This window comes from Procambarus clarkii, chromosome 26 (genome assembly GCF_040958095.1).
Source record: "Procambarus clarkii isolate CNS0578487 chromosome 26, FALCON_Pclarkii_2.0, whole genome shotgun sequence".
In the NCBI taxonomy this organism is placed as follows: domain Eukaryota; kingdom Metazoa; phylum Arthropoda; class Malacostraca; order Decapoda; family Cambaridae; genus Procambarus; species Procambarus clarkii.
This window is the reverse complement of record NC_091175.1, coordinates 21,406,474-21,550,652: the sequence shown is the minus strand read 5'-3', so window position 1 is coordinate 21,550,652 and position 144,179 is coordinate 21,406,474. Positions and strand designations below refer to the sequence as shown.

The 144,179-nt window shown below is 42.6% G+C and overlaps 2 protein-coding genes across 2 annotated transcripts; one reads left to right on the top strand and one right to left on the bottom strand.

The window, feature by feature from the left end:
• The first annotated feature begins 7,826 nt into the window (after positions 1–7,826).
• GCS1 (mannosyl-oligosaccharide glucosidase) lies at positions 7,827–31,972 on the top strand. Its single transcript, XM_045740246.2, has 5 exons — positions 7,827–8,042; positions 13,335–13,607; positions 15,337–15,494; positions 26,321–26,498; positions 26,848–31,972. The coding sequence occupies exons 2-5, from the start codon at positions 13,335–13,337 to the stop codon at positions 28,720–28,722; spliced, it is 2,484 nt and encodes an 827-aa protein (XP_045596202.2). The 5' UTR covers positions 7,827–8,042; the 3' UTR covers positions 28,723–31,972.
• Positions 31,973–55,161: 23,189 nt separating this feature from the next.
• Positions 55,162–135,984, bottom strand: LOC123756908 (mitochondrial intermediate peptidase). The gene is made up of 14 exons (XM_069331972.1): positions 135,483–135,984; positions 128,547–128,675; positions 128,085–128,218; positions 120,766–120,890; positions 120,420–120,561; positions 119,041–119,229; positions 118,800–118,941; positions 117,302–117,512; positions 108,947–109,074; positions 100,422–100,549; positions 82,380–82,587; positions 71,900–72,025; positions 58,992–59,113; positions 55,162–57,961 (listed from the first exon to the last, which is right to left on the bottom strand). Exons 1-14 carry the CDS (start codon positions 135,678–135,680, stop codon positions 57,787–57,789), a joined length of 2,157 nt encoding a protein of 718 aa, XP_069188073.1. The 5' UTR covers positions 135,681–135,984; the 3' UTR covers positions 55,162–57,786.
• Between the last annotated feature and the right edge of the window lie 8,195 nt (positions 135,985–144,179).

Genomic DNA, 144,179 nt, shown 5'->3' with positions numbered 1-144,179 from the left:
GAATTCTTTGGAGACAATTCCTAACCTATACTTCTTCTCAAGGTCATGTTTTTTATTAATAGATACATATTTATTTTTGTAAAGACCATTTGGATATATGGATAGGCAACTCTTGATACGTTTTTATTTTTATAAACACCATTTGGATACATGGATAGATAACTCTGGATGTGTATTTATTTTTGTAAATGTCATTTGAATAAGTGTATAGACATCTCTGGATGTGTATATATTTTTGTAAACATCATTTGGATAAGTGAACAGACAACTCTTGCCCCTTTACACACTTTATTTATTTGAACAGATACATTAGGTGTAAGGAAACGATTATCCAAATCTCGTCTTAGCGTCCATATTAATAATACACATACAATACTTTAAGACGAGACACAGAAACATCATCAACTAACAGGCTATGAGAGCAGATACATAAGAGACATGATTGGTTAAGTTAAAGAATGTATATTAAATAATAATAATACACATACGTGCTTTAAAATATCTGAGACACTTCATTTAAAACAATATGTAGTGTGTGACGCAGTTTCATAATTAAATTTAGGGTAATTGATAAATCAAGTGCTTTGTAACCAACTAAAGTATACAATTTAAACTAGCTAATGATTAGTTACTGAAAGGAAGAAATAACAACAAAAACTGAGATAATGAATTAAACATGTAAAGAAAATGTTTTGAACTTGTAATAAATATAAATATCGAGATGAGATTTTTATATTGTCTGCTTATCAAGAGTGTAGTGAGTGTGTAGCGAGTAGGTAGAGTGTGTTGTGTGTAGTGCAGTGTGTGTGTGTGTGTGTGTGTGTGTAGTGTGTGTTGTGTGTAGTGAAGTGTGTGTGTGTGTAGCGAGTGTTGTGTGTAGTGAGTGTGTTGTGTATAGTGCAGTGTGTGTGTGTGTGTAGTGTGTAGAGTGTAATGAAGTGTGTGTAGAGTGTAGTGAGTGTGTAATGAAGTGTAAGTTGTGTGTAGTGTAGTGTGTGTGTGTAGTGTGTAGAGTGTAGAGTGTAGTGTGTGAGTGTGTGTGCGTGTGTACGGTGCAGTTTGTGTAGAGTAGTGTGTGTATGTATTGAGTGTGTAGAGTGTAGTGTAATGTGTGTGTAGTGTGTGTAGAGTGTAGTCTATTGTGTGTGTAGTGTGTGTAGAGTGTAGTCTATTGTGTGTGTGTCTTTGTGTGGAGTGTAGTGTGTACATAGAGTATAGTGTGAGTGTATGTAGAATGTAGTGTGTGTGTATGTAATGCATAGAGTGTAGTGTGTGTATGTAGTGAGTGTGTAGTGTAGTGTGTGTTAAGAGTAGTGTGTACTCACCTAGTTGTGCTTGCGGGGGTTGAACTCTGGCTCTTTGGTCCCGCCTCTCAACCGTCAATCAACAGGTGTACAGGTTCCTGAGTCTATTGGGCTCTGTCATATCTACACTTGAAACTGTGTATGGAGTCAGCCTCCACCACATCACTTTCTAATGCATTCTATTTGTCAACCACTCTGACACTAAAAAAAGTTCTTTCTAATATCTCTGTGGCTCATTTGGGCACTCAGTTTCCACCTGTGTCCCCTAATGCGTGTGCCCCTTGTGTTAAATAGCCTGTCTTTATCTACCCCTATCAATTCCCTTCAGAATCTTGAATGTGGTGATCATGTCCCCCCTAACTCTTCTGTCTTCCAGCGAAGTGAGGTTTAATTCCCGTAGTCTCTCCTCTTAGCTCATACCTCTCAGCTCGGGTACTAGTCTGGTGGCAAACCTTTGAACCTTTTCCAGTTTAGTCTTATCCTTGACTAGATATGGACTCCATGCTGGGGCTGCATACTCCAGGATTGGCCTGACATATGTGGTATACAAAGTTTTGAATGATTCTTTACACAAGTTTCTGAATGCCGTTCGTATGTTGGCCAGCCTGGCATATCCCGCTGATGTTATCCTCTTGATATGTGCTGCAGGAGACAGGTCTGGCGTGATATCAACCCCCAAGTCTTTTTCTTTCTCTGACTCCTGAAGAATTTCCTCTCCCAGATGATACCTTGTATCTGGCCTCCTGCTCCCTACTCCTATCTTCATTACATTTATTTATTTATTTATTTATTTATTTATTTATTTATTTATTTATTTATTTATTTATTTATTTATGCATATACAAGAATGTACATAAGGAATGTGAGGATACACATATGGTAATTGCAGTCTTGTAAAGCCACTAGCACGCGCAGCGTTTCGGGCAGGTCCTTAATCTAAGAAAATTTTAAGGAGGTAAATACTTGCAAAATTTATAGACAAAAAAATGATAACAGATTACATGAAATGAAAAAAAAGAAGATGAGAGAAAATTGTAGGTACAGTATATTAAAGCACATAGGTAGCTAAGATTGATTGCAATGACAGCTTGAATGGTAGTTACATTACATTTGGTCGGGTTAAACTCTAACAACCATTTGTTCGACCATTCCTTCAGCTTGTCTAGGTCTTCTTGAAGCCTCAAACAGTCCTCTTCTGTTTTAATCCTTCTCATAATTTTGGCATCGTCCGCAAACATTGAGAGAAATGAATCGATACCCTCCGGGAGATCATTTACATATATCAGAAACAAGATAGGACCTAGTACAGAGCCCTGTGGAACTCCACTGGTGACTTCACGCCAATCGGAGGTCTCACCCCTCACCATAACTCTCTGCTTCCTATTGCCTAGGTACTCCCTTACCCACTGGAGCACCTTACCAGCTACACCTGCCTGTCTCTCCAGCTTATGTACCTTGCATGGTATACAAGTCAAGGACACTGGCCTGTAGTTCAGTGCCTCTTGCCTGTCGCCCTTTTTGTATATTGGGACCACATTCGCTGTCTTCCATATTTCTGGTAGGTCTCCCATCTCCAGTGACTTACTATACGCTATGGAGAGTGGCAAGCAAAGTGCCTCTGCACACTCTTTCAGTATCCATGGTGAGATCCCGTCTGGATCAACAGCCTTTCTAACATCCAGATCCAGCAGGTGTCTCTTGACCTCCTCTCTCGTAATTTCGAACTCTTCCAAGGCCGCCTGGTTTACCTCCCCTTCTCCTAGCACAGTGACCTCACCTTGTTCTACTGTGAAGACCTCCTGGAACCTCTTGTTGAGTTCTTCACACACCTCTTTGTCATTCTCAGTATACCTGTCATCGCCTGTTCTAAGTTTCAATACCTGTTCCTTCACTGTTGTTTTCCTTCTGATGTGACTGTGGATTAGCTTTGGTTCGGTCTTGGCTTTGTTTGCTATATCATTTTCAAAACTTTTATCTGCTTCTCTTCTCACCCTGACGTACTCATTCCTGGTTCTCTGGTATCTCTCTGCTTTCTGGTGTTCTGTTATTCCGGAAGTTCCTCCACGCCCTTTTGTTCAGTTTCTTCGCTTCCATACATGCCCTATTATACCATGGATTCTTCTGTTGCTTATCGGATTTTTCCCTTTGGGCCGGGATGAACCTGTTTACTGCCTCCTGACACTTTTGGGTAACATAGTCCATCATACCCTGTACAGACTTATCTCTGAGGTCTGTGTCCCAAGGTATTTCACTTAGGAAACTTCTCATCTGTTCATAATTCCCCTTTCGGTATGCCAGCCTTTTGATTCCTAGTTTTTTTTTTTTTTGGGGGGGGGGGGGGGAGATAATTCCTAGCTCTACCAGATACTCAAAGTTCAATACAGTGTGGTCACTCATTCCCAAGGGCGCTTCCATCTTAACTTCCCTTATATCCCACTCATTTAGGGTAAATATCAAATCAAGCATTGCTGGTTCATCTTCTCCTCTCATTCTTGTTGGTTCTTTGATGTGCTGGCTTAGAAAGTTTCTTGTTGCCACGTCCAGCAGCTTAGCTCTCCATGTTTCTCGTCCTCCATGCGGGTCTCTGTTCTTCCAATCTATCTTCCCATGGTTGAAGTCTCCCATAATTAGTAGTCCAGATCCATTCCTGCTAGCAACAGAAGCTGCTCTTTCTATTATGTTAATGGTGGCCATGTTGTTTCTATCATATTCCTGTCTAGGTCTTCAGTCATTTGGTGGTGGATTATATATGACTACGACTATAATTTTTTTCCCTCCATTTGTTGTGGTACCTGCTATGTAGTCACTGAAACCTTCACAGCCCTGAATAACCATCTAGATGTTTATTCAGGTAAGGTATATACATACAAGTGATGTTACATTAATGGATTGATATATAGATAGAGCTAGTACATACACTGCCTAAAGCCACTATTACGCAATGCGTTTCGGGCAAGAAAAACATTAATATCTAGAACTTAATACTAATTGAGCATAAAGAATAAAAAGTGTTGAGAACAAATACAAATAAAGAAAAAAAAAGGGGGAACATGACTGAAAAAGCAGCACAAATACAATAGGTTGACAAACAGTGTTGATTAAGAAAATAACAGACATGGGTTGAAAATAGAGGAGTGAGGTAGATTACAGGGAATTCATTAGGTAGTGTTTAGTTTTTATCTTAAACTGGTTGAGAGAGGTACAGTCTTTAACATGGTTGGGAAGGTCATTCCACATTCTGGGCCCCTTGATTTGCAGAGCATTTCTAGTTAGATTAAGACGTACTCTAGGAATATCAAAACTGTATTTATTTCTGGTGTGGTGCTCATGGGTTCTGTTACAACCTTCTATGAAGCTTTTAAGATCAGGATTGGCATTATAGTTTAGCGTTTTATATATGTATAATACACATGAGAGAATGTGCAGTGACTTAATATCTAACATATTCAGAGATTTGAGTAGGGGTACCGAGTGATGTCTAGGGCCAGAGTTTGATATTGTTCTAATAGCAGCTTTGTGTTGGGTAATTAGAGGACGTAAGTGATTTTGGGTAGTAGAACCCCAAGCACAAATACCATAGTTGAGATAAGGATAGATAAGGGAGTAATAGAGAGTCACCAGGGCAGGGCGTGGTACATAATATCTGATCTTAGAAAGAATGCCCACAGTTTTTGAAACTTTTTTTGATATATTTAGAATGTGTCCCTGGAAATTCAGCTTGTGGTCAATGAGAATGCCAAGGAATTTGCCATCTAATTTGTTACAAATTTGGGTATTGTTTATTTTGAGATTTATATGACTAGAGGATTTATTGCCAAACAGAATATAGAAAGTTTTGTCAATGTTAAGGGTGAGTTTGTTGGCAGTTAGCCAAAGATGGACTTTATTTAGCTCAGTATTTACTGTGGCATTTAGAGCAAGAGGGTCAGGACTGGAGTAAATGAAGGTTGTGTCGTCAGCAAATAGAATTGGTTTGAGGTGTTGGGAGGCATTTGGAAGGTCATTAATGTAGATGAGAAAGAGGAGAGGGCGAAGTATGCTGCCCTGAGGAACACTAATGTTGATGGGTAGGGTGGGAGAAATTGTATTATTCACAGAAACATATTGGAGCCTGTCAGTAAGGTAGGACTCGAGGTATTGTAGGGAGTGTCCTCTGACTCCATAATGATGTAATTTAAGAAGAAGGTTATGGTGGTTGACAGTATCAAAAGCTTTACGCAGGTCCACAAATAACCCAACAGGGAACTCCTTTTTATCAAGAGCTGTATGAATCGAGTTAAGCATACTAATAAGTGCATCGTTAGTGCTTTTTTTGGGTCTGAAGCCATATTGACAAGGGCTAAGTATATTGAGTTTGGCTAGATATGAGTAAAGCTGCTTATATATAAGTTTTTCAAAATTTTTTGACAAGTTTGGCAGGATTGATATAGGTCTGTAGTTGTTAACATCTGAGGGGTCACCACATTTGTGGACAGGCGTTACTCTCGCTTTTTTTAGAATATCTGGAAAGGTTTGGAGTTCAAGTGACTTGTTGAAGAGCAAAGCAATAGCAGGGGCTAAAGATCTGGAGGCTTTTTTGTAAATTAAAGTTGGTATCTCCTCAAGGGCACCAGACTTGGTTTTAAGGGAAAGGATTATCTCATTGACATCAGTGGAGTTAATAGGCTTTAGGTACAGAGACTGTGGATAGTTACCTGTAAGATAGTCCTTAATGTCAGTACTGGAAGATGGAATATCATTTGCAAGGGATGAACCAATGGAAGAGAAGAACCTATTGAACTCAATAGCAGAATCAGAGGCTGAAAGCTGACCATCGTTATTAGACAGGAGAGTCGGTTTGTTATTTAAAGATTTCTTTGATCCCAATATTTGTGAAATTGTGCTCCAAGTTTGTTTAATGTTGTTTTTTATTTGAGTAAATTTATCTTCGTAGTATTTAGTTTTGGCTCGTCTAATTATCTTAGATAGCAATAATGAGTAATTCTTTGAGAATTCTTTGGAGACAATTCCTAACCTATACTTCTTCTCAAGGTCGTGTTTTTTGTTAATGGATTTCAGTATTCCCTTTGTAAGCCAAGGACTGTTAAGCCTTTTGCTTACTGAAGCAAACTATCTCTTATTACTATCTATTACTATCACTATAGTGGTATTACTATCTCTATTACTATCTCTATAGTGGTCTCGGCGAGGACAGGAAGCCGGCGGCTTGACAAAGGTCCTCCTAGTTGTCCTGATGTGATTTTATTCAACTGGATTTTGAACTGCAGCAGTGTTTTGGCATTTACGGCTTCGGCAGATAGGCGGTTCCTTGGATTTATAACACTGGGTGAATAAGAATCTCCTGTTTTCTGTCCTACACTGTGGTTTGTTGAGCTCGAAGCCGTTGCTCCTAGTCTATGTTACATCTGGCCTTTTAAAGAAGTGGTCCGGATCAATATGCTTCAAATTGTTCAGTATTTTAAAAGTTTCGATGAGATCCGCCCTGTCATGTCTGGTCTGCTGCAGTATTGTTAGCCCTGTGGCCCCTCAACCTTTTCTGGTATGAGAGTCGACTTAGTTCTAGGATGAGTTTTCGTCCGGTGTTGAACTTTCTCCCAACAGATATATCATTCTCAAGATGAGGTCTCCAAGCTTGAGTACAGTAGTCCAAATGGAGGCGTACCAGAGATTTATACAGTTGGATAACTACCTTAGTTTTCTTGAAGTAATGATTCGTTTGACTATTCCTAGGGTTTGGTTGGCTTAATTTTACTGCAGCTTCCACTTGTTATGCAATTTCAGTGATTGGTGGATTCTGACAGGTCCTTTTCTTCTTCAATCTGCTGCAAGGTAATGTTGATTTGGTAACTTCAATACGCAGTGTTATGCTCCACATGCATAACAGGAATATTGGAAGATATTCTTGTGCTGTACCCAGATTTTGCTAGTAAAGGCTAATGCATCAGCCTTACATTTCGTGTTCTCTCTTGATTCCATATATGACTGACCGTCTTGTGAGGTGGGGATGTTGGATGAGCTTGTAGCTGTTTTTTTTTTATCTACACTGTGGTCCTTTATACAGAATAGGGTAACAGTACATTGCTGTGTATACCTAAGCTAGTTAAAAAAAGAATAGACATTAAGAAGAGTCTTGCAGAAACTGGTAAGAGTAATTATAATATAATGTTTCCATGATTCAGTGCTTAGCTCTTGTGAAAATCGTGAAGTTGTTGTTTAGTCAAAGTTTATTTATTTTGTTGTATTGAGGCAGGTATTTTCTCCCCTTTTTTCATTAACAAACTTAGTTTTACACAGCAATGTTCTGCTACCAAATTCTATATGAAAGATTTCACACTGTAGATCAAAAACTAGCTATAAGTTCATCTAATATTCCCATCTCACAGGATGGTTAGTCATACATGGAATCAGGGGTATGCTATATAACCACTATACACTATATATATATATAAATGAATAAATGTCTCCCCTCAGTGACCCGTCACCATGGTGACGCGTGGGGCGGCGGTGGAGACCCCTGGCGGCGGGACGGCCAACCTCGCCCGGCACACGTCATGGACCCCCAAAACAAAACAAACAGCTGATCACCTGCTTGAACTTCACCTAGCGGAAAAAAACAAAAAATACACATTCATACGGCTTATGTATGTAATTAGAGTGACCGCGTGAGAAGCAGCAATGTGTTGATGAGGGTTGGTGGGCGTGTTGTTAACGGGAGTGAACTGTGGAGACCACGACACGGTAAGGTTCACTGGACAACTCGCTCCGGTGAAAGGCCTACACGTCACTACTATACAATATATACCTCACTATACAACATGCACGTCACCTCACTATACAACATGCATGTCACCTCACTATACAACATGCACGTCACCTCACTATACAACATGCACGTCACCTCACTATACAACATGCACGTCACCTCACTATACAACATGCACGTCACCTCACTATACAACATGCACGACACCTCACTATACAACATGCATGTCACCTCACTATACAACATGCACATCACCTCACTATACAACATGCACGTCACCTCACTATACAACATGCACATCACCTCACTATACAACATGCACGTCACCTCACTATACAACATGCATGTCACCTCACTATACAACATGCATGTCACCTCACTATACAACATGCACGTCACCTCACCATACAACATGCACGTCACCTCACTATACAACATGCATGTCACCTCACTATACAACATGTATGTCACCTCACTATACAACATGCACGTCACCTCACTATACAACATGCATGTCACCTCACTATACAACATGCATGTCACCTCACTATACAACATGCACGTCACCTCATTATACAACATGCATGTCACCTCACTATACAACATGCATGTCACCTCACTATACAACATGCACATCACCTCACTATACAACATGCACATCACCTCACTATACAACATGCACGTCACCTCACTATACAACATGCACGTCACCTCACTATACAACATGCACGTCACCTCACTATACAACATGCACGTCACCTCACTATACAACATACACGTCCCATACACCTGTTAAACCAAACCATGGTACGTGCTATGTGTTTGAAGCATATTGTGTAGTAGCTGTACTATTTCACTATGTATATTAATCTTTTATATTTAGATATTTACAAAAAAATGCAATATAATTCATAATAATAGATAATAAAACTTTATGAAAATGTACATACATACATACAAACTGAGTTACGAGCAGAATGATTAATTTCTAGATAGAGCTAGTATATACTATGCATAAAGCCACTAATACGCACAGCGTTTCAGGCAAGATAATAATTCATAGTGTCCGGGGACAGGCAGAAAGAGTGTAGCTTTTGAGTGCAGAAAGAGTGTAGCTTTTTGAGTGTAGCTTTAGCAAGCTTTTGACACTGTCAACCACCAAAACCTTCTTCTTAAATTACATCATTATGGAGTCAGAGGACACTCCCTACAATACCTCAAATCCTACCTTACTGACAGGCTCCAATATGTTTCTGTGAATAATACAATTTCTCCCACCCTACCCATCAACATTGGTGTCCCCCAGGGCAGCATACTTGGCCCTCTCCTCTTTCTCATCTACATTAATGACCTTCCAAATGCCTCCCAACACCTCAAACCAATTCTATTTGCTGACGACACAACCTTCATTTACTCCAGTCCTGATCCCCTTGCTCTAAATGCCACAGTAAATACTGAGCTAAATAAAGTCCATCTGTGGCTAACTGCCAACAAACTCACCCTTTCTTTCTCATCTACATTAATGACCTTCCAAATGCCTCCCAACACCTCAAACCAATTCTATTTGCTGACGACACAACCTTCATTTACTCCAGTCCTGATCCCCTTGCTCTAAATGCCACAGTAAATACTGAGCTAAATAAAGTCCATCTGTGGCTAACTGCCAACAAACTCACCCTTAACATTGACAAAACCTTTTATATTCTGTTTGGCAATAAATCCTCTAATCAAATAAATCTCAAAATAAACAATACCCAAATTTGTAACAAATTAGATGGCAAATTCCTTGGCATTCTCATTGACAACAAGCTTAATTTCCAGGGACACATTCTAAACATATCAAAAAAAGTTTCAAAAACTGTGGGCATTCTTTCTAAGATCAGATATTATGTACCACGCCCTGCCCTGGTGACTCTCTATTACTCCCTTATCTATCCATATCTCAACTATGGTATTTGTGCTTGGGGCTCTACTACCCAAAATCACTTACGTCCTCTAATTACTCAACACAAAGCTGCTATTAGGACAATATCCAATTCTGGCCCCAGACATCACTCGGTACCCCTACTTAAATCTCTGAATATGTTAGACATTAAGTCACTGCACATTCTCTCATGTGTATTATACATATATAAAACGCTAAACTATAATGCCAATCCTGATCTCAAAAGCTTCATAGAAGGTTGTATCAGAACCCATGAGCATCACACCAGAAATAAATACAGTTTTGATATTCCTAGAGTACGACTTAATCAAACTAGAAATGCTCTACAAATCAAGGGGCCCAGAATGTGGAATGACCTTCCCAACCATGTTAAAGACTGTACCTCTCTCAACCAGTTTAAGTTAAAAGCGAAGCTATACCTAATAAATTCCCTGTAACCTACCTTACCCTTCTATTGTCAACCAATGTCTGTTTTTTTCTTTAAAGAGCGCTGTTTGTCGACATAATTGTATTTGTGCTGCTTTTTCATCTATGTTTTCATTTCTTGTTTTCATTCTACTCATTATGCTCAATTAGTATTAAGCTTGTCATTTAAGTTTATCATGCCCGAAACGCTTTGCGTAATAGTGGCTTTAGGCATTGTATGTACTAGCTATACCTATAAGTCAAACAATCCTTGTAAATATTTATTGTATGTATGTACCTTACCTAAATAAAATTGTATTGTATTGTATTGTATTGTATTGTATTCATACAGGTTAGGCTTATATCAAGGTCTCCCCTCCCTAGGTTTAAATTACTGACCCCGCCCAGGATGCAACCCCCACAATAAGCTGACTAACTCCTGGGTACCTGCTTACTGCTAGGTGAATAGGTGCATTAGGTGATAAGAAATGCACTCAACCATTTGACCCATCTGGGATTTGAATCCAGAATTCTCGATTGTGAGTCGATAATGACTCGCATTCGATATACTGTACTGTATTTAGGTTTTGTAGCAAATTTTGTGTGTAAATGGTACATTTTTGTGGCTTGTAGAACTTAAAAAATTATTCCTTGCGTGAGTTTTACATTGGATCTTTTAAAGAAGTAGTCTGGATTAGTATCTTTCAATTTGATCAGTATTTTTAAGGTCTCAATTAGATGCACCCTGTCATGTCTGGTATGTAGTGTTGCTAGTTCTGTGGCCCTCAACCTTTCATGATATACGAGTTGACATTAACGAGACTCTACATTGAACTTTTTCCACCTTGGAAAAAGTTCTTTTGAAGGCAAGGCTTGAATATAATAGTCGAAATGGGGGTGCACCAGATATTTGTCGAGGTAAATTCTTCTGAAGCATTCAAGAACTGGCCAGGAATTGTATCTGATATCTCACACATCTTGTGTGCCCTATAGTACCTATAAAAATTTATATTTTGGTTTGGTTGCGGGTAGCAGTGACTTAGCTGGCCATAGGTATTGTCAGTTCTTAGTCGCTACTTTAATATCCACTTACTTTTCCTTGAAACCATAGATTTGTTTGATAATTCTGAAGATTTGGTTAGCTTTTTTTTCAAATTGCTGCACCCACTTGCTGTGCAGTCTTAATGACTGGTGGACCTAACTCCTAGGTCCTTTTCATTATCAATCTGCTACATGGTAGTGTTGTTGATTTGATAATTATGATGTGTATTGTTATGCCCTACATGCAAGGTCTTGCATCTTTCCATATTTGTTCATATACTGTAGTTCATATTTGCTCATATATACTGTATTCATATATGTTCACAAGTTCATATAGATTGCCTTGCAGCACTCCAGTGTGATTTTCACTTCCTACTTTACTCTAGATCTGAGTCGTCTCCAAATTTAATGATGTGGCTTGTGATTTTCTCATTTGTTGTTGCCATATAATGTAATTTGACTAGGGTTGGCTCCAAGGTGAAACTCTGTGGTAGTATCAGGAATAAACTCCATGTCTGGAGGCTATACATCACCTGTTGATGGAAAAACTGCTTCACCTTATGGCAGATATAAACACTGTACAGTATATGCTTGGTGACATGCTGGCACTCACCATGGGAGGTGAGTGCCAGTACTTGACACAGAAAGCCGACTGGAAGACTGTCAACATCCAATCATCCCAGACAGAAATGCACCAGGTGTCCTGTAACTGGTACAAAAAACCCCACAAAGGCTCTTTTAAAATTCTAAACTAAGTCAGGCAAAATTTAGCAACATCTTTCAGTTACCTCCAGCAAAACAGGAGCTAAGCACCTACCACACCTCGAGGGTACATCAGGGGTCCACCATGACCTGTCAACTTCTGACACCTTTCGTTTCAAGCCAGTGCCATACACCAACTCCCTGCCTAAAGAGACAATTGGAAAATGCAGAAAAAACTGTCAAAGTCCCTATGACCCCAGGTAATAAGGGTACCAGGAGTCAGAATCCAGGCCATTGAAGAGGAATGCCAAATGGCAGTACTGTATTGTGATTCAAAGGGCAATAATGGTGTTCAATTAGCCGGCAGTTCCCAGGCATAGCAGGTGTTCAGACATCTGCTCATCATCAAGGTTGAACCAATTTCTTCTGGATTTGAGCCCTGGATAGGGAGGGTTGACGGGGCGCTAAACCTTAACTGTTCACTTCTATTCACCCAGCGGTAATTGGAGACCAGGTTGTAAACCAACTGGTGGGGTTGTGTTCTAGCAAAGACTGGTAGGATAAGGCTTAAGAAGAGCTACTTGAGAGAAAAGCTTTAAACCTGTGAAACAAAATATCCAGATAGATTCGCCTCCATTGAGGACAAACCTTTGCACATTTCACATGCTTGCAATTTGTGCCATACATCACGCATCACAAGTATGGGATGTCATAAAGCATCTACTATATTGTAAAAACACTTTACATAGCCTCTTGAAATACTGTATTTATGAAGAACTCAAATGTGCAAATTTAATCCAGATACAAGCTATGCTAATCTTCTAGGTGATATTCTGGGAAGACAAAGTTAATGTGTCAAGATAACTGAGAGTACCTAGACATTATATGGTGATAAATTTTGTTTCGAAATTTGTCCAACATTGTTGTATATTGTATATTGTACAATATAAATACAGTATATTGTACTCTATTTAATGTAATTTTTTGCAATTTAAATAGGAAAGGGATACTATTTCTCTGTCTATTTTCTTTCTTGTGGGGGACTTTCTTTTGCAATAAAAATAGTTTTCACTTGTGGATATGGTTAAAAAAAATCAGGTACAGGTACTGTATATTAATATACAGTACAGTATATTCTCTGATGATAGTAGTGACAGTAATGTATAATTTTTAGATGGCAAGACAGCGTCGAGCTAAGGTGTCCTCAGGGCAGCTACCATCTAGCGAGAACAATCAACATGATCTTGCTGTCCTTGACGATGCTCGAGCATTATGCCGGCCAGAGCGCTCCGGCAGAGACAGAAGACGACAGAGATCCGGTAGCCGCAGATGGTGTCCAGCATTGCTGTACATGATATTTGCAGGAATAGTCATTCTTGCTGTTGCTTACTTTTTGTATGTTGGATATATGGAAACTAGAATTAATACGCCACTCTCGGCTTCAAAGGTGAGTGAGTGTGTTTATCTTTTTAATAGGCATTTACATGCTTTACCAATTTTATTTCTGTTCTGTAGCTCCATGACAATTTTTGTGCATATATATGCATTCCTCAGCTGTGTCTGATTAAAATATTTGTGAATAAGCTATTCAGAAGCATCAGATTTACTTTGAAATTGCTAGTTTTATGACAAGATAGTGTTTAGAAGATAAATTGTGATGAGGAACACTTTTCTCAAGGTTCAGTATAAGCAAAAACTGTGTTCTTAAGCTGAGTACTTTCCTAATTCAGAATATAATCACGATGGAGAACAATAAAAGTATAAAATTGCATCTAAATTTATTTGAACTGATAATCAATAAGATATACAGAGAAGAAATATGGAGAGATGATGATAATTGTACAATATAATGGTACAGTATAATAATATAAGGGTTCAGTATGGTAAAAATACAAGAAATGGTACTATATAATAATTTAATATTATTATTACTGTGTATATTTATTATATCATTGTTAATAAGATAAAACATAAGTGATGAAAACTTAGTGCCAAAGGATTGAGAAGATATGGATGATGATAATGTAAATGATAGAATATTAAATGTTTGCTCTTTTCACATACAAATCTGTCTTGTATTTGTACTTGATCTATCAAAAGCTCTTTTAAGTGTTCCACTTAATCTTGCACATTAAGCACTTAATTGAACTTGAACCCTTAACCCTACGAATTTTCAATTCTACAAATATTTAAAGGTAATCGCTTTCAGATTCTTCTTTCCAAATGAGTTAAAAATATGGAATATTTTTAAACATAATTGTGAAAAAATCCATGTTATTTCTGTGGATATTTTATACAGAATTGACAAAATATTTAAATTCTGATATTAATATTAGTTCCTCAAACTTTGATAGTCTTTATTATTATGTTTTCTTGTCAAATTTGGAAATGATGGTGCCACATGCTCTAAAACTCTTCTAATTAATTAATGATTTATGCATTTTAAGATTGATCACTAGGTAATAAGTACCAGAGAAATGTAAAATCAAGTAATATAAGTATTTATAAGCAAAATCCAATTTTTATAAATGTCTATAAAGTATTTTTTAAATTTTCCAATGAACTCTCAACTGAAATACTTTCAATTACAGTTTTGCTTACACTATTTTGTGATGAATATATTAGTTATTTTGTTTTCAAAGAACCCACAGTTGAAGATTATCCAGTTTCACTTGCTGGTAAGCCAGTGATGTCAAAAAGAAAAAATGGGCAGAGGGGGGTGTATTCTTGACAAATCCCCTAGCACCTTGTATGACCATATGGGGATTTTTAAAGTACTTTGTAGTACCAGTTAAGTATCTTTCCTGCCTGATTGTGCATCTTCCCAACTATTGAATATAGTCATATATTTGGGAGCAGCAGAATTATGTACTCAAAGCCTTCTCCTAAAATGCAAAGCCTGATCTATAATTGAAGCAATGAAAAGGTTAATGTCTTGCTTTTTTAACATAAATTTAGCCATAATGTATTCATCCATATTCACTCCCTTACTAATCCTTGAACTTTTCACACTGTTCATAATTTCCCTGTTGTATATGCATGGCCAAAACCAGCAGCGTCAATACTGGGTACATGGAATTTTGTTTTATTTTGGCTGAAATACCATCACTGCATAAAAATTACCTTTTATAATTTGTGATTTACAATTTACTGGATTATGTATTCCTTCTTTGTAGGTAGTAACAAAGTCAGGGCTTGCTGTACCTGAGAGATACTGGGGCACATATCGACCTGGAGTCTATTTTGGCACACGGACAAGACACCCAACTTCAATTGTAACAGGTCTGATGTGGTTTGTGCCCGGACATTTCCAGAATAATATGCTGGCCCTTAGGTATGCTAACATTTCCTGATAATTTAAATAGTTAATATCCTCATTTGCATCAGATTAAATAAGCTGTTCATAATATTTATAAATAAACTTCATGGTTTGTTGGGCATGTTTCTTGAGAATGCATGTATTCATCAGTGGCTCTTGTAATTTATTTAAAATCCTGAAATGTTTTGCTGATATCTCGAAAAGATAACAAATAATCCATTCTTCATAGACCGCTATGCACAGTACCATAAGGATATGTGCTTCACCAATATCTTAATTGTTGCTTGCACCATATGTGTGAAACATGTTATGGTGCAAGTCACCAGCATATGTTAAGATAAAGGTACAAACTCACATTATGGTATGTGTCTGTATATGAGGTGTGATCCAAAAGTTTGTGGACTAAGTACAGTATATTCAGGAAATAGTATAGGTTACAAAATATAAAAATGCAGTGTAATGCTTGCTGTACTATGAGCCCATTAGAGGACATCACATCATCTCTTGCAGTAATGTCTAAATCTATGGACAAAATGTGCAGCTGTCTAGAGCTCAAAGGTCATCGCATTTCCCACCGAGTACCAGCATTTTTCTGGGGGGAGCCCCTACGGCTCCCCGGAGCTATCCATGGCTGATATGGATATCCTAACTATTTTGCATCAGTCGATGTGGGTGGAGTTCTAGCCTACCGGGGACCACGAGCCAGAACCTGGCCCCCTCACAGAGGCATGGGGAGCAATGGCCCATAGAAATGCACATGTGATTTGGAGCATTCTATATCTGCCATCGACCGGGACAGGCACCCAGAAAGGTAAGCGCCACAAAACAAACCCCTATTCTGGTTAACAACGAAAATTGACAAACGAGTGGACAGAACTCCCCAAAAGAAAAAGAGCAAACAAGCATGACGTCACATGAGCCACGCCGCATGTCTGTGCCGCTCTCCCCCTCCCCGGGAGAGGGAAGGGGGAGCCCCAGACCTCCGAGCCGGCGATCCACACCCCAGTTCCTCGGCTGATGGGATAGTGCATGGTCGTGTGGCTCCAGCTCCAGTCTTGTATCAGTGCCATGACTTGTTTTCAGTGCTGCTCTTACGGTGGTCATGTGAGCTGGGAGTAGTATTCTCAAGTACTCGGGCTGCATGTGCTTAGGCTCACCTCCCCTGAGTGCCTTGTAAGTACCGCCCTTGGGGCTTGAGGTTGCCTTCTACAAGTCACCTTGGGTCTGTCTCTGTTGGCTTTTCGCTGCTTGGCGTTTGGCCGCCCCGAGTGTTTGGGGGTTTTCCTCCCTTGTTTACCTTGGGGTAAGTGGTAGTTATAGCACTGGTGGGGCACAGGGTACTGCGTAGCTAGTTTTCACCTATAACAGCGGCCGGCTCTGTTCCCTCTGGGTACGTTGTCCACGTGTGTGGTTTTTCTTTTCTTTTTGTTTTTACCTGGTGGGGGTGTCTGTCTTGTGTTTTCCCTCCCCTTATATTAGGATCGTTTGTATGGTGGCACCCCCCTGCTTCGCCCTCGCGAGCGGACAAGTCCCGTGGGTTCAGCTTTTAGCAGATTGCTTGGTAGTTTGGGGCGCCGTTTAGCAGTGCCCTGCTTAGAATAACCCTTAGCAGACCCAGTCTAGGGGCCCTGGGAAATCCTGCGGGGGCTCTTGGGTCAGATGGAGGAGACCCTTGCATCCCCTCTCGCTGTGTGCGAGTTTAAGGGTTGCTCTGTCCCCTTGTCCTTGGGAAGTCCTTGTCCTTGTCCTTGTCCTGTTCCCTGTCCTTGTCCTGTCCCGTCCTTGGGAAGCTGGTCGGCCGAGCGGACAGCACGCTGGACTTGTGGATCCTGTGGTCCTGGGTTCGATCCCAGGCGCCGGCGAGAAACACTGGGCAGTTTCTTTCACCCTATGCCCCTGTTACCTAGCAGTAAAATAGGTACCTGGGTGTTAGTCAGCTGTCACGGGCTGCTTCCTGGGGGTGGAGGCCTGGTCGAGGACCGGGCCGCGGGGACACTAAAGCCCCGAAATCCTCTCAAGATAACCTCAAGATTGTCTCAGGGTGACTCTCATTGTTTTTGCCTCCATCATGCTGCCTGTTGGGTCGGTGACACATTCGACCCTGAGTCCTGCGAGCTGTGTTGCTTGTTCGTGAATCAATTCACCTAGTCTGCTGATGATCTACTTCGGGTGCAGGCAGCTCGTGCGTTGCAAGGTAGGTTTAGGTTATTGCAACGCGCTCGGGTTGTTGCTTCCCCAGACGCCCCGAGGCTGCCTCACTTTGGGGTGTTGGTCGCTTCGGCCTTGGTTCCGTCCGCGCCCCTTGTTCTTCCCCTTCAGTGGTTCAGTCTTTCCCCCCCCCCCTCCTGCTTCCAGCCCCTAAGCGTCTGAGGACTTCGGGGTCGGGGCAGGGTTTAGAGGTTTCTGAGACTCGGGCAGTTTCAGGGGTTGTCCCGTCTGGGGGGCTACAGAGGCATTCGAGTCTGTTCCTCCGGCCGATGCTCCAGGGTCTGACCAGTGGGCCCCTTCTCTTCCGGCTGCCCCGGCTTTTTCTTGTGAGGCCGGGGCTTTGGAGGATGGCTTGGCCCCGGGGCCTGGTGTAGAGGCTCCTGGGGTTGGGGAGGAGCTGACTTGGGGGCCTTGGGCTCCATTGGACCTGGAAAATCCCGCCTGGATTTTCCGTTCTTCTGAGCGGGGGTTACTGTTGCAAGGAGTGGGTTTTTCCTTTCCCCCCCTCTGCGTACGATTTGGACTTGGGTTCTGCTCCTCCCCGGGTTCGGTTCCGTGTCCCTGTGGATTCTTCAGTTCCGTCTTTCCGGAGGTTATCGGCTTCCCGCACCTCTCCACCTGAGGTGCGGTCGGCCTTAGCTGCTTCCCTCCTGCATGACCCGGAGTACGCCTCCATAATGGATCCTTCTTCTTTCAGGTTTGGATCGTCGTGTCCTTACGGGGTGCGTTATGAGGTTCCGGGGTCGTCCTGGCTTGCAGACTGCCCCTTGTTTTCACTGGGTGCTTGGGACTCGTTCTGTCGTACCCGCATGTTTGAGTGGTGTGAGGCGTTGACGGTGGTCCAGGTTTACCTGGTGGCCGATTTTGAGCACCTTAACCCTTAAAGTGCGCATCACTTCATATGAAGTGTAAATCATTTTACCAGTCAACTGCGCTTCACTTCATATGAAGTGTATGGCTACCGCGCACGATTTGAATGGCCCGCGGTGTAGCTGGGGGTCCCATACGCTGCCCAGGGGCTCTAGTAAACAGCGGCCATTTTGAAAAAAAATCCAGCTCACGCTCCGATGGCATGGGAGGCCTCAGTTTAGCGAGAGTCACCATGGCGAGCGCACGGTCAAACGCCTCACGAGCACGCATCACTCAGTCCCTCACCCCAGAGCAAATAGCCCACGAATTATTCTCTGAAGGTGAAGAAAGTGTGTTTGACGATTCAGACAACGATGAGGATTATACACAGTTGTCGGGAGATAGTAGCAGCAGCAGTGAAAGTGAGAATGACCGCCATGCCATGGCGAGGCCTATACGCTCTCCCATGCCTCCTCGCCCATTTTCTACCCCAATTCTACCACGACCTCACAGTTCCTGTGGATATTTTCTGTTTGAGGGTGACGAGTCAGAGGGAGGTGACTCCTTTTCTGGGTTTAGTGACTCAGATCAAAGTTTTATTGAGCCTGTGGCTGGTACCAGTGGTGTAACTGGGCGAGAAATTGTCGCGTCAGCAGCATCTCGCCCAGCCAAGCGCCACTGCATGGCACCACATGAGGCACCAAGACCCTCGTGTTCACGTGCACCCACCTCACGTGCACGTAGCCGCCGTGCTTCTCGCAGACGGTATTCAGCTCCTGGTCGCCGGTATGCATCGCTTCCTCGCCGTCTTTCCTCTGCATCTCGCAGGACGCCTGGTGTACTTGAGTGGAGTGATGGTGACGATTTTATTCCTAATATTCCTCACTTTGACGATAAAGATGTAGGGATTACAAACCTTTTCCCTAATCAAGGTGAGGACATGGCTGAGATGGAATATTTTACAGCATTCTATGATGAACCACTCATGGAATACATTGTACACCAAACGAACCTGCATGCTGCTTACCTGATTGAGAGGGAAATCACAGAATTTTCACGACTGCAGCGTTGGAAAAATACCACAGTGGCGGAAATGTATGTGTTTTTGGCACTCTGTTTGTTGATGAAGCACTGTCACAAACATGCAATAAATGACTATTGGAGCAAGGACAAGACAATACCAACACCTTTATTCGGGAAATATATGTCACGAGACAGGTTTCAGATACTCCTCAGGTGTCTACATTTTGGAAGTGTTCAGGACCGAACACCTGATGATAGACTGTGGCGAGTGAGGCACTACATGAACGATGTTATTGGAAAATTCAGAGATTTTTACGTACCAGCACAGAAGCTGGTGGTTGATGAATCTCTCATACTTTTCAAGGGACGTGTTCCATTCAAACAGTACATTCCCTCAAAACGAAACCGATTTGGCCTGAAATTTTTTGTTCTTTGTGATTGTGAGACAGGATACGTGTTACACATGATTCTGTACTCGGCTAGTGATGTAGACATTCCCGGTAACGACGAACATGGATTCTCGGGGAGTGTAGTGAAGACCATCATGGCTCCGTGGATGAACAAGGGACACATTTTATACACAGATAATTACTATACAAGTCCCTTGCTAGCTCGGTTCTTGCTAGAAAATAGAACCGGATTGGTTGGTACAGTAAAGCCACAACGAAGGGAAATGCCTGTGTTTGACAACGACATTGCAGTTGGTGAGTGTCAGAGAAGGAAAAGTGATAACATTCTGTCAGTTCGGTGGAAAGACAAAAGAGAGGTGAACTTGTTGACAACAATTCATGATGGAACAATGGTGAACAGTGGGAAAGTGAGCCATAAAACAAACGCACCACTATATAAGCCAGACTGTGTTTTAGACTATAATATCAACATGCGGTTGATTGATAAATCAGACATGATGATTGGCACTGCAGAGTGTGTGCGGAAGACATGTAGGTGGACGAAAAAAGTGTTCTTCCATCTTGTGGACATGAGCATGCTGAACTGTTTCAACATGTACCTTGTGAGAACTGGACGTAAGCCCACTTTCCGTGACTTTGTATTTGATGCTGCAATACAGTTATTAGGAAAGTTTGCAAAAGATGTCCCAGGTATTCAGCGGCCCATCATAAACCCACTGTTGCAGCATGCTGGTACTCCACGCCTCGCTCACACTGAAGGCTTCCTAGCACACAAACTTAAGTATTTGCCACCTGGTGTGAAGCGTGCAATAGCCCAACGTGATTGCTTGGTGTGTAAAACAACGACACGTAGAGACAAGAAACGGAAGCTTGTGCAAACATGGTGTGAAACGTGTGGTATCCCATTATGTGCTGTCGACTGCTTCAATGACTACCACAGTCTAGAAATCTTCTAAGTGTGCTTCAAAGTGTGTATAGCGTGTGCGAGTGTGTAAATATGTAAACATATAAGCAGAACATATAATATAATAGACTGTAATGACATATTATATTGCCGTAATTGAAAACATTTGTGTGCGCCTGTGTATACTCAAATATGCAACAATTATTGATACAAAATATGTTCAAACAGTATTTGAAACACAATTAGTGAAAAAAAATTAGATAAAATGCGCTTAGACATTGTAAATAAATAGCGCGAAAATATATTTGTGGCAACTCTGGCTGTTTGAGGACCGCGCGCAACATCTCCCGGGCGTGTACTGCATGAGCGACCATGCAGATTGTGACGTCATCGCAGAGCTTCTCGGCTCTATTGCAACAAAAGTAAGTACAATAGAATTTTTTTTTTATTTTTCCCGTGATCAGTGAACAGAACTTAACAGATTAGCAAAAAAAAAAAAATTTTTTTTTTTTTCAAAATGACATGCGCCTGTGTGGATAGCAGGATATTAGACCCCGAGCATGTTAAGGGTTAATGAGTGTCTTTTCGCTCCTGCCCTTCTGCGGGATGTTGGTGCAGTGCAGCTCCATGTGCAGGTTCCTTCCCTGTCGGCTGCTCTTGTGGTGGAGGATTTGCGTGCTCGTGGCTTTTTGGCTTCGATCCTGTGTTTCTTTTCCCTCCTGGAGCTATCTTTGGATTGGCTTGCAGAGGATGTTGAGGCGCTTGGGGTTGTTCCGGGGTCTGCCGCCTTGGTCTCGGCTGCTCGGGCGTCGTCTGCCATGTTGAAGCTTTTTGCGCCGATCCTGTGGGAGTCGTTGCTGCGGTTTTTGCTGCACGTTTTGCGTGTTGTCAGGCGGTCCTTGCTTCCTCCTTAGAATCTGCTTGGGCCCTGGTTCTTAAGTTGTCTTCTCCCTTTTGTCGTCTGCTTTGAGGCTTCTGCGGTTGAGCAGAAGGCGGCTTCCTCCTCTTGCCGCCCTATGTCTGAGTTGTTGGTGCTCCATGGGAACCGGGGGGTACCTTCCCGGCGGGGTCGTACCAGGGCTCGCAGTTTCGTTCGTCGGGGTGGGCCACAGGTGTCGGGTTTGGTGCCGGTGCCGCCTGCGGTCCCACCTGTGCCTGGTCGGCGCGGTGTTCACTCTGCACGCAGGTCAGGTTCTCGTAAGGGGCAGCGGCCCTTCCATGGTTCGCCCCATTGATGGGGCGATGGGGGGGGAGGCTGTCTCTGTTCGCTCACGCCTGGTCTCACGATTTGTGGGCTTTTCGGGTCGTTTCTCGCGGCCTGCGGTGGCATTGGGTGGCTCCTCCTCCTGCGGGGGGTTTGGGGCTGACGGGGCAGACTTCCTCTCCTGCGCTCCGTCGGGTCATCTTGGTGTGGGTGCGCTTGGGCGTGGTCGAAACGACTCCGTCCCTCAGGTGGGTTTCCCGCCCGTTTCCAGTTCCGAAACGGGACTGTGTGGACCTGCGATTCATTCTGGACTTGTCCCGTCTGAACCCTTGGGTTTCTTGCCCCTCATTTCGGATGACCACTCTGTCCCAGGTCCGGCTTCTGTTGGAGCCGGGCGCTTGGATGGTGTCCCTGGACCTCAAGGACGCGTATTGGCATGTCCCTATTCATGTGGGGTTCCAGGACTGGCTCGGTTTTGTTGTAGGCCATCAGTGCTACCGCTTTCATTGTCTCCCCTTCGGGTTGAACCTGGCACCTTGCGTGTTCACACGCCTTACCCGGGTTGTGGTGGCCCATCTGTGTCTGTTAGGTGTTCGAGTGTTGGCTTACCTCGACGACTGGCTGGTTTGAGCTCCCAGTCAGTCCGTGTGTCTGCTCGCCAGGGATTTGGAAGTCTCATCTGGTGCCCTCCCAGGTTTGGTCCTGGCTGGGTCTTGTGGGGGACTCTCGGACCGCTTCCTTGTCTCTTCCTCTGGAGTCTCTCCTTCGGCTGCAGTTTTGCCTGTGTCTGTTTCTGGGGAGCTCCCGGGTCACCCGGTGGTTGCTCGAGGGTTTGTGCGGGAGCCTGAACTTCACGATGGTGGTCTTCCCGCCGGGTCGGGTTTGGCTTTGTCGGCTGTTCTGGTTCCTTTGGGGACGTTCCTTCCGCCTCTCTTGCGATTGCTGGGTTTGACCCCCAGGGGCTTTGTGTCGGCTGCTGCGTTGCCGGCTTCCTCTTCGGGTTTTTCGGGGTTCAGTGCCTTGGCGCCTGCCCGAGCCCTCGCTCGATGTGTTCACGGACGCGTTGTCTCTAGGCTGGGGTTTTGTGACCAGTGTTCACCAGGCCGGCCAGGGGCGGTGTGTTCCGTCCTTCCGTCGGGTCCATAGCACGGTGAGGGAGTTCGCAGCGGTGTGGTTTGCGCTTCGGAGGATTCGGGTCGCCCGCGGGTCAACGATCCGGCTCCATTCGGACTGCTCCCCGGTGGTTCATTGTCTGAACCGAGGGGGTTCGATGCGGTCCTTGGCTCTTTGGGGTTGGTCACTTTGGGTGACTCGTCTGCTGAGTTCTCGGGGTTTGGCTCTCCTGGCGGTTCACATCCGAGGGGTGTCCAACGTCCTGGCGGACAGCCTGTCCAGGTTCGTTCCCCTGTCCACAGAATGGACAGGCGTCGGCGTGGTCGAGGCATCTTCCGGTTTACATGACACCCTTTCCCCGACTGCGAGGCCGTCGGGATTGACGCTTTTTGGCAGGACTGGTCTGGTGGGGGTTCCTGTACCTCTTTCCTCGATTCAGCTGCTGCTCCAGGTCATGGCTCGCTTGGAGACTTACCAGGGTCGAGTGGTCCTCTTGGCCCCATGGTGGCCGGCCCAGCCGTGGTTTCAGGCGCTGCTTGCCCGGTGTCCGAACTCGGAGGTTTTTCCGCGGCTGCGCCTCTTTCAGGAGATTGGGCCGGTCCAGTACGTGACTGGTTTGCTCTTCTCCGCGAGTCTGCGCGTTTGATATTTTTGACTCGTGTTTATCATCATCTTTATGGTGAGCAGGTGGCTTCCTTGTTGGTTTCTCACCTGCGGGTTTCCTCTCGGCGGCAGTATGAAGTTTCCTGGCGGTCCTTCCGGTTCTTTTTGACCCATCGTCGTTGTTCCTCGCTTTCGGTTCGGGTGGTGTTGTCCTTTCTCTCTTGGTTGTTTCAGGACTGTCATCTGATGCCTAATACTGTTGCCTCGTTTTTTTGGATTTTGGACGGGGATTTTGGCGGTCGAACAGGGTCCTGGCTGCACGCTATTTTGTAAATATTCCTGGGCCCAGTCAGGCCTGTGTTGCTTTAGGTCGGCGGTTGCAGACCGTTGTCTCGGCTTCGTGTTGAGGAGTGGAGCACAGACCGTCCCCTTGGTTTTCTTGGTGATCTTTGGTGAGGTAGCTCCGGGGAGCCGTAAGGGCTCTCCCCAGAAAACCAGCGTTGAGTGCAATGAAACGCCATTTTCTGGGGGAGTCCCGGAGGCTCCCCGGCATCCCTCCTGCCCTCCGGTCGGCAGTTTTTTCGCGGTTTTTGATATCCAGCCTCAGAACTGGGGTGTGGATCGCCACCTCAGGGGGTCTGGGGCTCCCCCTTTCCCCTCCCGGGGAGGGGGGAGCTGCGCAGACATGCGGCGCGGCTCGTGTGAAGTCATGCTTGTTTGCTCGTTTTTCTTTTGGGGGAGTTCTGTCCACTCGTTTGTCAATTTTCGTTGTTAACCAGAATAGGGGTTTGTTTTGTGGCTCTTACCTTTCTGGGTGCCTGTCCCGGTCGATGGCAGATATAGAATGCTCCAAATCACATGTGCATTTCTATGGGCCATTGCTCCCTGTGCCTCTGTGAGGGGGCCAGGTTCTGGCTCGTGGTCCCTGGTAGGCTAGAACTCCACCCACATCGACTGATGCAAAATAGTTAGGATATCCATATCAGCCATGGATAGCTCCGGGGAGCCTCCGGGACTCGCCCAGAAAATGGCGTTTCATTACATTCAACGCTGGCTTTTTTATCAGCATGTGTGTAATGTCCAGCCAGCCAGTTCAAAATGGAACTAGGCTACAGAGGCCTATACAGAAAATGATTTTGTTCGCTGTTGTTTAGTCGTGATGGGGAAGAATGATATTGAATGTGCAGGGTTACGGAATAAGAACTTCCCATACAGGTACAATCCAGGAGGGTGCTCAGGGTGGACTAGTGGAAGAGGATCAAGGTCCTTTGATCATACCAACACACTAAATGATCATCTAATTTGTGACTTTAGTGTAACCTTTACTTTCACTTTTCTTCAATCAGGCTATGCAAACACCACTAACATCCTATTATCCAGAAACAACTGTTGAATCTCCTAGGTGTACACAGCAATCCTCACCAGATTCATTCCAATGTCAGATTAGTAACCTGAGAAAACAAATATTTAATGCGCAGGGTTACGGAATGCATATTTATTTGTTTTCTCACGTTACTACTCTGACATTGAAATGCACCTGGTGAGGATTGCTGTGTAAACCTAGGAGATTCAACCCACACCTCACCCTCATACAAATAAGACAGTTCACAACACACCCCGACAGTTCACAACACACCTCGGGAATCTGTACACCAGTTGATTGACAGTTGAGAGGCAGGACCAAAGAGCCAAAGCTCAACCCCTGCAAGCACAATTAGGCGAGTACAATTAGGTGAGTACCCCAGTCCACAAAATCCAGCACATACATATGGACTGAATAATGAGGGTTGTAGTGTGAAGTGTTAGGGGATAGGAAAGTGGCAAGTAAGGGCTCACAGTTTGGTATCTTGCTAATCCTCGTTCATGTAAATGCCCTCCAAGAGGTGGTAGGATTATACATGTCAGTGTTTTCATATTCAAAACTGATGAGCAGTTTTGCTCATCAGGAAAGCTGTATGGTCAATAAGTTCACTTATACCTTATACTGCACAGGTTAGTGTCTAGTTTATCACTGAGCGTTTGCCACAAAGTTGCGCGTTTCTATTTCCCTGTGTGCCGTACTCAGGAATTGAATGCATGTATCCATTATCTATGGATATGTAAATATTTGCATTACAGTAGTGTGTTGGTTATTATGCATGTATTGCTAATCTAAGAATAGAATGGTATGTTATCTTCCCTATTCCACAGCCATCTTGTGAAATAGATTATCACCCTTTATTTTCATGATACCTGTGATATCCAATATTTCAAGAGTCATCCCAGGAACCATGTTTTGGACTAATATGCTTTCTTTTATATGGCAAATAAGTGTAGATACAGGATAAGAGCTACACTTGTGGTGTCCTGTCTTTCCTATAAACTTGGTCATATGATGCTTTGAAATTACCACCTTGTTTAAATTGTTTCAGCCGTCTACAACTCGGATCTTTTTACTCGCTGTGGCGTATGATGTTTTAAGCTTCTCAATCTTGTTCACATAGATGTGCATATGTGGTGTGAGTATTATTAATTATTATTGTTCCAGACATTGGTGTGATCAAGCTGATGATCTGCCAAAGTATGGCTGGCAGGTTCACGATGGCCGTAACATAGGCATACAGACCATTATGGACAAAAGTACAAATATACAAACAAAATTTGTCAAACGAGCTGGTGGTCAGCATGGAGGGGATTGGTCTGCAAGGATCAGTGTTTTCCCTAAGGTAAACATTATAGCTATTTCTATAGTTAACCTTATTCTAAGTTGAACATTTTTTAACTTGAAGATTGTTGGTGTATGTAGAGTCAACTGTCTAAGCTATTTGCCTATTACATTACAGAGTGAAGGATCTTGCTTTTTGTCCATTACATTACAGTATAGTGAAGGATCTAGCTTGCTTTTTGTCTATTACATATAGGATAGTACATTGAGAACAGTTACAAAAAATTCATATTAAGCTGGCTTGATTGCTTTGTATAATGTTTAAATGGTACAGTAATTTTTATTGTGAAAGTCAGTTTTGTTCTGTTTGCCTAATAATAAATGCTGTAACTTACTTAATTACCTTGCAGACTAAAAAACAAGAGGCTAGAGAAGTGTCGCTCTTGTATTATGTTGCACTGGATCCAGATGATACCGATTCTATGCTACAGCCCATGGTTGGAACCAGTCAGTCGTTGGGCTCTCTGAGAGGCATCTCGGACTCTGTTGGAGGCTTCCGTCTTCATGTTCTTAATTCCTCGGGAATCATAAATCATCATCATTTACTCAGTACTAAGCATTTAGGTCTTCATATGTTGAAAGAAACTGTGTACAAGGGTTTGAGAGTCTTCCAAGGTAAAACTGACAAGGAAAAGTACATTGGACTTGCTGGAGAGATGTTCAGTCATGAAGATACTGACCGACAACCCAATTTTGTTGTATATCAGGTCACTGGGCAGGTGCCGTTTGAAATAGAGGTAGTGTACGAGAGTGATAGTGTAGTGAGACGACCAGGGATGCTAATGGGCGAGTCTTTAACCGAGGAATTAAGTAAGTACGAGGAAAAATTCTATGCAGATTTTGAATCAAAGTTTTCTATGGAAGCAAAAGGGTTTCATTCTGAAGAAATAAATTTTGCAAGAGCTGCTTTAAGTAACATGATTGGAGGCATTGGTTACTTTTATGGTGCTTCAAAGGTACTGGGTGAGTACAATAATGATCCAGTTCCCTATTGGAAGGCTCCACTTTATACTGCAGTGCCATCTCGCAGTTTCTTTCCCCGAGGTTTCCTGTGGGACGAAGGCTTCCATAACCTCCTTATATCCAAGTGGGATCGAGAAATATCTCAGGATATTTTGGCCCATTGGTTTGATTTAATGAATTGGGATGGATGGATACCTAGAGAGCAGATTCTGGGTGTCGAGGCTCGTGCTAGAGTTCCTGAAGAGTTTGTTGTTCAACGGGGCAAAAATGCTAATCCTCCTACGCTTCTCCTCACTCTACATTCCATGATGGCTGGCTTTAAGCAGGAATTGTCAGATGATGATTATGAATACCTCGGTCACCTTTGGCCTCGATTAAGAGCTTGGTACAACTGGTTTAATACAACACAACTGGGAGAGGTACCAGGGACATACAGATGGCATGGTCGAGATCCAAGAGCAGTACTGGAACTGAATCCCAAAACTCTGACATCAGGTCTGGATGACTTCCCTCGGGCATCACATCCAACAGCAGATGAACGACATTTGGATCTTAGATGCTGGATGGCTCTAGCATCAGGACTTATGGCAGACATTGCAAAACTTATAGAAAAGGATCCTGGTAGGTTTAATGATGCTTATAAATATCTGACAGATAACAATATTCTCGATTCTCTACATTGGTCATATGCTGCAAATGGATACATGGACTATGGTCTTCACACAGATGACCTGGAATTAAAGCGACTTACACCCAATTCTGTAATGAAGCGTATTGTACATTCAGATCCAAAATTGAGGTTTGTAGATTCTTTTGGATATGTAAGCTTCTTCCCCTTTTTCCTTCAAATTATAGATCCCTATTCTGCAAAACTTGGGAAAGTTCTTGATGATCTTCGGCGGCCAGATCTCCTATGGACTCCTTATGGTCTTCGCTCCTTGGCTAAGAATTCTCCTTTTTATAATAAACGAAACACTGAGCATGACCCACCTTATTGGCGAGGTGCTATTTGGATCAACATGAATTACTTGGCTGTACGGGCTTTACATTACTACAGTAATGTAGATGGACCTCACCGAGAGCTGGCATTGGAGATATACAAAAGTCTAAGACAAAATATTATTAGTAATGTTATAAAAGAATACAAGAGAACAGGTTACTTATGGGAACATTATAGTGACAAGAATGGACGAGGGGAAGGATGTAGACCATTTACTGGATGGACTGCTCTTGTGGTATTAATGATGGGGGAAACCTTTTAACTTTGAATTGTTAATATTGTTAGTAGTTAATGTTTTCATCAATGGATCAATATTTTATGCCTTCAATATTTACAAATGATAATTTGGTTCAGTACAACTTTTTCTACAAAAATGTATGTGATCTTCAGGAAATATATTCACTAACATTTTCTTGGAGTAAGGAGAGACGACAAGAATGATTTCCTATGCACCTGTTTTCCACAACTTGCTTGGTAATAATTTATATTTCAATACAAGCCATATTTCAAAGCCTTCATGTGTGTATTTTATAATGAAACCACAGCTATTTTGTTAATGGAACTTGTATCACAGACCTCAGTATGACAATCATTTTGCATTGTTTTGTGTGTGCTCTCTATGGTAGCCACATCGGCATTTGTGTTGTCCAAAATTTGTATGAGCAGTCTCAGTAAGGTGACTATGGCTGGATTTCATTACTGAAGTTATTCAACAAAATAAGTATCACGGTATTAATGCCACTGGACCTTCATTGGACATCTTTGTTGAAACAAGGTTTTGTTTTGCTAGATGCCCTTTAAAGTTAGCATTTACTTGTTAATGTTCAACCACTTGGGAGTGGATGGTAGAGCAACCGTCATGCGTTTTGCAAGTTGGCATTCAATTCCCAACTGTCCAAGTGGTTAGACACCATTCCTTCCTTCCATCCTATCCCAAATCCTTATCTTTATCCCTTTCACGTGCTATACAGTCGTAATGGCTTAGCGCTCTTTCCTGATAATTACCTTATCTTGCTAACCATAATTTTAATAATACAGCAAGTTTGTCATAATAAATATAGCTTATTTTGATAATCAAAAGATATCCAGTTGTCAGGTGTTATTTTGTTGGCGAGTGTGAAGAATGTCTAAATTGTATGTTGTATTTGAGAACTACTAAAGTTTTGCATACATTTTAATAGTTTAGTATACAGTATTTGTGTAAAATACAGACTTCTATTTTGATATTTAATACCTTGATTGTGGTGTAACTCTGACTAGCTTGAGGGCTTGGTCGTATGTGCATATGTGCTGACTATTGACGGAGGTACCAGTACTGTATGTACTGTACAGTAAGGCTGGCTTTGTTATAACTTTCATTTCTATAATCATAATTCATTCCCATCATTGAACTCTAGTTCATATTGTGCATTACACTTCCAGATTTACAATTATGTAATTTTAATGAGACATTTTTGCTTTCAAGAAATGTTAATCAATCATTAACAGGATACTTTAAGTTTGAAGACATGTTATTGTTACTTGCATATACACACAGATCCTTTGGTGATGAAACTTTTATTTTAATGAAATCTTTGGGTATTATTTGATTTTAAAATACAGTATAGTGTAAGAAATTTGCTAATCTCTTAATTACACTTTAAAATAAATTTGTAATAATTACAAAAGATGTTCATTAGATTAAGTTGATACGGCATTGTTTAAAAACTTTTAACATTTTTATTCCACTTGCAAAAACATTTTGCTCTTAGGTTTGCATAGTTGTTCAAAGAGTATTGCTTTTCTTGCTTCTCTGTTAGACCCTCTGCACCCAGTAGTAATTGGGGGACCTTGATGTTAAATGACTGCGGTGGATTGTATTTCAGGGAGAACAAGATAAAGAATAACCTAACATGTTCCAGTACCTGGCCCAAGATCTAAATTTTAGTCTATGGTTGAAGAGAGTAAGTTGTAGTAACATGGCAGGAAATTAGGGCCCCAACTCAAACATCTGAAAAGTAAGGAAAGTAACATTTCTTTCTAGAACATGGTCTAAAAACTGTTAACATTTTTATTCCAATTTGCAGAAACATTTTACTCTTAGGTTTGTATAGTTGTTCAAAGGGTATTGGCAGAAAATTGGGTACCACAACCCCAAACTCCTGAAAAGTAAGGAAAGTAGCATTACTCACCATTGTAGACCCTTATCAACTAGTGTGATAGCTTGATAGGGTTCAAAGATGGGTCAAAATGTTATCACTTTCTTTTCAGGTGTGTGGGTTGGATATTTAACTTAGGGCATCTATCAGGCCCTTGGAGAGTGGTTGAATCTGCCATCATTTGGAAGAAATTGTGCTGAGGACATTGTACAAGCTATTGAATTGTTATATAAAGGTATTTCACAAGCCATTGAAGTATTATAAAAGTTATTTCATGTGCCAAATGATATTGTTAATACAGTTTCATGTCCTCCTTCTGTAGATGTATAATACGGATGTTGGGTGAACATTTTTTTGTGGGAAAATTGGCATGGCTGTTTCCTTATAGACTGTACATAGCATATTATTTATGAGTTACATGTGTGATAAGCTACATGTATGATTATGAAGATAGTACGCAAGTAGTCCTTCGTGATCCAGGGAAACGCAAGCTTAAGAGACTTGTTTATCATTTATGACTCTCTTCTTTGGTTTATTTTTCCCACAAGTGATGGTGTGGTGTGCTATGCTGGTGTACATTAATTTTAAGGTATTATTACATTATTTATGATTCTCTTCATCATAAGGATTAGTGATGGGAGGATTAATCGTAATTGGTATATAGAATCGGAAGGATTGACAATTTTGAATAAGTGAAATCGGTATCGGAGTCAAAAGAAATTGATCATGATTTCTGATTCTTAAAACGATTATTTATCATTTAATAACAAAATTAATTTTGGTGCTACAATATATTCTCCCAGAAGAAACAGAATGCAAGCAGAGGCAGATGTTAATTTTTTTATATTATAATTTAGGAGTCTTGGGTTTCACATGTGAATAATTTTTTCTTATTCACTTGAACTGTACTTGCATTATTTATTTATATATACAGTATAAGAGTTGTTACATTCTTGTACAGCCAATAGCATGCGTAGTGTTTCGGGCAAGTCATGTAGATTAAAGATGGCTTTTTCAGTATAAACCAAAAATTAATTTAGTTCTATATGAACTACTATTGCAGTTTAATTTTACTTGATGTGATGGGTAATGGAATGATTTCAGTATTTCCATTTTCTTGTTTTTGTAGATTAAGGATTAATTTTTTAGTAATTAGGAATTAACCCATGCTTTAATTGAGCTAGTATTGCAATATTAACTATTTCAACTAAGAATAAATTTTATATTGTGTAGTACACAAAGCTTGTACATTTGCATGTATAATGAATGTTTGAACCTTTCAGGTTCCTTATAAATGTTTAAGCTGGATCTACCAATTGTTTTCTAATCTTAAATCAATCTGTTATATTAATAATACATTTACTATGCTAATAATGTAAATCATTAATTTTTCCTATCTAAATATGAAAATGTTAAAAAAAATGCATATTAAACTACTATATATCTTTGAAAAAATCAAAATCAAAATCGATAATCATATCGGACTTGAGACTTTTTAATGGAATCGGCATCAAAATCAAAATCATTAGAAATTTTGGTATCGTCCCATCACTAATAAGATTTCTCCTAGTTCTGTACTTATGTCTTGTTTCATTGTAAATATGTACAGTACTGTACAAAGATGAAAAGTACTGTACAATGACTAAATATACCTATGTTGTAGAAACATGAGTTGCAGATAAATACTGTACTGTATATGTATACTGTATATGGCAGAAATCCATTTGAATGAAACAATTCATTCAAGACTATGTCCATTGCATTTGAACATTAGTACTGTAGCATCTTGACCTTTGTTGCATCCTAAACTCTCTTGCATCCCATCTCTTTTTTTTTTTTGCATCAACCATGGGATCCAAAGCCCATGGTAACGGAGTATCGTGCTCTAAGCCCATGTTGGCCAGGATTATGCAAACAATTTGACTTCATATATGCTATGATCTTACTTCTTATCACACTAGTGAATATTTTAATGTGTGATGTTAGGGTTATTAGTCTATAGTTTTATGCATCTGCTTTGCTCTGCTTATTATGGAGTGGCTTGATTTCTGCAGTTTTTAGTGTATCAGGGATGTCATCATTATCAAGGTTCCGTCCCCCATAAGTTGTTTAGGGCCCGAGATAATAGGTCTTTCTAATTCACGACGACTTTAAAAATCCAGAGATTGGCTTAGGGTTGAGTTAAGGGCAAACTGTTTATCGCTTCTTGAATGTCCAGTGGGGTTAGGGCGATATTAATGTAAGTTGAAATTTGTGTCATGTCCATGAATTAATTTGGGTTCCCAATCTTTAGTGTGTTAAGGGGTTCACTGAAATGTTGTACAGTACTTTGTCTTTAGAATGTCATTAATTTCTTTATCAGTGAATGTTCCATCTCCCTTGTGTTTTTGCTCTGAATTTTGCCTAAAATTATTTTGGAGTACTGTACTGTACTCTAAATTTTGTCTCAAATTATTTTGAAGCTACATCTGTTCTCCTCTTCTTCCTAACCAGATCTTCTATTGCACCCACCACTTTCTTTCCTTAACTTTACTCTTCTCTAAACTTTTGTAAATTACAGTCTTAACTATTTTATAGTTGTGAACTTTTTTTTTTAGAACTTCTCCATTTACATTTTTTTATTTACTTTCCTAATATGTCCTCATTCGACTTTTGGTGAAAAGAACTGTATTATCTGCTTGCATCAAATTAGATACACAGTGGTACCTCAGTTTACGAATTTAACCCTTTCCCAGAGACGACTCGTAACCCAAAAATTCGTAAACTGAAGCGAATTTCCCCAGAAGAAATAATGGAAAATGAATTAATCCTTTCCAGATTCCCCAAAAAATTAACCTCAAAGTAAATTTTATACCTAATTCACCCAAACCTTCAGTACAAAAGTATGTACAAGTTATTACTTACCTTTACTGATGACTCCTGTTGGCGTATGGAAGATGGTGAGGACGGGGGAGGAGAAGAGGTGTTACTGTTTGGAAGGGGAGTCTCCTTCCATTATAACATCAGGCAGTGATGACTTCTCTGGGGTACACACTCTGGTACGTTTTGCCTGTATACCACTAGGACCTGCTTGTGGCTCATTGCTTGCTTGTCTTAACCACTGCACTGCGCAAAGCGCCTTTAGGTGCTCAGAGAGTTGTGCTTTTTGTTTTTTAATTTGGCTATATTTTAATGTTTTTTAATGTTTGCATTACTATTTGTGTTTTGAAATGGAAATAGTTGAATTTGGAAACATTTGGACATTAAATTTATCTGAACATTTGTAAAAATAACAAAAATATGTCCTTGTCAATTGCACCAAGACGTTTTTGCCGAAAATAGGTGAGCAGTGCAAGGGTTAATAAGAATCTGTCTAAAGACACTTGTTTTTCCTTACATTTTAACACTTTGCTGAAGTGAGATATCATATTGTCATTTAAAAGGTCAGTGCAATGGCCTGCTACAGCTTTATCTGGGTGAGTTTTTTCAAGAAAACTTTGCAGTTCTTCCCATACTTCACACATTTTCTTAATGAGGAAGGGACATCCTCTACTGCATCTACTCAAAACTGTTTTCTTAGGTTGAACCTTACCACTGACTTTCTTGGACACATGGCAAGATATATAATACAGTAATTACTTTTATGTTCAAATACCCAAAAATAAAAAAAACACTGAAATTCGTTACAAAAGAATTCAGGCGCGATTGTCACTAGGTGGGAGCCACTGGTAAACTGAGGCGTGATCGCCGTGCCACCACGCGCTAGGTCAGCCCATACACGAATCAACAAACTTGTTTCCCGAGGCAAAGTTCATAACCCGATTAAAATTTTCCGAAAAAATTGGGCTTGGAACCCGAAAGGTTCATAAAGAGGCGCATTCGTAAGCCGAGGTGTCACTGTATGTATTGCATTCCATTAATTTCTGTCATACCCTAAATTAATACTTTACTAGTGTTCTTACCTTGATCTCTCATGATCCTATCCATATGTATGTACTGAGAATCCATGGGAACATTACACAGCCTTGGTATACATTATATCAGACCATTAACTCTTACACATAATCTACTTCCTGAATACAAGCTCTTCACAACATTCTACCTGCTCAATTCATGCTCATTACATTTCAGAGACCTATTGTCACTACGAAGTATGCTTTCATCACTAAATATATTTGTGCTATAATCTTGCTGATATACCTTCACCACTACATGTCTTAATGCAAATATCTGGTCATTGCCTACCTCTTCCATTGTGAAACAGCTTTGTTCTTGACTTATTTCTGTTCCATTCTCTATTTTACCAATCACAATTCTTCCATTCACTTTGACCACTACACTGTGTATATTAGTCATACACACCACCACTGACCCATAATATCGGGAAAATTCTACAAGCCCATTTCATTTCCTTGTCTCCACTATTAATGATAGTGGAGACAAGGAACACAACACAACACAACACTGCAATTTTCCCACCTTTCATCTGCTTTACTGATGAATGTATCTTCTTCATAGATAAATATTTTGATGGCTTAGGGTTGAGTGCTAGGGCAAGCTGTTTATGGCTTCTTCATTGACCAGTGGGGCTAGGGCGATATCCAAAATGTAAGTTGAAATTTGTGTTACGTCCATGAATTAATTTGGGTTCCCAATCTTTAGTGTTTTTTCTGGGGGGAGCCCCGTCGGCTCCCCGGAGCTATCCCAGGCTGATATGCTAATGTCATACTTTGGCATCAGTCATGTGTATGGAGTTCTTAGGCCTACCGGGGACCACGGCCAGAACCGGGCCCCCTCAGAGAGGCAAGGGGAGCAATGGCCTATAGAAGCCCCCGTGTAGTTGGAAGCATTCTATGTCTGCCATCGACCGGAACAGGCACCCAGAAAGGTAAGCGCCCCAAAACAAACCCCTATTCTGGTTAAAATTGCTACCAAAAACCGAACTAGTGGATAGAACTCCCCAACCGAAAACAAGCAAACTAGTGTGACGTCACACACTGCCGCGCCGCTGTCTGCGCAGCTCCCCCCTCCCCGGGAGGGGGAAGGGGGAGCCCCAGACCCCCCGTGCCGGCTACCCACACCTCAGTTCTTGAGGCTGATGCTATAGGCGATGGTCGTGTGCTCTGGCTCCGGTGTCGCTACTGCACTGTGCTTTGCGTGTGGTGTTAGTTTTGTGGGTGCGAGAGCCAGGAGTTATCTTCAGTACTCGGGCTGCATGCGCCTAGGGCTGCCTTCCCTAGGTGCCCTGTAAGTACTGCCCTTGGGGCTTGGGGCCACCTTTCACAGGCTCCTCGGGGTCTGCCTCTGCTGGTCCGTTTTACCTTTCGGTTTTTCGGCCGCCTGTTGGGCTCTTGGGTGTTCTGTTCTCCCTTGTTACCGGCAGGTAAGAGGCAGTTTGCACTGGTAGGGGCGCGGGGTGCTGCTCAGCTTGTATTTCCCGACATCGCGGCCGGCTCTGTTCCTTGGGGTTCGCTGTCCTCTTGCGGGGTTTTGTTTTTCTTTTTCTTTTTGCCTGGTGGGGGGGTTCTGTCATTTTATTCAGTTTGTTTTTGCCCTTCCACTGTTCTCCTCGGTGGCGCCCCCTGCTAGGTCCCCGTGAGTGTACACGTCCCTGGGGTTCAGCTTTAGAAGTTTGCTTGGTAGTTTTGGGCGCCGGTTTGCAGCACCCTGCCTGGGACTACCTGAGCGCGAGTCCTCTTAAAGTAAACGCTCAGGACCCTGGGAATCCTCTAGGGGGCGCGTGGGTTCGATGGATGTGACCCCGGAGTCCCCACTCGCTGTGTGCGAGTTTGAGGGTTGCTCGGTCCCCTTGTCTCAGGGTGACCCTCATTGTTTTTGCCTCTGCCACGCTGCCTGTTGGGTCGGTGATACTTTCGACCCTGAGTCCTGTGAGTGTTGCTGCTTGCTTGTGACTCAATTTACCCAATCCTCTGATGATTCTATTCGGGTACAGGCGGCACGTGCGTTGCAGTCTAGGTTTCGTCTGTTGCAACGCGCTCGGTTGGTTGCTTCCCCGGATGCCTCGGGGCTGCCCCGCTTTGCTTTTCGAGACCCGAACTTGGGGGTGGGGGTCGCTTCGATCCTGGTTCAGTCCGCACCTCCTCGTCCTTCCCCTTCTGTTCGTTCTGGTCCCCCGCCCCTGCTTCCGGCCCCGAAGCGTCTGAGGGTTTCGGGGTCGGAGCAGGGGTTACTTGATCTCGAGACTCGGGCAGCTTCGGGGGTTGCCCTTTCCGGGGGGGCGGCAGAGGCATTCGAGTCTTGTCTCCCGGCCGAAGCTTCAGGGTCTGACCAGTGGGCCCCCCTTCCTCCAGCTTTTCCGGCTGCTCCGTCCTTGTCTTGTGGGGTCGGGGCTTGGGGAGAGGACTCGGCCTCGGGTCCTGTGGTGATGGACCTCGAGGCTGGGGAGGGGCTGACTTGGGGGCCTTGGGCCCCGCTGGACCCCGCCTGGGTTTTTCTTCCCACTGAGCGGGGCTTATTGTTACATGGAGTGGGGTTTTCTTTTCCCCCCTCTGCGTACGAGTTGGATTTGGTGTCGGCCCCTCCCTGGGTTCGGTTCCGTGTTCCCCCGGGTACGTCGGTTCCGTCCTTCCGGAGGTTTTCGGCTTATCGCATCCAACCTGGTAGTGGTGGGAGCGGCCTTTGCAGCTTACCTCCTGCGTGACCCGGATTATGCCTCGGAAATGGATCCGTCCACGTTCAGGTTTGGGACTTCGTTCCCTTTCTGGCTCCGTTACGAGGTTCCGGAGTCGTCCTGGCTAGCAGACTGCCCCTTGTTTGGTCTGGATTCCTGGCATTCCTTCTGTCGTTCCCGCACGCTGGAGTGGCGGGAAGCTTCCACGGTGCTTCAGGTTTTCCTGGGGGGTGAACTTGAGTACCTGAATGAGTGCTTGTTTGCCCCTGCCCTTCCCCGCAATGTGGGCGTTATTCAGCTCCATGTGCAGGTTCCCTCCCTTTCGGCGGCGCTCGTTGCAGAGGACTTGCGCGCCCGGGGCCTTTTGTGTTCGGCCTTGCGGTTCTTTTTCCTCCTGGAGCTGTCTTCGGATTGGCTTATGGAGGATGTGGGGACGCTTGGGTCCGTCCCGGGGTCCGGCACCTTGTCCTCGGCTGCGCGTTCGTCGGCTGCCTTGTTGAAGCTGTTCACGCCGATTTTGCGGGATGCGGTTTCCCTGTTCTATGCTTCCCGTCTCGTGTGTCGGCAGGCGGTGCTGGGTTCCTCCGTGGAATCTGCTTGGGCTCTGGCTCTTAGGCGTTCTTCACCTTTTTGTCCTCTCCTGTTTGGGGAGTCGGCCGTGGCGCAGTTTATTCTGGCTGCGTCGGCGGCTTGTCGTCCGATGTCGGACTTGTTGGTTTTCCGGGGGTCCCGGGGTGGGTCTTCCCGGAAAGGTCGTGCCAGGGCTCGGGGTTCCTCTCGTCGTGGTAGGCCTCTGGTGTCAGGTTTGGGGTTGGCTCCTCCTGCGGACCCTCCCTCGTCTGGTCGGCGCGGTGTTCGCGCTGTGCGGGGTTCTGGGTCTCGTAAGGGTCGCCGGCCCTTTCGCGGTTTGCCCCCTTGACGGGGTGATGGGGGGGCGGCTTGCGCTGTTCGCCCGCGCCTGGTCCCACGATTCGTGGGCCTTTCGGGTCGTGTCTCGCGGCCTGCGGTGGCGTTGGGTGGCCCCTCTCCCCTTTGGGGGGTCGGGGCTGGCAGGGCAGGTTTCTTCCCCTGCGCTCTGTCGAGTCGTCTTGGAGTGGGTACGCTTGGGCGTCGTCCCTCAGATGGGTTTCCCGTCTGTTTCCGGTTCCGAAACGGGACTGCGCGGACCTGCGGTTCATTCTGGACTTGTCCCGTCTGAACCCCTGGGTTCATTGCCCCTCCTTTCGGATGACTACGCTGTCTCAAGTTCGGCTTCTCTTGGAGTCGGGAGCTTGGATGGTGGCCCTGGACCTCCGGGACGCTTATTGGCATGTCCCGATTCATCCGCGGTTCAGGGACTGGCTCGGTTTTGTTGTGGGGCGTCTGATTTACCGCTTTCGTTGTCTCCCGTTCGGGTTGAACCTGGCACCTCGCGTGTTCACGCGCCTTACACGGGTTGTGGTGGCTCGTTTGCGTCTCCTAGGTGTTCGGGTGTTGGCCTACCTCGACGACTGGCTGGTTTGGGCTCCCAGCCAGTCAGCTTGCTTGCTAGCCAGGGATTTGGTTCTTTCCCAGCTCGCCGAGTTCGGGTTCTTGGTGAACTGGAGGAAGTCCCATCTGGTTCCCTCTCAGGTTCGGACTTGGCTGGGTCTCGTGTGGGACTCTCGAACCGCCTCCTTGTCTCTCCCTCCGGAGTCTCTCCTGCGGCTGCGGTCCCGCCTTCGTCTGTTTCTGGAGGGCCCTCGGGTCACCCGGCGGTTGCTCGAGGGGCTGTGCGGGAGCCTGAACTTCGCGATGGTGGTCTACCCGCCGGGTCGGGTTTGGCTTCGACGGCTGTTCTGGTTCCTTCGGGGTTCCCCCTTCAGCCTCTCTCGCGATCGCAGAGTTCGACCCCCGGGGGCCTTGCGTTGGTTGCTGCGTCACCGGCTTCCTCTTCGGGTTTTTCGGGGTTCAGTGCCTTGGCGCCTACCCGAGCCCTCGCTCGATGTGTACACGGATGCGTCGTCTCTCGGCTGGGGTTTTGTGACCAGTGCTCACCAGGCCGGCCAGGGGCGTTGGGATCCGTCCTTCCGTCGAGCTCACAGCACGGTGCGGGAGTTCGCGGCAGTGTGGTTTGCTCTGGGGAGGATTCGGGTGGCCCGCGGATCGACGATTCGGCTCCATTCGGACTGCTCTCCGGTGGTTCATTGCCTGAACCGCGGGGGTTCGATGCAGTCCTTGTCTCTTTGGGGTTGGTCGCTTCGGGTGACTCGTCTGCTGAGTTCTCGGGGTTTGGCTCTCCTGGCGGTTCACGTACGGGGCGTGTCCAACGTCTTGGCCGACGCCCTGTCTCGCTTCGTTCCCCTCTTCACGGAGTGGACGGTCGACGACGAGTCCTTCCGTTGGCTTTGCCAGACGTTCGGGCGCCCCGAAGTGGACCTCTTCGCGTCGGCGAGGTCGCGGCGTCTTCCTGTTTGTGCGGCGCCCTTCCCCGATTGCGAGGCCGTCGGGGTCGATGCCTTTCGGCTAGACTGGTCGAGGTGGGGGTTCCTGTACCTCTTTCCCCCGGTTCGGCTGTTGCTCCAGGTCCTGACTCGCTTAGAGACTTATCGGGGGAGAGTTGTCCTTCTGGCCCCTTGGTGGCCGGCCCAGCCTTGGTTTCAGGCGCTGGTTGCTCGGTGTCCGAACCCGAGGGTTTTCCCGCGGCTCCGCCTCTTTCAGCAGATCGGGCCGGTACGTCACGTAGCTGGTTCGATCTTCTCCTCGAGTCTTCGCGTATGGTTTTTTTGACTCGAGTCTATTATCATCTCTATGGTGATCAGGTGGCCTCCTTGTTGGTGTCCCACCTAAGGGCTTCTTCTCGGCGGCAGTATGAAGTTTCCTGGCAGTTCTTCCGTTTCTTTTTGCGTCTTCGTCGTGTTATCTCCTTGTCTGTTCGGGTGGTCTTGTCCTTCCTCTCGTGGTTGTTTCAGGACCGTCATCTTATGCCTAACACTGTCGCTTCGTATCGTGCGGCGCTGGCGGAGCCGCTTCAGCTTGCTTTCGGTATCGATGTTACGTCTGCGCCGTTTCGCAAGCTGTCTCGTGCATTGTTTCACCTCCGGCCTGCTCATCGTCGCCTGAGCCTTCCTGGTCTTTGGACAGAGTGCTCGCTTTCCTTTCATCACCTCGTTTCGTTGTGGCCCCTTCGGTCCAGGATTGTTTTTCCAAGGCACTTTTCTTGTTGGCTTTGGCCTCTGGGGGTCGGGTAGGGGAGCTTCATGCTCTCCTCCGGCGCAGGGGTTTCTGCTCTTTTGGTCGTGGTGATAGTTTTGTTCGTTTGCAGCCGTCTCCTTCTTTTCTGGCGAACAATGAGACTGCTGTGTTCCAGAGGGGTCCATGGGTGGTTGATGCTTGGTTGGTCAGGCCGGGGGTGCATCATGTTTTGTGTCCGGTTGCTGCGCTTCGCCGTTATTTGCGCGCCACAGCTTCTGTGTCCGGGGACGCGCTGTGGGTTGATCCGGTTTCCCTTCTTCCCTGTTCGCGGGTTCGGGTCTCTCAGGTCATCCGCAGGGTTATTAGGTCCAGCCAGCCTGCGGTCTATCCCCGTGCCCATGACGTTCGTAAGTTCGCGGCTCTTGCTGCCGTCTTTGGGAATATGTCTTGGTCTGATATTCGGGCGCGGGGATTTTGGCGGTCGAACAGGGTCCTGGCTGCTCGTTACCTTGTGAATATCCCTGGGCCTCGTCGGGCCTGTGTTGCTTTGGGTCGGCGGTTGCAGCCAGTTGTCTCGGCTTCGAGTTGAGGGGTGAGCGACGACCGCCTCCCGGGTAAGTCCCTCTTTTTCTGTCTGTGGGTAGTTAGCTCCGGGGAGCCGACGGGGCTCCCCCCAGAAAACCAGCGTTGAATGTAATGAAACGCCATTTTCTGGGTGAGTCCCGGAGGCTCCCCGGCATCCTTCCCTCCCTCCGGTCGGCGGTTTTTCGCGTTTTTGACATCCAGCCTCAAGAACTGAGGTGTGGGTAGCCGGCGCGGGGGGTCTGGGGCTCCCCCTTCCCCCTCCCGGGGAGGGGGGAGCTGCGCAGACAGCGGCGCGGCAGTGTGTGACGTCACACTAATTTGCTTGTTTTCGGTTGGGGAGTTCTATCCACTAGTTCGGTTTTTGGTAGCAATTTTAACCAGAATAGGGGTTTGTTTTGGGGCGCTTACCTTTCTGGGTGCCTGTTCCGGTCGATGGCAGACATAGAATGCTTCCAACTACACGGGGGCTTCTATAGGCCATTGCTCCCCTTGCCTCTCTGAGGGGGCCCGGTTCTGGCCGTGGTCCCCGGTAGGCCTAAGAACTCCATACACATGACTGATGCCAAAGTCTGACATTAGCATATCAGCCTGGGATAGCTCCGGGGAGCCTCCGGGACTCACCCAGAAAATGGTGTTTCATTACATTCAACGCTGGTTTTTTTTATTGTTCTGCATTATTCTCACACCAGCCATACATCCAGGCAAATGGGGGAGGGGGGAACCTTTGATAAGCCGCCAGTTTCCTGTCCTCGTCGAGGCCACTAGTATTAGTGGCCCTCGGGTAAATTCAGGTAAATACAAATTATAGACATTTTCGTGGGTTCAACCAATCATACTTCGATAATACTACCTCCACTTCTGATTTCTTCACCGGTTAATGCTTTCCCATGTGTATCTCCTATATTCCCATTGATTTTTCCATGAAGCATCTTTTTCCATTTTGAGAGTTCTTGATAAAATAGCTTCCTGTGTCATGATTTTTAATAGATTGTAATTCTTTACTCCTTACTTATTCAGTTTCATCGGTTTGCTTAATCTTTTTTTCTCACATCCTTTACTTTCACCATACTCCTTTTTTGCTCTCTTTTTATCCCTTCAGTTTGAAAGCACAAAAAAAAAGAATCTTGTCATTAAATGTTTTGCCATTTCCTTGTTTCATCATGTACAGTACCGCCTCTCCTTCCATAACCACTTTTTATAACACTGTATACTAGCTTAGTTTGACATTATGATTCATCTGCTCAGTATTACTCCAAGATCGATACAAACTGTCCAACTTTCTCGCATGAATATTAATTTTTAACTCCAATTTTGTAGGTGCACCATCATTCATGTTATCATAATCCTTTAGATATTTCTCTGAAAATCATAGAGAATTTGGCTCTTTCTATCACACTATTTCTATTAGTTTTATATGATGTTAAGTATACTGTACTTTCATATTTGTTCTTGTGCTTAAAATTGTATTAATAATAAATTTCTCTCTTTGCACAAGTCTTTCAGTCTGCAGTTGTTGTTAATTCATGTTGCACAATGTATTCCCATCACGTCATTCTCTCGGATCATTTCCTTGCTATTCATATTGCCCATTACAATGCATCTATAACTATATTGTACTACAGTAATCTTTTTCCAACAACCCAGAAGCTTTTCCTTTTTATTCTTTCTTGTCATCACACGACACAAACACTCACGACAGCCACCTTAACCTTTTCAGACATGAATATACAAGCTTCAAGAACACTTTGCTTGGGAATTTTTGCCCTCCTCCCATTGCAATGACCAACTTTTGGAACGTATGATTAATGTTTGCCTTATGGAAGTATTAAACCCTAATTGTTGCCTCTTTCCCTCCCAATATGGATTTCACAAGTGATTAAATGTTTTTAGTTTTGTTTATCAGCATGACTGATATTCAGGTAAATTTGGAGGTTTACATAACACCTTTTCTGTAAGAAATTGGTTGCAGCTTTTTTTTTTTTTTTTTTTTTTTTTTACTGAAAAAGCACATGACACTTCCGTCAGATATATTAGCCCAGTTGCCTGCATTTGCTAAACGTTTAAGGTATGCCTTGGGACCGCTCTTTTTGTCTCTTCTTACCAATGTAAAGGCACTTGCTAAGGCAGTGTTTTAAGTAAAGAGTACTGTACTATTTTTCTTGGTTTAATCGTCTTTCTTCCATTCTCCCAATTGAGGTTCATTCGGTGCTTTATGTTGAAGCCCTTATTTGTTTTTGCAATAATGATTTCTCCCTTTAGAACCAGCTTGCAATTAATAAGTGTTATTCTGGATAACTGGGTCCCGTTTTAAGTTCTCTATGAAAAATTTGGCTAGAGTATGACTTTTCTAGCAAATATGTCGTACACTGATTGTACTTGATCCTCTGAGAAAGTCAGCTTTCATGTAATGATCATGTGAAACTCTCCAGGTTGACCGTTGACAATCACTTGTCTTGGTCATAACATGTCCATTACCAGTGAACTAAATGCTCCAAGGCCAAAGTTCTTAATCTTGTGGCATATGTGTGAATACACAAACACTCTTCCATCTGCTCTGTTTTCTTGTGCTCTCTCTACTGGATTATGGATGTCCTGCATATTCATCAGCTTTGGCATCATACAAGCTTGTGTCTCAACTTTGAGAGAGGGGGGATGGGCTTTCATTCTTCTCCAACCCATAGTTTTTATGTAGAAACTGGCATTCTGTTGTTACAAGACCATCACTGTTGGTATTCCCATTGATACTTCATGTGGACTACAAAGCCCCCATTCATGCTTGCAGGCTTGTATTTCTGTGCGCATCTACTATGTGCCCCCTTGTACTGTATTAGGCTTACCCTATGCCTGTGGAAAGTCCTGCTTATTAAATTTTGTAAAACCGTAACTATTACGATGAACTATTAATACAGTTCCTCCCTTTCTCTATTGGTCTGAAACATATTTTCCTTGAACATTTTGACTTTCATGCACTACTGCCCTGTTATAATCAGCTTGAAGTCTGCTGATGGTATTGTACTCTCAGTTATTTTTCCCGATTATACCTTTATGGCGTTCTTCAGAGATAACTATTTTTATGGCAAAACTTTATACAATTTGATATTATCTAAGACAGTTACTTTTTGTGTGCCAACATTAGTTTGCTATTGAGATTGACCACCTCATTGCTCTCATGTCCCTGGATTTTTTTTTTAACGTTGCATATCCTCATCACTGCAGGATATAATGTTGAATTTTTATCCTTAGCATATACAAGAAATTCTAATTTTGTTAAGATTCAAGCCATGACCTGGCAGACAAGGCTCCTGAAGAAGTTGGTGGTTCATGTCATATCCCCTGGAATTTAATATCTCTCTTGGATTTCGACTGTTGTTTATAAGACATTTTGGAATCATTGGAGAAATACCCGAGGGCCACTAGGGTTAGTGGCACTCGGGGTATTTCTCCAATGTTTCCAAAATGTGTTACAAACAACAGAGTAGAAACTTCAGATGGTAAACCTTAGATGATAAGTTAATATAAGTAAAAAATTATATACTGTACTCTCAAATTGTGAGTTAGACCACAGGTGTATCTCCTGCCACCAAAGCAAGAAATGGGAAGTGCTACTGGCTAGGTTACATATTGGCCCCCACACAATTAACTTGTGGGCACTTGATGTCACAGGAACTTACCCCTTATTGTCAGAATCACTTTGTTTTCCTAAGTCATGCACCTTGTGGAATGTTCCAATTTTCAGTGAGTAATTAGTAATTTGTCGGTTTATTAGTTACATGCTGGGAAGGGCCCTGTGCTGGAGTGTTTCAAGCAATAGGTTATTAGATAAATGTGTGTGTGGGGTTGGGTATAAAAGGAGCTAGACGAGTTACAATGGGTCAATAGATCTTTGCATATTTATCTTATGAGAATCTTGGTAAAGGTTTACTGTATGGTATATGACTTGTACCAGGTTGTTGGTATTGATTAGTACAGTATTTTTGAGAGGCTGAGAGCCTCATGGTCTTGGGTTTGAATCCAGTCCCACATTACTCTTTGGATTTTAATTTGTTTTATGGCATTGTGAGCACGCGTTAAGGGCTATGTTCCCAAGTACCTGGAGTAGTCATGTGAAATATAGACTGGGAGCAAGTTTCTTTCACAACTCTTGTGGTTCCATGAGATTCTCAGGCTCTGACTAACAGTGTGAGGGATTGAGCCTCATGCTCCTGGGTATGAAGACTTGTACTGTATTTTAAAATTTGCAAATTCACACAACATAATACATGATTATTTTAATAGTTAATTTGTTAGCCCGTTCTCATAAACAAAGGTCAAAGTCCATTCCATGCACCCACTAAACCCCGTTTATGAATGAAAACGGTTTACACATGACTCGCAAATGACGTTCCAACACTTCTCGAACAAGTCCTTCAATGACAACTTGAACCACAATGTTGTAAATGCTTTACCCACATACTATAAATACAAGTAATCGCCAACAGAACCTAACACCTAACCTATCCTAATGCCTAAACCAATTAGGTTAGGTGTTTACTGTGCATACTTAGGCACTAACCAATGCCTAAATATCTACAGTATTCTAATATATATAAATATTAAAATATATTTGAGAAAATTACTATTTTGAGTGAGTGAATGTGAATGTTAAAATTGATGAATGCACTTCTGGGGTCGACCACTGGATGGAATGGACTCTGTCTGAGGACGGGTTGCATTTGTGGATGTCTGCATGCACTGAACATGGGCTGTTCCACTTGAGAACCCGGGTACAGTAACATAAAACAAAAATTCTGTTCAATGTGGTGAAAAGATGAAAAAGACCAGATGAAACGTCTAACTCCAGGAATGCAACATCCAAAATGTTGGTCATTGTATTTTCTTTCAAGCTATTTTGGTATTTAAATGGACAAATTCATATATTGTAATCATATAAACTAAAAGGAACATAATAACTGTGACAATAGCAAAAAGTAGCAAATCACTATTATGGCAAAAATAACTAAAAAACTAAAATAACTAACTCGGAGTTATTTGCATTGGATCTCATTTTACAGTGTATATGGTCTAATTGAAATTGATCCATTGAAGCAGAGTTCCAAAATGTAATATATATAGAGAAAAGTCAATGTCTAATTGCATCATGCTGTTTGATAAGTCTTGAGTTCAAGATGAGATAGCATAATTAGAAGCAAAATTTCCAGAGAATTATAAGAGATAAAGAACCTTTTAAATGTAACGGTAGAGCCATAGTAGATTGTATAGGGTTGGGAGTAAAGGTGTAAACTTTCTACTAGAATTCAAACTTAAATTTGATTACGACCAAAGAGGTTGAGGACGTGTCAAACAGGATGATTGTTATGTAGTGAGAGCCCAGGCCTGGAGCTCAACCCCCTGGAAACCCAGTTGGATACGTACATGTAAGCATGCCCACACTAGGCAGAGCCTAGTTATGCAAGTGCACACAATATCAGTAGCAGCATTAACTATATAAAGAGGTGTGCTAGTGGGGTTTAAACCCACGAACTGGTAATACAGTATCCTGCTATCTGAACCATTCACACCATACCAGCGTGATGCTGGTTAGGGGTTTGAGAGCTACTAGGGGGTTATGAGTGTGCACATGAGCAAGTCTTGAATACTAGTATAGTAATAATGCAGGATACTTCTGATACAAAAATGCTAACGTGAAGAGGTACTGAACGTCAAAGGTATTAGATTATTATTTGCTTCTCAAATCAAATGAATGCATGCATGAGTAGTATAAGTAATGTTGAAAGGGAAGGGAACTATCTGGAGAAAGTGCCAAGCTATTACAACTATATAGCACTTGGAAGGGGTCAGGATAATGATTTAGGATGGGACGAGGGGAAGGAATGGTGCCCAACCACCTGAACGGTCGGGGATTTGAATGCCGACCTGCATGAAGTGAGACCATCGCTCTCCAGTCAAGCCCAAGTGGTTGGGCAAGTAGTGTTGGAGGACAAACTTTCTGCAGGCGTAAGAATGTGTCGGCAAAACAGCACATTGCAGACTTAACACTTGGGTTTCAGAGTACATTACCCTCCTTAAAGTTCCTGTGTATTAACTTTGTGTGAAGACAACAAAACTACCTCGATCCGATCCAGTGTGTATCAGCTGGTCATGCAAAGGTTATTGGCATAACTTCCCTGAACTTTCTTCCAATTGTTGTCTACCATCTCTTGCCAATGATTGTAAGTGAAGTGGATACTAAACACAGAGTTGTGTGTGTGTGGCAGCGTCTTTAACGATGTGTTGTCACAAAGTGCTAGTTTGATTTTGTCAGCTTTTTCATTACAAGGCACATGTATGTGAACCTATAGCCAGCAAAATTGAAGGAATTTGTGCCCGCTGGAGATTCTATAAAGCCACTTGAATTTTCAAGAATACTCAGTATTGTGTGAACGGGGTTGAACTGTTTGATGACTTTAAAGGCGAAGAGTCTATGAATATGATACAGCTGTCAGAGGTGACTGAGTCATAGCTGACAGTAAATCACCTAAAACTCAAGGATTTTGCACTCTCGGTATACACGTGTACTGAATATGCTTATCATTAAACATGGTTGTTGAACAGCTTCAGAAACACGTATTGGAGATCTGCACTTTTCAGAAAGATGAGGTGGTCACGTAAGGAAGGAGTGCAGTGTATTGAAAAGGACGTCAGGGATTAAGTGAATGTAGGTATTGGTGTGCACTCCAAAAGTATGGTGTCTCGATGCATTCTTTATGTGCAAGTGATGCAGAGAAAGTTGTTGGTAAGTATTTTTTGCATAGTAATGGAAATAAAGCACTGGGTTGTGTTTCACAAAATTATCACTTGAAATAGTCATATTTGAGATTTACATTACAGTACAGTATTCATATTGGATGTTAACTATAATATACACACACTGACAAAGAAATTCATTCTATTATATATAAATTTACAGCGAAACTGTTAAATAGTACAGTATTCGGTAAAACAGAATATTAATGTTTCCAAGTTACATTGGAATTTGGCAAGATTATTCCTAAGAAAACATCTTGGTAAATCTAAAGGCGACCATTATTGAGGCTATGGTATATAAAATAAGAAAGGAGTAAAAGTTGGAATAGATATTGAAATTAAAAGGGAAAATTTTAAACTTTTTTTTTTTTTAATGTAGTTCACTAGTTTGGTATAATATCAGTTAAATACAAAATTTCATGTTTGTCAACTGGGTTTTTGCATTTGATGGTATATCTCACATACTGTATCTTGGCTAAATAAGTTTAATTAAATTTTTTCTCCATAAATGTGATAAAATTCTACATAGGGTCTCAAATATAAAATATACATTTAATTCTGTTCTTGTAATTTATTTGTGACTTCTTTAAGTATGTCTGCTGTTCCAGAAATTTTAAGGTTACATTTTGAGATCGTCTCAGATGATACTGCAACTGTAATAATAGGATGACGTTCTTCTTTATGTTCATACAGCATCCTTTAATTTCCTCGTTGAAAATAGGAATTCTTGAGTCTTGGTACAGTATATAAAAATTTGATTGTACTGTACTGTACAGGGATTTTAAGAGGGCTTGATAATGCATGAAGAGGATTTATGCATCTTTGACTAGTTCTTCCCGCCTTACTCTTGCTGCTGCTATGAGTCTACTGGCTATCTTGAGATGATTTCGAGGCTTAGCGTCCCCGCGGCCTGGTCCTCTACCAGGCCTCCTTTTCGTTACACACCCCCAGGAAGTAGCCCGTATCAGCTGTCTAACTCCCAGGTACCTATTTATTGCTAGGTAGCAGGGGCATCAGGGTAAAGGAAACATTTTGCCCATTTGTCTCCGCCTCCACCTCCGGTATTGGGTTCGATACCTCCGGGTATCGAACCCGGAACCTCAGGACTAGGAATCCGAATCCACTGTACTCAGCTGTCAGGCTTGTTTCTTTCTTTTGGTAATTACTTATACTCAAGTCAGGAATGGAATAAATTTGTTATTATTTATCAAATGTTCGTGGTTCGTTCAATAAAATCTTATGGTTTTTGGACTGATGCAAGTGACAATAGTGCAACAACACAACTGCCAATTTTTGGGATATAAGGAAATTCTCTAATTTAAATAAAGCTGTAAAGTTCCTTAATTATATTTTCAATAGCTTGATTTTGTTTAAAATAAATGTCTTTGTGGATCATGTGAAGTACTTCTTATAGACTTGGTAATGAATATTAAATGTGCCTTCTAATACCTGTAAAACAGGCACTCTGCCATGAATGTAGGCATTTTTAAATGATGTAAATACTACTGGTAGGTAGTATATGCTACTTTCATATGTGCCTTCATGTGAAATATTGTACTCTTCCTTATTACTTAAGGTAGATGAAGAATGATACAATAATCCAGTATTCCGGTGTATTGTATCCAATTTGTTGGTACAGTAGATGGGAGATCATCACAAGTACTGTACCTGTATAGGATGCCTACCCATTCCTGTGCAGCCTTCCTTCACACATACAAAACTATAATAGGTCCTTAACTATGTTAAACTTTTGTTCTCATTTTCGAATGTTTACAGTGCGTGTTTTTAATCCTTAGAAATTAAAACTGCCCTTTGTGCCAATAAATAATATTTAAATATTATTTTGGGTCCATTCTGCAGTTGGCATCTAAAGTTCCCTAAACTGTTGCTGTAGTCAAATAACATTGTTTACATGCCAGCATTGTTCAAAATTGTCATCAGGAATTTAATTTTACTTGTACATTAAATATACATATTATTACAGTAATTACAAATTGTCAAAATATGTTTGACTATTCCATTGTGCACAATAAAGTTAAATTTCATTTGATATATAATTTGGTTAAATTATATAATAATAATAATCAAAGACTCCTTACTTGCAGGCCAAAAGTTAAATTATTATTCAAGTACTGTACAATTATAACTTGATGACAAGTAACTAGAACCCATGGGTGTAATTTTCAAATACATCAGTATGTTTAGTGTGTTTGTATTTCTCCTGTTATTGAAGCAATACATGCAGTATAAGTTATAAAATTCAAATTGAGGAATAGAGTTCAAGATCTAGTTAATGAATGAATAATGTATCAGTGACATGTAATTACCTAAGTGTAGTTACAGGATGAGAGATACGCTCGTGGTGTCCCGTCTCCCCAGCACTCTTTGTCATATAATGCTTTGAAATTACTGACGGTTTTGGCCTCCACCACCTTCTCACTTAACTTGTTCCAACCGTCTACCACTCTGTTTGCGAAAGTGAATTTTCGTATATTTCTCCAGCAGCTTTGTTTTGTTAGTTTAAATCTATGACCTCTTGTTCTTGAAGTTCCTATGGGTCTCAGGAATTCTTCCCTTTCAAATTTATCGATTCCTGTTACTATTTTGAACGTAGTGATCATATCGCCTCTTTTTCTTCTATCTTCTAGTTTTTGCATATTTAATGCCTCTAACCTCTCCTCGTAGCTCTTGTCCTTCAGTTCTGGGAGCCATTTAGTGGCATGTCGTTGCACCTTTTCCAGTTTGTTGATGTGCTTCTTAAGATATGGGCACCATACAACCGCTGCATATTCCAGCTTTGGTCTAATAAAAGTCGTGAACAATTTCTTTAGTATTTCTCCATCCATGTATTTAAAAGCAATTCTGAGGTTAGAAAGTGTAGCATAGGCTCCTCGCACAATGTTCTTAATGTGGTCCTCAGATGACAGTTTTCTATCTAGAACCACCCCTAGATCCCTTTCTTTGTCAGAATTCTTTAAAGATTTCTCACATAATTTATAGGTTGTGTGGGGTCTATGTTCTCCAATTCCACATTCCATAACATGGCATTTATTCACATTAAATTCCATTTGCCAAGTGTTGCTCCATATACTTATTTTATCCAGGTCTTCTTGAAGGGCATGACAATCATCTAGGTTTCTTATCTTCCCTATTATCTTAGCATCATCAGCAAACATGTTCATGTAATTCTGTATTCCCACTGGTAGATCGTTTATGTAGACAATGAACATTACCGGTGCAAGAACTGAACCCCTGTGGTACTCCACTCGTAACATTCCTCCAATCCGATACCTTGCCTCTGATTACGGCCCTCATTTTTCTGTCAGTTAGGAAATTTTTCATCCATGTTAGTAGCTTACCTGTCACTCCTCCAATATATTCCAGTTTCCAGAACAACCTCTTATGGGGGAACTCTGTCGAAAGCCTTTTTTAGGTCTAGATAGATGCAGTCAACCCAACCATCTCTTTCCTGTAAAATCTCTGTGGCTCGATCATAAAAACTGAGCAAGTTCATTACACAGAATCTTCCAGATCGAAAACCATACTGTCTGTCTGATATTATATCGTTTTCCTCCAGGAGTTCTACCCATTTAGTTTTAATTATTTTCCAATATTTTGACTATTACACTTGTCAATGATACAGGTCTATAATTAAGGGGGTCTTCCCTGTTTCCACTTTTGTAGATTGGAAACTATGTTAGCCTTTTTCCACATATCAGCTACAACTCCTGTACACAGGGATGCCTGAAAAATCAGTTGAAGTGGAATGCTGAGCTCAGGTGCACATTCTCTCAGAACCCATGGTGAAACTCCATCTGGACCAACTGCTTTCTTCTTACTTAGCTCCTTGAGCATTTTTTCCACTTCATCTCTAGACACCTCTATGTGCTCTATGTTGTTCCCTGGAATTCTTATTGTGTCTGGTTCCATAAAGATTTCATTTTGTACAAACACACTTTGGAACTTTTCGTTTAGTGTTTCACACATTTCTTTTTCATTATCCATGAATCTATTTCCCATTTTCAACCTCTGAATATTATCCTTTACCTACAATTTGTTGTTTATGAATTTATAGAATAGACCTGGTTCTGTTTTACATTTATCTGCAATCCTTTTTTCAAAATTTCTTTCTGCCTCTCTCCTCACTGCCTGATAGTTGTTTCTCGCATCTTTGTATCGCTGGTATGTTTGGGGGTTTGGCCTCTTCCTATATTGATTCCATTTTTGTGTCTTGGTCTCTGGCCCTCTCGCAATTTCTATTGAACCAATCCTGTTTCCTAGTTCTGCATCTCTGTTTTGGTATAAATTTTGTTGTGCCTCTATCATATATTTCACAAAACTTGATGTACATCTCATTCACTTCCTTGTCTAGCATCAAGTCTGTCCAATTATACTCACTAAAAAAAATTCTAAGGTGGCCATAATGTCCTCTCCTGAAGTCAGATTTTTCAACTGCTTCAACCTCCTTATTTTCTTCCAGATTATAACGCATTGCATACTTTATTCCCAAAAAGACATGGTCACTTTTACCCAAGGGAGGAAGGTACTGAATGTCAAATATCTTTTCCTCCTTCCTGGTAAATATCAAATCTAGCATGGAGGGAACGTCCCCTTCCCTCATCCTCGTAGCTTGTTTAACATGTTGATACAAGAATGTTTCCAGGATGAGGTCTACAAATCTACAGGTCCAAAAATCTTCTATTTTAGCTTCATATGCTTTCCAGTCTATGGATTTCAAGTTGAAGTCACAGACTATCAACAGACGTGATCTATCGTTATCCGCTCTCGCTATAATCTCTCTCATTATTGTTATAAGACCTACACGTTTACTATCTGGCTCCTCCTTTGACCATGTGCTGCTTGGCGGTGGACTATATGCATTTATGATCATTAGTTTATCATCATCATGGCAGATCTCTAATGCTATTATGTCAACTTCTTGTGGATTGGCAGTCATTATTTCTTTCACCTTTAGGTGTTCTTTCACCAGCACAGCAACGCCACTGCCTTTCCTAATTTTTCTGTCCCGTCTCCAAATTGAGTAGCCCCTTGGGAATATGACCTCATTTAAAATAACATCTTCAAGTTTTGTCTCCGTGAGTGCAACAATGTCTGGTGTCTGCAGCTGTATTACATCACTTAACTCCAGTATCTTCGATCTCACTCCATCTATGTTGGTGTATGCAATCTTCAGGAATTTGTTCCCCCTTTCCTTATTCTTCACTCCCCCTCTCTCTATTGATTTTGTTGGTTTGCCTTTATGTACCACTTTACTGGTCTGCCTACCCCTATCACTTTGAAGAAAAAAGTATTGATTTCTTCTTCATTCCTGCTCTCATTTAAACTTTTTGCCTCGGCGAGGTTCAGTTTCAGCTTCTCTCTGTCTTCTTTTGAAAGATCTCGTCTTAACGACCACAATTTCCCATCCTCATCACTTTGTAATTTTCTGGCATTCCTTAGTACTTCTTCCATCTGTTTGGCACCATTTAGGGTGATCCTCAAAGGTCGATCTTTCCCTTTTACGTATCTGCCTATTCTCCTGTAGTCGCACACATTCTCTATGGTTGTAAGACCTTCTATGAGGCCAACAATTTTATCTACTTCTTTCGCTTCTTCTACAGCTCTTTCTGACCTAGATGTTATCTCCTTTTCTTTGCAACCAAAAATTATCAGGGATTTGCTCCGATCAACTGTGTTTTGCACCAACTTCAGGTTAGATGCCAATTCCTTTCTCACTTCCAGCCTAATGTTTGTTTTATCTTGGTTGCTGCAGTGTTTGACTTCCTTTACTGCTTCTTCAATTTTTTCCTTCTCCTTGGCCACTTGTGCATAGGTGAGTTGCATATCTTTCTTGCACTGTTCTATTCTGTGTAACTTCCGCCATCTGTGCTGACAAAAGCTGTTTCTCCTGTTGAAATTCCTTACCTAACCTATTGTAGTCATTTATGTGTAAATTTACTTTAACTTCTTCCAAAGCTATTTTTAAGAGTTTATTTTCTTCTTCCATGGCTTTGCAATTTGTTTCCAATTGATTTTTATCCTTTGTACAAGTCTTTCACTATATCCTCAAGACATAAAACTTTCCTGTTCAAATGGTCATTACTTTCTTTCAATTTACTAATTATTTCTACATGAGTTCACTATAGTATCTAATTTTACCAACTTGTTATGTAGACTACTAATAACAATGCTTTTTTCATTGAATCCCGCAAAATCAAGCTCTTTTGTTTTTCCTCATGCCGGCGGCCATCTTGAATGTTCTTCTCTGCACTGGAAACACTAGGGGCAACTTTTTCTCATTTGATTTTTCACTTCCCTTGGCACATTCCTATTATCTCACCTATTTTTCAAAAGCACTATACCTTTGTTCTCTGGGACACCACTCACTATCATCAACCTGTACTACAATACTTAGGATTGTTGAAATATACTGGAGCTCCTCTGTTGCAAGTGTTGACCCTAGGGGTGTCACTTTTTTCCAGAATATGTGTATATACTGTACTGTTGTTATATATGTTAGTCCTGAAGTATGCTTTATGATGGCAGTTCTTATTATTTGACATGAGTGTAAGAGCAGATAAAGATAAATCATGGTTGTTGGTACTTGGTGACTGCAACTTTAAATCCATAGACTGGGAGGCCTACGAAGCAAGAACAGGACTTTTCGGCTGGTAGATATGTAAACCTCATTCTGGAGATATTTCTATATCAACATATTAAGTAAGCTACAAGAATGAGGGATGGAGATGTTTATTCAATGTTAGATTTGATATTCAACAGGAAAGAAGAGATATTTAATAGTACCATCCCCAAATGGGTAAGAGTGACCATGTCCTCTTGAAAATAAAATATGAAATGCATTATAATCTAGAAGAGAATGAGAAAAATGAAGCAGTTTAAAAACTTTATTTCAAGAAAGGACATTATGGGGAACCTAGAAAAAAGACATTGAAATGTATGATGAAGGATAACAAAATTTATACAAAAAAAAAAGAAAAAGAGGCAGAATCGGAAAACGGGGCTGGTTCAACAGAAATTGAGGGGGACTAGAGACCCAAAAAATAAAAACTGTAATCTATATAGGAAGAGGCCAAACCTTCAAACATACCAGCAATACAAAGAAGCAAGAAACAACTACACAGCAGTGAGAAGAAAGGCAGAAAGAAATTTTGAAAAAAAAAAAAAAGATATGTAAAATGGAACCAAGCCTATTTTATAAATTCATTAAAAGCAAATTTTAGATAAACGATAAATTCATTAGTTGAAAATGGGGAGCAGATTAACGGAGAATGAATAGGAAATGTGTGAAACCCTAACTGAATACTGTATAATGTAGAAGGGGAAGATATGGCTACCCCCTCCCCTCTCTCAGAAAAACAAAATGAGGAGGGGGTTATGGTTCAAGAAGTGAGACTGACAGAACATGGGCATACAAGCTTCTATACATTTATTATAAACAAAATACAATACATTACATATGTATATTGGGAACTGTCATAACAGTTGTGTATTGGTGAAAACAGCAACAAATATATCATGGAGTAATGTTGGAACACTGCATTAAGGCAGCATAATTATTCACTTTATTCATGAATGATGGGGGGTTGCTAATAGTGAAACACCAATTACTAGAAACAAGGGTTATAAAGAAGTCATGCAGATGCACTGATTTGGCCCTGAAAGAAAATTTACATTTTCTACACCAATGATAATATTCAGAAAATAATAACTTTGCTCAATGTCCATTTAGTTTTATTAAACCGGAGCCCTAAGCTAATAAAATTAAATGTTTAACGTAAATTATTTATTACATTATATACAACACAATGAATGAAAACTATACCTCTTATAGTATCTTTACTGAATAAATATGGCATCTATATACAGTACATTGCAACTTCAGAGACTCCAGTTTTAGGTAGACTTTCCAAACTGACTAATTAATGTGCAGAATCTCTTACCCAGAACAATTCATCTAGCAAATACTTTGCTTGGCATGAACTATGACATAGCCTTTATTGAATGCTTGACATGAACTGACATAGCCTTTATTGAAACCCTTGAGCTATGACAGCTCTAGACAACAAAATGTTACTGGTCATTCTCTGCAAAAATTTTCAACCACGTCCTTTAGCCTTTAAAACTGCTGCTTGGACCCAATTCAGTATATTTGGTGCCACCATATGTCTACGACTGAAAGAAATATCATGCCAAGTGATGCCACCAGTGTCCTCCATCACATTTGCACATATACAGTATATGATTTTGTTTAAGCATGATGTAATACCTTATGGTTTGTACATTATGACACATGTACAAGCACTGTACAGTACTGTGTATATTGTATACCATATTACAAGCTCAGTAATAGGTTTTTGTCAATTTGTGTAAAAATGTTTTCTACTTTTTATATTCCTGGTCACTCTTATGAGTGCTTTAAATGATAAGTGAGAAGAACATCTCATTTTTCTTACTAGAAATCTTAAAATAAAAATGAGAAAAAAATCAATACAGGGAGAGAAAATGGAGCAAGTCTTTTTTTTTTTATGACTGAAATACATGATTTTTTTTCTCAAGTAATGTATGCTTATACAGTAGGTTGTATTTATGATATTCTACGTTTTGAAAGTACTTGTGACCTGGTATCGAGTTACTTTGGGGTTGCAATCCAAAACATTTTTATGTTTTGGATTATTTTCATGTTTATGGAAAGATCATTTCTTTTCTTATTAGAAATGCAATACAAATTGAGGAAATAAAACCTCCTTAGCACCTATGCTTACTGATTGTATTTTTGATAGTCTATGCTTTAGGTACACTTGTGTCATGGTATAGGGTTACTAAGATCATATTGTCAGATCATCAGATCAAGAAGAGACATCTGTTTCAAGGATTTGTAATGGTATACCGAATTTTTTTCCCACTGGAACATTGATAATATTTTTCTTAGTATGCATTTTACATCCAGTCAATGTGGAGCTGTGTGCTCCCACACACATTATGGGAATCCCAACACATCCTTGGGAATGCTTGTTGGACTAGAAGTTTTTCTTCCCTTGCAATATACAGTCAACCCCCTCCCCCCATCCCCAAGGTCAAGTTACTGAATTCCCCGGGATGCAACCCCATAACAAGCTGACTCACTCCTGGGTACCTACTTACTGCTAGGTGAACAGGCCATTAGGCGATAGGAAATGCGCCCAACCATTTCTGTCCCTCCTGGAATCCTCAACTGAGAGTCGAGAACAAACCCAACTGTACTACCGAGACCCTCAAATTATGAAGAAGTCATCTTCATTATTGTTTGTATTTTTTTAATGTACTGTATTTACATTATTTTTCTGTAAATAGTAATTTGTTTGAAAATAATGAAAATATTGTAGGCAAATTCCTTCAGTAGTACAGTGATATCTTAATATTATCCTCGGGACCATTTGGGTTTATTGTAAAATGTTTAAAATATAGTATTTTTGTCAAGAACAAGTCTATGGATTAGTTATGTCCCCCTAGATCAGCTACTGACCTTCCTCAGGATCCCCAGGATGCAACTCACAACAATTAACTCCCCACTACCTATTTACTGCACTACACCTTTACGTCGCAGCAACAGGTCTTGGAAATTTCTAGTACAGGATTTATGCATATAAGTATATACATAGAAATTAAAAAATATATTCTTCTTAAAGAACAATGGTTTGTACACGGTGACACGAGTCAAATAAAGTTTGAAGGGGTTAAGGAATTTAAAAATAAATGCTACATTACAATGTAAAGAAAATGAAAAATATTTGACAAGTCAATTTGCCCTCTGAGAAGTGTGTGTAGGTGCATGGTGGCAACACTGATTCGTCACTGAAAAGGTGCATAAACTACAAGACATGAGATGAACATAAGTGCATGCCATCACACACCTTGCTCTGTGAAGGCATTCTGCTTATAACAATGATACTGACAGATACTGAACTCTACAAAATCTAAACTGACAGTTTGCTATTAAGGATGACAATGTTTAAAAATCTTAATTAAAATTTTCTGATATAGTATGTAAAAGTCATCATTATGAAAATCTATTAGATTCTACTTTTGATTTCTTTTGATCCAAGTCCATCATAAGAGCATCAACCATGCTTTCAGCTGTCACTTCTCGACCCAGAAACTCTCCCACCATGGCACGTGGCGGCTTCCCTCCTCCGTGAGCAAGCACTTCTTTGCGGTATTTTTCACCCATCTTTCTGTTGAGTGATAGAGTAAAATGTTAGAGTTGAATGTAAGTGCACCTCTCCATGGTGTAGTATATTAATATCTATATTGCCTGTAGGTCTATATTTATTTTAGGTATCTATTTTACACTTTACTTATACAGGTACAGTGGCGCCTCGATTAACAAGTTTAATCCGTTCCGGCACCGAGCTCGTCTTGTGAAACAAAAACAAAACTGTCCTCGGTGTCCGAGAACCAGCTGGAACGCTCGTTAATCGAGCAAAAGCTCATCAGTCAAGACAAATGTTCTGCGAGTGGCTTGCTCGTTACTCGAAATGCTCATAACTGGAGCCGCTCGTCACTCGAGGTTCCACTGTACTCCAGTTTCCTTTCCTGGGTCTGTCCATTTGTTTTGTGCATAATACTCTTGCATTTAGTCTTCGGCAGATTGTGTTGACCAGAAAATACAAACTCAAATACTTAAAAGTAGGTCAATCTAACTCCTATGTAAAGAAATCCCAGTGAGTTGGTAGGTCAATCCAACATTGTTCAAGATCAAGATGATTTTCCTTCCCCTTCTTCTCTAGCCAATCCCATTAAACCCCAGATGTAATGCACCAGATAATCGATGTTTTTGTTTCGGTGACTGCTATTATGTCTGGGGTGTACTTTTTAACATGTCTTCTCTGCTTGTCTACTTTATTAATGATTCCATTTACATTTGTGTACAGTACTTTGTGGCTCCTTGTGAGATGCACTGGGGATGCAGGCAGAGGAATCTAAACTGTTCATCACTGACGTGTAAATCTATGCAAATGCATGTAACATACATGTATATATACATTAGATTACAGTATTAATTTTTGTTGTTTGACGTTTTAAAACTTTGTTAAATTTAGTATCCATTCTCCTACAATCATAATGGGTAGCATTCACACCATCCCAGCATGTAAATATCTTGTTCATTGAAAAGAGCAAGAGCTTTATTTGCATCACATGTGAAGCCTAGTAATAATTTGCTGAGGTTTGCATATACAATATAAAAGGTATGAATTACAGCACCTGCTGAAGGGATCTTCTGAAAAATACTTCTGCCATATCCAAGATGCCACAGCTCGGGAAACAAGATATGCATAGTATTTTGCTCCATAGCCCACTAGATGGCCAAATCTCAGCTGCCAAGCCTGAAAAATTCCAAGTGATTTACAACAAATTAAAACAAAAATATGAAAAAAATACCCATAACTTTTCTATTATTATTGTTGTACATGTGAAAATCTTAGCACTCCTACTTGTGTGAACTTAAGTTTGAAAGGAACAAATCCACAAGGGCCGTGACGAGGATTCGAACCTGCGTCCGGGAGCATCCCAGACGATGCATTAATCGACTGAGCTACGACAGGGTAAAAAGAGTTGAAACCGAAGTTCTACTGAACTTACTGGATCCCGTAGCCTCTCCGAGGCACAAACCAGGGTTTTACACAACTCCCCCCCTTCACCCGAGCTATGTCAATAGGCCGTTCTCCCTCATCGCCCTTACATCATTACACACAGAGATCACGCTAACGTGATGCCTCAAATGAACAAATCCACAAGGGCCATGACGAGGATTCAAACTTTTACCCTGTCGTAGCTCAGTCGATTAAGGCAGTGTCTGGGATGCTCCTGGACGCAGCTTCGAATCCTCGTCACGGCCCTTGTGGATTTGTTCATTTGATGCATCACGTTAGTGTGATCTCTGTGTGTAATGATGTAAGGGTGAAGAGGGACAACGGCCTATTGACATAGCTCGGGTGCAGGGGGGAGTTGTGTAAAACCCTGGTTTGTGCCTCGGAGAGGCTACGGGATCCAGTAAGTTCAGTAGAACTTCGGTTTCAACTCTTTCTCTTTTACCCTGTTGTAGCTCAGTCGATTAATCCCTTAACTGCGCTGCCTCCAAATATGACACCACCACAGTGCGCAGGAAATAAATTCTCTGTAAAAAATTCTTTTGATTTTTTTAACCCTTAAAGTGCGCATCACGTAATATGACAGGTTGGACGTTGTTCCAGTCAACTGCGCATCACGTCATATGATGTGTTGGAGTACTACGCAAGATTTAAACGGCCCGCGGATACACGGGGTTCACCACACCTTCATCAGGGCTCTTGTAAACAGACGCCATTTAAAAAAAAAATCGTGGGCCAAACTCCCGGGTGTTATTGGCCTCAGTATTGAGTGAGCAACCAAGCCTGACGCACGCAGCATGAGCTAACAGCACTGCTGTTCAGCTTGTGACAACAGCATCGCCTAAAAATGCCAAAATATACTTGTTCATGCTATTATGTAGCGATGATATTATTACAGAAGACCCCTGTGATAAAACTGACCAGGGTTCTGATAATAGCAGGATTGTGGTGATGTTTAGTGCTGTGTGCCATGGAGGGAGGAGTAATGCTGTGGGAGGGAGGATGGTGGCGATGTCTTCTGACTGTGTGTGGCCACCTTTTATTGACTGCACTCAGCATACCAGCTTAGTGGTTCGCTATGGTAAACACAAATGTAGATACTTATATATAACGTGTGTATAGAAGGTATAAACAGCAAGAGAAGGTTTGGAGCCGCCATTTGGGTGAGGGCGGTAGCGTCATTTGCACGACGCCACCGTGCAGATGACGGTGTTGTTTACTGGTTACCACGATGGTCTTTAGGCACCATACCAGTTTATTTGTACAAGTATGGTGAATAAAACAGGTAGATATTTATATATAATGTGTGTACATAGCGTAATAACACCACACAGTATTGTTGGAGGAGAAATATTAGTGCGTCTGGCCTTGAGGGCGGCAGCCATCAGCTGACTGTGTGAGGTCCTACGTCTTTGTGCCTTTACTCACCATACAAGCTTAGATGTACAGTTATGGTGAACAAAGCATGTAAATACTTATATATAACGTCTGTATATAAGATATATAGCGTAATAACACCACACAGTATTGCTGGAGGAGAAATATTAGTGCGTCTGGCTTTGAGGGCAGCAGCCATCAGCTGACTGTGTGAGGTCCTACGTCTTTGTGCCTTTACTCACCATACAAGCTTAGATGTATATTTATGGTGAACAAAACATGTAGATACTTATATATAATGTCTGTATATACAGTAGTGAATTATAGAAAAAACAGTATTGTGGGAGGAGAATGTGGGTGAGTCAGATGACTGGAGGGAGGGCGGGAGTGGCTGGCTGGTACACGGCGGTCACTCCTCATTACTTTTTGACTCATAATAGCTACTTAGTGGTTCGTTATAGTGAACAAAACATGCAGATACTTATATATAACCTGTGCTTATAGTGTAATAACCGACAAAGTATTTGTTCACTGATTGATGAACATAACTGAATCAACAATATGCACACCATATTTTTGAGTACAGCAATGATTCAATCATTTTATTATATAAATATATCAAACTACACACTATTGAATGATATTACAGCAAAAAAACTATGAAAAATCAATCAGAGACATTGAAATAATTAGGTAATTATCTCTTTGTGGTAACTCCGGCCTGACAGATCGCCTGGGACACATGCTGAGTCAGCGCCTATAATTTGCCAGACTTCCCCGCCCTATAGCGGGCAATATATGCCACTTACGATTTTTTTATTATTTTTCCCGTGATCAGTGAACACAAATTAACAGGTTAGGAAGAAAAAATAATTTTTTTTTTTTTCAAAATGACATGCGCCTGTGGGGATGACAGGATATTAAACCCCGAGCATGTTAAGGGTTAAAGTGTCAAAAACCCTTCCCTTAGTATGGGTTTGTAAAAAAAAAAAATTGAAATTGTACTTACTTTGGCTGCTATGGGGTCCGCAAGTTAGCACGTGACGCCATCATTCCCCATTCACCCGTGACCTACGCTCCTGGGGCCAGTAGGGCGCCTGGGGCGGGGCGCGCGAGTTGCCGCGAATATATTTTTGTTCATTTTTGCGCAAAGTTCCAAATACATTTTATTTGTTTTTACGTGCTAATCCTATGTATAATGAACACGTACACTATATTATGGCAGTAAAATATCCGTACTGTCCGAAGACACTGTGTTATGTGCATGACACTTGTGTACACATATGCTGCACATATTTACTATGTATCATGCTAATTTATGTATATATACAATCTATTTACACACTATACACTGTCACATACTACATACATTCACCATCAACACACTCAGAACACCTCGAGTGAGAGCAGCCACACCCAGCCAGCCCTCCCTCACTCCAACAACTTACTCGCCAACATTGCTCCTCCCACCATTCTGTTATTGTTCTTATTACACTAATTACACATGTTATATATACCTATCTACATGTTTTATTTACCAGAACTATGCAAGTAAGCCAGTATTGTGTCCAAACAGTACAGTTGTCACCATACACTGCATGAAAAATCACACAGCAGACGATGCTACGATTACTACGTAACCTCCCTCACCAAAATAGCTCCTCTCAACATTCTCCTGTTGCTGTTATTACACTATATACACACTGTATATACACATGTACATATGTGTTGCCCATAGCGAATCACTAAGCTAGTATGGTGAGCAAAACAAGAGTGGCTACCACACACACACACACCCCTAGGTGACACCCCTAGGGTCAACACTTGCAGCAGAGGAGCTCCAGCATATTTCAACAAATCTAAGTATTGTAGTACAGGTTGATGGTAGTGAGTGGTGTCCCAGAGAACATAAAGGTATAGTGCTCTTGAAAAATAGGTGAGATAACAGGAAAGTGCTAAGGGAAGTGAAAAATCGGATGAGAAAAAGTTACCCTAGTGTTTACAGTGCAGAGAAGAACATTCAAGATGGCCACTGGCAAGGGGAAAACAAAACAGAGCTTGACTTTGAGGGATTCAATGAAGAAAGCATTGATATTAGCAGTCTACATAACAAGTTGGTAAATTTAGATACTATAGTGAACTCTCATGTAGAAATAATTAGTAAATTGAAAGAAAGTAATGACCATTTGAATAGCAGAGTTTTATGTCTTGAGGGTTTAGTGAAAGACTTGCGCAAGGATAAGAATCAATTGGAAACAAATTACAAAGCCATGGAAGAAGAAAATAAACTCTTAAAAATAGCTTTGGAAGAAGTTAAAGTAAATTTAAACATAAATGACTACATTTCAACAGGAGAAACAGCTTTTGTCAGCACAGATGGAGGAAGTTACACAGGGAATAGAACAGTGCAAGAAAGATATGCAACTCACTTATGCACAAGTGGCCAAGAAGAAGGAAAAAATAGAAGAAGCAGTAAAGGAAGTCAAACACTGCAGCAACCAAGATAAAACAAACATTAGGCTAGAAGTGAGGAAAGAATTGGCATCTAACCCGAAGTTGGTGCAAAACACAGTTGATCGGAGTAAGTCCCTGATCATTCTTGGCTGCAAAGAAAAGGCGATAACATCTAGGTCAGAAAGAGCTGTAGAAGAAGCTAAAGTAGTAGATAAAATTGTTGGCCTCGTAGAAGGTCTTACAACCATAGAGAATGTGTGCGACTACAGGAGAATAGGCAGGTACGTAAAAGGGAAAGATCGACCTTTGAGGATCACCCTAAACGGTGCCAAACAGATGGAAGAAGTACTAAGGAATGCTAGAAAATTGCAAAGTGATGAGGATGGGAAAGGGTGGTCGTTAAGACGAGATCTTTCAAAAGAAGATAGAGAGAAGCTGAAACTGAACCTCGCCGAGGCAAAACATTTAAATGAGAGCAGGAATGAAGAAGAAATAAATTCTTTTTTCTACAAAGTGATAGGGGTAGGCAAACCAGTAAAGTGGTACATAAAGGCAAGCCAACAAAATCAATAGAGAGAGGGGGAGTGAAGAATAAGGAGAGGGGGAACAAGTTCCTGAAGATTGCATACACCAACATAGATGGAGTGAGATCGAAGATGCTGGAGTTAAGTGATATAATACAGCTGCAGACACCAGACATTGTTGCACTCACGAAGACAAAACTTGAAGATGAATTTTAAATGAGGTCATATTCCCAAGGGGCTACTCAATTTGGAGACGGGACAGAAAAATTAGGAAAGGCGGTGGCGTTGCTGTGCTGGTAAAAGAACACCTAAAGGTGAACGAAATAGTGACTGCCAATCCACAAGAAGTTGACATAATAGCACTAGAGATCTGCCATGAGGATGATAAACTAATGATAATAAATGCATATAGTCCACCGCCAAGCAGCACATGGTCAAAGGAGGAGCTAGATAGTAAACGTGAAGGTCTTGTAACAATAATGAGAGAGATTATAGCGAGAGCGGATAACGATAGATCACGACTGTTGATAGTCGGTGACTTCAACTTGAAATCAATAGACTGGGAAGCATATGAAGCTAAAACAGAAGATTTTTGGACCTGTAAATTTGTAGACCTCATCCTGGAAACATTCTTGTATCAACATGTTAAACAAGCTACGAGGATGAGGGAAGGGGACGTTCCCTCCATGCTAGATTTGATATTTACCAGGAAGAAGGAAGAGATATTTGACATTCAGTACCTTCCTCCCTTTGGTAAAAGTGACCATGTCTTTTTGGGAATAAAGTATGCAATGCGTTAAAAGCTGGAAGAAAATAAGGAGGTTGAAGCAGTTGAAAAACCAGACTTCAGGAGAGGACATTATGGTGACCTTAGAATTTTTTTTAGTGAGTATAATTGGACAGACTTAATGCTAGGCAATCTTGAGATTATCTTGAGATGATTTCGGGGCTTTAGTGTCCCCGCGGCCCGGTCCTCGACCAGGCCTCCACCCCCAGGAAGCAGCCCGTGACAACTGACTAACACCCAGGTACCTATTTTACTGCTAGGTAACAGGGGCATAGGGTGAAAGAAACTCAGCCCATTGTTTCTCGCCGGTGCCTAGGATCGAACCCAGAACCACAGGATCACAAGTCCAGTGTGCTGTCCGCTCGGCCGACCAGCTCCCGCTGGTCAGCAAGGAAGGCAAGGAAGTGAATGAGATGTATGTCAAGTTTTGTGAAATATATGATAATGGCACAAAAAAATTTATACCAAAACAGAGATGCAGAACTAGGAAACAGGATTGGTTCAATAGAAATTGCGAGAGGGCTAGAGACCAAAAGACACAAAAATGGAATCAATACAGGAAGAGGCCGAACCCCCAAACATACCAGCGATACAAAGATGCGAGAAACAACTACACGGCAGTGAGGAGAGAGGCAGAAAGAAATTTTGAAAAAGGGATTGCAGACAAATGTAAAACAGAACCAGGTCTATTCTATAAATTCATAAACAACAAATTGCAGGTAAAGGATAATATTCAGAGGTTGAAAATGGGAAATAGATTCACGGAAGATGAAAAGAAAATGTGTGAAACACTAAACGAAAAGTTCCAAAGTGTGTTTGTACAAAATGAAATCTTTAGGGAACCAGATACAATAAGAATTCCAGAGAACAACATAGACCACATAGAGGTGTCTAGAGACGAAGTGGAAAAAATGCTCAAGGAGCTAAGTAAGAACAAAGCAGTTGGTCCAGATGGAGTTTCACCATGGGTTCTGAGAGAATGTGCACCTGAGCTCAGCATTCCACTTCAACTGATTTTTCAGGCATCCCTGTGTACAGGAGCTGTAGCTGATGTGTGGAAAAAGGCTAACATAGTTCCAATCTACAAAAGTGGAAACAGGGAAGACCCCCTTAATTATAGACCTGTATCATTGACAAGTGTAATAGTCAAAATATTGGAAAAAATAATTAAAACTAAATGGGTAGAACACTTGGAGGAAAACGCTATAATATCAGACAGACAGTATGGTTTTCGATCTGGAAGATCCTGTGTAACGAACTTGCTCAGTTTTTATGATCGAGCCACAGAGATTTTACAGGAAAGAGATGGTCGGGTTGACTGCATCTATCTAGACCTAAAAAAGGCTTTTGACAGAGTTCCCCATAAGAGGTTGTTCTGGAAACTGGAACATATTGGAGGAGTGACAGGTAAGCTACTAACATGGATGAAAAATTTCCTAACTGACAGAAAAATGAGGGCCATAATCAGAGGCAAGGTATCGGATTGGAAGAATGTAACGAGTGGAGTACCTCAGGGTTCAGTTCTTGCACCGGTAATGTTCATTGTCTACATAAACGATCTACCAGTGGGAATACACAATTACATGAACATGTTTGCTGATGATGCTAAGATAATAGGGAAGATAAGAAACCTAGATGATTGTCATGCCCTTCAAGAAGACCTGGACAAAATAAGTATATGGAGCAACACTTGGCAAATGGAATTTAATGTGAATAAATGCCATGTTATGGAATGTGGAATTGGAGAACATAGACCCCACACAACCTATAAATTATGTGAGAAATCTTTAAAGAATTCTGATAAAGAAAAGGATCTAGGGGTGGTTTTAGATAGAAAAATGTCACCTGAGGACCACATTAAGAACATTGTGCGAGGAGCCTATGCTACACTTTCTAACCTTAGAATTGCTTTTAAATACATGGATGGAGAAATACTAAAGAAATTGTTCACGACTTTTATTAGACCAAAGCTGGAATATGCAGCGGTTGTATGGTGCCCATATCTTAAGAAGCACATCAACAAACTGGAAAAGGTGCAACGACATGCCACTAAGTGGCTCCCAGAACTGAAGGACAAGAGCTACGAGGAGAGATTAGAGGCATTGAATATGCAAAAACTAGAAGATAGAAGAAAAAGAGGCGATATAATCACTACGTTCAAAATAGTAACAGGAATAGATAAAATTGATAGGGAAGAATTCCTGAGACTCGGAACATCAAGAACAAGAGGTCATAGATTTAAACTAACGAAACAAAGCTGCCGGAGAAATATACGAAAATTCACTTTTGTAAACAGAGTGGTAGACGGTTGGAACAAGTTAAGTGAGAAGGTGGTGGAGGCCAAAACCGTCAGTAATTTCAAAGCATTATATGACAAAGAGTGCTGGGGAGACGGGACACCACGAGCGTAGCTCTCATCCTGTAACTACACTTAGGTAATTACACACACACACAGAGGCTACCTCAATTCTCTCCCTCCCTCCCTCACCAAAATTCCTCCTTCCACAATACTATGCACAACGCTAATTATAACCACAATCCTGCTATTATCACAATCCTGGTCACTAATTCCTGTAAATGAATAATTGACCACACGTTTATTTTGAAAAGGAACCTAAGAAATCATTTGAAGATTCCTAGATGGACAAAATAATGCTGTGGTGCTGTGGCTAGCGCTGTGAACATCGTGAACAGCATTGAATCACTGATATTTGAACATTGTACCCAGTCATTATCACACTCAGGCTCTTCTATAACACTATCATGGCTAAATAATACAAGTTATATATATATTTTGACATTATTAGGTGATGCTGTGGTCACACACTGAACAGCAGTGCTGTGCGCTCATGCTGCGAGCGCCAGCCTTGGTTGCTCACGCACTACTGAGGCTCCCACACCCAGGAATGTGGACCACGATTTTTTTTAAAGATGGCGTCTGTTTATAAGAGCCCTGAGGAAGCTGATGTGAACCCCATGTAGCCGCGGGAGTTTTGAATGGAACGTGAAAAATACAAATACCCGGAGGCGCATTGCGCAAACCAGACGTGAGCCTGTAGACACATTGCGCAGTTTAAGGGTTAAGGCAGTGTCTGGGATGCTCCCGGACGCAGGTTCGAATCCTCATCAAGGCCCTTGTGGATTTGTTCATTTGATGCATGACGTTAGTGTGATCTCTGTGTGTAATTCAGTTTGAAAGGAGTCATGATGGCAGAGGAAAACATTAAGGTAAATTCTGAGTAGCATAAAATTAGAGATCATTGTCATGAATGATTTGAATGTGACCCGAGGTTATCATTAATTTAATTATCACTTTGGAGTCCTGATGACGAGTATCGCAGTCATCCAAACAATATACGCACTTCGGGGGATAACGTCAACGCCATCATCCATTAAATTGTTATTATTCCTATGTGTAAACAATGTATAAATATTGTGAGTGAAAGATTTTAACATTAGGTTGTGTGCTCACTGGCAATGTTCAGCCTACCTTGTGGTGCAATGCGGTGGCTCGCCGGGAGAGCAAAGTGTTTATTAAGGGAGTACATAATATGCCAGTTGTAAATAAAAATTGCTAAATAATGAAGAATACTTCAGTATGTATTGCAGTTCTGTACTTCATTCTGTTCATCACAAGGTAATCACAAGGTGGGTGGGCCTGTGGTGTCAGTGCTGTAAGTCCTGAAGAGCTACAAAGGGGCAAGCACATAAAAAGGCATTCAATAAAGACCCACAAAAAACTTTGACAAATTAAAAAATACAACAGCCAAAGCCACAGCTAGATACAACAAACGCTACACCCCAGCCGAACAAACCAAGAATCAACAAACATCACAAAAAGAAGTCCTGGACCAAAGGGGGGACTGAGAACTGAAGTGACGAAAGAAAACCAACACCCAAACCAGAAAACAAGATGACTCGGGAGGATTCGTCTTGCTCAACAATCCTGGGAAGTTCAGTGAATACTGGTCACAAAGCTCCAACCCAGAGTAGAGGTGCCAGTACATACAATGATTGACAGTAGGAAGGTACCACAAAACCCAAACAGGAAACCAGCAAACCAAAAGCCAGTGAAGGGCAAACGAAGCCTGCACCTGAATATCTCAGTGGTGGCAAAAGGGATGGAAACGGTAGGAACTAAAACTGCACCCAAACCCTGACCATGGGGAACACCAGGCAGGTAAAATCCAGATTTCCATACAACTTCTCGACCAATCACCGAGTAATACAGGACTGTCCCAATACCAGATGGAGATGAGCTCACGGGCAGAGCAGAGCCAAATCAGACTGAATTATGTTCAAACCTGAGATGGAACCAACTGGAACTTCCACCAGAATACAAAATTCTCAAACCCAGCAAGCTAGGAGAGGAACAAATCCTGACTTGCAAACATGTGGACTGGCTAGAAGTCCAAACCAGCAGTCATTGAGGTAGGGCAAATCATGGACATCTAAAAGATGCTGCCAGGTAAAAACCACTTAAGTTAACCTGGTAAGTACCAAGGAGCTAGAATCAAGCCAAAAAGAAGGACCCCCAAGGCAGTCCCCTGAACAGTGGATGAAACGGGACATGCCAGAATGGGTCACAGAGGTCTAGGGGACACTAACTAGGAAAACTGCTTGCTACACCTAGAATGGTCATGCAAAAGGTCAGACTTGGAAGACAAAGAAGCAAACTCAAATTGGTAATTGAGAACATAATGTTGGGCTGTCAAGTCCTGCAAATGGACTAGGAATAACTGGGACACCCAGGCAAGAGATGGGGAAGTCAACTAACCCAGAGTCCATCCAAGACACAATGACCAAAAACAGCTGTGGAGGAGAAAGAGATCCAAAAGCCCTGGGACTGGAGTAGGGGGCAAGGACCACCACCAGCACAAGCCCAGAGAGAAAATGTGCATTGGAACTGGAGATTTGCCAACTTGAGGTTGCACTGTACAGTATATAGTATATGTAATATTTTTTTCTTCCAACACTGTATGTTGTTATAGATTCAGCTTATCAGAACAAGTTTCAAGCAGCACGGGCTATGGTGAGCTCGTAGCTTACCTGGCACAGGAGCGGGGCAAGTAGCACAGGCTATGGTGAGCCCGTAGTGGGGATGAGCACTGTATGATTTCACTGATAATACACCTAGGTTAGATGGATGTGAAATCCGATGAAATCAATGTAACAAAAGTGAGCCTGAGACTGAGCTTAGGTTTAACCCTTTAATGGCGCATGGCTATATACCATTTGACACCCACAGGTGCATAAAAAAAAAAAAAAAAAAAAAAAAAAAAAAAAAAAAAAAAAAAAAAAAAAAAAACTTTTTTCTTCCTAACCTGTTAATTTGTGTTCACTGATCATGGGAAAAATAATAAAAAAAATCGTAAGTGGCATATATTGCCCGCTATAGGGCGGGGAAGTCTGGCAAAAAACAGGCGCTGACTCAGCATGCATCCCAGGCGGTCTGTTGCTTGCCAGCTGTCAGGTCGGAGTTGCCACAAAGAGATAATTACCTAATTATTTCAATGTCTCTTGATTGATTTTTCATAGTTTTTTTGCTGTAATATTATTCAATAGTGTGTAGTGTGATATATTTATATAATAAAATGAGTGAATCATCGCTGTACTCAAAAATATGGTGTGCATATTGTTGATTCAATTATATTCATCAAACAGTGAACAAATACTTTGTCGGTTATTACACTATATACACAGGTTATATATAAGTATCTGCATGTTTTGTTCACCATAACGAACCACTAAGTTGCTATTATGAGTCAAAAAGTAACGAGGAGTGACCACCGTGTACCAGCCAGCCACTCACGCCTTCCCTCAACACCTCACTCACCCACATTCTCCTCCCACCATACTGTTTTTGCTTTTATTCACTATATACAGATGTTATATATAAGTATGTACATTCGTGTTCACCATAACAAACCACTAAGTTGGCATGTTGAGTGGCAGTGGCAGCCCGCCACTGGCTGCTACTTCCTCCCTCCCTCAAGTCACCTGACTCACCCACATTCTCCTCCCACAATGCTGTTTTTGCTTTTATTCACTATATACAGACGCTATATATAAGTATCTACATTCGTGCTCACCATAACGAGCCACTAAGTTGGTATGCTGAGTGGCAGTGGCAGCTAAAGGCAGCCCGCCACTGGCTGCCACTCCCTCCCTCCCTCACCTCACCTGACTTGCCACCATTCTCCACCCACCATACTGTTTTTGCTTTTATATACAGACGTTATATATAAGTATTTACATGTTTTGTTCACCATAACTGTACATCTAAGCTTGTATGGTGAGTAAAGGCACAAAGACGTAGGACCTCACACAGTCAGCTGGCTGCCGCCCTCAAGGCCAGACGCACTAATATTTCTCCTCCAACATTACTGTTTGTGGTGTTATTACGCTATATACACACATTATATATAAATATCTACCTGTTTTATTCACCATACTTGTACAAGTAAACTGGTATGGTACCCAAAGACCATCGTGGTCACCAGTAAACAACATGATAAATCGTGCAGACGATGCCACTGCCCTCACCAAAATGGCGGCTCCCAACCTACTCCTCTTGCTGTTTATACCCTCTATACACACGTTATATATAAGTATCTACATTTGTATTCACCATAGCGAACCACTAAGCTGGTATGGTGAGTGCGGTCAATAAAAGGTGGCCACACACAGTCAGATGACAATGCCACCACTCTCCCTCCCACAGCATTACTCCTCCCTCCATGCAGCACAGCGCTAAATATCACCACAATCCTGCTATTATCAGAACCCTGGTCAGTTTTATCACAGTCAGGGGTCTTCTGTAATAATATCATTGCTACATAATAGCATGAACAAGTATATTAAGGCATTTTTAGGCGATGCTGTTGTCACAAGCTGAACAGCAGTGCTGTGAGCTCATGCTGCGTGCGTCAGGCTTGGTAGCTCACTCAATACTAAGGCCCCTAATACCCGGGAATTTGGCCCACGATTTTTTTTTAATGGCGTCTGTTTACCTGAGCCCTGATGAAGGTGTGGTGAACCCCGTGTATCCGCGGGCAGTTTAAATCTTGCGTAGTACTCCAAAGCATCATATGATGCGATGCGCAATTTTCTGCAAGTCAGTCAAAGCATCATATGATGCGATGCGCAATTTTCTGCAAGTCAGTCGAAGCATCATATGATGCGATGCGCAATTTAAGGGTTAATATGTACTGCACAGTGCAAGACTTGAGATGAAGAAAAACTAACTTATGAACTATAGAGACAAGAAAAATGAGAAGCATTAACAGATTACAGTACTGTACAGTATTTTTAACATTAATGGCTTCAGAGCAGATTACAGTACATCCTTACCCCACTAGATATGAATTAATAACTTACTGTGTTTTGCACATATGGAAGACCATAGTACTTGCTCTGAACCTCCTCCAGTATGTGTGTTGTAGAAGTTGTTGATGACCACCGTTCTTCGCCGTGATAACGTTGATCAAGCAGCGAGTAGAATGTCTGGAGTGAGAACAGTGAACATCATTAGTTTTATTTACTTATTAATGCTTTAATTTACAAAACAGTTACATTATAGACTAACATTGTCCTTCAGTAGCTGATATCTCTAATCTCATAGAATAAAGACAAAAAATACAAAATGTAAGTGTTAATTGTGGCTCAAAAAATGCATTCATAATTACAGTATTCTCATTTTTCTTAACCCTTTAACTGCGCCGCCTCCAAATACGACACCCCCCCCCCCCCCCAGTGCGCAGGAAATAAATTTTCTTGAAAAAACTTTTGTTTTTTTAAAATGTCAAAAACCCTTCCCTCAGTATGGGTATGTCAAAAAAATTTCAAAATTGTACTTACTTTGGCTACTATGGGATCCGTAAGTTGGCGCGTGACATCATCATTCCCCGTTCGCCCGTGACGTACGCTCCTGGGGCCAGTAGGGCGCCTGGGGCGGGGCGTGCGAGTTGCCGCGAATATAATTTTGTTCATTTTTTTGAGTACAGTTCCAAATACATTTTATTTGTTTTTACGTGCTAATCCTATGTATAATAAACACGTACACTATACAGTATTATGGCAGTAAAACATCCGTACTGTCCGAGGACACTGTGTTACGTATGAAATTCACTTGTGTACACATAAGTTGCACATATTTACTATGTATCATGCAAATTTATGTATATATACAATCTATTTACAGACTATACACTGCCACACACAATATACATTCACCATCAACACACTCAGAACACCGAGAGTGTGAGCTGTCACACCCAGCCAGCCCTCCCTCACTCCTCCAACATTGTATTCGCCAACAATCCTCCTCCCATCATACAGTTATTCACGCCAATGTTTCATGTTCATTTATGTATATTTACAACATATGTACACACTATACACTGTCACACACTATATACATTAACCATGAACACATTCAGAACACTGCAAGTGTGAGCAGCCAAACCCAGTCAACTCTCCTTCACTCCTCCAACATTGCTCCTCCCATCATACAGTTATTCACACCAATGTTTCATGTTCATTTATGTATATTTACAACATATGTACACACTATACACTGTCACACACTATATACATTCACCATCAACACACTCAGAACACCGCGAGTGTGAGCATCCACACCCAGCCAGCCCTCCCTCACTCCAACATCTTACTTGCCAACATTGCTCCTCCCACCATACTGTTATTGTTTTTATTACACTATTTACACATGTTATATATATCTATCTACATGTTTTATTTACCAGAACTATGCAAGTAAGCCGGTATTGTGTCCAAACAGTACAGTGGCCATCATACACTGCATGAGAAATCACACAGCAGACAGCAGACGACGCTACGATTACGACTTCACCTCCCTCACCAAAATAGCTCCTCTCAACATACTCCTGATGCTGTTATTACACTATATACACACACACTGTATATACCCATGTACATATGTGTTCCTCGTAGCGAACCACGAAGCTAGCATGGTGAGCAAAACAAGAGTGGCTGCCACACATAGTGAGGCTACCTCAATTCTATCCCTTCCTCACCAAAATTCCTCCTTCCACAATACTATGCACAATGCTAATTATAACCACATTACTAGTCACTAATTCCTGTAAATGAATAATTGACCACAAGTTTATTTTGAAAAGGAACCTAAAAAGTCGTTTGAAGATTCCTAGATGGACGAAATAATGCTGTGGTGCTGTGGCTAGAGCTGTGAACATTGTGAACAGCATTGAATCACTGATATTTGAACATTGTACCCAGTCATTATCACACTCAGGCTCTTCTATAAAACTATCATGGCTAAATAATACAGATTATATATATATTTTTACATTATTAGGCGATGCTGTGGTCACACGCTGAACAGCAGTGCTGTGCGCTCATGCTGCGAGCGCCAGCCTTGGTTGCTCGCTCACTACTGAGGCTCTCACACCTGGGAATGTGGACCACGATTTTTTTTAAAGATGGCGTCTGTTTACAAGAGCCCTGAGGAAGCTGATGTGAACCCCATGTAGCCAAGGGAGTTTTGAATGGAACGTGAAAAATACAAATACCTGGAGGTGCGTAACGCACCCCAGACGTGGGCCTGCAGGCGCGTTGCACAGTTAAAGAGTTAAAAAGGTAAAGGTTTATGGAAGCAAGACATATTGAGGGGAGGGGTAATAGTGGTGTGACAGTGTGCTTGATTCTTACTTGGTAAGGAGGCAAAATCTTGCACCATTTCTGGGTTGAGCTTGGTACATGGTATGTGATATTTTCCATTATTTACGTGGCTCCTCATGCCACTCATGTCTAAATGTTAGGGTTTGGGGTTTGGTAATCATAAATACATTCATTCATGCGTGGCATTTCTGCTCGATGATTGGTTTAGTGCGTTTAGTACAGTCCCTGTATTTTACAGGGGGTTGTTTACCTTATATATTTTACTGTTTGGGTAGCAATGTCTTCCCCACTCATCCCAAAACCTGATTCTGCTGATGGCAGCTTTCCTGAGTGGTCCACTTTCTTTTTGGTACCTCTTGGTCAAGTTGCATCTATTGCTCTTCCTGCATGACAGGAGAGTTATTGCTCTCGTGGGTTCAAAGTGTGTTTTCATTAGACCCCATTGGCCAAGACTCTCTGATGTCTCGGCACTCTAGCTATTGTGGACTTTGTTGCCTCAGGCAAGAGGCCGGCGAATACTCCTCTGTTTCAGAGTTCGACTTTTGAAGCTCGTTTCAACTTCTTGTTCCATGTCTTTGCCCAGTGCCTCTTTCTGAACTGGCAGAGGTTGGGCAAGTATCCCAGTCTGTCAGGAAAGGACTCTTGAGTTCCTTTGAATGTCCATTCTGTTGGGGCAGTATTTTAGCATGTACCATTTTGAGTTTTCCTTAGCATTTCATGGGGAGTTTCTTAGGGCATGATGGTGGGATAGTAAGCCATTCCAGTGATGGAGAAAAGGGTATTCTGGTGGCCAGCAGCTGCCTTCTCCCTTGTGTTGCCATCCACAAGGAGTATCTGCTGTTTGTGGCTGATTTTTTCCCTTTTGTATTCATTCACGAGGTGCAGAGATATCCAATATTCTTGTCTAATTCTTAGTAGGTATCTTCTTGATGGTTCTTGTAATTATTGGTGCCGTGGCATTGTATCGACCCACTACTTTGGTGGCAATACAAATTTAGGTTTGCATGGTTTTGCTTTTTTCATCTTTTGCTAATTAGGTCCTTTGATTCTTCTACACTTGTTTTTAATGGCATTTGTCCACAAATTTAAGGATGGCTTAGGGTTTTACAGGCATTTTTAGGTACAGGGCCCTCTTCAACAAACACTTGCATCTCAAAAATTCACCGTGTGACAATCCATGGCTGAATGTATCAGTCAACCCATGAGGAAATGTGTTGTGCTTCCAATTGTGAAGAAATTATAGCTAATTCAAAAGTATGACAGTGGCACCCCTAAAGCAGTGATTTGTGCTGAAAATAGCACACCAAGGTCCCTGTGGTGCAGGTGGTAGCACATGTGTCTCTCACATCATGAGTGATTGTGTCTGGGTTCGAGCCCTGGACTGGGAGGGCTGACTGGATGCTAATCCTTAAATGTTCATCCCTGTTCACCCAACAGTACTGTAATTGAAAATTTGGTGTTAAAGCGATTTGTGGGTCGAGTACCGGGGAAAACTAATATGTTAAGGCTTAGTATGGGCTATGGAAATGGTGAGCTTTAAGCCTCCTAACGTGAGTCAAGTCATCTACTCTTATACCCTACTGTCCAAGAGAAAAATGTCATGTCAAGCTCGAAGTGTAGACAGATAATAATGCAGTTAGGAAATGGTAAAAGGATGAGTTCTTATATAAACTGGTAGATAATTTCCCTGTAAAATGAATGTAAACAAGCTGTGCCTTTATTCTATTAGGTGAGCGAGTACATTAAGGAACTCCCACGGTATCAAACATTAAGGCAGCTAGTGAGAGGAAGTCAGCTGATACGTGTTTCCACAATTGAGTATCGAGACACATTAAGGAAAAAGGATAAGGCCTACTGGCTCGTGTGAGGCAACACCTATGTACGTATAACCAATTTTGGAAATTATGAACACAGATGAATTACCTCCTATATACAGACATTAAGTCACAACATGGCTGAAAATTAGACATAGGGAGAAACTATGGCTCAAAATTCCTGTTTCCTCAAAATGCCAGGATGGATAATGATGATGACTGATGATGATTAATAATGATGAATGATGGTGATTGATGATCATCATGATAAATAATTCTGAAACGTTTGCAACAAACATGAGTGACAAAAATAAAAAAAAATTTCCCTTGGTGAAGCGTATAGTCCGCATAAAGGAAGGACACAACGTAGAAGTGGGATTACAAGAGGAGTGGCTTCACTATAATAACCACATCAATGCTACACAAACATCAACTGAAGCTGAATGATGAAGATTATGAAGCAATCAACTGAGGAGGCCAACAACAACAATACACTATGCAAATTGAAGAGTCAATATAAACAATGGATGAGCTTCAAGGCTACTCTAAAAAAATTATTACATTTTATGGGGGAAGATCCATGTTTGATGCAAATAAAATGGTGGCCACATAAAATACATATATGTATAGTGCTTCATGAGAATTTCAAAAGTGTGCATGGAACAAGCCATTCTTAAAGACTGTTTGGAGAGAGATGGTAAGTGATCTCACATTGAGATAGTACCCTCATGTTCATCTTGTGAACCTAGAACTTTTAGCAGCTCAAACAACTCCAAATTCACCAGTAACTTCTTCAAACTCCTATAACTTCATCCACTTCTTGAGAAAGAGGGTAACAGAAGGCCAATAGGATATGTGCAAACATTGTTTTCTTTTCTTTTTCTGGAGACTGACATGCAGTATCTGCAAAAGTGGGTTAACTGTTAGCTCTCAATTCCAACATTGGTGGATACCATATGAACATGTGAAATCATTTCTGACTTAACAGTGACTGTAGTATTTTATGTCCAGTTACTCTTTCCATGACTATCTAGTCTTGTTGTACTCTTCTTTGTACTGCCTACTGAATCAAGGGGTTAGTTTTGTTTTTCTTATTTACTTGATTCTGGATTGGGATGAACTGTCCAAAGGTCTCTGCACATTTCTGGGCTGCAAATTCTATCCTCTTATTTGTTATCTTCCTGACCATGTCATTCTCCCATTTGACTCCCTGTAGGTGAGCTCATCACTGCAGTCCCCATCTTCTTTTAACTTCACAAATTCCTCAACCTGCTCTTGGTCTGACTCTCTCCTTCAGCTCTTGTATTCAACACTAAAGAGCAGTGGGCAAGGACTCTTTACTCTTACTCTATCTTCTTGAAGGCTGCCTTATTTTTTATAAACAAAGTCCAGTGTTGCTGGTAACCCTCTACTTCTTAAAGTGACCAAAGAACACATTAGGCAAAAATGCAAGACACCAATACACACATGAAGAGAGAGTGAGTGACATGTAATTACCTAAGTGTAGTTACAGGATGAGAGCTACGCTCGTGGTGTCCCGTCTCCCCAGCACTCTGTCATATAATGCTTTGAAATTACTGACGGTTTTGGCCTCCACCACCTTCTCACTTAACTTGTTCCAACAGTCTACCACTCTGTTTACAAAAGTGAATTTTCATATATTTCTCCGGCAGCTTTGTTTCGTTAGTTTAAATCTATGACCTCTTGTTCTTGAAATTCCGGGTCTCAGGAATTCTTCCCTATCAATTTTATCGATTCCTGTTACTATTTTGAACGTAGTGATCATATCGCCTCTTTTTCTTCTATCTTCTAGTTTTTGCATATTTAATGCCTCTAACCTCTCCTCGTAGCTCTTGTCCTTCAGTTCTGGGAGCCACTTAGTGGCATGTCGTTGCACCTTTTCCAGTTTGTTGATGTGCTTCTTAAGATATGGGCACCATACAACCACTGCATATTCCAGCTTTGGTCTAATAAAAGTCGTAAACAATTTCTTTAGTATTTCTCCATCCATGTATTTAAAAGCAATTCTGAGGTTAGAAAGTGTAGCATAGGCTCCTCGCACAATGTTCTTAATGTGGTCCTCAGGTGACCACATCCTCAGGTTTTCTATCTTGAACCACCCCTAGATCCCTTTCTTTGTCAGAATTCTTTAAAGATTTCTCACATAATTTATAGGTTGTGTGGGGTCTATGTTCTCCAATTCCACATTCCATAACATGGCATTTATTCGCATTAAATTCCATTTGCCAAGTGTTGCTCCATATACTTATTTTATCCAGGTCTTCTTGAAGGGCATGACAATCATCTAGGTTTCTTATCTTCCCTATTATCTTAGCATCATCAGCAAACATGTTCATATAATTCTGTATTCCCACTGGTAGATCGTTTATGTAGACAATGAACATTACCGGTGCAAGAACTGAACCCTGTGATACTCCACTCTTAACATTCCTCCAATCCGATACCTTGCCTCTGATTATGGCCCTCATTTTTCTGTCAGTTAGGAAATTTTTCATCCATGTTAGTAGCTTACCTGTCACTCCTCCAATATGTTCCAGTTTCCAGAACAACCTCTTATGGGGAACTCTGTCAAAAGCCTTTTTTAGGTCTAGATAGATGCAGTCAACCCGACCATCTCTTTCCTGTAAAATCTCTGTGGCTCAATCATAAAAACTGAGCAAGTTCATTACACAGGATCTTCCAGTTTGAAAACCATACTGTCTATCTGATATTATATCGTTTTCCTCCAGGTGTTCTACCCATTTAGTTTTAATTATTTTTCCAATATTTTGACTATTACACTTGTCAATGATACAGGTCTATAATTAAGGGGGTCTTCCGTGTTTACACTTTTGTAGATTGGAACTATGTTAGCCTTTTTCCACACATCAGCTACAACTCTTGTACACAGGGATGCCTGAAAAATCAGTTGAAGTGGAATGCTGAGCTCAGGTGCACATTCTCTCAGAACCCATGGTGAAACTCCATCTGAACCAACTGCTTTCTTCTTACTTAGCTCCTTGAGCATTTTTTTCCACTTCATCTCTAGACACCTCTATGTGCTCTATGTTGTTCCCTGGAATTCTTATTGTGTCTGGTTCCCTAAAGATTTCATTTTGTACAAACACACTTTGGAACTTTTCGTTTAGTGTTTCACACATTTCCTTTTCATTATCCGTGAATCTATTTCCCATTTTCAACCTCTGAATATTATCCTTTACCTGCAATTTGTTGTTTATGAATTTATAGAATAGACCTGGTTCTGTTTTACATTTGTCTGCAATCCCTTTTTCAAAATTTCTTTCTGCCTCTCTCCTCACTGCCGTGTCGTTGTTTCTCGCATCTTTGTATCGCTATTATGTTTGGGGGTTTGGCCTCATCCTGTATTGATTCATTTTTGTGTCTTTTGGTCTCTGGCCCTCTCGCAATTTCTATTGAACCAATCCTGTTTCCTAGTTCTGCATCTCTGTTTTGGTATAAATTTTTTTGTGCCTTTATCATATATTTCACAAAACTTGACATACATCTCATTCACTTCCTTGTCTAGCATCAAGTCTGTCCAATTATACTCACTAAAAAAAATTCTAAGGTGGCCATAATGTCCTCTCCTGAAGTCAGGTTTTTCAACTGCTTCAACCTCCTTATTTTCTTCCAGATTATAACGCATTGCATACTTTATTCCCAAAAAGACATGGTCACTTTTACCCAAGGGAGGAAGGTACTGAATGTCAAATATCTCTTCCTCCTTCCTGGTAAATATCAAATCTAGCATGGAGGGAACGTCCCCTTCCCTCATCCTTGTAGCTTGTTTAACATGCTGATACAAGAATGTTTCCAGGATGAAGTCTACAAATCTACAGGTCCAAAAATCTTCTGTTTTAGCTTCATATGCTTCCCAGTCTATGGATTTCAAGTTGAAGTCGCTGACTATCAACAGTCGTGGTCTATCGTTATCCGCTCTCGCTATATTCTCTCTCATTATTGTTATAAGACCTTCGCGTTTACTATCTAGCTCCTCCTTTGACCATGTGCTGCTTGGCGGTGGACTATATGCATTTATGATCATTAGTTTATCATCATCATGGCAGATCTCTAGTGCTATTATGTCAACTTCTTGTGGATTGGCTGTCATTATTTCTTTCACCTTTGGGTGTACTTTCACCAGCACAGCAACGCCACCGCCTTTCCTAATTTTTCTGTCCCGTCTCCAAATTGAGTAGCCCCTTGGGAATATGACCTCATTTAAAATAACATCTTCAAGTTTTGTCTCCGTGAGTGCAACAATGTCTGGTGTCTGCAGCTGTATTACATCACTTAACTCCAGTATCTTCGATCTCACTCCATCTATGTTGGTGTATGCAATCTTCAGGAATTTGTTCCCCCTTTCCTTATTCTTCACTCCCCCTCTCTCTATTGATTTTGTTGGTTTGCCTTTATGTACCACTTTACTGGTCTGCCTACCCCTATCACTTTGTAGAAAAAAGAATTGATTTCTTCTTCATTCCTGCTCTCATTTAAACTTTTTGCCTCGGCGAGGTTCAGTTTCAGCTTCTCTCTGTCTTCTTTTGAAAGATCTCGTCTTAACGACCACAATTTCCCATCCTCATCACTTTGTAATTTTCTGGCATTCCTTTGTACTTCTTCCATCTGTTTGGCACCATTTAGGGTGATCCTCAAATGTCGATCTTTCCCTTTTACGTATCTGCCTATTCTCCTATAGTCGCACACATTCTCTATGGTTGTAAGACCTTCCACGAGGCCAACAATTTTATCTACTACTTTCGCTTCTTCTACAGCTCTTTCTGACTTAGATGTTATCTCCTTTTCTTTGCAGCCAAAAATTATCAGGGACTTACTCCGATCAACTGTGTTTTGCACCAACTTCGGGTTAGATGCCAATTCTTTTCTCACTTCCAGCCTAATGTTTGTTTTATCTTGGTTGTTGCAGTGTTTGACTTCCTTTACTGCTTCTTCAGTTTTTTCCTTCTCCTTGGCCACTTGTGCATAGGTGAGTTGCATATCTTTCTTGCACTGTTCTATTCTCTGTGTAACTTCCTCCATCTGTGCTGACAAAAGCTATTTCTCCTGTTGAATTTCCTTACCTAACCTATTGTAGTCATTTATGTTTAAATTTACTTTAACTTCTTCCAAAGCTATTTTTAAGAGTTTATTTTCTTCTTCCATGGCTTTGCAATCTGTTTCCAATTGATTCTTATCCTTGCACAAGTGAACCTGAACCCTCAAGACATAAAACTTTGCTATTTAAATGGTCATTACTTTCTTTCAATTTACTAATTATTTCTACATGAGAGGTCACTATAATATCTAATTTTACCAACTTGTTGTATAGACTGGTTATATCAATGCTTTCTTCACTGAATCCAGCAAAATCAAGCTCTGTTTTGTATTTCCTCTTGCCGGCAGCCATCTTGAATGTGTGTGTGTGCGTGTGTGTGTGTGTGTGTGTGTGTGTTGGTGAATTATTTGTGCCTGTGGCAGCCGGGCACAAATTATACACAAGCACACAACTAACTACTGTACTTCAAATCGCCATCAAGAGGCTTTACTGTGGAGAGCAAGTCCCTCATTCTACCCAGAGGTCAGATGACTCAAGAGACGTCAACTCACAGAGGAGGAACTCAAATTTCTCAGAGCAGGTATCTTTGGTGAAGAAAGGGAAATGCAAGCCAGCTGCCCTGGCACACACCTGGACCAAAATAGACAAGGAATATGCAATGCCCTTTCAAGAAACAACTATTATAAGAATAGACAACAAAACATAGCTGAAAGGAGCAGTTGCTCTATGGTCCCAGCAGAAGGCTACAACCCATAAAACACCAGGTGAGTAAATAAGGTATGTTGCTGACTAAAACCATAGTGACTTAGGCCACCATCTGGTGGTGGTCAGATGCACCAGGTTTAGGGTTGTTCACCCGCAGCAATAATTGTTTGCTTCGTTTTGCTCAGGTTTCATTTCTTTCAAGCAGTAACTCATTTCATTTTGCCTAACCATTTCGATGGGGCTTTTTTTATTTTGGCCAGATTTCCCATCCCCAAGAATCCATAGCTTCACAGAAAGACAGATTCTTGTCCTAGTTCTCTGTAGGCCAGCGTGGGATCCTAAGGTCTGGTATAATTCTTAAGGCTTGGCTAAACTTACATTTTTGCTCCAAGGAGGTATCGAAGAGAAATATTAAAAAGTACTCAGAAATATTATACCAGTGGATACAATATTTTATAACATTATAAATACTAACTTTTGTTAAAAGTTAGCACTAGAAAGTGATGCATGAGTAAGTAGGACTTTAGGGTTGATACCAATATGGAACACCAAATATAATTTTTTCCCCAATGCAACATACCTGTAACTGCATTTCAGAAGCAGCAAATACAGATTTGGATGCAACCAATCTTTCAAGAAGTTCACGGGGTACAGCTTCCCCGGTTTTATAGTGTCGGGCAAATGTACCGAGCACTCGTGGATCCATGGCAAAGAACTCCATGAGGATTGATGGAACTTCAGCAAAATCCGTGCTACAGCGTGTGCCAGTGACATGTTGATACTGGGTCCTGAGCGAGAGAAAGCATGACATTACATAATTTTGTTTAATTCAGGGCACTTTATTGTAGAGTGACCTAAATAATCCACATTAATCCTCAAACTGTGTATTAAAAATTATATCCCTACTGCAGGTGCTCCCCGTGTCTCCACCTAGTCTTACAGCACAAGTATTTTCACTTAATTTTCTGGGAATACATCCTGTACAGTATATTATTTTCCTACATCTTCTTATGGATCATCAGGGGTCACATGTTCAATAAAATAAAAAAAATACTATTATTTTTTAAGCAAATTTAGTAGTTTGTGGCACCAAATGTGCTCCACTTAACAACATAAAAGTTCTGTACAAGACCACTGACATAGCTAGTGTTTGCACCACAAACACCAATATACTCTCCACAAGCATCAAGGTCACTATCAACACTTTTCCATTAGAATCAGGATTTCGTAGCAGTGAAGTGGCTCCAATTAAAAATTAAATTAAATTAGGGGCGCCTGACAGCTGAGCAGACAGCGCTTCGGATTCGTAGTCCTGAGGTTCCGGGTTCAATCCCCGGTAGAGGCGGAGACAAAATGGGCAAAAAGTTTCTTTCACCCTAATGCCCCTTTTACCTAGCAGTAAAAAGGTATCTGGGAGTTAGACAGCTGGGCTGCTTCTTGGGGATGTGTAACAAAAAGGAGGCCTGGTCGAGGACTGGGCCACGGGGACGCTAAGCCTCGAAATCATCCCAAGATAACCAACTCAAAAAATGATATTACCAGAAGCATGGCTTTATGTCCATGAGCAGTATTATTATTATTATTTTCTACCACAGACGTGGCCACACATTTACAATGCTAACTAGCATATATACATTTTCTTCTGTCCTCCATGGACAGGGTGAGAGATTTGTCAAACATACAGTTCAGAGATTTATTGAACAACCACAGAAGGTGATCGTAGTGCTTTTAAAATGTTAGGCTAAGCTACATCCGTAAATACATAGATACACAGATTTATGAATGCATTAATGTGAATTTATAATGGTGAAATGTAATTCTGATCAGTTTTATACTTTATACACATACATACACACACACATACATACATATATATTTGTCTCTTTTACTCTGACAGGGTGAGATAGCCAACAGAGAAACTAGTGTGCAATTAAGAACTTAACCACTGAAGGTGATTAAGATGCTTTTACAAGCTCAGGTTATATAGTTACATTACATGGTTAATCTAGGGTACAAGTCCAATATATCATCAAGTGTTCCAGTACTCATATAGTAGTTACAAAGTTCAGCATACCTCAGCCCAGGAGGGTGAAAGTCAGTCAATATGGGACATTCTACAATATAATGTGTGGATGACATGACACACACACGTGAGGTTGTTGATTGTTGGACTGCTTGACACTGCTCACAGCCCAGTTGATCAGGAATAATTTGGAAGAGTTTATAAAGTAATCTTCTGAACCCTGTGAAATGTCAGCTAATTATGCCCCCTTGTGTACAGAAGGAAAGTGTTGAAAAATCTTGGGCCCTTAATTTTGATAAAATTGTCAACGTGGCCACTTTGCACTTCTGCCATGCCTTCTGGTCTCATGCAAAGTTATTTCTGTTTGAAGCTTTTCTGTCTATAGTTTCTCCAGATCAGCAATTTCTCCAGCTTTGAATGGCAATGTTAGTGTGGAACACTATCTCACCTAAGATAATATGTAACACCTACATACAACAATTTGGATGTATAAGGACATGCCAATAAGCATTCTAGAAGTCCAGGGAAATAATTCAGGCACCCGGATCTAGGATCCCCCAAATGTGGGGAACGATGGGGGGATGAATGAGCGGGCACAAGCTTTGTAAAATTTGTTATCATTTGTTTTCATAGTTTGGAGGAGCTCTATGGCTGTTTTTGAGCCTGTAGGTCTCAGAGGCAGCCAGCTGTGTTTTTTTTGAATCGCTGATTTTCCAGGTGCCTTCCTGAGGGCTGCCAGCAGGTACCAAGAGGTGGTGGCATAACTGAAGTACAGTACTTCCAGGTGGTGGCATAAATGAATAATATGTAAATTCCACAGCTCCCTTTGCCTCTGTGAGGGGGACCTGGTTTTGGCTGTGTCCCTGGTAGGATAGAGAACTTTGTGACTGATGGCACCTACATCGGAGATGGTAGCTTCAGGGAGCCAACATGGGGCTACCACAAGAAAAGAAGGGGGGCCTAAGGGAATGCCCTGTTGGACACCTTCACAAGTCTCTCTTTCATGCTCTCCAAAATGAAGCTTAAGAGTCCCCAATGTAGCACAACAAAGAAATGGTTGTGTACAGCTCAGAGGACAGCATCTCTTCTGACTTCATTGAAAGCATTTTTTTTTTTTAGTCCAGCTTAACTAGTGCCTGCTATTCTGAGAGCCTGGATGTATGTACTGGATTCTGAGAGTATGCATGTAGTGTGCTGCAGCTTCACAACCTAGAGGGATACCAAACCCGAGCTGATTTGGTTTCAACATGGTGGCTGCTTCCTGGCTGACTGATCTCACTGCAACGATAGCTATGAGGCATCTGAGGGTGTTGCCAATGGCAATGGGCCTGATTCCCCATTCTTCATTTTTAGAGCACAGAGGGCTGCTCCACAAAAAGAGAGATGTATATACACTGTGTATACACACACACACACACACACACACACACACACACACACACACACACACACAGGGGCCTCGAAGCCTGGTGGATAGCGTGCAGGACTCGTAATTCTGTGGCGCGGGTTCGACTCCCGCACGAGGCAGAAACAAATGGGCAAAGTTTCTTTCACCCTAAGTGCCCCTGTTACCTAGCAGTAAATAGGTACCTGGGAGTTAGTCAGCTGTCACGGGCTGCTTCCTGGGGTGTGTGTGTATGTGTGGTGTGGGGAAAAAAAAAAAAAAAAAAAAAGTAGTAAGTTAGTAGTTAGTAAACAGTTGATTGACAGTTGAGAGGCGGGCCGAAAGAGCAAAGCTCAACCCCCGCAAAAACACAACAAGTAAACACACACACACACACACACACACACACACACACACACACACACACATGGACACACGCAAATAGAGTGGTAGACGGTTGGAACAAGTTAAGTGAGAAGGTGGTGGAGGCCAAGACCGTCAGTAGTTTCAAAGCGTTATATGACAAAGAGTGCTGGGAAGACGGGACACCACGAGCGTAGCTCTCATCCTGTAACTACACTTAGGTAATTACACTTAGGTAATTACACACACACACACACACACACACACACACACACACACACACACACACACACACACAACTTATGCAACTCACTTATGCACAAGTGGCCAAGGAGAAGGAAAAAATAGAAGAAGCAGTAAAGGAAGTCAAACACTGCAGCAACCAAGATAAAACAAACATTAGGCTAGAAGTGAGGAAAGAATTGGCATCTAACCCGAAGTTGGTGCAAAACACAGTTGATCGGAGTAAGTCCCTGATCATTTTTGGCTGCAAAGAAAAGGCGATAACATCTAGGTCAGAAAGAGCTGTAGAAGAAGCTAAAGTAGTAGATAAAATTGTTGGCCTCGTGGAAGGTCTTACAAACAGAGAGAATGTGTGCGACTACAGGAGAATAGGCAGGTACGTAAAAGGGAAAGATCGACCTTTGAGGATCACCCTAAACGGTGCCAAACAGATGGAAGAAGTACTAAGGAATGCTAGAAAATTGCAAAGGGATGAGGATGGGAAAGGGTGGTCATTAAGACGAGATCTTTCAAAAGAAGATAGAGAGAAGCTGAAACTGAACCTCGCCGAGGCAAAACATTTAAATGAGAGCAGGAATGAAGAAGAAATAAATTCTTTTTTCTACAAAGTGATAGGGGTAGGCAAACCAGTAAAGTGGTACATAAAGGCAAACCAACAAAATCAATAGAGAGAGGGGGAGTGAAGAATAAGGAGAGGGGGAACAAGTTCCTGAAGATTGCATACACCAACATAGATGGAGTGAGATCGAAGATACTGGAGTTAAGTGATGTAATACAGCTGCAGACACCAGACATTGTTGCACTCACGGAGACAAAACTTGAAGATGTAATTTTAAATGAGGTCATATTCCCAAGGGGCTACTCAATTTGGAGACGGGACAGAAAAATTAGGAAAGGCGGTGGCGTTGCTGTGCTGGTAAAAGAACACCTAAAGGTGAAGGAAATAATGACTGCCAATCCACAAGAAGTTGACATAATAGCACTAGAGATCTGCTATGAGGATGATAAACTAATGATGATAAATGCATATAGTCCACCGCCAAGCAGCACATGGTCAAAGGAGCAGCTAGATAGTAAATGTGAAGGTCTTATAACAATAATGAGAGAGATTATAGCGAGAGCGGATAACGATAGATCACGACTGTTGATAGTCGGTGACTTCAACTTGAAATCCATAGACTGGGAAGCATATGAAGCTAAAACAGAAGATTTTTGGACCTGTAAATTTGTAGACCTCATCCTGGAAACATTCTTGTATCAACATGTTAAACAAGCTACGAGGATGAGGGAAGGGGACGTTCCCTCCATGCTAGATTTGATATTTACCAGGAAGGAGGAAGAGATATTTGACATTCAGTACCTTCCTCCCTTGGGTAAAAGTGACCATGTCTTTTTGGGAATAAAGTATGCAATGCGTTATAAGCTGGAAGAAAATAAGGAGGTTGAAGCAGTTGAAAAACCAGACTTCAGGAGAGGACATTATGGTGACCTTAGAAATTTTTTTAGTGAGTATAATTGGACAGACTTGATGCTAGGCAAGGAAGTGAATGAGATGTATGGCAAGTTTTGTGAAATATATGATAAAGGCACAAAAAAATTTATACCAAAACAGAGATGCAGAACTAGGAAACAGGATTGGTTCAATAGAAATTGCGAGAGGGCTAGAGACCGAAAGACACAAAAATGGAATCAATACAGGAAGAGGCCGAACCCCCAAACATACCAGCGATACAAAGATGCGAGAAACAACTACACGGCAGTGAGGAGAGAGGCAGAAAGAAATTTTGAAAAAGGGATTGCGGACAAATGTAAAACAGAACCAGGTCTATTCTATAAATTCATAAACAACAAATTGCAGGTAAAGGATAATATTCAGAGGTTGAAAATGGGAAATAGATTCACGGAAGATGAAAAGGAAATGTGTGAAACACTAAACGAAAAGTTCCAAAGTGTGTTTGTACAAAATGAAATCTTTAGGGAACCAGATACAATAAGAATTCCAGAGAACAACATAGAACACATAGAGGTGTCTAGAGACGAAGTGGAAAAAATGCTCAAGGAGCTCGGTAAGAACAAAGCAGCTGGCCCAGATGGCGTTTCACCATGGGTTCTGAGAGAATGTGCATCTGAGCTCAGCATTCCACTTCACCTGATCTTTCAGGCATCCCTGTGTACAGGAATCGTAGCAGACGGGTGGAAACAGGCTAACATAGTTCCAATCTACAAAAGTGGCAGCAGGGAAGACCCCCTCAATTATAGACCTGTATCATTGACAAGTGTAATAGTGAAAGTATTGGAAAAACTAATCAAAACTAAATGGGTAGAACACCTAGAGAGAAATTATATAATATCAGACAGACAGTATGGTTTTCGATCTGGAAGATCCTGTGTATCGAATTTACTCAGTTTCTATGATCGAGCCACAGAGATATTACAGGAAAGAGATGGTTGGGTTGACTGCATCTATCTGGACCTAAAAAAGGCTTTCGACAGAGTTCCACATAAGAGGTTGTTCTGGAAACTGGAAAATATTGGAGGGGTGACAGGTAAGCTTCTATCATGGGTGAAAAATTTTCTGACTGATAGAAAAATGAGGGCAGTAATCAGAGGCAATGTATCAGAATGGAGAAATGTCACAAGTGGAGTACCACAGGGTTCAGTTCTTGCACCAGTGATGTTTATTGTGTACATAAATGATCTACCAGTTGGTATACAGAATTATATGAACATGTTTGCTGATGATGCTAAGATAATAGGAAGGATAAGAAATTTAGATGACTGTCATGCCCTTCAAAAAGACCTGGACAAAATAAGTATATGGAGCACCACTTGGCAAATGGAATTTAATGTTAATAAATGTCATGTTATGGAATGTGGAATAGGAGAACATAGACCCCACACAACCTATATATTATGTGAGAAATCTTTAACGAATTCTGATAAAGAAAGAGATCTAGGAGTGGTTCTAGATAGAAAACTATCACCTGAGGACCACATAAAGAATATTGTGCAAGGAGCCTATGCTATGCTTTCTAACTTCAGAATTGCATTTAAATACATGGATGGCGATATACTAAAGAAATTGTTCATGACTTTTGTTAGGCCAAAGCTAGAATATGCAGCTGTTGTGTGGTGCCCATATCTTAAGAAGCACATCAACAAACTGGAAAAGGTGCAAAGACATGCTACTAAGTGGCTCCCAGAACTGAAGGGCAAGAGCTACGAGGAGAGGTTAGAAGCATTAAATATGCCAAAACTAGAAGACAGAAGAAAAAGAGGTGATATGATCACTACATACAAAATAGTAACAGGAATTGACAAAATCGACAGGGAAGACTTCCTGAGACCTGGAACTTCAAGAACAAGAGGTCATAGATTTAAACTAGCTAAACACAGATGCCGAAGAAATATAAGAAAATTCACCTTCGCAAATAGAGTGGTAGACGGTTGGAACAAGTTAGGTGAGAGGGTGGTGGAGGCCAAGACCGTCAGTGGTTTCAAAGCGTTATATGACAAAGAGTGCTGGGAAGACGGGACACCACGAGCGTAGCTCTCATCCTGTAACTACACTTAGGTAATTACACTTAGGTAATTACACACACACACACACACACACACACACACACACACACACACACACACACACGATCGATCGATCGAGATCGAGGTTGATCGAGAGGTGAAGCTGGAGGAGGCAGAAGTCACACTGCAGCAAGCTCCTGGAAATATCGAATTACCTAAGTATTGGGAACAGGTTGAGGGCTACAGTGGTGTCCCAGGTTACATAAAGGTTCAGGGAAGAGTAAAAGCAAATAAAATACAATAAACAAGTAAAACTGAGTGAAAATAGCCGAGTGGAAAAGTTTGTTTTGGTCTAGAACAAAATCAAAGATGGCCGCCGCCACCACCCACACTGAGAATGTAGACACACCAACAGCTGATGGTTTCAAAGGATTCTCACTACAAGATATAAGGAAAGGAGGTGTTCTTGGCAGGTTAGAGATAATTGAGGACATGCAAAAGAAGTATGAAGAAAAAGTGCTTAAATTAGAAGAGGACAATGGAGCTCTTTGGAGTGAGCTTTGCACTCTAAAAGGGAGTATGCTTCAACAAGGTAAGATTATTACTGCATTAACAGACAAGGTAACAAATCAGGAGGAGCAAATCAAGGAACTAGTGAAAGAAAATGAGGCATGGAAAGTGAAGTGTGGTGACTTTGAAGAAATAAACAAGAAGATAGACTCATATGGTGAACAACTCCAAGCAAGCCTAAGGGCTAACATAGAGTTAGGTAAGGATCTCCAACTGGAAACTTCACTGACAACTCACATAGAGGAGGTGAATAAAGAACTAGAAAAGTATAAAGAAGAAATAAAAGCGACATATGCTGAAGTTGTAAAAGAGAAAGAGACTATCAAAGAAGTGTGTTCGGAAGTCAAAACCAGAAATGACCAACAAGAAGCAGAAATTAGGCAAGCAATTAGGAAAGAACTGGTTACCAACAGTAAACTGGTACAAAACACTGCAGATAGAACTAAGTCCATAATCATTTTTGGATGTTTAGAGAAGGAAATTTCATCTAGGGTGGACCGAGCAGCAGAAGAGATGAAAATCATAGAGAAAATAGTAGGTTTAGGAGAAGGCTCAAAGGAAAATGTCAGTGATTTTAGAAGAATAGGAAAATATGAGAAAGAAAAGAACCGCCCCTTAAGGGTGACCTTTAATGGAGTGAAAAACATGATGGAAGTGCTAAGAAATGCCAGGAAACTGCAGAGTGATGAGGTTGGCAAATCTTGGTCAATAAGACAAGACCTCTCCAAGGAAGACAGAGAAAAGCTGAAAATGAACTTAATTGAGGCAAAACGGCTAAATGGGGATAGAAATGAAGAAGACAGAAATTCTTTTTTTTACAAAGTGACAGGGACTGGAAAGCTTGTGAAATGGTACATAAAAACAAAGCAACAAGATCAGTAGTGGAAGGGGGAGTAAAGAGCAAAGGAAAAGGGAACATGTTCCTGAAAATTGTATATACCAACATAGATGGAGTGAGGTCAAAAACTTTGGAGTTACAAGATATAATCCAGCTTAGGGTCCCAGATATTGTTGCATTATCAGAAACGAAACTTGAAGGAAATATAATAAATGAAGTCATATTCCCAAGAGGCTACTCAGTTTGGAGACGTGACAGGAAAACTAGGAAGGGGGGAGGAGTGGCTGTACTGGTGAAAAAACACCTGAAGGTAAAAGAGTTAATATTTGAAAACCCTCGAGATATTGACATAATGGCATTGCAGGTCTGGAATCAGGATGATAACCTGATAATTGTAAATGCCTACAGCCCACCAGCAAGCAACACGTGGACAAAGGAAGAACTGGATGACAAACGAGAGGGCCTCATAATGGTCATGAGAGATATTATTGTACAAGCAGATAAAGATAAATCACGACTGTTGATACTGGGGGACTTCAACTTTAGAGCAATAGACTGGGAGACCTATGAAGCAAGAACGGAGGACTTTTGGACATGCAGATTTGTGAACCTCATTCTGGAGACATTCTTGTATCAACACATAAAGCAAGCCACAAGAATGAGGGAAGGAGATATACCGTCAGTACTGGATCTAGTATTCACCAGGAAAGAAGAAGAGATTTTTGACATCCAGTACCTTCCTCCCTTGGGAAAGAGTGATCACGTCCTGTTAGACATTAAATATGCTTTAAGATATCATCTAGAAGAAAATGGGGACATTGAAACAGTTGATAAACTCGATTTAAGGAGAGGCAACTATGGGGAACTTCGAAATTTTTTTAATGAGTGTAATTGGACAGAATTGTTGCTAGTCAGGGAAGTAAATGAAATGTATGCCAAATTTTTAAAACTATACGAGGAAGGCACACAAACATTCATACCAAAACAGAGATGCAGGGCCAGAAAACAGGATTGGTTCAACAGAAATTGTGAGAGGGCAAGAGACCAAAAGACACAAAAATGGAATCAGTATAGGAAGAGGCCAAACCCCCAAACATACCAGCGATACAAAGATGCGAGAAACAACTATACAGCAGTAAGGAGAGAGGCAGAAAGAAATTTTGAAAAAGGGATAGCAGATAAATGTAAAACAGAACCGGGCCTATTCTACAAATTCATAAACAACAAATTGCAGGTAAAGGATAATATCCAGAGGTTGAAAATGGGAAACAGATTCACGGAAAATGAAAAGGAAATGTGTGAAACACTAAACGAAAAGTTCCAAAGTGTGTTTGTACAAAATGAAATCTTTAGGGAACCAGATACAATAAGAATTCCAGAGAACAACATAGAACACATAGAGGTGTCTAGAGACGAAGTGGAAAAAATGCTCAAGGAGCTCGGTAAGAACAAAGCAGCTGGCCCAGATGGCGTTTCACCATGGGTTCTGAGAGAATGTGCATCTGAGCTCAGCATTCCACTTCACCTGATCTTTCAGGCATCCCTGTGTACAGGAATCGTAGCAGACGAGTGGAAACAGGCTAACATAGTTCCAATCTACAAAAGTGGCAGCAGGGAAGACCCCCTCAATTATAGACCTGTATCATTGACAAGTGTAATAGTGAAAGTATTGGAAAAACTAATCAAAACTAAATGGGTAGAACACCTAGAGAGAAATGATATAATATCAGACAGACAGTATGGTTTTCGATCTGGAAGATCCTGTGTATCGAATTTACTCAGTTTCTATGATCGAGCCACAGAGATATTACAGGAAAGAGATGGTTGGGTTGACTGCATCTATCTGGACCTAAAAAAGGCTTTCGACAGAGTTCCACATAAGAGGTTGTTCTGGAAACTGGAAAATATTGGAGGGGTGACAGGTAAGCTTCTATCATGGATGAAAAATTTTCTGACTGATAGAAAAATGAGGGCAGTAATCAGAGGCAATGTATCGGAATGGAGAAATGTCACAAGTGGAGTACCACAGGGTTCAGTTCTTGCACCAGTGATGTTTATTGTGTACATAAATGATCTACCAGTTGGTATACAGAATTATATGAACATGTTTGCTGATGATGCTAAGATAATAGGAAGGATAAGAAATTTAGATGACTGTCATGCCCTTCAAGAAGACCTGGACAAAATAAGTATATGGAGCACCACTTGGCAAATGGAATTTAATGTTAATAAATGTCATGTTATGGAATGTGGAATTGGAGAACATAGACCCCACACAACCTATATATTATGTGAGAAATCTTTAAAGAATTCTGATAAAGAAAGAGATCTAGGAGTGGTTCTAGATAGAAAACTATCACCTGAGGACCACATAAAGAATATTGTGCAAGGAGCCTATGCTATGCTTTCTAACTTCAGAATTGCATTTAAATACATGGATGGCGATATACTAAAGAAATTGTTCATGACTTTTGTTAGGCCAAAGCTAGAATATGCAGCTGTTGTGTGGTGCCCATATCTTAAGAAGCACATCAACAAACTGGAAAAGGTGCAAAGACATGCTACTAAGTGGCTCCCAGAACTGAAGGGCAAGAGCTACGAGGAGAGGTTAGAAGCATTAACCCCTTAACTGCGTTGCCTCCAAATGTGACACCCCCGCAGTGCGCAGGAAATAAATTCTCTGGAAAAAATTCTTTTTTCTTTTTGAAGTGTCAAAAACCCTTCCCTCAGTATGGGTATGCAAAAAAAAAGTCGAAATTGTACTTACTTTGGCTGCTATGGGGTCCGGAAGTTGGGGCGTGACGTCATCATTCCCCGTGCGCCCGTGCCGTAAGCTCTCGGGGGCGGTGGGGCGCTCGGGGCGGGGCGCGCGAGTTGCCGCGAATATATTTTCGTTCATTTTTTGCGCACCTTTCCAAATACATTTTCATTGTTTTTATGTGCCAATCCAATGTATAATGAACACGTACACTATAATATCGCAGTACAACATCTGTACTGTCCGTAGACACTGTGTTACGTGCATGAAACTTGTGTACACATATGCAGCACATATTTACTATGTATCATGCTAATTTGTGTATATATACAATCTATTTACACACTATACACTGTCACACACTATATACATTCACCATCAACACATTCAGAACACCGCGTAGCAGCTGCTTCATATGGGCCAATAGCAGCTGCCTCGTATGGGCCAATATCAGCTGCCTCGTATGGGCCAATAGCAGCTGCTTCGTATGGGCCAATAGCAGCTGCCTCGTATGGGCCAATATCAGCTGCCTCGTATAAGCCAATAGCAGCTGCCCCGCATGGGCCAATAGCAGCTGCCCCGCATGGGCCAATAGCAGCTGCCCCGCATGGGCCAATAGCAGCTGCCCCGCATGGGCCAATAGCAGCTGCCCCGCATGGGCCAATAGCAGCTGCCCCGCATGGGCCAATAGCAGCTGCCCCGCATGGGCCAATAGCAGCTGCCCCGCATGGGCCAATAGCAGCTGCCCCACATGGGCCAATAGCAGCTGCCCCGCATGGGCCAATAGCAGCTGCCCCGCCTGGGCCAATAGCAGCTGCCCCGCATGGGCCAATAACAGCTGCCCCGCATGGGCCAATAGCAGCTGCCCCGCATGGGCCAATAGCAGCTGCCCCGCATGGGCCAATAGCAGCTGCCCCGCATGGGCCAATAGCAGCTGCCCCGCATGGGCCAATAGCAGCTGCCGCGTATGGGCCAATAGCAGCTGCCTCGTATAGGCAATAGCAGCTGCCTCGTATGGGCCAATAGCAGCTGCCGCGTATGGGCCAATAGCAGCTGCCTCGTATGGGCCAATAGCAGCTGCCTCGTATGTGCCAATAGCAGCTGCCTCGTATGGGCCATGGACACATTCAGAACACCTTGAGTGAGAGCAGCCACACCCAGCCAGTCTCCCTCACTCCAACATCTTACTCGCCAACATTGCTCCTCCCACCATATTGTTATAGTTCTTATTACACATGTTCTATATACCTATCTACATGTTTTATTTACCAGAACTATGCAAGTAAGCCGGTATTGTGTCCAAACAGTACAGTGGCCACCATACACTGCATGAAAAATCACACAGCAGACGACGCTACGATTACGTCACCTCCCTCACCAAAATAGCTCCTCTCAACATTCTCCTGTTGCTGTTCTTACACTATATACACACACTATATATACCCATGTACATATGTGTTGCCCATAGTGAACCACTAAGCTAGTATGGTGAGCAAAACAAGAGTGGCAGCCACACACACACAATTGAGGCTACCTCAATTCTCGCCCTCCCTCCCTCATCAAAATTCCTCCTTCCACAATACTACGCACAACGCTAATTATAACCACAATCCTGCTATTATCACAATCCTGGTCACTAATTCCTGTAAATGAATAATTGACCACACGTTTATTTTGAAAAAGAACCTAAGAAATCATTTGAAGATTCCTAGATGAACGAAATAATGCTCTGGTGCTGTGGCTAGCGCTGTGAACATCGTGAACAGCATTGAATCACTGATATTTGAACATTGTACCCAGTCATTATCACACTCAGGCTCTAATATAACACTAAATAATACAATTTATATATATATTTTGACATTATTAGGCGATGCTGTGGTCACATGCTGAACAGCAGTGCTGTGCGCTCATGCTGCGAGCGCCAGCCTTGGTTGCTCACACACTACTGAGGCTCCCACACCCGGGAATGTGGACCACGATTTTTTTTAAAGATGGCGTCTGTTTACAAGAGCCCTGAGGAAGCTGATGTGAACCCCATGTAGCCGCGGGAGTTTTGAATGGAACGTGAAAAATACAAATACCCGGAGGCGCGTTGCGCAAACCAGACGTGAGCCTGCAGGCGTGTTGCGCAGTTTAAGGGCTAAATATGCCAAAACTAGAAGACAGAAGAAAAAGAGGTGATATGATCACTACATACAAAATAGTTACAGGAATTGATAAAATCGACAGGGAAGACTTCCTGAGACCTGGAATTTCAAGAACAAGAGGTCATAGATTTAAACTAGCTAAACACAGATGCCGAAGAAATATAAGAAAATTCACCTTCGCAAATAAAGTGGTAGACGGTTGGAACAAGTTAAGTGAGAAGGTGGTGGAGGCCAAGACCGTCAGTAGTTTCAAAGCGTTATATGACAAAGAGTGCTGGGAAGACGGGACACCACGAGCGTAGCTCTCATCCTGTAACTACACTTAGGTAATTACACACACACACACACACACACACACACACACACACACACACACACACACACACACACACAGAGTGTGAAAATAAGAGTGAAGTGAAAATAGCAGAGTGGAAAAGTTTGTTTTGGTCTAGAACAAAAACAAAGATGGCCGCCGCCACCACCCCCACTGAGAATGTAGACACACCAACAGATGATGGTTTCAAAGGATTCTCACTACAAGATATAAGGAAAGGAGGTGTTCTTGGCAGGTTAGAGATAATTGAGGATATGCAAAAGAAGTATGAAGAAAAAGTGCTTAAATTGGAAGAGGACAATGGAGCTCTTTGGAGTGAGCTTTGCACTCTAAAAGGGAGTATGCTTCAACAAGGTAAGATTATTACTGCATTAACAGACAAGGTAACAAATCAGGAGGAGCAAATCAAGGAACTAGTGAAAGAAAATGAGGTGTGGAAAGTGAAGTGTGGTGACTTTGAAGAAATAAACAAGAAAATAGACTCATATGGTGAACAACTCCAAGCAAGCCTAAGGGCTAACATAGAGTTAGGTAAGGATCTCCAACTGGAAACTTCACTGACAACTCACATAGAGGAGGTGAATAAAGAACTAGAAAAGTATAAAGAAGAAATAAAAGCGACATATGCTCAAGTTGTAAAAGAGAAAGAGACTATCAAAGAAGTGTGTTCGGAAGTCAAAACCAGAAATGACCAACAAGAAGCAGAAATTAGGCAAGCAATTAGGAAAGAACTGGTTACCAACAGTAAACTGGTACAAAACACTGCAGACAGAACTAAGTCCATAATCATTTTTGGATGTTTAGAGAAGGAAATTTCATCTAGGGTGGACCGAGCGGCAGAAGAGATGAAAATCATAGAGAAAATAGTAGGTTTAGGAGAAGGTTCAAAGGAAAATGTCAGTGATTATAGAAGAATAGGAAAATATGAGAAAGAAAAGAACCGCCCCTTAAGGGTGACGTTTAATGGAGTGAAAAACATGATGGATGTGCTAAGAAATGCCAGGAAATTGCAGAGTGATGAGGTTGGCAAACTTTGGTCAATAAGACAAGACCTCTCCAAGGAAGACAGAGAAAAGCTGAAAATGAACCTAATTGAGGCAAAACGTCTAAATGGGGATAGAAATGAAGAAGACAGAAATTCTTTTTTTTACAAAGTGACAGGGACTGGAAAGCTTGTGAAATAGTACATAAAAACAAAGCAACAAGATCAGTAGTGGAAGGGGGAGTAAAGAGCAAAGGAAAAGGGAACATGTTCTTGAAAATTGTATATACCAACATAGATGGAGTGAGGTCAAAAACTTTGGAGTTGCAAGATATAATCCAGCTTAGGGTCCCAGATATTGTCGCATTATCAGAGACGAAACTTGAAGGAAATATAATAAATGAAGTCATATTCCCAAGAGGCTATTCAGTTTGGAGACGTGACAGGAAAACTAGGAAGGGAGGAGGAGTGGCTGTACTGGTGAAAAAACACCTGAAGGTAAGAGAGTTAATATTTGAAAACCCTCGAGATATTGACATAATGGCATTGCAGGTCTGGAATCAGGATGATAAGCTGATAATTTCAAATGCTTACAGCCCACCAGCAAGCAACACATGGGCAAAGGAAGAACTAGATGACAAACGAGAAGGCCTCATAATGGTCATGAGAGATATTATTGCACAAGCAGATAAAGATAAATCACGACTGTTGATAGTGGGGGACTTCAACTTTAAAGCAATAGACTGGGAGGCCTATGAAGCAAGAACGGAGGACTTTTGGACATGCAGAATTGTGATCCTCATTCTGGAGACATTCTTGTATCAACACATAAAGCAGGCCACAAGAATGAGGGAAGGAGATGTACCGTCAGTATTGGACCTAGTATTCACCAGGAAAGAAGAAGAGATATTTGACATCCAGTACCTTCCTCCCTTGGGAAAGAGTGATCACGTCCTTTTAGACATTGATTATGCTTTAAGATATCATCTAGAAGAAAATGGGGACATTGAAACAGTTGATAAACTCGATTTAAGGAGAGGACACTATGGGGAACTTCAAAATTTTTTTAATGAGTGCAATTGGACAGAATTGTTGCTAGGCAGGGAAGTAAATGAAATGTATGCCAAATTTTTAAAAATATACGAGGAAGGCACACAAACATTCATACCAAAACAGAGGTGCAGGGCCAGAAAACAGGATTGGTTCGACAGAAATTGTGACAGGGCAAGAGACCAAAAGACACAAAAATGGAATCAGTATAGGAAGAGGCCAAACCCTCAAACATACCAGCGATACAAAGATGCGAGAAACAACTATACGGCAGTAAGGAGAGAGGCAGAAAGAAATTTTGAAAAGGGGATAGAGGATAAATGTAAAACAGAACCGGGCCTATTCTACAAATTCATAAACAACAAATTGCAGGTAAAGGATAATATCCAGAGGTTGAAAATGGGAAACAGATTCATGGAAAATGAAAAGGAAATGTGTGAAACATTAAATGAAAAGTTCCAAAGTGTGTTTGTACAAAATGAAATCTTCAGAGAACCAGACACAATAAGAATTCCAGAGAACAACATAGAGCGGATAGAGGTGTCTAGAGATGAAGTGGAAAATATGCTAAAGGAGCTCGGGAAGAACAAGGCAGCTGGCCCAGATGGCGTTTCACCATGGGTTCTGAGAGAATGTGCATCTGAGCTCAGCATTCCACTTCACCTGATCTTTCAGGCATCCCTGTGTACAGGAATCGTAGCAGACGTGTGGAAACAGGCTAACATAGTTCCAATCTACAAAAGTGGCAGCAGGGAAGACCCCCTCAATTATAGACCTGTATCATTGACAAGTGTAATAGTGAAAGTATTGGAAAAGCTAATCAAAACTAAATGGGTAGAACACCTGGAGAGAAATGATATAATATCAGACAGACAGTATGGTTTTCGATCTGGAAGATCCTGTGTATCGAATTTACTCAGTTTCTATGATCGAGCCACAGAGATATTACAGGAAAGAGATGGTTGGGTTGACTGCATCTATCTGGACCTAAAAAAGGCTTTCGACAGAGTTCCACATAAGAGGTTGTTCTGGAAACTGGAAAATATTGGAGGGGTGACAGGTAAGCTTCCATCATGGATGAAAAATTTTCTGATAGAAAAATGAGGGCAGTAATCAGAGGCAATGTATCGGAATGGAGAAATGTCACAAGTGGAGTACCACAGGGTTCAGTTCTTGCACCAGTGATGTTTATTGTCTACATAAATGATCAACCAGTTGGTATACAGAATTATATGAACATGTTTGCTGATGATGCTAAGATAATAGGAAGGATAAGAAATTTAGATGATTGTCATGCCCTTCAAGAAGACCTGGACAAAATAAGTATATGGAGCACCACCTGGCAAATGGAATTTAATGTTAATAAATGTCATGTTATGGAATGTGGAATAGGAGAACATAGACCCCATACAACCTATATATTATGTGAGAAATCTTTAAAGAATTCTGATAAAGAAAGAGATCTAGGGGTGGTTCTAGATAGAAAACTATCACCTGAGGACCACATAAAGAATATTGTGCAAGGAGCCTATGCAATGCTTTCTAACTTCAGAATTGCATTTAAATACATGGGTGGCGATATACTAAAGAAATTGTTCATGACTTTTGTTAGGCCAAAGCTAGAATATGCAGTCGTTGTGTGGTGCCCATATCTTAAGAAGCACATCAACAAACTGGAAAAGGTGCAAAGACATGCTACGAAGTGGCTCCCAGAACTGAAGGACAAGAGCTACGAGGAGAGGTTGGAAGCATTAAACATGCCAAAACTAGAAGACAGAAGAAAAAGAGGTGATATGATCACTACATACAAAATAGTAACAGGAATTGATAAAATCGACAGGGAAGATTTCCTGAGACCTGGCACTTCAAGAACAAGAGGTCATAGATTTAAACTAGCTAAACACAGATCCCGAAGAAATATAAGAAAATTCACCTTCGCAAATAGAGTGGTAGACGGTTGGAACAAGTTAAGTGAGAAGGTGGTGGAGGCCAAGACCGTCAGTAGTTTCAAAGCGTTATATGACAAAGAGTGCTGGGAAGACGGGACACCACGAGCGTAGCTCTCATCCTGTAACTACACTTAGGTAATTACACTTAGGTAATTACACACACATATGCTAGGAATCTGTACACCAGTTGATTGACAGTTGAGAGGCGGGACCAAAGAGCCAAAGCTCAACCCCCGCAAGCACAATTAGGTGAGTACAATTAGGCGAGTACACACACACACACACAAGGATGTGGTCATTTGGGATCAGAAAACAAAAAACATTTTGCTATTAATTGCTATAAATAGTAAAACTCTGTGTACTTCAAATTTTAATACTGAAAAACAGATCAAGTTATGTTCCAATTAGTCCATTCAAATGAGGTGCAAGAAAAATGACTATGCCAAACCAAGTTACCTGGCAAGCATGGAGTGCAGTGCATGGCCCATCTCGTGGAAAAGATTCTCAACCATACCAGGGGTGAGGAGTGAAGGACTGGACCATGATGGCGAAGGAAGGTTCAAATGCAACACAACCACCGGCTCCTATAATAGTAAATTGACCAAATCTTTATCAAATGATGTTAAAACATATTTATACTCTAAGTCCATATACATTAACAGCATTGTGAAATCTTTATCCATTATTATTTTAAAACTACTATAATTTTAATTACCTGTTCACATTTCTAATACACCTTAAATCTGTAATTAGAGGCAAAAATACTGAGACCTTGCATAGACATAAGGCACTTTACATCAAGATGAATGAAAAAGCAAATATAATATGAGAGAGAGAGAGAGAGAGAGAGAGAGAGAGAGAGAGAGAGAGAGAGAGAGAGAGAGAGAGAGAGAGAGAGAGAGAGAGAGAGAGAGAGAGAGAATGAGAGAGAATGAGAGTGAGAGAGAGAGAGAATGAGAGAGAATGAGAGTGAGAGAGAGAGAGAATGAGAGTGAGAGAGAGAGAGAATGAGAGTGAGAGAGAGAGAGAATGAGAATGAGAGTGAGAGAGAGAATGAGAGTGAGAGAGAATGAGAATGAGAGTGAGAGAGAGAATGAGAGTGAGAGAGAGAGAATGAGAGTGAGAGAGAGAGAGAATGAGAGTGAGAGAGAGAGAGAATGAGAGTGAGAGAGAGAGAGAATGAGAGTGAGAGAGAGAGAGAATGAGAGTGAGAGAGAGAGAGAATGAGAGTGAGAGAGAGAGAGAATGAGAGTGAGAGAGAGAGAGAATGAGAGTGAGAGAGAGAGAGAATAAGAGTGAGAGAGAGAGAGAATAAGAGTGAGAGAGAGAATAAGAGTGAGAGAGAGAGAATGAGAGAGAGAGAATGAGAGAGAGAGAATGAGAGAGAATGAGAGAGAGAGAGAATGAGAGAGAGAGAATGAGAGAGAGAGAGAATGAGAGAGAGAGAATGAGAGAGAGAGAGAGAGAATGAGAGAGAGAGAGAGAGAATGAGAGAGAGAGAGAGAATGAGAGAGAGAGAGAGAGAGAGAGAGAGAGAGAGAGAGAGAGAGAGAGAGAGAGAGAATGAGAGAGAGAGAGAGAGAGAGAGAGAGAGAGAGAATGAGAGAGAGAGAGAGAGAGAGAGAGAATGAGAGAGAGAGAGAGAGAGAGAGAGAGAGAGAGAGAGAGAGAGAGAGAGAGAGAGAGAGAGAGAGAGAGAGAGAGAGAGAGAGAATGAGAGAGAGAGAGAGAGAGAATGAATATACAAGTGACAAAACGAGATATACTAATATTCTGGTATGATTAAATTTCTATTTCGGACATGGATTACCTGAACTATAATTTCTGATATAAGGTACCAAGTCAAGCTCAAGTTGTGTATTTGGCTTAGGGGCAATGTAACATACGACTCAATTCACGAAGAGCAAGGTGTCAATCAGCCATGCCTACTAAATTTAGTTTTACAGTAGACAGAAGGCTATGATTACTATTGCATGTCACTGAGAGTACAGTTCAGGTACTTTCTGTAAGGAATATATGGGTGACCCCCCCCTCTCCAATTTGTGGGAAGATTATGTTTCTGTGAAATCTCTGTACAGTTTAGAAAAATTTAGAACAAATCAACATTAAAGGTAAAGTATTTGCAAAATATGATTACATTTCAGAGACCTCCAAAAGTCTACTTTTTTCACTCTTTACTAAACATAACATGAACATTAATGTTCATCAAATATAAACATTAATATTTGATGCTACCTCATCTTTCTATCCACAAATATATTACATAATGAAGTCCAGCATGTGCAATGATACAAAGAATATACAGTACAATAAAAGGTAACGTAATCCTGAGTTAAAAACAAAAAGAATATGGCAGGTGTAGTTGCTGAACACACTGCCATGAATGTAGTTGACATCATTGTTAATATTGTCTGTGTTATGTACATCATTACTGTTTCCCATTTTCATGGAGTTAGGAACAAATAGCCTAGAGAAAAACAATGAATAACACATTAACACTTTCGCGTTCCACAGACTTAATAACTCGTCACTCATTTTTCTACTGAATGTGTTCCAGTGACGCATTTTTGCGTCACTCGATATAAAAATTTGTAAAAAAAAAAGTTTCTATGCAATCTTCAATTTTTTTTTTTTGAAATGAGCGCCATTGTTTTCCCACCATCCTCCGTAGGCCGCATGGGATTCTGGGTCACGCCATGCGGTCGGCCTAGTCCTTTGTTTACGTCTCTCGTGACCGGACTACCGCGCTCCCGCGTCCAGAACCTGTGCCACTCTCTGCCCTGTGTAGCAGTGTTTATTCGTTCCTGTCTCCTTACAACGCATTATTACTTGCAAACATGGATCGTGGTAAAGGACAGAGCACCTCTACCCCCAAGAAGGATAGTGAAATGACCAAGGAAGATAAGTTGAGTGAGCTGTACAAAAGGTTCAGCAATGTGAAGCTTACCCCTAGTAAAATTCCTGATTTGTTGGATCGTTTGTCAGATGTGGAGGCAGATGCTGAAGGGGAAGAGCGTCAGAGTGATTTCAGTAGTGATAATGAGGGGACAGTGTCGTCTGATGAGTTTGATTCATCATCGAGTGAGGAGAGTAGCGAGGGGATTGAGGATGAGTCAGCGGATGTGGGCCGCCCCAAGGCACCTGTAAGGAGGCGTGCAGGACGTCTTCAACAGCCTAATCCCGATGCTGCCTGGTCAACTGACAATACACCACCTATTGTAGGCAGTTTCAGTGCCACACCAGGCATAACTGTCCCAGTGCCAATTACCCCCCTGCAATTTGTTCAATTATTTCTGACCCGTGCCCTAATTGAGTTCATCACAGTGGAAACTAACAGGTATGCCAGGCAGTTTATTCAGAATGCTTCCAGGCGCACTATGAGGTTGTGGAAGGAGGTATCTGCGAAGGAAATGGCAAGGTATTTGGCTTTATCAATCTTGATGGGTATTGCACGACTCCCAACAATGCGCATGTACTGGCAAACAAGCCGGTTGTGGCATATGAGGACCTTCAATGTGTTCATGACTTCAAAACGATTCCAACATATTGCCCAGTTTTTTCATACTTATAACCAGTTTGCAATTCCACCCAACAACAAGAACCGCATGATAAAACTCAGCACCATCATTACCTATTCGACCAACAAATTTGGCTCTTACTACGTCCCCAATCAAGCACTCAGTTTGGATGAAGGTACAATGTCGTGGCGTGGTCGTCTATCCTTCAAGGTTTACAACCCCAATAAGCCTGATAAGTATGGGGTAAAGTTGTACATGCTTGCTGAGGCAGGGACTGGTTATATTATTGATTTCGAGGTTTATTCTGGAGTGGGCAAGACAACAGTTGAGACAGTGATGGGCCTTATGCGACCCTTGTTGAACAAAGGTTATCATCTTTATATGGACAATTATTATAACTCTGTCCATCTCACAGAATTGCTAAGGGAAAATGGTGTGTACACTTGTGGAACACTCAGATTGCAGCGTGGTGCCCCTAAAGAGCTGCAAAAACTTGCCAAAGGTAAATTTGCTGTTGATCAGACTATTTTCAGGCGCAAGGATAACACTTTTGTTATCCTTTGGAAAGACAAGAGAGTGGTGTCAGTGATCACAAACTGCCATAATGCTGACACACAGGAAGTACAGAGAAGGAAGAGAGTGAAGAAACGTGACGGAACATCATCTGTTCAGATTGTAACTGTAAACAAACCAACAGCCATTTGCGACTACAACAACAACATGAAGGGAGTTGATCACTTCGACCAAATGGTCAAATATTACAGGTTCACCAGGAAGTCGCATAAGTGGACTAAGAAGATCACATTTTACTTCCTTCAGATGGCTATACACAATGCCTATGTGTTGTACAAGATGTACACAACTGATGCCAAGAAACTGACCCTACTCCAGTTTCATGAAGTAGCAATATGGGCCCTGTTGGGGTGGGACATGGATGAGTGGCCTGCTACTGAAAGCCCTCTCCCACATGCTGATGATTACCAGGAACCTTCTCACGATTTGGCAACACCTGGCCCATCTGGAGCGAGGCGTCCTTTATTTCATCGTCTTCCACGCCAACCACATGCCTCATCCTCATCAGACACTGAACCTGAAACTGAAACGCCTGCACCTCAAGCTGAAGCTACTCCTCCACCTGTGAAAAACCCCCGCATTGTTGATTCAGAGGACAGGCTAAACAGGAAGTTGACTCATGCATTAGTGAAAATTGCTAAACGGAAACGGTGCCGAGTTTGTATCAAGTCGGGAATTAGAAAAGACTGTATGTATCAGTGCAGGACATGTGGAGTTGCTCTATGTGCCACACCATGCTACTCAAAATATCACCGCAAGAGGATATTTTGGAAAGCAAAGAAATAACTCCTCTGCAAGCTTCCACTCCACCTAACGTAACATCTGTTGAGCAACTTCAGGGACATTTTCCTGAAGCCGGTGGAGTGGATAATCAAATGCTCAACTTGTTGACCTTCCTTCATCACATCGTGGGTAAGTACACATAATTTATATTACACATTTTGAGGTTATTACTTCTTCATACTTTGCTGTGGGTAGCTCTATATATATTCCAGTTCTTAGTGCTCAGATTGGTATGTCTACATAGTGCATCTTCTTGCGAGTATTTTGACACCAAAATGAACAATGTAGCACAAAAACTTCCATTGGAACAATATTTTTGTTTGTCGGGTGTATTGGGTGTACCGGGCGTGGAAACGGGTGTTTGGGCGGGTGAGGCATCGACGTGTTTGGGGGTGTTTGGGGGTGAGGCGCGCACGTGTAACCCACTTTTATGCATATGTCTGTGTAGGCAATTTTATTGCGATCACCGTGATACCAAACAAAACCATATGCAACAAGTTTTGACTTGATAAACACAATCAGAGTAGCAACATATAGGGAGAGTTTAGCGGAGTTTAGCGTGAGCGCGAAACAAAGCACGCAGTTCTTTGGTTGCTGGTCGCCTAATGTTAGCTTTGGTGAAATGTTATACATATGTTCTTATAGTACATTTCATTAGCTACACAGTGATACCAAAAAAAAACACGTACATCGAAAATGAGGGTCACAGACATGAGGAGAGTATAAACTTTTCAGTTGTGGTTGAGCGCATGTGCAGCTGGGCGCGCTCCGGCGGGTAACCCTAAGCCAACTTCCCACATTCCTGTGGGTGGGGCGACACCATTATTTATTGTGTATATTTATATGTCCGTGTAGGGAATTTTATTGCGGTCACAATGATACCAAAATAAACCACGAATAATAATTCTGGGGTTCGCAAACATAAAAACATCGTAAACATTGATGCCCGGTTTTACGCTCACAGCTAACGACCGCCACAGTTTGTTATTCGGTGTGGTTCTCATGTTGTCTTTGGTGACATTTTATATATATATTCCTCTAGAGCATTCTCTCGCGAACACAATGATACCAAATTTAAATACATGCCGCCAAAATTAAGCTCCCCACCCCGAAAAGATTATAAACATTTTAGTGCTGACAAGCAGTAGGCCGACACGAACGGCCCACTTAGGGCTTACCGTCAGCCTATTCCCAGGGAGTGCGAAAGTGTTAATCAAGTTTATATTAAATAAAACATTACAAAAATCATTCATAATATTTAATTCTGTTTATATTATAAATAATCTAGCATTACCCCACTCTAGCAAACATCCACAACAGTGAGTCATTGTCTCGTAAGATTAAATGTACAGTGCTTCTTGTGAATTGCCATACACATTATATGCATTTTCTCCCGTATCATTTGCCCTGGGTGGAGCAACATTTATTGTTTTCACTTTTGGCTGTTCACCGTTACCTTCACAAAACTAATGTCGAGATGCTCTATTTGTGGATCACCTGTTCCTGGTTACAGGGCTCATTTATCTCAGGTTACCCGCAGTGTCATCAAATTTAACCAGCCTGTTATTTACCCTTGGGCCCATATTGTTCATAAGTCTGTAGCAATGTCCATGTTTTTAATCAAACATGTCGTAGGAGACATTAGGATGTAACAAACTAGGCTGGTTGTGAGAATTATTCCAGAAGGTTCCAGAAGTTTCGGGTAGGGACCTGACCTCAACAACACACATTCCCCTGGGGATTAGCAGGTCTGAGTCACAAATGGCGGGCGTCTCTGTTCATAGTTGCGTATAATGAATCATCCTATAGTATTCAGTAATTTAGAGAAATTAGCCTTTATTCATTCTGTATTAAAATTGTATTGTATAATATTACTGGGTACAATATCAAGAGTATTCTAATTATTGAGTTAAGTCACCATCAGTGACGTCACGAATCAGATCTAAGTTGTAAGGCGCGAGTGACCGGCGGTCATAGGTCATCAGAGTTGACATGTCCACTATTTTCTCAAAGTTCAAATAACCATTTTGGTGATTGGGAACAGCTCTGCCGTTAGATGCTTGTGTAATTTAATTTCAGTAAAATAATTCAACCAGTCTGGATCAATTAAGTACAACAGAGGTTAATTGTTATAACTTAAACCTGGCTAAGTAACTTGGTAAAACTTAGACTATGCGGAAGGATACAATGCTCTAGTCTGGGGAAGACCAGACAAGGAGAGATCAGTGTGGGCTCCAGATCAACTGGGGGAGGTCAACCCATCTCACCTCTCCCCCAAGACCAGCCCAACATCTTTAGCTGGTCAACATAGAGGTATAGTTGCTATTGTTATTTATAGGGATAGTCAACTCATTGCCGTTCAGGTCAAGTAGGGAGTGCTAAAGTGACAGGGAGTGAACATATTTAGATTTTGTTTTAGTTTTCTTTTAATAAATTAATTAGTTAATAATTTGCATTTTATTATGTCCATGTGTTTATGTGAACTTGTCCTGGTCACGTGGTCCACACGAGGCAGAGTTGGATTGGGCGCCGATTCTAACATCGAGTCGGAATTCATCATTCCCGTGTAATTAATTCCACACTCCAAGTTTCCAAGGTCATCAGTTACTAGTGGGGATCAAGCCCCAAGGTTGATTAATTAGCATGATCGATCCAGACCTCGATCATTGCTCTGTGTTACTGGTCTGGTGGTGGCGGCGGAGGCGACTCCAGGGTTTTGCTCAAAGCCTAGGTCACGTCATACGGGTTGTAGAATCCTAAGTCGGTCAATCGTCTTAGGACCACGTGGTGTGGAGTTGGCTTTAGTAAAAGTTTTGGAGTCCCTTGGTAGAGAATAAAAAGTAAGAATACGGGTAGAGGGAAAAGAAGAAGGAAAGATAAGTCGAGGAAACCCTCCCCGTGTTAAAAGGATTTGGGTTTTTTGGTAATCTAATAAGAGTGCTGGTAGCTCATTACTTAGTGAACATACTTGACCTGTGCCGGGTTTGTGTGGCTTTGGGGTAGTTAACTCGTCGCTAATTCTCCCTTACACGGAGGGTACTTCCTGTAGCTCTCCTCAGCATTTAGTGAGTATCCCTTTTATTTTGTCCTCTGTGGAGACAGGTTTAGGAGCCACCCAGGAAACCAGAATTGAATGTAATGAAAAGCCTCTTTCTGGTGGATTTTTGGAAGAACCTTGGATCCTTCCTTCCCAATTTAGGGGCTCTGGTTTTCCATCTTCCCAACTAAATGCATGGCATGTCAAGGATTAGAGATCGAGGAGGATGGTACACAATCCTCTGGTGGTGTGTAGGTGAACTGCTCATGGAATGCCCTTGCTGAACTGCAATATTAAGCCTTCCTAATAGATAGTGCATTAAAATTCATGTTCTGATACACTGTCACTATCAATGCTACCATTCAAATATCTATACATTTGGATTACTGTATCCAAGCATGGAGACCTGATCTTCAGAATGACATATCTGATTTGGAGAAAGTTCAAGACCTGGCAAAAATAATCATCCCAGAACTAAGTCAACTCTCATACCAAGAACAGTTGAGGGCCACAAGACTAACAACACTGCAAACTACACATGACAGGGTTGATCTCATCACAACTTAATACAGTACTGAATAATTTGGAAGATATTGGTCCAGACCATCTTCAAAAGTTTAATTGAACTGAGCAACAGTTTCAAGCTCAACAAGCCACAATGTAGGACAGAAAACAGGAGACATTTTTTAACCCATAGGGTTATGAATCCATGAAACTGCCAACATACCCAGGCATAAATGCCATAACACTGCCACATTTCAAAATCCAGCTGGATAAATTCATCGGGAAACTGGATGAACTTTTGACAAGCTGTCAGCTTCCAGTTCTCGTCAAGGCCATTAGAGAGATGGTGACCCTCGGGTAAATTTAAGTAATTGTTAGCTTCGCTCTTTCCCAATATGATTTATCCACTATGGACTCCACAAAGAAAAATATTTGTAGATTATGTACATATATAATTCTGTTGTAGAATAAATCCAATGAATGCAAATTAACAAGTGCTATAAATCAATTTAGAATGTATCTAATATAAGCATTAACTTCTAGAGCAAACACATGAGGATCCTCACCTGATACGAGCCATTCTCTAATAACTTGCCGCCTCTTATGGTAAAATGGCAATCTTGATGAGCCTTTCCAGGTCGCTCATAAAAATCACAATATATATAGCCTAGTACTCCTTCTGTGTTGTGCTTCACTGTTGAGAAACAATTCATAAATTTATTAATATTTAATATCTTTTTCACTGAGATAGAATTAGAGTGAATATGAAAAATTTGTTTATGTGCAATATATTCAGATGCACACAAGATTCTTTCTGGTCCTATTTGACAGGATCATGGTAATCAGGGTAGAATAAAATTCTGCACTAGTGTAACAGTGGTCTACAGCCTCAACTCACAATTTAGGATCCCAGGTTCTATTGACCTAGCAGTAAATAGGTACATGAGAATTAGGCAACAGACGTTGGGTTGCATCCTAGGAAAGGTCAATAGTTGACCTAAGGAAACCTTATTGCAATTCAAAGTACGGGCTTCCTGTCCTAAATTATGGGAATTAAAGAGTTGAACTAAAGCACAGAGTTCACCTCAGACAGTTCACTCAAACCCTCAACACTTCCATGGATACAACTCACCGACACTGCAGACTGTTCACAAAGAAGCTGCATTGGCATAAAGTCTGAAACCATAAAGTGCCACCAAAGGGCATGCAACTCATGCAATAAAAGGGGCTAACTGGAGGAAAGATAACCAAGCACAACACACTGGCAGTATAGGTGGGAGAGGTTTAACAGAAAAGCAGGTGATGAAGATATGATTAGACTGCCAGAAGTTCCATTTGAGGATGTCAGAACAAGTCAGCACCAAAAAAAATGCCTTAAGCATGGCAAATTTTAGCAGGTCATACAGCCAAGAATACACTTACAGCTGACAGTTTGACCAATATGTCATGTGAATTATGGAAGTGAAAGGTTAATTCTACTGTGATGCCAGGAAAAATTGATGTAAGGCAACAATTGGACAGTGGGTATGGACATACCAGGTTAAACTCAAAATATGTACCTTCTGGAGGGGCACTTTTTAATTTATGGCCACAAATCTGGGTTAATGATGTCTACAAATGAGTCTCTACATGACAGAGATCAAGCCAAGACTTGGAAGAAGTTCACACGGCTCACTAATCCAATTGCCTGTAGTCACCAAACAGAAATGGTGTCTTGAGAATGAGATTGTTGAAAGAAGGAGATACCAGGAACCTGTCTAGATAAAAAAAAAAATACAGAATCCAGTTGAAAACCAGGTCTTCTCAATTGAAAAACTAAAAAGACAGATGTAGAAGGCCACACCAAGTTTCATGAGGGGGATAATTAAAGATATAGATGTCAAAAGGTGACCTCGACATATCTGGCGCCTCTTCACTGAGGTGAAGAAGCTTTACCAAAGAAGCAATAGTGTTTAGCAGAACCTTCCAATAAATAAAAATTCAAGTGAGGAAAGGCATCAGCAAAGGAACAATAACAGAAGCAGCCAAGTAGAGCAAAATATATGATTAAAGACCTTGCCTAACCCCACTGTACTTCCAGAGAAGAGTGCTGGCTAAAGAACATCACATGCTCCCCATTGAAATGGTAATAGATACTTTCTAGAAGCTTCACATACAAACATTATCAGTTAATTGAATTCAGATCTAAACCTGCCCTTATAAAATGGGACCAGTTAGAAAGTATGTGAAGAGAATTGAGGCCAAGAACCCAACGTTGGTGCGAGTGCTACCACATGGTGGTGGTCAGGGAGAGCAGCCAGGTGGCCTTGAAAGTGCTTGCAGTGTTTATGAGGGAAAATCATGGGTGAACCTTTCAAGGCCACTCCAGATTGGTCTAGGCTGTTCTTCAGTGCCTAGTTGCACCGATATAGAATGTTTCTCCTTGACTTGCATGATCACGTCCAAGGAACCAGGAAGAATCTTGCCTTGGGTAACACATGAGTTGAATGGCCAAATGAGTAAATTGAATTGCCAAATGAGCTTATTAAAAAAATACAAGCCAAATAAAACTAACTTTTCCAAAAAACCAGCGTTGAATGTAATGAAACGCCATTTTCTGGGTGAGCCCCGGAGGCTCCCTGGAGCTTATCGGGCTAATGTGTGTTATGTTAGACCGGGACATTAGCTAAGGAGTTCAGACCTACCAGGGACCAGCGCCAGAACCTGGCCCCTTCAGAGAGGTTTCAGGGAGCAATGGCCCTGGAAAACCCCATATGGTTGGGGGTTTTCCTTATCTGCCATCGACCGGGGTTAGGCACCCAGAAAGGTAGGCGTAACAAAACAAACCCCACATGGTAAGAAACTACAACAAAAACCGAACAGAGAGGTAGAAAACTCCCTACAATCCCAAGGAAACAAGCAAACAAGCAAACATCACACTTTACTGCCGCGCCGATCGTCCGCGCAGCCCTCCCCACCCCGGGAGGGGGAGGGGGGAGCCCCGGACCTACCGCGCCGGCTGCCAAGCTCCAGTTCGGAAGCTAAGCTTCAACCAACGCGAAAAAACCGCCGACCGGTGGGAGGGAGGGTTTCCAGGGAGCCTCCGGGGCTCACCCAGAAAATGGCGTTTCATTACATTCAACGCTGGTTTTCTGTGGGGAGCCCCTACGGCTCCCTGGAGCTTCATACCCAAAGAGAAGGAAAAGAAAGGGCTAACCCGGGAGGCGGCCGCCACAAACTCTGCAACGCAAAGCCAAGACAACCGGTCGCAAACCTGCGACCCAAGGCAACAAGAACGCCCAAGAACAGACGCACACATGGATGGGCGGCCAAAAACCTGTGCGACCCACAATTCCCTGCGCCCGAAATGAGCCCGAGACGTCACCAACACAGCAGCAATTGCTGCAAACGTCTGAACAGCACGGGCGCAAAGACAGACCGCAGTAAGAAGGAAAACACTGCGGACGACCCGGGAGAACACAGGACGCACCCCCCGGCCAAACCAAACAAGTACTAATACCCCAAGAACCCCTCCGGAAAGCAGCCGTCTCGACTGTCGCCAGGACAGAGAAAGGCTGCACACCAATAAGCTACCACCAGTCCCAAAGAGGAGGAAACTAAAACCGAAGGGGCTACCACAAACTGAGGGGAAGAGAAGAAGGCACCCTGAACAAGGACCAGGATGGCTCAGGCGACTCATGAGCAGGCCGGGGGGGAAACAAAACGCGAGAAGACGTAAGAAACGTCATACAGTCTCCAAGACGAAGCTCGCAGGTGGGACACCGTCAACAAAGCCACCTGAACACCATAGAGATGGCGATACCTGCGTCAAAATACCAGACGCGAAGAGCCAAAGAGAAGGCCGAACCAGTCACGGACAGGACCGATTCGGCCTGCTGAAAGAGGCGAAGCCTCAGGAAAAACGCCCCGGGTACGGACACCTATCAAGCAGCGTCTGAAAAGAAGGCCGGGCCGGCCACAGTGGAACCATAAGGACTGTTCTCGTGGGAATGGGCTGCAACTGAGCCAGAACCCGAAGCAACAGCTGGACCGGGAGAAGAGGTACCGGTACCCCCCACCTCGACCAGGCCTGCCGAAAGCCTCCACCGTGAAGTCCTCGCAGGTGGGAAGGGCGCCACAAAACGGGCGACGCCTAGACCACGCCGACCCGAAGACGTCCATGGCCAGGAGTCCATAAGCCCAACAGAGCCAACAAAACGAATCGGCGACGACTGGCCAACCCACGAAGAGGAATGAACCGAGACAGCTGTCCACCAGGACGCAGGACACACCCCGGACACGAACCACACGGTTAACCAAACCCCCTGTGGTTCCGGCAAGAACCACCAGAGAACAGTCCAAACAGAGCTGAATGGGAGAGTACCTAGTGACCCAAACCCTCCGAAGCGCAAACCAGACAGCCATGAACACCTGAACCGGGCTGTGAGCCCGATGGACAGACAGACTCCATCAACCTCGGCCGACCTGGTGAGCACTGGTCACAAAGCCCCAGCCGAGAGACGACCCGTCCGTGAACACATCGAGCGAAGGCTCGGGGAGCCGCCAAGGCACGGAACCCCGAAAACCCCAAAGAGGAAGCTGGTGACGCAGCACCCACACCAGATCCCCAGAGGAACCCAAGGAATGCAAGAGGCGGAAGTGGAGTCTCCGTAGGAACCAACCGACGCCGGAGCCAAACCCGACTCCGCGGGCAGATAAGCACGCCGAAGTGCAAACTCCCGCACAACCGCCCAAGCAACCGCTGAGCAACCCGGGACCCCCTCCTGAACAGCCAAAGGCGGGACCACAGCCACAGCAACACTTCTGGAGGGAAGACAATGAGGGGCCCAAGAGCCTGAAACAAGGCCCAGATCCGAACCCGGGACGGAAACAGAAGGTAAAACCTCCAGATCACCAGGAAACCAAACCCAGCGATCTGGAAAGAACCATCCCCTGGCGAGCAGACAAGCGGACTGACTGGGAGCCCACTCCAGCCAGTCGTCGAGGTAGGCCAGACACCGAATCTCAGACGCAGACAGGGCACTAAGATCCGGTAAAGATGCAAAGAGTATACAAAGTGCCCTTCACAAAATAGGGAATGCAATAAAAACAGCAAACCTGAAGCCCCACCACCAAAGCATTGTATGACAACCATATGAAGACATATTATGACATATGACAATCATTATATGACAATATGACAAGTATAATCAAGGCATTATATGACAAAGAGTGCCGGGAAGACGGGACACCACGAGAGTAGCTCACATCCTGTAACTACACTGAGGTAAGTACACATAGGGAATTACCAACCGTGCTAGCCCCAGAAAAACTGGAGAGGAACGTGCCAAGAAGTGACCTGGAGGTCCAGGTCCACCATCCATGCACCCGGCCCTAACAGAATCCGAACAGGAGACAACAGTCCTCCGAGCAGGGCAGAGGATCCAGGGCGCAGACGGAAGTAGTCCAGAAGAACTGCAGACTGGAAAAACTCATGACTGCAAAGAGCAGACGGGAAAAGCTCATGACTGCAAAGAGCAGACGGGAAGCCCAGAAGGATGGGGCGGATCGACCACGCCCCACGCACCCACGAAGAGGAAATGACGAAGCGCAGGGAAGAAGCCCACCCCGCCAGCTCTGAACCCCCCCCAAGGGGGAGAAGCCGTCCTCCGACGCCAGCAGAGGCCGGAAGACAACCCAAAGCGCCCACCAACAGCGGGACCAAGCGAGAGGCAACAGAGCAAGCTGCTCCCCAGCGCCCAGTCAACAGAGAAGGGAACAGAACCCCTTCAGAAAGAAAAAGTACACTACCGAAGTCATGAGGAGAGACTACGGGAATGAAACCACACTTCGCTGGAAGAGGAAGTGAGGGGAGACCTGATCACCACATACAAGATACCCAAGGGAATCGACAGGGTTGAGAAGGACAGGCTATGTAACACAAGGGGCACACGCACTAGGGGACACAGGTGGAAACTGAGTACCCAAAAGAGCCACAGATAGAATTAGTTTTTTTTTTTTTTTTTTTTTTTTTTTTTTTTTTTGTGAGTGTCAGAATGGGAACGGGAAAGCACTAAGAAGTAATGTGGCGACTCCTCACACAAGGAACGAGGCTGACCCCCATACAATGTCACATGTAGACATGACAGAGCCCAAGAGGCACAGGAACCGATACACCTGTTGACGGACGGTTGAGAGGCAGGACCAAGGAGCCAGAGCTCAACCCCCACAAGCACAACTAGGTGAGGACATATAGTGTAAAAGCACAAGCCGCCGACTAGTGGCAAAGAGCACTACGCCGGCCAGGCAAAGAAGGCACAAAAATTGCATCAAAAGGCCCACCTCGACAGCAAAACCACAAAGTCCCAGCACAACCACAACATGTGCCAAGACCCAAAAAGCTCAGTCTGCAAGCCAGGAAGACCCCGGAACCCCAAAAGGCAGAACCGGGTCACATGAGGAAACAAAGTCCCCTGAACCCACAAAAGGGGGCCCAAGAGGAAGAAACCTCCAGAACGAAACCAAGGAACCCAAAGGAACCCAGAATCGAACCAGGGGGAGCCCAAACCACCACATTTGCCAGCGGAGAACACCACTAAAAGGCAAAGCACAGACCCCAGCAGAACGCCCTGGGAAAACGGTCCCAACAGACCGAAAACCGAGGGGCAAGGTGTGGGAGCAAGCATACCAGCCAGGGGCACTGAGCCTAAACCCAGAGGCTCAGACCCAAATCAACTCCCAAACGTTCCCAGAGAAACAGGCAACGGCAAGAAAACACCAGAAAAACAAAGAAACGACAACAGGAGAACAAAAACCCTGCAAATTTTTTGAAAACTCACCAGAGACGCTCGCTCGCACACCCAGGCGCATGTAAACAAACCGCAACGCCGCCCTGGTGGCCACGCCGGGAAACCGGCAGACGAAAATGGCCGCCAGCAGGGGCTGTGACTGACGCTTAATACACAAAAACACACCAGCAAATGTGGGAAGCTAGCAGACTGGAAGGGCGAAAAACGACGCCCAACAGCAGAAAAACCCCTGAAGGGGCAAAACCGCCCCAGAACTGCTAGTAGGCATCCCCCACAGCCCCGGGAACCAACAACAGAGGCCCCGGGGCAGAGCCGTCCTCCAAGCCCTCCGCCCTGAAAGAAAAGCAAGAGCCCATGGGAAAGGCAACAAGAAAGGGCCGCTGGTAAGACCCAGAAGCCTTGGCAGGAGGCACAGGCTCAAACCTCCGTCCCCAACCCGAACGGGGCATCCCCCGAAAACCGCCCGAGTCTCTGCCGCAACTGAACCCCGCCCCGACCCAGAAACATGCAGACGGTCCGGAGCCGGGAACATGGAGAGAAAGGGGCGAGCAGCACCTAACCAAACGGGGCGGCCACGGGGCATTCGAGTGGGAAACCAACCTAGCATGTTGCAGCAACCTAACCTAGCTTGCAACACGGATGCCGCCTGTACTCTGAACAGTAATAACATCAGGAGAGTACTGGAGAACAAGCAGAGAATCACTCGCAAGACTCCGGGTCAAGGTGTCCGTGACCCAACAGGCAGCATGACGGAGGTAAAAATGGCGACTGTCACCCGGAGACAAGGGAACAGCAACCAACGATCCCGTACAAGACGGGTTGGAACCCGGAGGACACATTCAATGGTCCCCCGAGCCCAGACAGGGGTTTCCAGGGCCCGTAGGGTAACAACTACGGGAAGCCCGGGCAAGGTGTTGCTAACCGGTTAAGAAACCCAAACATAACAAGAGGGTAGATTATAGCACTGAAAACCCCTCGAGACGTGTACAAGCACGGGGGCCTAGCAGAGGGCCGCCAAACACTACCAGTGGAACTATAACCACCTTAGGCAGACCCCCACCAGGCAAGAAAATGAAAAACAAAAGAAAAACCCCGCAAAAGTACACCGTCTCCAGAGGCAACAGAAACCGGCCGCCGCTTAGGTGGCAGGCTGCGCAACACCTTGACGCCCTAACCAGCACAATACCAATCCCTACCCAGGGCCAAACAAGGGCCCCAAGCCCCAGCTGGCCCCAAGGGCGAGGCAAATGCCGAGCAGCAAGAACCTCTACGGGAATGGTTCCCGAACGCCCCAGGGAAGATAACCCTGTAACGCAAGGGCAGTACTCACAGGGCGCTTAGGGAAGGCAGCCACTAAGCACATGCAGCCCCAGCACTGATGAAGTACTCCTGGCCACCGCACACCACAACACACGGCAGTGAACGCCACACAAGGCAAACACCGCCTAGGAAACTGAGGCCAGAGAAGCGTCAATCCCGGTTGACATTAGCGAACGAACTGAAGCTTGGCAGCCGGCGCGGTAGGTCCGGGGCTCCCCCCTCCCCCTCCCGGGGTGGGGAGGGCTGCGCGGACGATCGGCGCGGCAGTAAAGTGTGATGTTTGCTTGTTTGCTTGTTTCCTTGGGATTGTAGGGAGTTTTCTACCTCTCTGTTCGGTTTTTGTTGTAGTTTCTTACCATGTGGGGTTTGTTTTGTTACGCCTACCTTTCTGGGTGCCTAACCCCGGTCGATGGCAGATAAGGAAAACCCCCAACCATATGGGGTTTTCCAGGGCCATTGCTCCCTGAAACCTCTCTGAAGGGGCCAGGTTCTGGCGCTGGTCCCTGGTAGGTCTGAACTCCTTAGCTAATGTCCCGGTCTAACATAACACACATTAGCCCGATAAGCTCCAGGGAGCCGTAGGGGCTCCCCACAGAAAAATATACAGTACTAAGAAAAATAATACAGGTATATGTAATCAATTATCTTCATAACAACTACACTAACTTCTTTCAAGGCTCTTCAACAAGAACCTACAATCACTATAATTAAAAAATATTTGCCAACAGCACATCTACATCTTTTGATCAATAATTTCAGACTTACTTCATATAGATCTTGTTCAATAAGCACAGTACATAAAAGAAAACCTGCCTGCAAGTTTATAAACATCACTTGTCCAGAGTTCTCCAGGCTGTGGCTCTTCCAGTTGTAGCGTCACATCATACAGACTTACAAGAAGTCCGTTCAGCCCCTCCATGACCGCTCCCAGAGAGAAATATGGCATCAGATCATTTGCACCAACTAAGAACTTGTTTTGTCTAACTTGGCCAGTGAAGTATGGAACATCCCAAGGAGCAAGATCCTGAAATATGGAAGATGAAAGGCATCAATACAGAATTCAACAATAATTAATGCATTGAATGACAAGACAGTGTGATATAATACAGTATATAGGTTTAGTAACTGGAATAGGTGAATGGGTAAATACATACAATGGTAAATGCATTGTCAACATGCATTTACCTGCATTTACCAACATGCATGTGCATGTTGCAACATGCAACATGCACATGAGGAGCTCTGAGTGACAATCAAACCAGTGCTCCATATCCTCTTCATCCAGATCAGGATACAGTTTCTTTGACAGTTACACAATGCTTTTTGTCATCTCCTTTACTCTGTTTTTTCCACACACCATGCATGTATGTCTTTAACTTTGTCCCATGATTCGCAGACTATGATAATTATCTGAATTGTCAATCTACAGTGGGGTTCCCCTTTCTTGCTGCTTAATTACAGTATCTCCATTTTCACCAACAATGTAATCTTCCTCAACTCCTTGGCAGCTAGCTTGTGTAACACTAATACCACTTCTTATTTATGTCAGCCATTATTCATGATATTACTAGCCAAAAAATAAAAAAAAAGTAATAAAATGTACTCAGAATGAATACCATTCTCACTTGATCTGAGAAAAAATATTTATGTCTAAGCAGTTTGGATAAGACACACTGGTCACAGACATGAAAGCACAGCTGTGACACCACTTATACTGTATGGGCAAGTGGCCACATAATAGTACCTGTTATGTTGACACCTGTTAGTACTGCAAACATGGGGTTGGACATGAAGATAAATGAATACTGATCGCGTGTTCGCATATAATGTATAGATGTTTGCAGCTTGGAGATTTGAAACCCAGGGACCCACTGTATATCTAATAGGGGGTGCAGGCACATGATTCTGTTTTGATAGCGAGCAGTCTCCTCAGTAGCAGACCGAGTTACGTCTCCACAGCTTTGCCTAGAAGTTGGGGAGGGAATACAAAAGAAAGTTTCTTGTCACTGTAGGAAACGGTGAAACCTAAGCATGGCTCATGCACCGACTGTGAAGGACTTGTTTAGAAAGACCATGTGTAAGGTTATGACACCTTAGGCTAGTTGGGAAATAGATGTATCTAGAATATGAAAATATTTTAAGCTTCTAATGGATATGACAGTGACAATTTTGGATTTTAATTGTTCAACTGTATTACTCCATATATATTACAAATGACTACACTACAACATCAAACATGTCTAGTAATAATATCTGAAATACTGTATTTCAAACTGATTTAACAACTCTGCAGTTTGCTATGCAACCTTACCCTTGAACTGCTGTATTGGGCTTTTTTCACAGCATTCATTTCAGCAAAATCTTCCTGTGCTCGGGGCCTTACTTTGTCAGCAAGATGCTTCAAAAAATCTATCACAAGTTCAGGGGTCTCTGCTAAACTGCCATTTACAGCTCTGAAAAAATATCACAACGTAAAATTATCTTCACATAGTGCAGTTTGTTTCAACACAATTCATAGTTCACATGTATATTACTGCAGAGTATTTACCAACCTGTGTGCATACGAGGGAAATCCACATATAGTTGCCATCTCATGTCTTCCGTTTATCATCTCCATGAGCAGAACCTCCTGATGAGGGTCTGGATGCAGGAATATCTTGTACGCAGCTTCGCGAGTAATCTCCGTATGAGCATCTGCATGCAAGCCTGTTACTACAACGTTGTCCCCATCGATGGTAAAACTGTCAAAATTTGTTAAGTTGAGAACCTATTTTCAATTGAATTCTCAACTGAATGAGATACTTTAACAAAACTCAAAATAAATAAGACCTAAAGACACTGGTCGTTCTGACCAACCTAAATAATTACTAAAACATACATTTGTGTAATTCACGTTAAGCGTAGGATCTGTCAGAAAAGTGAAGTGGCTCGAGTAATTTAAGCCTTGGAATGGTGTGCTATGAATGAAACAAATCAAGAGTTAGAGAAGTAGAAATGGACAATATAAGAAGCATGTGTGGAGTTAGAGGAATAGTGTTAGGGATGAAAATGTCATGGAGATATGTATAGTCCAAAAATCAATAACCCACAAGACTGAAGAGAGCATGCAAAGAATTTGAGGATAAGAAGAAATGAGTGTGTGAGGAACCAGGGACCAAGTGTGGACAAAGTGTGGCATAGTGTAAGGAACAAGGCTGGGTGCAAGCAGTTTACAGGAGAGTAAACGTATGTAAGTAATAAGCGAGTATCGGCCTCACGTGCATGGGGTCCATAGTTTGAAACCCATACAGCCCAGGTGAATGGAATATGTAAGTAATGTGTTTGACAATTCATGAGAAGCAAAGAATGTTTGATCTTACAAAGAAGTGCAGTGCTGTTGTGGATGACTGCTGGAATGTGGTAGTACCTGTTAATTCATGATGCTATTTATTGTACTGTAGTATGAATGATATATATAATGAATGGATGGATGATATTTTTAATGTTTTATTATTTGATATCTACAACCTTGTTTTACTATATTACATGTGCTCACCTCTTTTCATGGACAATGTAGCTGCCCTGCCCCACATAAGTGGGTACCGAAGTAATGATAATAATGATGGGCTTCTACTTTTCCTACTATTTCTGTTACTACTGTACAACAAACAATGACTACAATAATACTTAACTTAATCTCCACAAACAAATATTTGTTTTGATAACAAGTACAGTAATTGCAAGATGAACAAATGTGGATGCTGGCCAATGAAACAAATGAGAAAAGACAACCATGGATGCAAACTAACAATCTATTACAAGTTTAGGATTTAAAGGCAATTAAGATACAATACACCATTTATGAGACAAGAATATACAGTACTGTAGTATATGCACCATTACCAATATTAATTTCATCCCTCCACACATTGAATTTGCCATCAAAACTTACTGTTGCCTAATACTCTCTGGGAGTTTAACCTTGGGAATAGCTCTGGGTTGAAGAGAACCATTCATAAAGTGTTGACCAAGTGTGAGTATTGATTCATTAAGACTCACAACTCGTTGACGTTGGTCCTCATCCAAATGGATGCCTGCAAGATCATGATAATACATTTAATTAGGCAAAATATACTTTGCAGTTTAGCATTTATAGATCAAACATGGCATGAAATAAAAAATGATTGGGAGCTTGAGCATTTTCCCTTATCTGTTTAAAGGAAGACTAATTAATATCTTACATATATGTTACAAATAATGTTTATATTGTACGGCTAGACTAGCAAAGAAGAGCTTACCTGACTGTTCAAAATCAAAGAGGAAGAGTCTTGCCACATGTTTATCAACTTCTGTAGTGGGGACCTTGTCCCCATGCTGAACAACTTCTCGTAAGGAATCATATAATTTTCTGTGTGTGTTTAACCTGAAAATTATGTATACATAAGTAAGCACTCACAAATGCACCAGAATAATCAGGAAACATTTTGATCAAAGCCAATGCAAACAATATTATGCATAATCTTACTTGGTAGTTCCCACGAAATTATATTTTTTGCCTCATTTTGCTGTATATCACTGTAAGAGAACCAAGCCCTTTAGCTACACTTAGAGCTTTATTAGTATATTTTGGTAGCAGTCTTTCTTGTAAACATGTGTTATTGAATATGACAAGACAGGGTGAGATCAATGATACTGTATTAGCAAAAATCTTCTCTGTATTTCTTATGTTCTCCACTTGAGAAGTTGAAAAATTAACTCTCCAAAATTCATTTTACAGTTTTATTATGACCTGATGCTAAGAGATGCATTTGTTTACCCTGTCAACATTTTCAAAGGCAGAGTAGAAGTGGATACAATTTAGTTAGAGCAACCGAATATATTGCAGAGAGTGAGGATGTTGCATGAAATAACTGACAGGTATGACAATAAAAGGTTAGACATCAAACAAACTCGGCCAACTATGAACAGCCAATTAACACTCGGCTATATTCTATCCTCTTCTAGACCAAGCCAGAACATCCACCATACTTCCCCAGACATCACTGGAACATAAGTAATGTCGTACGGCCTATTGGCCCATTCGACACACTTCACCTTACTCTTGGCTATATATTTTGGTGCTCCAGCTAAATTGTATTCACTTCTATTCTGTCTTTAAAAAATTCATGCTAGAATAATTGATTTTACCCTTTTCATCTTATTCAATACCATTTGAGCTTTATTCTAAACAAATAAATCAATAATATGTACATCCTTATTTACTACATATCCACAATTATTTTGAAAACAAGACAGGTATTTTTTTCAGGGGAGGGAAAGGGAGGGAACATTTCAGGTGCCTCTCAGAAAGGGGCATTTCATTACACTAAACACTCAAAACTAAGTCACTGCATAAAAGACAGTGACATAAAACCAGCGGTGAATGTAATGAAACGCCATTTTCTGGGTGAGTCCCTGAGGCTCCCCGGAGCTATCCCAGGCTGATATGCTAATGTCAGACTTTGGCATCAGTCATGTGTATGGAGTTCTTAGGCCTACCGGGGACCACGGCCAGAACCGGAACAGGCACCCAGAAAGGTAAGCGCCTCAAAACAAACCCCTATTCTGGTTAAAATTGCTACCAAAAGCCGAACTAGTGGATAGAACTCCCCAAAAGAAAACAAGCAAACTAGTGTGACGTCACACGCCGCCGCGCCGCTGTCTGCGCAGCTCCCCTCCTCCCTGGGAGGGGGAAGGGGGAACCCCAGACCCTCCACGCCGGCTACCCACACCTTAGTTCTTGAGGCTGGATGTCAAAAACGCGAAAAAAAACGCCGACCGGAGGGAGGGAGGGATGCCAGGGCGCCTCCGGGACTCACCCAGAAAATGGCGTTTCATTACATTCAACGCTGGTTTTCTGGGAGGAGCCCCGTCGGCTCCCCGGAGCTAACTACCCACAGAGGAAGATCAAAGGGACGGAACCGGGAGGCGGATACCACGCACCCCCCACGGAAGCGAGACAACCGGCAGCAAATGCCAACCCAAGGCGCCACAGCCCCGAGAGGGCCCGGGAACAACACGAGACAACGAGCAGCAAGTCCCCAGTACGAACACCAAAGATCCGTGCCCGAATGACAGCAAGGACACGTCGCTCAGACGGCAGCGAGAGCAGCGAAGCCACGAACGCCACGGTCATGGAGGAAGAACACAGGCAGGTTAGCCGCAAGAACACGGCTGACAACCCGGGACACCGTCACCCGCGAACCAGGAAGAACAGAAGCAGATCAACGCAAAACGCGCCCCGGACACAGATGCCGTGGCACGCAAATAACAGCGGAGGGCCGCCACGGAACACAAAACACGACACATTCCCGGCCCGACCAACCAAGCACCAACAAACCAAGGACCCCTCCAGAACGCAGCAGCCCCATCCCGTGCCAGAAAAGATGGAAACTGCTGCCACCGAACAACTAAAACGCTAAAACCGAAGGAGCAGAAAAACCCCTGCGAAGGAGCAACAAAACCAGCGACCCGACCCCCAGAGGCAAAAACCAACAGGAAAAAGAGCCAACGAAAAAACAAATCGGAACCGAAGGGGCACTACCAACCGAGGAGAAGACAGAGCACGCTGACCCGAGACCAGGACGGTGCAAGCGGCGCACGAACAGGCCGGAGGTGAAACAACACACGAGACAGCTTACTAACGGTGCAGAAGCAACACCTAGACTGAAAGCAAGCCGAAGCGGCTCCGCCAGCGCCGCACGAAAAGAGGCGACAGTATGTGGCAAGACGACGGGCCCCCAACCCCCACCAGAAAAACCAAGCTGATGCTAACAACTGCAGCCACCTAAGAAGGGACAGGAGGAAAAGGAAGGACCGCCAAAATACCCCATACTGCCGCCAATAAGAAGTACGCAGGTGGGACACCTACCACGAAGCCACCCAATCACCAACTGGAGGCGAGACCGCGAGGCAGAACGTAAGCAGCCCCAACAAGGCCCCTCCGAGCCCAGGAAAAGGCGGAGCCACGGGAAGATCTCGGGCACGACCACCGAAAACCCAGGCGGCACAAGGAGATGGAACGTTTGCCGAACAGAAAAACTCCCTAAAGCAAGCAAGCATGCCGGGAGTTCAGAAACAATGGGTCCAATGCGAGACATCGCAAGACCCCGAAAAGCCAACCGGCAGGGTAAGCCAGGAAAACCAAAGAAGGCGGAAGGGTTGCCTCCAGAAACAGTACCTGAACCAAAGGGTACGAGCAACTGCAACAGACCGAGACAAATAAGCGCACCACAGGACACAGGCGGAAAGAACCCCCAAGAAGCCAAGGAACGCACGCAGAACACCCCTGCGGCGAGGAGGAAACAAGGGAGCGCACAAGGAAAGGAAGCGGTAGAAACCGACCACCCCCCTCAGCAGCAAGTGCAGGCAAAACCGACCAAAGGAGATGCCAGGAAAACGATTGGGGAGAGGCAGGACGAAAGAACTGAAGCACAAACCCCAGGAAACAACCAGGGGTGGACAATCAGGCAGGGACAGAAAACCCACGCACATGGGAGGGCCAAGCCAGGGACCCGAAGACCACGAAAAAAACAAGCAAACCCCCACACGCAAACCCTAGGCACAAAACAACAGCAAAGTGCCACACCACAACCAGACACAGGAACAAGGACACACCACCGCGAAACACGTAACCAATGCACACGTGCAGCAGCAACAGGCACCACCGCAACATGCAATATGTAAATAGCAACTCGCTTCTGCAAAGGCAAAGAACGGAGCAGGCAGACCCCAGACAGGGCCATTGGAGACACGACAGAACCCAGCAAGCCCAGGAACCTGCACACCAGGCGACCGATGGTGGAGAAAGCCGCACGATACCCGCTGGATGGGGTTCTGGGAGTTCATTTACACCCCAAGTCCTCGGACGTACCGGCAATATGGCGTATGTTCGCAGGTAGGTCGTGTAACAACTGCAGACCTCTGATGGTTATACAGTGTTCCCCGATTGTGCCTATAGCACCACTGCACTCCACTGGTACTATCCCGCAAGTTCTTCCATATAGGCGGGACCCAAGAGCCAGAGCTCAAACCCCGCAAGCACAACCAGGAGGGCCCTACCAGGTGAGTACATAACCAGCACCACAACCCACACACCGCATAACATGAAAGATGTGGGTCCCCTGAATGACTAGCATGGGTTGGACATGCACATGAGTGGGACAGGAAGGGTTGAAAAAGGGACAGTCACTGGTATGCGAACAGTCTCAGTCGTACAGAAATATACCTAAATAAAGACAGGTATATAAACATCTCCGCATCCAGCACCCCGGCCAAAAGACGCCAGACCGCAGACACTCACCTGTCAAGCGGAGGCACGAACGAGACACGATCCAACAGTGCCCAGGAGATCCTGGGTGCACCGCCAGGTGAAAAAGCCAGAGCCGGATACGCAGGAGAGCAGGGTAGAGGTGAAGGAGGCGGCCCACACCCATGACACAGGGAAAACCTCGGCGTCCTCCATACAGCTGGAAACTAGGACACCCCCGGAGCAAGGGAGAAGAGCGAGAGGCGAAGCACCTGAGAAAAAAGGGCGCAAAACACCAGCACAAACACACCGCCCAGACCAAAACAAACTCCACGGCGCATGCGCACGACACGCTGGCCGAACCGCACTACCCGCTCTGCGGGAAGGCGCCAACCAGGACTACTGCACTAGAAAAGTAGCTAAAAGAGGAAGCAGGAAAAACAAAACCGGCCAACGAAGCGAAGACAGAGCCCAAAAGGGAACCCAACCGGGCCACGAGCAGCCCAACTGGGCCACAAGTAGCCCAACTGGGCGACAAGTAGCCCAACCGGGCCACAAGCAGCCCAAAACGGCTATCCAGACGAGGAGCCGACAGACATTCCAAAAATACGGGAAGTAGCGAAAACCTTCCCGAACCCTCGAGAACACAGAAGCCAACACCAGTCCCGAAGGCACAGGCGCACCTGAGACCAGAAGTCACGTAGAACCCCAAGAACGGGGAAACATGATGAAGACACCGTCCCAAAAAGTGGGAGGAGCATCCACCCATAAGACGGAACCAACCGACTCAAAGGCCAAGGAACCGAGCCCGGGGAGGGGGCCGACGCCCAACAACACGTACGGCGAGTGGGGAGGAAAACCCCACTCCGCTTAACCACAAGCCCCACCTAGAGGGGGAGAAAAACCCCCATGGGGTCCTACGGGGCCAAGGCCCCCCACAAGTCAACCCCTCCCCAGCCCCGGGAACCTACACGACAGGCCCTGGGGCCGAGCCATCCCCCCAAAGCCCCGGCCGTACCAGGAAACCGGGGCAGCAGCGGAAACACTAAGGAAGGGAGCCCACTGGCAGACTCTTACAACATGGCTGGAGGAACAGGCTCAAATGCCCCCGTCACTACCCCGGAAGGGGAATTCCCCGAGACTGCCCGAGTCTCAAAACCACCAAACCCCACCCCGAACCCACAGACGGTAAGGAACCGGATGCAGGCAGGAAGGGGGGGGCGTGGAAGGAACCGAAGCAACCAACCCCCCCAAATCCCAACACAAACCAAAACGGGGCAGCCTTGGGGCTCCCGGGAAGCAAACAGACGAGAGCGTTGCCACCACCAAGGCTCAAAGTGCAACGCCCCTGCTGCTCGCACCCGCTTAGTCAGCACAACTGGGTAACCGAGCCACAACGAGCAACAAAACTCGCAGGACTCCGGGTCGAAGGAGTCACCAACCCCACAGGCAGCAGACGGAGGCAAAACAGAGAGTCACCCAGAGACAAGGGGTGAGAGCTACCCTCAAACTCGCTGGAAGAGAGGGGGGACTCTGGGGTTACATCCATCGGACCCGTGCGCCCCCAGGGGTTTCCCAGGGTCCCGAGCATTTACTATAAGAGGACTCGCTCTCAGGTAATCCCAGGCAGGGTACTGCTAACCGGCGCCCAAAGCTGTCAAACAACTTTCTAAGAGCTGAACCCCCGAGACGTGTACACTCACGGGGACCTAGCAGGAGGTACCACCAGAAAAATACTCAGAACACAAGGGACACAAGGGGCAAGAACGAAGGCAGACCCCCACCAGGTAGATAAACAAAAAGAAAAAAAAAAAAAACGCAAGAGGACAGCGTACCCAAGCGGAACAGAGCCAGCCGCCATGATTGGTAAAGACAATGTGCACAGTACCCTGTGCCCCACCAGTGCAAAACTGCCCCTTACCTTAAGGCGAACAAGGGAGATAGAACACCCGAGCACACAAAGAGCGGCCGAAAACCAAGCAGTAAACGGCCTAGCAGGGGCAGGACCCAAGGAACTTGTGGAAGGTGGCCCCAAGCCCCAAGGGCAGTACATACAGGGCACCTAGGGAAGGGAACCCTAGGCGCATGCAGCCCGAGTACTAGAGACTCACACCCGGCTCACACACCACCTAGAAGACAGACACCACACTCTAGGTACAGTGCTGAAACAACTACTGGAGCCGGAGCACACAACCGGTGCCTATAGCATCAGCCGAAGAACTGATGGGTGGATAGCCGGTGTGGGAGGTCTGGGGCTCCCCTTTCCCCCTCCCGGGGAGGGGAGAGCTGCGCAGACAGCAGCATGGTGACGTGTGACGTCATACTAGTTTGCTTGTTTTCTGTTGGAGAGTTCTATCCACTAGTTCGGCTTTAGGTAGCAATTTTAACCAGAATAGGGGTTTGTTTTGGAATGCTTACCTTTCTGGATGCTTGACCCAGTCGATGGCAGACATAGAATGCTTCCAACCACACGGGGGCTTCTATAGGCCATTGCTCCCCTTGCCTCTCTGAGGGGGCCAGGTTCTGGCCGTGGTCCCCGATAGGCCCTAGAACTCCATACACATGACTGATGCCAAAGTCTGACATTAGCATATCAGCCTGGTAAAGCTCCGGGGAGCCGATGGGGCTCCCCCAGAAAAAAAAAAACAGCATTGAAAGTAATGAAATGCCGTTTTTTTGGGTGAGCCTCAGAGGCTCCCTGGAGCTATCAAACTGATATACTGTACGCTATATTAGTCTGGAGCAACAGTCAATGGAGGGGACCACAAGCCAGAACCTGGCCATTGCTCCCCCAAAGGAAGCAATGGCCTATTGAAACCCCCATGTATTTGGGAGCATTCCATATCTACCTTCGACCAGGGTTAGGTACCCAGAAAGGTAGGCATAACAAAACAGACCCCACTTGGTAAGAAATTGCAACCTAAGACCGAACAGAGAGGCAGAATTTTCCCAAACCTAAAGAAACAAGCAAACATCATACACTGTCGCCGTGCAGCTTGTCCGCGCACCACTCCATTATTCTGAGCAATTATTAAATACTGTAGACATAAGGTGATGTCGAAGCAAGAAGATTGAAATCACAAAGGTCGATTTTAGGCATTAAAAAGCAACATATTATTAAATGGAAATTCTATTTCCTTATAGCACTATTTTAATTAAGAGATAAAGTAAAGCAATTACATTAAAATTAATGAAGTTCTGTGGGATACAAATATAATTAATCGCAAAAATTTTGGTATTTTGAAATGTTTTGTTAATTGTTTGTACATACATGTAATTATAATATAACTGAAACAAAAGTAGAAAACAAAACGACAAAAGTCTGCTTACTGTTCAACAAGACCACCAATGGCCACACATACGTCCTCAGCAGAAAATGAATAACGTGCTTGAGGATGTGCCATACGAATAAACTCTGCCAGGTCAGCCACACGACAAAGAGCATCTGACAAGTGATCGAACACCTAATAAAAGAAGACAATAAATTAAATAGATTCTTACAGATTTTGGGGAAATCAAAGAAGTGACAACATTTATGAATAAAGTTTCTTGCATGATTAGCTGAATAAAACAAAATCATATGAAACCAACTATATTTAATTTGTACTGTACAGCTAAACTGTAGTCTAATAACTAGTACTGTATATTATTATTTGTCTTTTTGTTTTTATTTGTGCTAAATAACCACTAAAATATGATTATTTGATTTGATTTCAATCCAAAATGATTATTATGAAGGAGGGAAAGAACTTCAACTCTTCAAAATAAAAATATATTCTGCCATTCACTCACCTCAACCATCTTACGTGACCTGTTAGGCGAGCAGCACTCTGCTACTAAATTCTCTGCCTCGCGGATAGCATTCTCTTTTAGTAAATAAAATCCATCTGGTTCTTGGAGTTCAGATAAGCCAAACAATCCCTGGAATTATATAAATTTACCCCAATTTAGAGGTACAATATCTACAAGCCAAGATTTATGATCTATAATGCGTAATCGCTGAAGCCATAAATGCCAACACTGCTGCAATTCAAAATTCAGCTTGATAAAATCATCAGGATAAAGGAGGGGACCTTAGACAAGCTGCCCGTTTCCTGTCGTCGATGAGGCCACCAGAGATAGTGGCCCTCGGGTAAATTCAGGTAATATTATTCTTTGTTTAACCCTTCACTTTTAACCATCCCCAAAACCCTCTTCGCTTGGGCAATTTTATACTCAAAGCTCATTATCATGAAAAACAAGTCACATGTTGTTGTTTTAGATTTAGCTACTCAGAACGAAATGTCAATGTAGCATGGGCTATAGTGAGCCCGTAATTGAATTCGGTTATTCGCAATAACCTTGTTACTGTGTGTCACAAGAATCTCCCTAGAGAAGAAGATTGAGCCTATTCCTTCATCACCTGTTCAACCACAACACGTCTGCATGTTCAAGAATAGAGAATTAACAACAATAACAACAGCTATAACATCTAGACACGATTCCACCACTCTACACTCTAGTCACCCTACCTCCCCAGGACACCTGGCGTCTGCAGAGGCCCGCGCCACTCTGGTCAACAAGCACCTTGATAGTTTGTGTCTGCTGGCTTCCAATTATCGTTACATCAGCGCCATCTGCACGGTCAAGCTCCCGTATATATAGAAGCCAGCCAGCCACCATCAGCAGAATACTCTCAGTGCTCATACCTGTTGAACCTGCTTCCACATTACCCTGTGTGGTGGTAGATTTTAACAGTTTGAGTGACAGTGTGGTGGTGTTCCAAATGCCTTAACACATGCAGTGCACACCTGGTTTCGGCAAAAACTTCTTAGTGCAATTGTCAAGGACATATTTTTTTGTTTTTATAAATATTCAGGTAAAGTTAATGTCAAAATGTCTCCAAACTCAACTACAGTATTTCCATTTGAAAACACAAACAGTAATGAAAACATTAAAAACATTAAAATATAACCTAATTAAAAAAATAGCACAACTCTTAGAGCACCTTCAGGAGCAGACTTCAGGAGAGGACATTATGGTGACCTTAGAAATTTTTTTAGTGAGTATAATTGGACAGACTTGATGCTAGGAAAGGAAGTGAATGAGATGTATGTCAAGTTTTGTGAAATATATGATAAAGGCACAAAAAAATTTATACCAAAACAGAGATGCAGAACTAGGAAACAGGATTGGTTCAATAGAAATTGCGAGAGGGCTAGAGACCAAAAGACACAAAAATGGAATCAATACAGGAAGAGGCCGAACCCCCAAACATACCAGCGATACAAAGATGCGAGAAACAACTACACGGCAGTGAGGAGAGAGGCAGAAAGAAATTTTGAAAAAGGGATTGCAGACAAATGTAAAACAGAACCAGGTCTATTCTATAAATTCATAAACAACAAATTGCAGGTAAAGGATAATATTCAGAGGAAACACTAAACGAAAAGTTCCAAAGTGTGTTTGTACAAAATGAAATCTTTAGGGAACCAGATACAATAAGAATTCCAGAGAACAACATAGAGCACATAGAGGTGTCTAGAGACGAAGTGGAAAAAATGTTCAAGGAGCTCGGTAAGAACAAAGCAGCTGGCCCAGATGGCGTTTCACCATGGGTTCTGAGAGAATGTGCATCTGAGCTCAGCATTCCACTTCACCTGATCTTTCAGGCATCCCTGTGTACAGGAATCGTAGCAGACGTGTGGAAACAGGCTAACATAGTTCCAATCTACAAAAGTGATAGCAGGGAAGACCCCCTCAATTATAGACCTGTATCATTGACAAGTGTAATAGTGATAGTATTGGAAAAACTAATCAAAACTAAATGGGTAGAACACCTAGAGAGAAATGATATAATATCAGACAGACAGTATGGTTTTCGATCTGGAAGATCCTGTGTATCGAATTTACTCAGTTTCTATGATCGAGCCACAGAGATATTACAGGAAAGAGATGGTTGGGTTGACTGCATCTATCTGGACCTAAAAAAGGCTTTCGACAGAGTTCCACATAAGAGGTTGTTCTGGACACTGGAAAATATTGAAGGGGTGACAGGTAAGCTTCTATCATGGATGAAAAATTTTCTGACTGATAGAAAAATGAGGGCAGTAATCAGAGGCAATGTATCGGAATGGAGAAATGTCACAAGTGGAGTACCACAGGGTTCAGTTCTTGCACCAGTGATGTATATTGTGTACATAAATGATCTACCAGTTGGTATACAGAATTATATGAACATGTTTGCTGAAGATGCTAAGATAATAGGAAGGATAAGAAATTTAGATGATTGTCATGCCCTTCAAGAAGACCTGGACAAAATAAGTAGATGGAGCACCACTTGGCAAATGGAATTTAATGTTAATAAATGTCATGTTATGGAATGTGGAATAGCAGAACATAGACCCCACACAACCTATATATTATGTGAGAAATCTTTAAAGAATTCTGATAAAGAAAGAGATCTAGGGGTGGTTCTAGATAGAAAACTATCACCTGAGGACCACATAAAGAATATTGTGCAAGGAGCCTATGCTATGCTTTCTAACTTCAGAATTACATTTAAATACATGGATGGCGATATATTAAAGAAATTGTTCATGACTTTTGTTAGGCCAAAGCTAGAATATGCAGCTGTTGTGTGGTGCCCATATCTTAAGAAGCACATCAACAAACTGGAAAAGGTGCAAAGACATGCTACTAAGTGGCTCCCAGAACTGAAGGGTAAGAGCTACGAGGAGAGGTTAGAAGCATTAAACATGCCAAAACTAGAAGACAGAAGAAAAAGAGGTGATATGATCACTACATACAAAATAGTAACAGGAATTGACAAAATCGACAGGGAAGATTTCCTGAGACCTGGCACTTCAAGAACAAGAGGTCATAGATTTAAACTAGCTAAACACAGATGCCGAAGAAATATAAGAAAATTCACCTTCGCAAATAGAGTGGTAGACGGTTGGAACAAGTTAAGTGAGAAAGTGGTGGAGGCCAAGACCGTCAGTAGTTTCAAAGCGTTATATGACAAAGAGTGCTGGGAAGACGGGACACCACGAGCGTAGCTCTCATCCTGTAACTACACTTAGGTAATTACCTAAAGGTGCTTTGCACAGTGCAATGGTTAAACAAGTCTGATGCCTTAACAGAACATTACTGAAGCATTATATCTGGAGTAATAGTTAAAAATCAATATTCCACTTACCTGAATATTATTCAATTCAGTAGTTGTCTCTTCTGAATACTGTACAAAAGTTTCTCTTGCTAACCTGAATACAAGTTATAGAAATATTATTAATAATAAATACACCTGAATTTACTTGAATTTACCTAAGGAACACTAACACTAGTGGCCTCAACGAGGACAGAAAACCAGCCACTTATCAAAGGTTCCCACCAATTTGTTCTGATTATTTGTTCTAGCTGGATTTTAAAATTCAACAGAGTTTTGGCATTTATGGCTTCTGCAGGTAGGCAGTTCCATGGGTTTATAAGCCTGTGGGTGAAAAAGTAAAGACAGTAGAAAAGTAAAGACAACAAGCACTCCTTACAAAGAAATAAACTGGAATTAAATCTCGCCAATTGAGCTAAATTTTCTGCTGCACAAATTTTTTTAGTTTTTAATTTTTCTTTACACGAGACCCTTAATTTGTGCAGGAGTTACAGTTTTGTACACACCATTCATATCAAAACACATGCAAATCATATTTGAATATACTGTATATGAGAAAAATGTGTTGAGGCAAGAGACATTTCTTTCTGGCTGGTCGTCCAGTAGCTATTCTTGCTTATGGCACTGGCACAGTAGAGGTTTTGTAACAATCTTCTACTAACCAGAAGCAAATACGTACTGTACCACTTCATGCTGACCTTTTCCCTCAATAAGGTGAGGAGCGAGTGATAATCAACTCGCTACCGAAGCAAAAAGCTGTTAAAGAGTCATAAAACATCTGAAAAACTTCATGTAAAAATTGTCTGGTGATTCTAAACCTACCAATGATACTCTACAAATAAGCAGTCATAATACATACTCTAAACTCCCCCACCAGCTTATTTAGGGAGCCGGTGGCTAAGCGGACAGAACACTGGAAGCGTGATCCTGTGGTCCCGGGTTCGATCCCGGGCGCCGGTGAGAAACGATGGGCAGAGTTTCTTTCACCCTGATGCCCCTGTTGCCTAGCAGTAAAGCAGTAAATAGGTACCTGGGAGTTAGTCAGCTGTCATGGGCTGCTTCCTGGGGGTGGAGGTCTGGTCAAGGACTGGGCCGCGGGGACACTAAAGCCCCGAAATCATCTCAAGATAATCCATTACTATGTGGCAGCTCAATCTGATAATGGGTAGGAGAGCTGGCTATCCAGTGCCTAAAGCCACAGGATAACCAGCCACCTCACCATTGAGCCACTACACACAAAAAAGTAAAAACTGATAAGAGTAGAACCTGAGAGCTACTGAGGTGCAGCCAAGAAAAAGAGACATTTCCTTACATTTAATGTTTATTTCTAAAGAGACCCTCACCCCCTCCAAGTGATTTCTCTTGCTTAATCCCATGGAACCTCACAAGACCACCAAACCTAGGGCAGGATGATGGTCAGGTCCAGGGGCATGGCCTATGACTGACCCTGTCCTTTGGAGGGAGTGGGAAGTACCGGAACAAATGTGGACATCTTCAAGAGAAAAGTAGATAGTTTTCTTCAAGAAGTGCTGGACCAACCAGGCTGTGGTGGATATGTAGGCCGTTGGGCTGCTCCAAGCAACAGCCTGTTGGACCAAGCTCTCAAGTCAAGCCTGGCCCTGGGCCGGGATTGGGGAATAGAAGAACTCCTAAAACCCCATCTAGGTACAATCCAGGTACAGACCCCAACAATAACATCAGGTGAAGCAGTTGGAATGATACATCTAATTAAGATAACACTCAAGCAACCTCTTGATCAGGAAAAAAAGAATGTTTAATATAAAGGTATCCCACAACATGGACAATCTTCATGAGGACTCCTGGAACTGCTCCAAAATGGCAAGCCAATAAGCACAATGACCAATACAGTATAGCTAACACTATATTCTATAGAAGCAAGCAAGGCAATGTTAGCAAAGCACTAGCAGCTGCTATGAACAAAAAGGCATGTGCAAAAACAATCAGAGCCTCCAGCTCAAATTGCAACTGTGCCATAACCAACTCCTGGGATGCCAGAAGTTATACCTTTGAGATCAACCAAGTTTAATGTTGAAGCAATCTAGAAACCTTGATGTGGAGCTGCCAAGAGCCCACATCACAGATCAAAGGCAGGCACAAACATCGCTCTGTTGATTGAAACAAGAAAGGACTTGGAAAAAAACACTGAAACATGGGCAAAATATTCTTCCATTATAGAGATTATGGCCAGCAATAACATATATTACTGCAAATGCAAAATAAAATGATTTGTACCAAATACAGTAACAAATTGTATTGATAGCCTACATGTACATTTGTGCATTCTTACTAAAGCATCATTAGCTATTTAGCACACATCATAAAGTGAATACCATAATAATAATAAAAAGTGCCAAAAATCCAGCATTGAATGTAATGAACTGTCTCTTTCTGGTGGGTCTCTCAGTGGACCCTCAAGCTACCCACCTGGTAATTTCCAAATTTTGGGTACTCCACCTGGCTCATGACTCATGAGTGCTTACTGAAAAATAGGACCAAAATCGGACATTCTCAATAGAGGCAAGGGAACTCAGGGGTTATAAGATTCTACAGAGCTGAAGGAAACAAACCAAAAAGGTAGATGACCACCAAAACAAGCAACCGGGTAGACATTTGTATCCCAGATGTGAACTATGCACACTAGGTATATTTACTTAAATCTTTGAATATGTTAGATATTAAGTCACTGCACATCCTCTCAACTGTTCTCTATATATTTAAAACTCTGAACTGTAATGCCAATCCTGACCTTAAACGCTTCCTAGAAGGTTGTAACAGAACCCATGGGCACCACACCAGAAACAAATATCTATTTGATATTCCAAGAGTGCGACTTAACCAAACTAGAAATGCTCTGCAAATTAGGGGACCAAGAATGTGGAATGACCTTCCCAATCATTTCAAAGGCTGTACCTCTCTCAACCAGTTAAAGAGAACAAATAAGTACTACCTAATAAACATGATGTAATCTACCTTACCCCCCCCCTAAATGTCAACCCATGTCTTACTGTTTTCAAACACTGTTGACCAACTTGTATAACTGCTGTTTTCTGCCATATATATATTTTCCCCTCCCTATTTTTCAACTCAATGTATGCTTTGATCTCAATTAGCATTAAATTCTAGTGTAAGTGTTTTTCCCACACATGGCCCGAAACGCATTGCATAATAGTGACTTTAGGCATTGTATGTACTAACTCTATCCAGAAGTCCAACAATATGTTTGTATCTCACCTTGTATGCATGTACTTTACCTGAATAAACATTTGATTTGACTTGTTGTCTAGGTCCAACTACTAGTTAGCTTAACACTCTTTCCACCAGAAGGCAGCCCATGTGACTCCATGTCCTAGCAAACAATTCCAGTCATGCAGCCATCATTACCAATTTCTCTCTCTCTCAACAGACAAGGTTTTATATAATACCAGCGACTGAAGCATTTAACTTATGCCTCGGTACTGGAATCATATACCGTTAATTATACAGTACCTCTCTTGGTTTGTGTGATCACTTCCATTATTCATAGTAATAAATTACTGAATAAGGCACCGAATATAACTCACAGATGTGCTCTTGGAGAAGTGAAGACTCAGCAACTTATTTGGCTTGGTGTTGAAGGCAGCGGCCAGAGGTGACCAGGTGTGCACCCCACAGGTGTTCAGCCTTCCAACACCTGACGCTCCTGACCATAATGTGCATCTTTTCACCGGCCTCTTCCTCAAATGGCCCCAAATGGATTTAGTTCTCCTTAGATATAACATTACTAAGAAGATACATTTACTACAATCGCCGACGAATTACGTAGCCGCTATATTCTACAACACCGGCCTCTTCTTCCTTAGGACATGTGCAGCTTGAGATTATCTTCCCGATGATTACAGGGGATGTTGTGAGATGACGGCTCCCTGTGACAGTTATAACTTGAGTGTATCTTGGTATTAATTTATTGTTGTTGTTCTTGACTGAGAGGCAACGAAGATCGAAGGGCGTGAAGGTATTAATTTAAGGCGACGAATGTAGTGTTGATGTCTTAAGCTGATCGCTTATGTTACTAGTGAAGTGTTTACGTTTTCTATGTTGTTGTTGTGTTGATTTAGGGGCGACGACGATCGTGAGATCGGATGCGCCCCGGCTGCCCGATACCGGGAAATAGCGGAGGGATGGGGTCCCTATAGTCTCTTCAGGCCATAGACCCTACAATCTCCTCAGGCCACAAATTTTACAGTCTCTTCAGGCCACGGACATGACGGATGAAGCGGAAGGTATGGCGAAGGATGTCATGACGAACGTCTTCATCTCTCGCACCTGCCCCGTCAAGGAGAACGGGAACTGTGAGGCGGGGAATATTCAGCCTACGAACAGCATTCTGTAGTCTGACGCGAGCGCTATGAAATCGAGGGCAGTGAAGAAGAAGGTGCTCCACTGTATCCTCCTGGGTCGGACACCACTGGCAGTGTGGGGAATCTACCAGCCGTAGACGATGGAGATGTGCGGCCAGGCAAGTGTGCCCAATCCGGAGACGAGTGATGGGAGTGTCGAGGAGTCGAGAATGATGACGAGTCCATGGACGCGGGGTGGAATCAAAATTGCGTAGAAATTGCGTCTTCTTAAAAGGGAGCGGGCATTCCAAAACACCACAGTATTCTCAGGATGGGGCGCCATTATCCCTGAAATACAACAGCTAACTTTTTGACCACCAGTGCACAGACGTCTCCAAAGGGGCAACCACTAGAAAAAGCCATAAAAGCCTCATACAAAGTAAGTAAAATGTGTGGTATCAATGACTTCCAGTCCAGAGGATGTTGATCTATGCTTTTCTCTGCCTGACGGAAGCGGTGGTCGGCTCGCGAACTCTCTTGACGGCGTCTGCGACTGGTGGGAGCCTCACTCTGGGCCTCATGTTCCCCCGGTGTCACAATCCCTTGGGAAAGTGCCTGAGGGACCAGAGGATCATCAGGACTGTCTGTTGGAGCAGTACCTCCTGATCGATGGGTGTGTCGACGACGCCGGTGTTGGCTTCTGTGAGGAGAGGCAGGAGGGTGACGAGTGCTAGGCTCCGGCCGAGACTGAGCGTCCATGTCTGTATCCGTGGATGAGTTTCCGTCAGTGTCAAGGCTACCCAGGAGGGAAAATCGATTAGCAACCTGGGCGTATGAGGCATGTGACTGGGACAGGCAGGAGCGTCTGCTAGTTCCTACTTGTGAAGAGACCCGACTAGGGGGAACCTGGAGGCGAGAAGCGATAGGCTGATTGAGGGTGCGCAACTTCTGGAACAGCTCATGTCGAGGTGTCCCCGCTGTTTTATGATCGATGTCCAACTGGAGGGCCTCAAGATATACAGGGCAACTCTTAGACGTAACCTTATGATGGCCATGGCATAAAAAGCAGCGAGGTGCAGCAGAGCACCCACCGTTATTTCTGTCTGAATGGCCTGTTTTGCCGCAGTTTGCACAACGTGCTGCATTACGGCAGGTCAGGCGACTGTGGCCCAATAGATGACAAGCGTAACATCGTAACACAGGGAAATTGTAGGGCTGAACCTGATACGAGGGCCTGTGTAGTGCCACTCGGTCAGGGAGATGCCCATCGAACTTTACACGGACCATGGATGTCGGCCCTGCTGCTCCGCGAATCCTGGTAACTTCCAATAATCTCGCTGATGCACCCCCTAACACCTGCAGAGCGGCCTGGATGTCATCCACATCTACACTCTGGTCAATTGGGCCAATCTTCCCATACCGGGCTCGAGACTCCTCCTCCTGCGACAATACCTGTCGGCACCTGACAGGCCAGTCCCCCAACTTAATAATGTCGGATACACAGATGTGTGATAGAGCCTCCTTTCTGATATGTAGCTTCAGTGCTGCACCCCTACCCAGGGTACGTATGGCCTCAGGCAGGCAATGTGGCCACAATACGGAAGCCTCGATTGCTGCACCTAAGGTACGAGGATTTGCAAAGACGCACTGGCCTGATTCTGACTGGATTAGGACTACCACAAACGAGGAACGGGGTACCACAAGACTAAGGTCTTCTGAAGGGGAAGAAGTCCTCTTAGCATCTCGGTCTGGGGCAGCATCAGCCGACTCATTTTCCAGCAGACGTTTTCCTCTCTGGGACTTGCTGTCAACATCCATGGCGCCCCCGCTCGGGGAGGCGTCCATTAGGGAGGCTCCGGCCTCCCTCGGTCCTGTGAACCCCTGGGTAGCTGCAGTGAGCACACACTGGCCCAAAGAAGCCAGCTGAATTCAAAGATGAGTTCCAGGTAAGGTGTGGAAAGAACGTCCAGCCAGGAGCGTTCAATCCGCGCGCCAAGATGGCCGACCTTCGGGCGGACTACGTTTTCTATGGTTAGTATTGTTGTATTTGTTAGTTTAGAGGCCGCGGGGGCATTTTTGGCTTGGTGTTAATCCTAATAAGTTCACGACTTATATTGAATTTTGTAACTAGCTCATCAAGATTGTAACTTGCTTAGCTAAATGAATTGTGGGGTTCAGTCCCTGAGCCCATTATGTGCCTCTGTAACCCTTTCCACTACCGCCCACAAGATGGGTATGGGGTGCATAATAAATGAACTAAACTAACTAAACTAAGGTCCTAATCAGTTCATCTAATATTCCCATCTCACATGAAGGTTATTCATACATGGAATCAGAGGAGAAAATACCAGCCTCAAGACAAAAAACATTCATTGCGTCGGGGGACATGCAGGCAGTTTATATATACAGTACATGTTAGGCTTATATCGAGGTGCCCCTCCAGGGTCGAATTACTGACTCTTCCTAAGATGCAACCCGACAAGAAACTAACTCCTGGGTACTTATTTACTGTTGAATTATTGCTAGGTGAACACGTGTATTAGGTGATAAGAAATACGCCCAGCCATTTGTCCCGCCCAGGATTCGAACCCGGAATTCTCTATTGCACAACCCGTCCTCGACTCAAGTCCATTACATCCAGCGGTCGACCCCACAGACGCATTCATAAATTTTAATATGCTGTTCATTCAAAACGGGAATTTTCTCAAGTATAAATTAATATTATAATATATTAGCATATTGTGCATATATAGGCATAGGTTAGGTTAGGTTAGGTTAGGTTAGGTTAGGTTAGGTTAGGTGTTTAGGTTCTGTTGGCGATAATTTGTATTTGTAGTACGTGGGTGAAGCATTTATAGCGTTGTGATTCGAACAAAATTCGTCAGTGAAACACTCGTTCCGGATATGTTCAAACGTCAGCAGTTGTGAGTCGTGTGTAAACCGCTTTTCATTCATAAACAGGGGGTTTGGCGGGTGCATGGAATCACTTTTGGATCTTTGTTTGGAGGACGGGCTGCTATTGCAAGTCGAGAACGAAGCTGACTGTTCTGTCTCAGCCCGTCCTCCAAACAAAGATCCAAAAGTGATTCCATGCACCCGCCAAACCCCCTGTTTATGAATGAAAAGCGGTTTACACACGACTCACAACTGCTGATGTTCGAACATATCCGGAACAAGTGTTTCACTGACGAATTTTGTTCGAATCACAACGCTATAAATGCTTCACCCACGTACTACAAATACAAATAATCGCCAACAGAACCTAAACACCTAACCTAACCTAACCTATGCCTATATATGCACAATATGCTAATATATTATAATATTAATTTATACTTGAGAAAATTCCCGTTTTGAATGAACAGCATGTTAAAATTTATGAATGCGTCTGTGGGGTCGACCGCTGGATGTAATGGACTTGAGTCGAGGACGGGTTGTCTGTCTGCAACCTGCCCTCAGACCAAGTCCATTCTATCCAGCAGTCGACCCCAAAAGACGCCTTCATCACTTTTAACATTCTGTTCATTCAAAACAGAACTTTTCTCAAAAGTAAATTAATATTATAATATATTAGCATATTGGGCATAGGTTAGGTTAGGTTATGTGTTTAAGTTCTGTTGGTGATTATTTGTATTTGTAGTACATGGGTGAAGCATTTACAGCATTGTGGTTCGAACACAAGTCGTCAGTGAAGCACTTGTTCCGGAAGTGTTCGGACGTCATCAGTTGTGAGTCGTGTGTAAACCGTTTTTCATTCATAAACAGGGGGATTTGGCGGGTGCATGGAATGGATTTTGGCCTTTGTATAGAGGACGGCTGAGAATGTAAGAACTCTTGTATATATAAATAAAAAAATAAAGGGGCGACAACGATCGTGGGATCGGATGCGCCCCCTTACGTACCTGTGAAGGGTTAATCACGATGCCATTTTTTTTAAATTAACAAGCTTAGGTATACGCAACAATGTACTGCTACCCTGTTCTATATGAAAGAATATATTGTAGATAAAAAACTAGCTATAAGTTCATTTAATATTGCCATTTCACATGAAGGTTATTCTTACATAGAATCAGGGGACAAAATACAAACCTCAAAACAAAAAACAAATCAACTCTGACTAAACAACAACTTCACGATTTTCACAAGAGCTAAGCACTGAACCATGGAAACATTATATTATAATTACTCTTGCTAGTCTTACCCATCTAAAATCCTCTGACACACCTGACATTAATCATGTCAGGTGTGCCTGTCCAGTCGGTCAGGTGAAGTCACAGTGAGAGGTTGTGTTAACCGGAGCTCCTGAGTGTTGTTATAGCAATATGGAAGTTGTAGTGAAGGACCTGGTGACTCTAGTGGGAGCCCTGAGGACAGAGTTGGACTCTCTGCGGGAGGAGGTGCGTCAGCTTAAAAAACTACGAGAAGTAACGAAGGAGGAGACCAGCAGTAAAGGGACCTCGTCTTGGAGAGTTGCGAAAGACAGGGGCCTTAAGAAGACTTTGATAAAGCCGCCTTCAAACGCCATAGCAACTTCAAATTCATTTGACGTTTTGGAGGACGAGTGCTGTGGAGAGACTGTGGATCGCGCAAAAGGGAAAGCAACGAAGAGAAAGGAAGCGCAGGCCCCTCAGAAAGTAAAGGAAGTACCTAAGCAAACATTAGTTGTGGGAGATTCCCAGATAAGGTATTTGGATAGAACGTTTTGTGCTAGAGATAGGGGGAACAGGTTAAGGGTTTGCTATCCCGGAGCTGGCATTGGTGATATTATAAACAACATGAATGATATTATGGCTGGTAATGGGAACAATCCCATTATTTGCATTAGCGTGGGAGGAAATGATGTTGGTCGAGTCAGGAGTGAGGAACTGATTCAGAGGTATAAAACAGCCATAGAGTTAGTTAGGAGCAAGGGAGGAATCCCGATCATATGTGGCATTCTTCCAAGAAAGGGAGTGGGAAATGAATGGATATCGAGGGCACTTGGTGTCAATTGCCGGCTGGAAAGATATTGCAAATCAAATGCAATATCTTTCATAGACAACTGGGAACACTTCTATGGAAGAAATGAAATGTATGCTCGTGATGGGGTGCATCTATCGAGAGCTGGGGTTGTTGCTGTTGCGAACTCGCTAGAAGAAGTGGTTAGAGGTGTTTGTTTGGGTTTAAACTGTTAGTAGTTAGAGGTATGGGAATTGATTTGGAGGAAGGAGGTAATAAAAGTATGTGTTTGTGGGAGAAAGGAATTGGCAAAACGATCAGGGAAAGAGAAGGTCCGCAAAATAACAATTCACTTAGGGTATATTACACTAACAGTAGAAGTCTAAGAAATAAAATTAACGAATTAAATGCTCTTGTCTGCACAGAAAAAATAGATATTATTGCACTTACCGAAACGTGGATGAATGTAGAAAATAGAGAACTATTAGCTGAATATCAAATATATGGATTTAAACTATTTCACACAGATAGATATATTAGACGAGGAGGTGGAGTAGCCATATATGTTAGGGACAATTTGAAATGTAGTCTCAAAGAGGGAATCAAAACAGAGCCACACACAGAAACTATTTGGATTGAATTAAACGAAAAAGCTAATAATATTATAATAGGAGTAATATATAGGCCACCAAATTTAGACAGAATGGAAGCAAAGCATCTATGGGATGAAATATCTAGAGCATCTAGATCTAACAGTATTTATGTCATGGGTGACTTTAATTTTAGCGGAATAAACTGGTTGAACAAAACAGGGAATAGTGAAGCAGAAGATTTTCTAGAATTAATTGACGATTGCTTTCTTACGCAACACATTAAGGAACCAACACGGGAAAATAATATTTTAGATTTAGTGTTAACTAACAGGGAAACGCAAATTAATGACATCGAAATAGGGAGTGAGCTAGGGAGCAGTGATCACAAAGAAATCAGATTTAGCATAGAATGGAATAGACCAGTAGGAGAAAATTCTGTTAAAGTGCCAGATTTTCGAAAAGCTGATTTTAATAGCCTAAGAAATTTTTTGGGTCAAATTGATTGGAATGGCTTGGGTATGGGGTGTGGGCCGGTCTTGGAGCGAGACATGAACCCAGCGATAGGTGACTTAAATGGGGATTTCGATGTGGATTCAATATATAACTTATTTAAGAATATTCTAAACAAAGCACAGGAACGTAGTATACCATACAAATTGAATAGATCGTATACTAATGACCCAAAGTGGATAACAAAGAATTTGAAGAACCTTATAGGTAAAAAGAGAGCTTGGTACAAAAGGATTAAAAATGGGGAGGTCACTTTAGAACAGGAATTCGTACAACTGGTTAGAAATGTTAAAAAAGAGATAAGGAAAGCAAAAAGAAACTATGAAGTTCGCATAGCAGGGCAAGCAAAGACAAATCCTAAAGGGTTTTTTCAGTTATATCGTACTAAGACTAGGGAAAGGATAGGTCCATTAAAAACTGAGACAGGTCAAATAACAGATAGTGATGAAGAGATGAGTAGTATTTTTAATAAATATTTTGTATCTGTATTTACTAAAGAGGAACTTAACAATATGCCTTCAGCCGAACAAGTCTATGTGGGTGGGGACGAGGACAGGTTGACGAGTTTAACAGTTACCAGGGAGGATGTTCTTAAACAAATAGTAAAACTCAAACCAAACAAATCCCCAGGGCCGGATGAAGTGTTTGCTAGGGTGCTTAAAGAATGCAAAGAGGAGCTTTGTGACCCACTGTCAACCATATTTAATAAATCAATAGAGTCAGGCAGAGTGCCAGAGTTTTGGAAAGTTGCTAATGTGATACCAGTTTTTAAGAAAGGAGATAGATCACTTGCGTCTAACTATCGACCAATTAGCCTAACGTCTATTGTGGGAAAGTTACTCGAATCTATAATAGCAAATAAAATTCGTCTTCATCTTGAAAAACATAAATTAATAATTGAGTCGCAACATGGTTTTATAAATGGCCGTTCATGTTTAACAAATTTGTTATCTTTTTATTCTAGCATTGTTGAGGCAGTTGATAGTGGTAAGGATTGCGATGTTGTATACCTTGACTTTAGCAAAGCTTTTGATACAGTGCCACATGAAAGACTGATTAAAAAAATAGAGTCTCATGGTATTGGGGGTGCTATATTAAGCTGGATTAGGGCATGGCTATACCAAAGGAAACAGAGAGTTAGTATAAATGGAATCAAGTCAGAGTGGGAAAATGTTGTAAGTGGAGTGCCTCAAGGCTCTGTCCTGGGACCTCTGTTGTTTATAATATATATAAATGATTTAGATTCAGGTTTGAGTAGCAACATTTGCAAATTTGCCGATGATACGAAAATCGGTAGGGAAATTAATTCGGAGGAGGACTCACTATCACTTCAAGTTGATCTAGATAGGGTTTTGAAATGGTCAAAGGATTGGCAGATGCAGTTTAATGCTGATAAATGTAAAGTTCTGAGGTTAGGTAATGATGATAGAGTTACAAGATACGAGCTAGATGGTGTTGTGATTGCGAAGTCGGATTGCGAAAGGGATCTGGGAGTTATGATTAGTAAGAATTTAAAACAAAAGGATCAATGCATAAATGTTCGTAATAAGGCAAATCGGACACTTGGATTTATTAATCGCAGCGTTAGTAACAAGACACCTGGTGTGGTTCTCAAGCTATATCTTGCTCTAGTTAGGCCCCATTTAGATTATGCAGTTCAGTTTTGGTCGCCATATTATAGAATGGATATAAATTCACTTGAACGTGTCCAGCGTAGGATGACTAAGTTAATTCCCCAAATTAGAAATCTTTCATATGAAGAAAGATTAACAAAGCTTAAGTTGCATTCACTGGAAAGGCGAAGAGTTAGGGGTGACATGATAGAGGTTTACAAGTGGATGAATGGACATAACCGGGGGGATATTAATAGGGTATTAAAAGTATCAACACAGGACAGAAC

Coding starts and splice junctions, on each gene's coding strand:
- LOC123756908 (XM_069331972.1), bottom strand. CDS start 135,680: ATGTTATATCTAAGGAGAACTAAATCCATTTGGGGCCATTTGAGGAAG. Junction 120,562..120,765: donor CTTTGATTTTGAACAGTCAG/GTAAGCTCTTCT, acceptor ATGATCTTGCAG/GCATCCATTTGGATGAGGAC. Junction 118,942..119,040: donor TTTCCCTCGTATGCACACAG/GTTGGTAAATAC, acceptor ATATTTTTTCAG/AGCTGTAAATGGCAGTTTAG.
- GCS1 (XM_045740246.2), top strand. CDS start 13,335: ATGGCAAGACAGCGTCGAGCTAAGGTGTCCTCAGGGCAGCTACCATCT. Junction 15,495..26,320: donor AATAATATGCTGGCCCTTAG/GTATGCTAACAT, acceptor TTATTGTTCCAG/ACATTGGTGTGATCAAGCTG. Junction 26,499..26,847: donor GGATCAGTGTTTTCCCTAAG/GTAAACATTATA, acceptor ATTACCTTGCAG/ACTAAAAAACAAGAGGCTAG.